Source organism: Dendropsophus ebraccatus, chromosome 4 (assembly GCF_027789765.1).
Source record: "Dendropsophus ebraccatus isolate aDenEbr1 chromosome 4, aDenEbr1.pat, whole genome shotgun sequence".
NCBI lineage: Eukaryota > Metazoa > Chordata > Amphibia > Anura > Hylidae > Dendropsophus > Dendropsophus ebraccatus.
This window is the reverse complement of record NC_091457.1, coordinates 77,857,323-77,993,991: the sequence shown is the minus strand read 5'-3', so window position 1 is coordinate 77,993,991 and position 136,669 is coordinate 77,857,323. Positions and strand designations below refer to the sequence as shown.

At 43.5% G+C, this 136,669-nt stretch overlaps 5 protein-coding genes across 9 annotated transcripts; 2 read left to right on the top strand and 3 right to left on the bottom strand.

The window, feature by feature from the left end:
- Nucleotides 1-2,779: 2,779 nt before the first annotated feature.
- LOC138789739 (5-hydroxyisourate hydrolase-like) lies at nt 2,780-8,070 on the top strand. Of its 2 annotated transcripts, none has more exons than XM_069968526.1 (4): nt 2,780-2,881; nt 6,441-6,577; nt 7,069-7,204; nt 7,850-8,070. In XM_069968526.1, exons 1-4 carry the CDS (start codon nt 2,831-2,833, stop codon nt 7,937-7,939), a joined length of 414 nt encoding a protein of 137 aa, XP_069824627.1. In that variant the 5' UTR covers nt 2,780-2,830; the 3' UTR covers nt 7,940-8,070. The 2 variants fall into 2 exon arrangements, with proteins under 2 accessions (XP_069824627.1, XP_069824628.1); XM_069968527.1 differs by lacking the exon at nt 2,780-2,881 and adding an exon at nt 2,929-3,024.
- A 2,628-nt stretch (nt 8,071-10,698) lies between these two features.
- Nucleotides 10,699-20,991, bottom strand: GAS8 (growth arrest specific 8). Of its 2 annotated transcripts, none has more exons than XM_069968524.1 (11): nt 20,904-20,991; nt 19,671-19,772; nt 19,295-19,492; nt 16,159-16,365; nt 15,835-15,889; nt 14,332-14,537; nt 13,958-14,125; nt 12,518-12,604; nt 11,278-11,487; nt 11,122-11,187; nt 10,699-11,023 (listed from the first exon to the last, which is right to left on the bottom strand). In XM_069968524.1, the coding sequence occupies exons 1-11, from the start codon at nt 20,904-20,906 to the stop codon at nt 10,874-10,876; spliced, it is 1,452 nt and encodes a 483-aa protein (XP_069824625.1). In that variant the 5' UTR covers nt 20,907-20,991; the 3' UTR covers nt 10,699-10,873. The 2 variants fall into 2 exon arrangements, with proteins under 2 accessions (XP_069824625.1, XP_069824626.1); XM_069968525.1 differs by lacking the exon at nt 20,904-20,991 and adding an exon at nt 19,892-20,014.
- A 25,584-nt stretch (nt 20,992-46,575) lies between these two features.
- DBNDD1 (dysbindin domain containing 1) lies at nt 46,576-63,817 on the top strand. 2 transcript variants are annotated; one of them, XM_069968521.1, is made up of 4 exons: nt 46,576-46,780; nt 59,920-60,067; nt 61,184-61,324; nt 62,643-63,817. In XM_069968521.1, exons 1-4 carry the CDS (start codon nt 46,682-46,684, stop codon nt 62,798-62,800), a joined length of 546 nt encoding a protein of 181 aa, XP_069824622.1. In that variant the 5' UTR covers nt 46,576-46,681; the 3' UTR covers nt 62,801-63,817. The 2 variants fall into 2 exon arrangements, with proteins under 2 accessions (XP_069824622.1, XP_069824623.1); XM_069968522.1 differs by having other exon boundaries at nt 59,915-60,067.
- Nucleotides 63,818-81,393: 17,576 nt separating this feature from the next.
- Nucleotides 81,394-114,777, bottom strand: LOC138788325 (mitochondrial inner membrane m-AAA protease component AFG3L1-like). The gene is made up of 16 exons (XM_069966084.1): nt 114,599-114,777; nt 113,776-113,863; nt 109,470-109,567; nt 107,716-107,865; nt 104,921-104,989; nt 104,641-104,765; nt 101,454-101,724; nt 100,588-100,725; nt 100,364-100,517; nt 100,010-100,117; nt 99,634-99,759; nt 99,442-99,552; nt 97,450-97,565; nt 83,593-83,793; nt 83,285-83,479; nt 81,394-83,099 (listed from the first exon to the last, which is right to left on the bottom strand). The coding sequence occupies exons 1-16, from the start codon at nt 114,695-114,697 to the stop codon at nt 82,896-82,898; spliced, it is 2,253 nt and encodes a 750-aa protein (XP_069822185.1). The 5' UTR covers nt 114,698-114,777; the 3' UTR covers nt 81,394-82,895.
- Nucleotides 114,778-116,617: 1,840 nt separating this feature from the next.
- Nucleotides 116,618-132,242, bottom strand: DEF8 (differentially expressed in FDCP 8 homolog). 2 transcript variants are annotated; one of them, XM_069966082.1, is made up of 12 exons: nt 132,070-132,242; nt 130,351-130,473; nt 129,219-129,316; nt 128,498-128,647; nt 125,599-125,740; nt 121,909-122,073; nt 120,788-120,915; nt 119,845-119,958; nt 119,634-119,714; nt 119,416-119,556; nt 118,763-118,872; nt 116,618-118,127 (listed from the first exon to the last, which is right to left on the bottom strand). In XM_069966082.1, the coding sequence occupies exons 2-12, from the start codon at nt 130,460-130,462 to the stop codon at nt 118,028-118,030; spliced, it is 1,341 nt and encodes a 446-aa protein (XP_069822183.1). In that variant the 5' UTR covers nt 130,463-130,473; nt 132,070-132,242; the 3' UTR covers nt 116,618-118,027. The 2 variants fall into 2 exon arrangements, with proteins under 2 accessions (XP_069822183.1, XP_069822184.1); XM_069966083.1 differs by lacking the exon at nt 132,070-132,242 and having other exon boundaries at nt 130,347-130,436.
- Between the last annotated feature and the right edge of the window lie 4,427 nt (nt 132,243-136,669).

Here is a 136,669-nt window from a genome sequence, read left to right as displayed (position 1 = left end):
CTGTCTGTGCACCCAGGTGACAGGCAGGAAGATGCAGAGAGAAGCAGCTGAGTCCCCTCCCCTCTCCTGACCCCTTGTAGTGTGGTCCACTGTATAGTATACAGCTCTGCAGTCTGGTCCACTGTATAGACCTGTACAGCTCTGCAGTCTGTGCAGGAGGGGCTGGAGGCTGCACCATCCAGGCGAGTGGAAGAAGAGGAGACATCACATGTGGATCCCCCTGGAGCTTCCGATCCTGCATAAAAAAGTGTGTGAGGGTATATATGTGTATTGTGCCTATCTGTGTTTGTTTGTGCATCCTTGTCATGTCTCTGTGTGAGTGTTATTGCTATAGATGTATACAATGTAGGCAGAGGCATAGCGAGGGGGAGCAGGGGTAGGCAGCTGCCCCGGGCGCAGGGCTGAAGGGGGCGCCATAAGGACGGGTGAGTGCAAGATCTGCTCACCCATCCATGCACCTACCGCAGTTACAGTGAGTGTTACGCGGCAGGAGAGCACTGACAGCGCCAAACTGAACCTCTGCCTCGGGCACAGGAAAAGCTAGCTACACCTCTGACGGTATGTAATCTGCATGTATTTGTATCTCTGCATGTGTGTGCGTGCATATTTGTGTATCTGTGGGTGTATGTGCCTTTATGTGTGTGCGCAGGGCCGGTCTTAGGGTAGATGGCGTCCTCTGCGAAACTTTCTTTTGGCGTCCCGCCCCCCCCCCCCCCCCCCGTGTGTGTGTAATTTGCATATTTGTGTATCTTCATAATGTTCCTATTTGTGTGTTTGTGTATGTGTGTGTGTGCACATATACAGTGGTTGGGGCACAGCTGCTTAAACTGCAGCATTCTATTCCAACCCCCTGTCTGGGATTTCAAGGCTATAAGCCCCAGAACCTTGAACTGTCGCTGCATTCCAATGACAGAGTTATATATACAGGTACTCCAGTGGATGATGAATGCACATCACCAAGTGATGATGTTCTACAATTAGTACTCATCCCATCTAGTAATCACGGAGATCCCCCATAATATACATATCTACAGAAATTGGATCAACACCCGTATAAAAATCAAAACTTCTTTATTTTAGACAATAAACATACAATAAAATAACCAAGAGGCAATTCCAAACATGAAAAAAAAGTTCCAGACCAAGTGATTAGGGAAACAAGAATGTTTTTTCCTTTTAAAGTGAGGCTATGTGCTGTAAACAGTATTCAAAGAAAAAAGTGCAAATAGTGCAAACTGATTGCTATTACAGCTGTATGTGTACCGGACCACAGTATACTAAAGCATGTCTTGCTCTACACCCACATAGTGTTCAGTCAACTGCGTCTCATCAATACCGTCTCTAAACAGCACTATCTATGAGCTTCTTAGTGCATAAAGGTCCGCACTATGCTCAAATGTAAATATAATCACACATATTGCACAAGCCATCTAAATAATCATTGCATCTTACCCATAAAGTCACCGGTCTGGTCAGTTCCCCAACGCACGTTTCGCGATCGTAAAGCGACCTTTTTGCTTCCTCAGGGGGCGTTGCCTATTCAGTCATGTGGGCTCTCTTTTATGTCCTGATCTGATGATGTCATAGCTACTTCCGGATTAAACGGCGCATGCGTGAATAGCTCCCGGAAATCACACCGCTCCTCCCTAAGCGTCCAGTCACACTCCGATGCCCACAACCAAAATGGCTGCCGACATGGAAGCGTCACCTACGTCCGCCCGGCTGAGCAGCGTCCAGGTTACTTCTCCACACATGCGCACATCCATGGAAGCGGCCATATCCTGGTTCAGTGAAAAATCTCAATGTGAGCTAAGTTGATGTTGCTAAAGGAAACGGTAGTAAACCTTTTGATAGTATCTATTGAATAGAAATGGGGGATGGAGTGTGTCTTAAGTTTACCCATAAGTACATAAAAGTGCCAAAGTGCTATACTGTAAAAACTGTGATATAAATCCATTACTTATATATAGAATATCATAAAACGTGCCTAAGTCTCGCTCAATTGGAGAGTATTAATGTGAATTGTGATCACAATTGAGATCAGCTGAGACAGCTGATGCAAACAAGTCCCTTGCAGGTCAGAACTGGGGGAGGGAGACTGAATAGATAATAACAAGTATGGAAGAAATTATTAGTCTCACCATGGACGGCAACATATCAAAAGTTTAGTCTGAGAGGAATATCCCTTTAGGCCATGTTCACATGTACACTTGACAGGTTTGTAGTCAGTCGGGGGGGCCTGTAATCAAAAGATTGCTAGTGGCCCGAACTCATTTAACCATTTGAAAACACCTGTTACTTATTCAAATTAGAAAAAAAAATGCCTGTCTGCCCACTTTGATGCCAGTTTTTATACCCAGATCCACTTTGGGCCAGGCTGGACTCTCGGGGCGTCCCTCTCTGTGTGTGCGCTGTGTGAGATCAGTGGCCCTAAGTCAAATTCATTTTTAAATCATAATTTTGCGTTTTTACTTTGATGCCCATTTTTATGGCAACCGTGGGGCCCTTTTGGCCATTTTTATCACCAATCTCCTCAGGGCTCCTCACTTACAGGTAGTGTATGACTATTATACATTTTCTGTAAGAATAATAGCTAAAACAGGAAAAAGAAAAATCCTCTGAGTAAGAAACTGCTGAATAAGAAACCAACTTCAGCCTCGTAGACTGGGCTACAATACTAGAGCAGATAAGGAACTCATTGCCTCTGGGGTCACTGATCTGCTTCTACAGCCAACTACAGCTGCATGTTGGTAAATGTTAACCCAGACCCCTCAGGACATATGAGCTTTACAGTACAAAGGTCCCGGCTGAGGGCAGGACACATTGGGATATGAGTAGGTACCGGCTGCAGCTTATTCATCAGCACCTGCAGGGCACTAAGGTAACTATCTTAGAACTACTGTATACTGTATGTTGTGGTATTTGTGTGGGCATGACTGGATCACAGCCCTACCTCTCTGCACCAATACATGTCATGTGTCATCCGGTAACAGGAAGTGCTTAGGCTGAACTTCGAGGACACAAGTAAGTATATACTGAGAGCAGCTACAAGCAGTGGGTGGGAGAGGCCACAGGGAAAGTTCTGTTTAGCAGATACTTTGAAGAATATATTGCAATTCTCCAACAGAACTGGAATCCGGGTGCCCCAGTACATTAGGGGAAGGGGGGCAGATCCTCGCTTTGGAAAAATCCCTGAACTTGCTTAAAGATTTATAACATGTGCTAATCTGTTTCTAGAAGACAATAGCAATAATAATAACTCCTTTGTTTATACATAGCACCAACTTATTCTGCAGCTCTGTACAGTTTGTCATTACTTAAATAAGTTCCTGTCCCCATTATGTTTATATTGTGGGAAGAAAGATGAGTACCTGGAGGAAACTCACACAAACAATGGGAGATCATACAAAACTCTATGCAGATGTGGATGCGAACCCTGTGTTTCTGTGACTATCAGTCTGAATCTGGCAGGATGTGAAATATACATAATGCTGCGTTTACACAGAGCAATAATTCGCCCGATCGTACGATTAAGGATTTCGAAGTAACAATGTTTTTTTTTATAACGATCAGCGTTTAGATGGAACAATATATCGTATGGAAAATCGTTTTGCGATTGCTTAAGCCTATCTCGCACATAGGTTAAATCAGTACGAATTTTTTGCGAACGACAATTGACGATTTAAGAACATGTTGTAAGATCAAAATGAACGATTTCTCGCTCATCGTTTGATCGTTCACTGCGTTTACATGTACGAATATCGGTCGAATTTGATCGTTATCGTGCAAATTCGAACGATAATCGCTCCGTGTAAACGCAGCATTAGAAACAATAATTAATAAGGGAAATCAATGGCACTCACAGTTACAGGTAGCAGCTCTTATCTTCTGGGCTTCACGACAGGTGAAAGTACAGGTAACTTACACACATGGATGAATCAACAACACCAGGTTTCGCATCCACAGACATCCTTTTGCACAGTGACATCTTGAGAAACTTGAAAAGTGAAGCAAAGATCTGATTTTCATAAAATCGCCATGAAATGCACAAAATGCTTAAATAATGCTGGAACAATAATATGCTAAAAAAAAAAAAAAAGAAACTTGAATTTGAGGCTGACTTTGCTTAATCCTCAACATATACTGTGTGAACATAGCCTTAGGGTAAGGCACTAGATCTAATTTTCACTATAGAAAAAATGATCTGACAGGAATCAGCTAGTGTTATGCTGGGTTTACACGGAACGATTATCGGGCGAATTTTCGCGATAACGATCGCATTGAGCGATAATCGTTCCGTGTAAACCCAGCAAACGATTAAGCGATGAGTAATAAATCGTTCATTTTGATCTTTCAACATGTTCTTAAATCATCGTTCGTCGTTCGCTAAAAATTCGCAGATCGCTTCGTGTAAACAGTCTTTCAAAGATTTTCCCTATGTAAAAGATGGGCTTAAGCGATCTTAAAAACGATCGCAATAACGATTTTTCTTACGAATCTTCTACGGTAACGATTTTTCTGTGTCTAAACGCTGATCGTTATAAAAACCAAATCGTTGCTTCAAAATCGTTAATCGTTCGATTGGGCGAATTATCGTTCTGTGTAAACCCAGCATTAAGCGGGCCTGTCAAACTGTTTGGGTTCTGAAACGTTCTCAGAACCTGAACACTCTGCATTTGACTTGCTGGAGAAGTTGGATGCTGCCCTAGGGAATCCTGGAAAAAAAAAGGGAACACAGATCATCTGACATCACCACTAAAGGTATTCTCCACACCTGAGTAGAGGCTCCCTCTTATTTGAAGGGGTTGTCCAGCTAAAATCTTTTTCTTTCAAATCAACTGGTGTCAGAAAGTTATATAGATTTGTAATTTACTTCTATTAAAAAATCTCAAGTCTTCCCATACTTATTAGCTCCTGTATGTCCTACAGGAAGTGTTTTTTTCCAGTCTGACACAGTGCTCTCTGCTGACATCTCTTGCTGAGACGGGAACTCTGTCTCGGGTTTCTATGAATCCCCATAGAAAACCTCTCCGGCTCTGGACAGTTCCTGTCTCGGTCAGAGATGTCAGCAGAGAGCACTGTGTCAGACTGATAAGAAAACAACACTTCCTGCATGACATATAGTAGCTAATAAGTATGGGAACACTTGAGTTTTTTTTAATAGAAGTAAATTACAAATCTATATAACTTTCTGACACCAGTTTGCTGGACAACCCCTTTAGTCAGATCATATATTGTTTGTCTGCCTTCAGTAAAGGATAGAACAAAGGGTAGAAAAAACAGGCAGAGGACGGCGCCTCGTGTGATACCGCAAAAGTTGTTGGTAATGAGAAAGGGAAGGTAGCAAGGCTCACCTTGTTGCCCCTTGGGCTTTATGCATATCACCCTGAGGTAGGGTAGGTGGATGGAAGGTTGATCCTGACGTGGGTCCAGGCGGAAGTCCTTCTGATGTGATGTTAGGCTGCAAGAGCTAGTTGAGGGTACATGAACGGGATACTCCCAGAAAAAAGGGGCCCGTATGATACAAGAAACAAACGTAAAAACAAGAAGTGGCTTGAAACAGCCGTACCCGAGTGATAACCAGCGCTGCCCAACACAGTATTCAGGAGTAGAGTGCAAATAAAAATGTAAAAGTTTATTGCATGCTGCACATATCATATATATGTGCAGCATGCAATAAACTTTTACATTTTTATTTGCACTCTACTCCTGAATACTGTGTTGGGCAGCGCTGGTTATCACTCGGGTACGGCTGTTTCAAGCCACTTCTTGTTTTTACGTTTGTTTCAGTAAAGGATCACATATGATAATAATTAAAGGGCCAATAGCTGCAGGAACATTGTGCATTCTAACATTTAAAGGTCTAGACTCTAGAGAGATACAAAAAGGGGGAATTTATCAATTACAGTGGTGCCTTGGATTACGAGCATAATTTATAGTTGTCGGGCACACATTTTCCTGGGTAAACAGGGTTATGTGTGAACGATAAAAGGGAACTGACAGCACAGATATGTATTTATTCGTGTTGCTTGTGATCCGGCATCTGGCTTCTCCAAGCCTCCATCCGCCAGCTGTATCTTTAGGCCCTGCCTACTCCAGAATGATTGACAGCTAGGAGGCCTGAAGATACAGCTAGCAATTGGAGCACTGGAGAGACATATGAGATCACAAGCAGCACAAATGGTAAGTATAGACTGCTGCTTATGATCTAGAAACTGAGAGCATGGATGTATACACATCTGTGCAGTCACTGTCCATGGCTGCACGAATGATACAAGGATAGATTGTGGAGCCCGGCAGCTTGATTTGTCGTGCTGTATAACTGTGCACCATAATACAATTGCAGAGGAGTTATTTGTATGGCTGCTGGTGACCTGTAAGTACGGCAGACTTCTGAAGAATCAATAAGCCTTCTACTTCTATAATTGCTTATCTTATAGGAAATGTCGGGGGGCAGTGACAGCCTGCTGAGCACACATGTCCTTAATACTGCACAGGGAATTCCTGCTAAAGGCCTCACCATTACCTTGTCCAAGCAGGATGCCAACCAAACAAGATGGGTACAAGTGAGCAGAAGGTGAGTATACAACCACAACTTGGATATCCTGCATGAAGTTAATATCTCTGTAGTAGATTGAAAGATGGAAGTGTTTGTAGGCAGCAGCACTCACTGACCACTTTATCTGAACATATGGTCTAACAGGACATGTAAAATAGGCATTTAGGCTATGTTCACACTGTGTAAAAACAACGGCCGTTGTGCACACCGCTCCCACACAGTTATTTTTCTGATGTATGCGCATCTACTGCTTTAACTGAACGGGCTCCTCTTATTCTTAGTTCTTTCCTACTGCCTGTGTACAAACTAACCAGCTCAGTGTCTGCTAAAGGGAGATCGTTTGTGCGGGCTACATTTCTGGCTTTGTGTTTACCTTCTAGAGGGAATAGACTGCACCCCCAAATTTAGCCTATGTCCTCCAAAAAAACAGAAAATAATTTTACAGGCAACAAAAATGTATTTTTTTATATTTAATAATGGAGATTTAAAACCGAACGTTTCTTCTACAGCGTCACTAATGAAGATGGCCGGTGTCCTGGGCTTTTGCGAGGAGAACCTTTTACTGCTGGGACTTTCCAGTTACGCTTTGATACCAAGGACTACTGGAAACAAATGCAACAGGACAGTTTCTACCCTTATGTTGAGGTAACTGCTGTAGCTATATATTTACCAGAAGGCCAAATACAGAGGAGATGGAGCAGAGGGCCTTTTACTAACAGTATTTGGGACCCTTGCTTTGAAAACCACATGTATTGGATTGTACTTGCATTTATCCCTGCAATAGCTGATTCCTCCTTTGTAACTGGTTGTATTGATGCTATTATTGCATTAAAGAATTGGGCAGTTATACGATTTGGTGTGCCTAGACTCCAAAGCAAAATCTGTAACAGGGTGCTCCAACTTACTGGTGTCTCCTTGCGTGGCAGGGCTGCCTCTGCTACCATTGCATCGCCTACAGCTATGCTTCTGAAAGTGGAATTATGTTACCATGTCAGAGTGTGACCTCCTTGCAGGATCCTTCCATGGGAAAGTCTTGTAACATACTTGAGAGCTCCCTTTCCCCTAACAATGCGTGTACAGCCCTTGCTGCAAGATTATCAAGCCATCTAATAGACTCTGTAAGCGAGCGATGATCTTCCCACTTCCCGATCATCAGGCCATGCAATACCACCATTATGGTTCCTATACAGATGCACATGTCCCAGTAAAAATGAAGATGTCTACTGTTTTTTGTACATATTCGTATGACAATGTAGAAAACTGGTTTACACGTTTTTTTTTACTTTATAGGTTGTTTTCACCATCACAGACCCGAAACAGAAGTACCATGTGCCACTACTGCTAAGTCCATTCTCATACACCACCTATAGGGGAAGTTAAGGGTATACATTTACAGCTCTTTATGTTGTTCGGGCATTGTCTACATACATCACTGATCCTGTACCCAGTTGTAACCTGTATTTCTAAAATACAAGAATTCATTCACAGTAAGTAAACAGATGAGAAACAAACTAATAGTCATTTTTTTGTCTATATCTCACATCAATGCCAAGAGGTGATGTTTACCTACAATGTGCCAATCACATCAAGGTGGGGCACAAATCTCCCCACCCATGGCCTGGGTCATCTTATACAACCTTTATGCTCTTTGTATGAGCTGCCAAAAGGACTGTGGGAAGGAAAGTGACACCTGCTTCCAATGCTCTGAGAAGTGTTTTGCAGGTTTAGGTTACAAACCCACTTGGCGGGTCTGCAGCGATTCTCCATGCTGCGTTTTTGCAGCGAGACTCGCTGCAGATCCCGGCCCTATGCTTTTAATGGCAGACAAAGACGCAGCAGGGATGTACATCCCTGCTGCGAGTTTGTCTGCAGCCCACCCCATTAACCCCCCGGCCGCCGGAGCTGATACTTCACCTGATCCCGGCTCCGGCGGTTCCCGATGTCTTCAGCAAGCCGGAGCGGGGACCAGGTGAAGTATATGCGTGCGATCGGTGCTGCGGGGGGGCGTGCGATCGGTGCTGCGGGGGGGCGATCGGGCGGCCGGGGCAATCGGGCGGCCGGGGCGATCGGGCGGCCGGGGCTGCGGGGGGGGGGGGGGGGGGGCCATCGGGCGGCCGGGGCTGCGGGCGGCTGGCTGGAGCATATACTTCACCTGGTCCCCGCTCCGGCTTGCTGAAGACATCGGGAACCGCCGGAGCCGGGATCAGGTGAAGTATCAGCTCCGGCGGCCGGGGGGGTTAATGGGGTGGGCTGCAGACAAACTCGCAGCAGGGATGTACATCCCTGCTGCGTGTTTGTCTGCCATTAAAAGCATAGAGCCGGGATCTGCAGCGAGTCTCGCATGGAGACTCGCTGCAGACCCGCCAAGTGGGTTTGTACCCATAGGCTATGTTCACACTACGTATATTTGAGGCTGTATAGCAACCACAACAAGGAGTGGATTGAAAACACAGAAAGGCTCTGTTCACATAATGTTGTAATTGAGTGGATGGCCGTCATTTAATGGCAAATATTTGCTTTTATTTTAAAACAACGGCTGTTGTATTGAAATAATGGAAGTTATTTACTGTTATATGGTGGCCATTCACGCAATTTCAACATTGTGTGGACAGATCCTTTCTGTGTTTTCAATTTACTTCTGGTTTTGGTTGCTATGAGGACCTGACATGAGGACCAAATACAGCCTCAAATATACATAGTGTGAACCCAGCTTTAAAGCGTAACTGTCATTTCAGGGCCATTTTTTTTTTTAAACATTAAATATCAACAGTTCAAGCGATTTTAAGAAACTCTGTAATAGGTTTTATAAACCAAAAGAGTTTCCTTCTGGACTGAAAAGCAATCTCCCAGCCTACCCCCTCACTTCAGAAGCAGCAGGATTTCTGTGTCCATTATGTGGCTATGGAGAGGGGAGGAGCTGTTAGGAGTGACTGAGCACGAAGCAGTCCTGCACAGCACAACACCCTGCAATCTTCTCTCAGTAAGTTCATAGATAAGCACTGACCTTTCTGAAACCTGAATCCTGCGTTTTAGGTGCCCAGACAGTCTACAAACAGCTGACCTTCATGTCACCTCTTCCTGCTCCCTCATCTCCCTCAGCCCCTCCCCCCTTCATAAGGATAGAATGGAGAGAGCAGAGCCCGTCTTCACTGGCTTCTCTGTAATGAAGACGTGTTTGCCTGATAATGCACAGATAAGAAGTCAGGGGGGGAGGCTGGAAAATTGCTTCTTGAGTACAGAAGGAGGCTTTTGTGGCTGATAAAACCTATTACAGAGTTTCTTAAAATCGCTTATACTACTGATTTCTGCAATAAAAAAAAAAAAAATGACAGTTACGCTTTAAAGTGACTGTACCACCAGGCCCAGGCTGAAGCACTGGAGGTGGGCTGACCCACCCTTAGTGGGAGGAAACCCCCGCCCCTCTATGACAGGGTTCCATTGATTCTAATGGAGTCATGTCATGGAGGGGATGGAGTTTCTTCCCACTAAGGGTGGGTCGGCCCGCCTCCAGTGCTTCAGCCTGGGCCTGGTGGTACAGTCACTTTAAGGGTATATTCACACGAACGGACTCCCGTCCGGCCAATCAGTGTGTTGCCCAGCCGCAGCCACTGATTGGCTGGACGGGAGAGCAGGACGCCGGACCCGTGCAGCGAGGAGAGAGGTAATGTATGCTTACAGCGGGGGAGCCGGGCGGGAGCAGAAGGGGTTAAGGGCGGTAGAATTACATACTTGCTGAGGTCGTTCAGACCGCAGCGAGTATATAGTGTGTGGGAACTGCCAGGACCTGCCGGACTCGCAGCGAGAATCTCGCTGTGAGTCCGTTCGTGTGAATATACCCTAAAGCACTTTCAGCCACAGGCCCAACACACTAGAGTAGACTGCAGGATAATACATGGAACTAAGTGTCTGTGTATTTCTTCAATATGAATATTGCAATATGTGCCTGCTTTAATACTGCCCACTATGGTTGGAAAAAATGAATGGAAGAGCAAGGAGATTTATCTTCGGTATCTGTCGTAAGCTTGTAATTAATGACAGACATATTAGTACAGTGTAACTGCCTTGTTATTAAAGGTGAGTTACTTAGAACCTCAGTCATCCCTAAAACAACCTTCTAGAAATGAAGGCACAACACACATTTTTTTGTTGAAATAGTTTACAGAATATTAAGTTTTAAAAATGTTAGAAGGTTCAAGTTTTGGTCAAAAAATAAATACACTCTAGAGCCTTAATGTGCAAATGTATATCTATAAGAAGAGTACAGATCAGATGATTCAATGTTCTTCCTGCTAGCAAGAATCGATCTATACAGCTTTAAGTGCTGGCTGCTACCAAGCCTGCTGGTCCTTGTCCAAATGTCTGCCCAGGTACCAGGCTCTCCAGAGGTTTAAATCCCAGTTCTTCTACAGGGATTCCAAAGGCCCTCATCTTGGCTTCATATGTCCGGAGCAGATCATTGTGTGCCTAAAAACAAAATGCAATGAATTTTCAGAAAACTGTAGTTGACAGGGATTGGTGTAAATACTTGCTTCACCAGTATTCCCACTGCTATGAATCCTTACCTTGCACACTCTTGCCAGTTCATATTGCAGGTCCTTAATGGCGTTATTTTTGGTGTCTAATACATCCTATGTGGAACAAGAGAAAAAAAAATGTTCACTCATACCTAAGAAAAGCCATCCAAAAGATGTGTTACCCACTGACCAAGTATGTCATACCTCCAGCTTACGAGTAACAGTACTCAGAGAGACTGGGTCCAGGTTAGATGCTGCCAGCACCTCATTGAGCTGTGCTTCCTTCTTTTCTAGGGTGTCTCCTAATGCTTGCAACTTCCTTTCCAGCAGCAAGTTCTTAAAGCCGCTCTTCTGTTGAACCTCCTGAATTGCTGCCGTGAATTTATTGTACAGCTCATCTCTTTCGCTCTGAATCTACGGAGTAAGAAAATGATCAAACCGAGTGCACAAAGTAATAGGAAACAAATAAAAGACAAGCTCTTTTAAAAGATATAGAATTTATAGAATACTTTTCTCCCTCCATGATGTCACAACTGAACACTATTACCCAGCAAACGTAGCTGCCAGGATGTTCTCTGAGGAGCTCTCAATACCGGTCTATATTTCACAGAATTTTTACTTTGAGGGGCACATTTATCATTACGTGCCCCTGGCATACACCATGCAAAAGACACAGATTTGACCCTTTTTGATGGCGTGTGCCAGGGGTAAGCCCTGCTTGCCTGATGGGTAACCATGGAGAATGCAACAAAGAGGATGTGTTCCGCACCTAAGGGCCCATTTACACAGAAAGATTATCTGACAGATTATCTGCCAAAGATTTGAAGCCAAAACCAGGAATGGATTTTAAAAGAGAAGGAAGCTCAGGCTTTCCTTTATGACCTGTTCACTGTTTATAGTCTGTTCCTGGCTTTGGCTTCAAATCTTTGGCAGATAATCTGTCAGATAATCTTTCTGTGTAAATGGACCCTAATGGTGCGTTTACACAGGCAGATTTATCTGGCAGATTTTGGAAGCCAAAACCAGGAATGGATTTGAAAAGAAATCTCAGTCTTTCCTTTATGACTCGTTCCCAGTTTAGGGTCTGTTTCTGGCTTTGGCTTCAAAAATCTGTCAGATAAATCTGCCTGTGTAAACGCACCATAAGTTATCACGGTTTACACCTAGAAACAGGTGTAGATTTCTGTGCAAGTCCTGTGACACGCACAGGTCCTGATGACTTTACTAAGTAAGATGTATCTCTGATCATCTACTTTGACATAAAAATCTATTTGAACTTAAATAAATGTTTTTTATGGAGTAACTGAGATGCTGAATACATCCTCCACAATTACTCCAAAGGGATAATACTAAAAAGCAAAGCCCAAAACAATGTGACATGTGGTATATAGAATGCCATTCTCACATTCCTTGGCTCAGGAGCTCACAATCATCCAGTACTCACCTTTTGGAACCTCTGCACTAATACTTCATGCTCCCATTTCAGATCATCTAGTTCTTTCTCTGTTGATTTCAGACGTGATTTTGTACTCTGCAGGGAGACAAACAATTACTACAATCATTTATTTATGAACTGTTCTGCACAGAAATGTTTGTTTTGACAAGAAAGTGACAGAAGCCGACTTAGAAGGTGACAAGAACTGGATATACAGAGATTAAGTTCTGGCTGCTCTCATACATGTGTACAGATAGATTCATGTATAATTAATGGAACATCGAGACTTTAGTTCACCAGGAACTTCCATACAAGGTCCAAGAGATGTAAAGTAGAAACACAAAATCCTGCACTTGTACTGTAACCTTGGGTTAATCTACACCTGAAACTTTCATGAATAGCAATTCCCTAATATATATTTATAAGCATCAAAGGCTAACTTTTTAAAATCAACCTATGTTGGTCTGCTGAACAGCATGGGGTGTACTTTTGTTTGCAGCTCTACAAGCTTTTTATTAGAAGAAAACTGATCATAAAAGAGGTATATGATTTTATAGGAATACATTATGCAACTTCAGCTTATGCAATTCCTTTAAGTGTTACTGTCATCTAAGAAAAACGGTTTGATACTGTCATCTAAGAAAAACGGTTTGATACGTCATAAGGACCTGTCAAAGGTTTTTCAGGGTTGTGTCAGGGTCTGGTTCTCTCTCCTCAGTGCAGGAGATGGATTCCATAGAAAGTATATGGAGTCTATCAGCCAGGAGAGAAGCACTCAACCAGATGCTTCTCTCCACAGCAGAGTAATACAGCCAGAAGCCACTATTAGACCAGTGTATTACAGCCAGTTCTGGCCTGAGATCACTGAGATGCCTTTAGCGCCGCCATAATATGGGTGCAAAAATGTAGCCTGATTACACTCGTCTATATGGAAAGATGTGGTGACCTCAGAGGTGACAGATTTGGTGCATTTCAGGGTCCAGGGGACCCCTTTCTCAAGTCAGGGAGACTTGAGAAAGTGGTCCCCTATACCCTGAAACGCGTTGTCGCTTGAGACAAATAAATGTGTTTTTAGTAGTTCCTGCTTTGAACTTTGTCCCATATCTACTGTCAGCCAGCTCCTGTCAAGGTTTCATCCACATCCAACTGCGGGGATTCAACACCCCACCACTCTGCATCTCCTGTTGGGACCCAGTGGCTTAGGACCCCAGCAGCCTAGAAACCTGAGGCTGCTCCGACCTCCATCATTCTCTTCACTGAGAGCGTTTTTAGATGTTGTGCTCTGAGTACAACATCATAAGGTGAGCAAATCCAATTGCCTTTGTTTTCACCACCTTTCTCCCAGATTTCAACCTATGGCGCCTGCATATCTCTTTTAGCTTTCCATGTAGTTAGAAAACATGACTGCCACAGTCACAGTGTATTATACAGACAGGCTGAGAGACTTACTGCCAGAGACGTCTTGTCCTTTTCATAATTGGCTAGCTGTCTCTGGAGTTCAGCCACCTCCTCACGAGCCTTCTGCAGGGGCTCTGTGAGACGGCGGTTTTGAAGCTGGAGGTCCGCCATCTCTTTCTCCAACCTGTCTTCCTTTTTCCGCATCTCCTCCATCTGCTCCTGTAATGTAGGTCAAATAAACTATACTTACAATGAAATCTCATTATAGAAGAGATCAAAAACAACATCTGTCCCTTAATAATAGTAAGGTTTATTTATATAGCACTAACAAATTCCACAGCACTTTACAATTCTGAGGGTACATAAACAAATGGACACTCCAGAAGTACTCTTGTATTGTGCATTTTTTTTTTTACTTTAAATACCTTAAGTGAGTTGATAAGAGCCAGATTATTGAGAGTGATGTCATTGTAATAGTTCTTAATGTCACTGAAAGCCTTCTCATGGTTTTTCATCAGAGTGTTGATCTGTCCGTTCTTTCGCTCCTCAACCTCATGAATTTCGGTCTTTCTACGAAGCTCTAGCTCATCTCGTAGCACTTGCATTTTCTTATCATATTTAGATTCAATTTCTGCATATGAAATTGGACAAGTCATAGGGCTATACACTAAATTTGAAGTGATTTTAAAAGAACTGAGACTTAAGTAAGGGGCCTAATAGAGAGAACGATTAGCCGATGATTGTGTCATCGGCTGATCGTTCATTTAGGTTCAAACCTAAAATCATCGGTCACCACCCGCGCATCGCTACGTGGAATAGCGATGCGCGGCGGGTGACAGACGATTTAAAACCATCATACTTTACCTATTCAGGCTGCAGCTTGGATAGGTGAAGTATGATGTTTAAACAAGGGTTGTAAGGACATCGGAAATTATGTCCCTGCAGCCCTTGCTAAACGATTATCGGGCCCTGGAATAGGCCCAGTAAACAAGCGCCGATCTAGCAGATCGGCGCTCGTTTACATTGTTGATCCGGCCCTGGTCGGCCCGTGGAATAGGACTCTAAGTCTTAGGCGTAAAGTGTAACTTTAATTTAAAAACAACTTTGCAGACATAATAGTACAATGCATAGTTTAAGCGATTTACCACCCCCCTCACTTCAGAAGAAGCAGGTTTGCGGTGTCCATTATAGTCTATCAAGGGGAAAGGGGTCGAGGGGGTGAGTGAGCAGGAAAAGGAGAGATACAGCCCAACATCCTGCAGTCTTACCTCACCAAGTTCTCAGACCAGCATTGAGTAGTCTTACCTGTGAATCCAGTGTTTTATGTGGCCAGTCTCCAAACTGCAGGCCTGTTTGTCTCCTCTTCCTGCTCACTCATCCTCCTCAACCCCCCTGCTCCATAGGTTATAATGGACACAGCAAACCTGTATTCACTTTGCTTCTCTGTAATTTAGACGACTTTGTCTGATAACAGATACGAAGTGGGGGGGCTGGGAAACAGCTTTGTGAGTACATAAAGAAACTATTTAGCCTAATAAAACCTATTACAAAGTTTCTTCAAATTGCTTGTACTATTGATTTCTGAAAACTTGTTTTAAATGACAGTTACACTGTTAGTGTCATTTTAAAAACTTTTCAAATGATATCAACAATAAGCTTTAGCAAGGTGAAGCATGTGACCACAAGCCTTACTCCCTCACTGGCGGCCCAACTGGATTGAGTATAGTAGTTCTATTATAAGTCTGTAGAGCCCAACTCCTGTAGATCCAGTTAGATCGGCCGAGCACAAAGTGAAGTGCACAGCCACGAGCTTCACCCAGCTATAATTAGCCAGCACAGCAGGTCTACAAAGCAACTGACGATAAATCACACACAAAGACAACATGGAGGCATAGAAGAGGACACATTGTTTAGATGCCATAGCTTACCTTTTACTTGTCTCTCAAAATCACTCCTCAGGCGTGTGATCTCCTCATCTTGTTTCTAAGGAAAACAAAACTTATAAACTAAAGAGACTGGCACAAAAGGATATGGGAAGTCGGTACAGAGTTCTACTTGTGCTTTGCTATATTCCCTGTACAGACAGTAAGGTACTTGCAATTTTATAGGGAAGACCAGACAATTTAACTTTGGTCATGTGTAACACCAGATACTAGTAAACATAAATCCTAATAACTGGGAATCTAGCTTGAAATTTTCAATATCTCTGACGCCTAGTGTTCACCATTTCACTTGTTTCCTTATCATCTTACCATTTTAAGGTTCTTCACAACCATCTCGTTGGCCAGCTCCTGCTCCTTGATCTCCACTCGCAGACCCCGCGTATCTTTGCGTAACAGGCTCTCTTGTGTGTGATGCTCTTTTTGTGCCAGCTTCATAGTCACACTGCCCTCTGCTTTTAGTTCTGAAATGTTGTTCTGGTGCTCGTATAGCAGATGTTTTACTTTCTGCTTGTAAACCTGAATCAGGAGAACATAACAGGTCAGGCACAAGTGATACATTTGTAGAAGTAGAAAATCAGCTTTGGATCTGTCACTTTCCTATCTCCACACAGTAAGGCCATGTTCACACATTTTCACTATGTGTATATGCTCCGGACGGGATTCCATTCATTCAAATACAATGTATGTTTAGCATAAACCACAGGTGTTGTTGCAAACTGCAACAATGGCCGTGATTTATGCTTAACATACGTTGTGTGAACATGGCCTAACAAAGGGGAAACAGCCAGTTACGAGGTGAAAATAGAAACAGCCACTAACTTGTTGACAGGCACAACATGCAGAATGAGAGCTAGCAATTGGATATATTTAGCTCTGAAGTCTGCAAAATTGTGAATGCAGCTCCAGTGTATGATACATAACCCCTTTAGGTTAGGTAGAACAATAAGTATCTTTATGTTTTACTATATGATGAACACAATTTTGTTGATTTGGAGGAATTTGGTTAAAAGAATAATGTCCTGTAAGAGAAGAAGATATAAATACATGGAAGCTTGTATTATGATAAATGACATGCTGGCTTTATAGGCCTAGAGTTAGACGCTGCCTCAGGGAAGTTCCTTTATTTCCTGGAAAATGCTGACTTAATGGAGAAGGACTCTCTGTCCCTGCTGTTTCCTAAGAACCAGCGCAACCATCAGCAAGGTAAGCAGTATAATGTCCCTGTACAAGATTGCCTTTGCTTACATTAATACTAACAATGCCAATATCTACCTCAACATGCAAAGAAAGTGGGCCTTTAATTTCTTACAAGAACTGATCCCTTTTGATGAGGTACATAAAACTGGCACGTGCATTAGAGCTCCTGTAGTTATAAATGCCCTGTCAAACTATGGGGGCTGCCAGTCATGCTTACCATCTATGCAAGTATCACATCTTATTGTTTCCCTCATCCTTACAGAAGTCTTGAAGCATACGTCCATTTTATAGCAGCATCCCAACATACATCCTTGGATGGAGCAGGGTTACACACTGAGAGTACCGTACACCCAGGGTTGTCCAAAAAGTTTGCCCCCCTCAACTGTAACTATGGTAGCACTAAAGTGGCATTTAAAGGAGAATTATCAACAGGTTAGACGAATCCTGCTAATATGTCTCTATTGAACAGGAGACACCAAGGAGGAAGGTATGTATCTTACCTTCATCTCAGCGATGTTCCGGTCAGCGATGACCCTTAGGAGCACTGGGGGGCAGTTAGGAGCACTGCCTGTCCCCATAGTGCCCATCCACCCCTTTCTAATGTTAATTAATAGAGAAGGCCAGCTGCATGCTGGATCGGCGCTATAGGGGCAGGCTGTGCTCCTAACAGCCCCACAGTACTCCTAACTGTCTCACCAGACTGTGGGAAACACAACTAACTGCACCGAAACAGTGCCAAGGAGGAAGGTTAGGGCCCTATTACACCAACAGAGTATCTGACAGATTTTTTTAAGCCAAAGCCAGGAATGGATTTGAAAAGAGGAGAAAAATCAGTCTTTCCTTTATTACCTGTTTTCTATGTATAGTCCATTCCTGGCTTTGGCTCAAAGAAATGTCAGATAATCTGTTGGTGTAATAGGGCCCTTAGTCTCTTGTGCAACAGGGACACATCAGCAGGTTAGATTCGTCTTACCTGCTGATAGTTCCCATTTAATAGTACAGAAAAATATTATTATATATTTAAAGTTTACTTGTAAACGTAAACAAAAAAAAATACTATTGTGCAGAACTCTGCAGAATAGTTACTTTTCTAAATTACTTCCATTTTGAATTTGTTGTATCCATGATTTGTAACTGCATTAGAAAGACGGAGCTTTAGCATGAGACCCAGTGTAATGTATTTTTACTATATTGTGTCTTGTGCTGGAGATGGGTGCTATGGAAACAGAGAGGAGAACTCAGACTCAGGCACAGTAAGGCCCAGTTCACACATAGCAAAACTAGAGGAATGCTGTTAGCCTCCCTCTCATAATGGGAGTCTATGGGAGGCGCGCGCTGCTGTTCTCACAGCGTCTCTCCACGCTGAAGAATGAACATGTTCATTCTTCAGCGCGGGGAGAGCAGCAGCCGCGCACCTCACATAGACTCCCATTATGAGAGGGAGGCTAACGGCATTCCGCTAGTTTTGCTATGTGTGAACGTAGCCTTATGGGGAGTAGAAGTGGTTGCATCTCCAATAAGGTATTTAGGCACCAAATTCAAAATAAAATTTAATTTGGAAAAATAACTTGCATGATAGTCACTTATTATAAAATTTCCCAGGTACACTTTAAATGGTTCTGACATTTAAAAAAAAAAAAAAAGTCTTTTCAATTGTTAACTACTTTTTTAGTCCTCAACCAGATGCCTTAATACAGACTTTGGCCCAAAATTTATTCAGACCCCAGCAAAGTGGTGTTCATAACCTAGACAACGGGCCATCAATAGGAAGGAAAGAGCAGCATATTAGGAGAAGGTTTCCAAAATGTATACTTTTGCAAGAAACATGTAACTTGACAAGCCCCACAAGTATAACTATATCGCTTTGGATATAGTCTATCACTTTGGTTTGGAATACCTCTTTAAAGGGAACCAATCAGCATGACTGGTTAGAGAAACCTCTGATTAATGGTCTCTCTGCCTGTCAATCATCCCTGCACTGCATGCTGACAGGCAGAGAGCCGTGACTAGTCACGGGTGGCTCCCTGCCCAGATTACTAGTTGCTGCCTCTTAACCATGCACAGCGGATCTATACTGTGCAGCAGGGCACCATATCAGTACAGTCATGCTGATTGGTTCCCTTTAGGAACTCACTTGTGCAAGTCATTATAGGTGGGGGTCCTGAGTGGTGGACCCCCTATTTGATGTCCAAACAAACTAATAGGCCAAATAAAGGTTCTTTAATTCTGCAAGCACACATGTTCATACCTTGATTTCCACCTGATGCCTCTCCTCTGCTTCTTCCATCTCACGATCCTTATTACGAAGTTCAGATTTCTTTTCATCCAGCTGGCGTCGGGTGATCTCCCAGAAAGTATGGATCTTGTCTCGTTCCAGCTGGAAGTAGTTTCTTTCCTCCCGTTCTCGGTCCAGCTCTTCCCGCAGACGTACTATATGTTCCTCCAACTAAAGAAATACTAAATTTCAGTTAGAAGCCACACATACATAATATACATCAATATAATATATATGACACTACAGCACAACACTATGCCCCAAATACCCCACTGGTATAGTGACATAGCGCACAGATATAGTGAGATGCGCTAAAATTTTGAATTTCCTGTCTTCTCCCATGTATTACCTGTTCTTTACTCATTTCTTCTGTGGCCAATCCATCTACCAACCCAGGGCTTTTCTTTCCCTTGGCAGACTTTTTCTTTGGCGAAGCTTTCTTTTTGGGTGGCTGAAAAACAGGGCCTAACATGTCAAATATAATCCACATAACAGCAGGAAATCTATACAACTAGACGAATTCCATTGCTATTTTACATTTATAGTGTACCTCCTGTTGCAATCTCCTACCTGATCTGTAGAAAGACGCTACTGCATGCTGAACAGGTATGACCTGTGGACATGCTAACTGCAGTGGTTTCTCTCCAGGCCTGATGTCAACTAGAGGTACACTTTAAATGTGCAGCACAGCAGCTTTCTTTGAATGGCACCTTATGCAAGAGGGGATATATGATCATGCTGTAGTCAAGGTTAGTGGGGTTAGTAAGAAGTTCTGTCTGTGATGATAAAGAAGAGGCACCTGGAAAGAGTCTCTCCCTCTATGTGAAATATATATAGTAGAGATGAGTGGAACTTACTTGAACACGCTTGAGACAGATCACTCTGTGACAGATCAGATTTGAATACCAGTGGCTGACAAAGTTGGATGTAGCCCTAGGGTTGTATCCATGTTTTTCAGGCCTCGCTAGGGCTGTATCCATCCTAGTCAGCCACTGGTATTCAAATGCTGAGTGATCTGATTTGAGCATCACTCATCTCTAATATATAGATATACAGTAACATTCCATTAATCCAGCATCTTAACATCACATGCCTGATTATCAGATGTCATATGAGATTATCATACAGTCACTATAGCAGTGAATATCTGATATACAGGCTGGAGAAGCACATTAGATGTAGACTACATTATTCCATTTATCCACCACTATAACCGGTCATACTTCACATTTATATGGTGAGGTGCTCTTAAATAAGAATATGGAGAGTATATATCACACATGATGGAGCATGGGACAATAACATAACATGATACACTATTATATAGCTTCTAGCTTCTACTCCTGGGAAAGCTGGGTAACACCCTATCATTGTATGGCTTGTCACCCAGCTGTCTTACACTCCTGAATGGCACCTCTCGCTGTCCAGGTCATACAGTGCCTGCAGAGCCTCACTATTATGCAGCCTGCTGCCTCTGGAGGACGATTCTGATACTATAGAAGCAGAGCCATATACACATGACACTGCCATAGCAAGTAGCAGCCCCTGATTTATAACAATCGCGGATAAGCCCCCAACTCACCATTTTGGTACCTGTTTCTTTCCCTCGGATACACAGTAACACAGTCTCCAGGCAACAAGGTCTCGCGAGATTTCACTCCAACACTTCCGATTTCATGGCGGTTGCTATAGAGACATTGTACACAGTTACCAGGCCTTTAGGGGTGAAGGGCAGCTGCTGATAGCAGTAACACCGAGGGCTGCCTGTAGATGGCAGCACTGTCATTGTGTGAAGGCTGCTCGATAGTGATATGTTCCTACATATTTTATCATTATGCAAAGGTTTATAATATTGATAGGATATAGCATACATGGGAAGGCGGTAGGACAATATAAAACACTATATCTACAACGCTTTTTTTTCTTTGTGGTGTTTTTCCTCACTTGAGTGGTGTTTTTTAAGTCAGTGGCAGTTTTTCCAATATGCATCACATCCTGACTATGGCAGTCACAGACCAGCACACATTAGGGTGCGTTCACACCTACAGGATCTGCAGCAGATCTGCAGCAGATTTGATGCTGTGTTCAGTTATTTAAATGAAATCTGCTGCAGAAAATCAGCTGCAGATCCTGTAGGTGTGAACGCACCATTAATCTACTAAAACACACTATATTGGAGAAAAATGCTATAAAATCTGCGTAAGAAAAAAAAAGCTAAAACAATGCTGCTTGCAGCTCTACCCGATTATGTTGCAGGAGTTGGGGCTTATCCGTATACTGTCCGAAATTATAGACAGTATGGAACCTAATAATTTCGGCTTACGACTGATTATGGGTCCCACCCATGGAAGACAACTGGTCTGTGAAAAATGTGGAATACGTACAGATTCCTTCCGTGTGCTGCCCATATTTGTGGATCATTTCCCTGGCACCTCCTAGGGTTCCAGGGGCAGGACAGGCTGGTGACATCATTCCAGGCATAGGCTTTTTCTTTGGTGGATCCGCTAATACGGATGCAACATGGATGAAAGGAAAATAACCAGAGCATGCTGTGCTTAAAAAAAATGTTAGTGACCAAATAAAAAAATCCCTACCAAAACGTTTTGTATGTGGTGTATTTCACTGAAGTCAGGGCCAATTTTAGGTTTTCTGCCTGAGGTGAACCCCCCCCCCCCCCAAGTGTCCACTCCATCACCCACCCTCAAGCCTATTTTGAAAACCATAAGGGTCCATTTACACAGAAATCGATCTAGCGATCACCTGGGCAGCCCCACCTCCACAGCTCCCTGCGGCCCCCCCTGTACTCACCTGCTATTACAAGTGCCAGCAGCCAGGGCAGTTTCTAGGTCATTTTAGCTACAGGGCGAATGTGAAAAAAAGCGCCCCCCCCCCCCCCCCAAAAAAAAAAGGTTCGGATACATATACATTTTTTAAACGTCCCTATTTCCAAATAATACAATTTAGCAAATAATACTCTGAAAGGCAAATAATGTGCCAATAAGATAAATTATAAATAAAATAAATACTGACACACAGGTTCCAAACAGGAATACAGGAGCACACAGGCTCCATACAGGAACAATACAGGAGCACTTAGGCTTCGAACAGCAGCAATACAGGAGCACACAGGCTTCAAACAGTAGTAATTCAGGAGCACACAGGGGTCTATATACTACTTGGGGAGCGCACAGGGGTCTATATACTAATGGGGAGTGACAGGGGGTCTATATACTACTGGGGGAGTAACAGGGGGGCTATATACTACCGGGGGAGTAACAGGGGGACTATATACTACTGGGGGAGCGCACAGAGGTCTATATACTACTGGGGGAGTAACAGGGGGTCTATATACTACTGGGGGAGTAACAGGGGGGCTATATACTACCGGGGAGTAACAGGGGGACTATATACTACTGGGGGAGCGCACAGGGGTCTATATACTACTGGGGGAGTAACAGGGGTCTATATACTACTGAGGGAGTAACGGGGCTATATACCACTGGGGGAGTAACGGGGCTATATACCACTGGGGGAGTAACAGGGGGTCTATATACTACTTGGGGAGCGCACAGGGGTCTATATACTACTAGGGGAGTGACAGGGGGTCTATATACTACTGGGGGAGTAACAGGGGGGCTATATACTACCGGGGGAGTAACAGGGGGACTATATACTACTGGGGGAGCGCACAGAGGTCTATATACTACTGGGGGAGTAACAGGGGGTCTATATACTACTGGGGGAGTAACAGGGGGGCTATATACTACCGGGGGAGTAACAGGGGGACTATATACTACTGGGGGAGCGCACAGGGGTCTATATACTACTGGGGGAGTAACAGGGGTCTATATACTACTGAGGGAGTAACGGGGCTATATACCCCTGGGGGAGTAACAGGGGGGCTATATACTACTTGGGAAGCGCAACACGTTTACTACTGATGTTCAGCTTAGACCTTCACCTGACAATAGACCCCAGTAAGTGGCTCCTCACTAAAAGTTGTTGAATACCCCTGCCATAGATTGTGAACTACAACTCCTAGCATGCCCTGACAGCTATATACCTTCAGTAACTGCTGGGAGTTCTCCCTACAACATCCTTTTTTATTTTCATTTAATTGGGAGAACTACAACTCCCAGCAGTTTCTAAAGGTTTCTAGCTGCTAGGGCATGAAGGGAGTTGTAGTTCCCAATCTATGGGGTTGGGTGTTACACAGTTCTGGAAAATTCATTTACATGATTAAAAAATGTAACACCCAACCCCATAGATTGGGAACTGCAACTCCTAGCATGCCCTGACAGCTATATACCTTCAGTAACTGCTGGGAGTTATAGTTCTCCCTACAAAATACATCTATTTTTATTTTGTTGGGAGAACTACCACTCCCAGCAGTTCCTGAAGGTTTATAAATGACAGTGTCAGGGCATGCTGGGAGGTGTAGTTCACAATTTTTCATTATAATCTATTTTTTTTAATTCTAGGGGCCCAGCTTCCACACTTAAAGCTTACGTTACAGTTTTCTTCATTTATACTTATCTTTACTACCTGCTGCTGCTCCTGTGCAGCCTTTCTCTGCTCCTCACTACAGGCCAGGCGGAAAATCTGCAAATGGCGGCCAAGAACAAGATCAGGGGCGGGGGCGGCGCTGGAGAGAAGAGGGGGGCCCTGGGAACGTGAGGGCGGCGTCTGAGTAGTAAGGGCAGCGCTAGGGATGTGAGCCGGGAACCGAGGAGGTGACGTAGGCACGTCACAGTGGGCGGGGGATGTAGCCAGGCATAGAGGGGGCCGGGACCGGCCCAGGAGGCCAGCAACTTCACCTAACAGCACCATCCGTGGCACACCTGATCGCTGCAACCCCCCCCCCCCCCCCATTAGTGCTTTCGGCTGAGGGTGGCGGGGGGCGGCGCTGCGGCAATCAGGTGTCCCGGGAGGGGCGGATATCACATGTGCCGGGGGGGCGGCGCTGCGGCAATCAGGTGTCCCGGGAGGGGCGGATATCACATGTGCCGGGGGGGCGGCGCTGCGGCGACAGGTGTGCCGGGTCGTCGGCGATCACAAGTTCCTGAGGGCGACGCTGCGCCGATCAGGTGTCCCAGGAGGGGCGGCGATCAGATGTGCCGGGGAGGCGGTGATCAGATGTCAGTGCGGGTTACTGCGCCCTCCTCCCTGTCAGCGCCCCGGGCGGCCGCCCGGCGCGCACGGTGGTAGAAACGGCCCTGCCAGCAGCAAGCGCAGTGCTACAGGTACAGCGGCTAGGGCAGCGGCAGCTGTTAAACTTGAAGAGCGTGATTTCGGCCACATGCATTTCTCTACATGTGGAAACATTCAATGGTTTTTAACGGCTTAAAGGGGTAGTGCGGCGGTAAAGAATTATTGACAGAATAACACACATTACAAAGTTATACAACTTTGTAATTTATGTAATGTCTGTGAATGGCCCCCTTCCCCGTGTCCCACCACCCCCACACGTGTACCCGGAAGTGTGGTGCGCTATACATACCTGTCACGTGCCGACTTGTCTCCGATCTTCAGTCTGCGATGTCGCCTTCGGACGGCCGGGCCGAATCCCTCTGAGCATCCTGCGTGCCGGCCGCCCTCTTCAGCGTCATCAGATGCTCAGCCGTGATTGGCTGAGCACAGTCTGGCTCAGCCAATTGCGGCTGAGCAGCTGATGACGCGGCCGCGTCATCGGCTGCTCAGCCGCGATTAGCTGAGCACAGTTATGCTCAGCCAATCGCGGCTGAGCATCTGATGACGCTGAAGAGGGCGGCCGGCACGCAAGACGCTCAGAGGGATTCGGCCCGGCCGTCCAAAGACGACATCGCAGACTGAAGATCGGAGACGAGTCGGCACGTGACAGGTATGTGTAGCGCACCACACTTCTGGGTACATGGGTGGGGGTGGTGGGACACGGGGAAGGGGGCCATTCACAGACATAACATACATTACAAAGTTGTATAACTTTGTAATGTGTGTTATTCTGTCAATAATTCTTTACCGCCGCACTACCCCTTTAAAGTGACTGTACCACCAGGCCCAGGCTGAAGCACTGGAGGCAGGACCACCCACCCTTAGTGGGAAGTAACTCCAGCCCCACCATGACATGACTCCATTAGAATCAATGGAACCCTATCATAGAGTGGCTAGGGTTTCCTCCTACTAGGGGGGGGCGGCCCGCCTCCAGTGCTTCAGCCTGGGCCTGGTGGTACAGTAACTTTAAAACATAAACAAATTTCCACATTGAATCAATGATTAGATCGGTCTGCATATTGTCTGAAGGATTTCTCACTACAGGATTGGTAGATTGGAAGGTAATAGCTCCAGGCCTCACATTTACCATGGCCACACAAGACCTGAACAATACCGCTATACTGTGACTGGATAACACTGCCATACCAGACCGGACCAGTACCAACATACCCTCCCCCTTGAAAAGACACCAGATTTACTGGCAAGTCTGAACAGGAGGTGGGAGACTAAATAAATAAAAACAAAAAAAGATTTGTTTCCTTCCCCCTTCTCCCTGGTGCTGCCCCCCTGCAAGGTGCTGCCCTAGGCACCGGAACACAGGTGCCTAGTGGTAAATACGGCCCTGAGCGAGCAGGGAATGAGGAGCAAATGAGCGCTGCTCCTCTCAGTCGCCCCGTCTAATAGGGGCTTTAGTGAGTAAGGTGTGTGTACAGAAAATTTGCAGCCACTCCAAAAAACATGCTGCCCCTCAGACACCACAAAGCTGCCGCCCTGAGCAATAACATTTTGCCTCATGGCAAAGACGGCCCTGACTGTAGTGTTAATAGTAACTGGTAACATGAAATAAAAATACTGTTAACAATCTCATAAATATGCTGTGTATGAAACTAAACAGAACAGAGTCTCAGTATATCTAATGATGAACAAGTTGGGGGTTGGGAGTAGTGTTGAGTGGACTTGCCAGGCCCAACGGAAGTCCATATGGAGCAGGAGATGTATCGCTGCGTAGCTTGACTGGTGTGCCATTCATTAATCTAGGAGGGCAGGACAGCCCAAGCAGCAGCCCTACTGACAGCTATGGTTGTGTTGGTGGAAACATTAGAACTGTATGCTTTGAACACAAAATAAAATCTAACTTGATATCCACAAACAGATTTTATGAGCATTTTTCAGACATAGAAATGAGAAGGCAACATGTAACAGCTGATCATCTGGTTTCACAGCTTCTCCTGAAAGTGACACCAAAGAGCTGCCCAGGCCGAGAGGATTACGCTATTTTTAACTGCTTCTTCCTCTGATGAATAATTCGCAGCGCCCTGACTTCCCTTTTAATGATTACAGACACATAGCAGTTTTTCTGGCTGCTGAGCCTGGCAGGGCCCCAGCCAAGCAGAGAATAGATGATTATTCCACTTTTTCTACTTCTGTGGTTATGTGTAAATTTTAGCGGTTTTACTTCTCTATTAACCCTTCCCTTACTCATGTTCTCTCTATGTATCTTAATTTTAAAAAAAAGTATAAAATATTACTGGGATTTGTAAAATGCAGAAGTAATATTCAACATCAGTGTGTAAAGCTGGATTTATGTGGTGTAAAATGGAAGCAGAAAAATAACATGAATATTTCAAGGCAGAAATGCTTCTACCTTTTACCCATGTATTTTAGAGATGTTTGTTCTGTTGAAGAGCATTTCACATGTACTAGAAGTGTTTCTGGTTCTCCTGTAATACATGCAAAGAATGGACATTTTGGGAGGAATTTATCAAAAGGGGAGGGGGGAAATTTTCTGTGTGTGGTCTATTTCTGCTATGGCAGTAATAGGCTATGCTCACACAATATAAAAAAAAAGAGAATAGGCGGACGCCTTTTCTATTTAAAAAGATGTCCATTATTGCTGCAATTAAATTGACTTCAATGCAATGCACTGAAGTCAAAGGAATGACGGATGTTGCATGCGGATGTTGCATGCACGAGCGTCAAAATAATGTTCATGTCAATTATTTTCTTAAGTCTATTGCAAACAGTGGATGTTATTTTTAAGTTCTTCATACAAACTTTTTCTTTTTTCACTGTCTTAACTATTAAATTCAATGGCTTTTTTAATTAAAGACACACCCAAAGATCAACCAGTCCACCTAAACTAGAATAATGTACCAGCAGCTGTCGTTGCACTGACGGGAGGCCAAATAGCGAAATGACGGACATTATTTTAAACTCAAAATGGTGGACGTAAATTTCTTTTCAAAAACAGAGAGGAAAAAACGTTGTGTGAACATAACCATAGACTGGTGTATTGTGCGATGTACTAGTGTATAGTGCAATTTACTGTGAAGGATAATGCTGCGTTTACACAGAGTGATAATTCGGCCAATCGAACGATTAACAATTTTGAAATAACAATGTGTTATTGCGATCGTTTTAAGATCACTTAAGCCTATCTTACACATAGGGTGAATCGGTGAAAGACTGTTTACACGAAGCGATCTGCTAATTTTTAACAAACGACGAACGACGATTTAAGAACATGTTGAACGATTAAAATGAACGATTTCTCGCTCGTCGTTTGATCGTTTGCTGTGTTTACACAGTACAATTATTGCTCAAATGCGATCGTTTATGTGAAAATTCGAACAATAATTGTTCCTGCGTTTACACGGAATGATTATCGTTTGAATTTTCGCGATAATGATCACATTTGAGCAATAATCGTTCCGTGTAAACACAGCAAACGATCAAACGACGAGCGAGAAAACGTTGATTTTGATCTTTCAACATGTTCTTAAATCGTCGTTCGCTGAAAATTCACAGATCGCATCGTGTAAACAGTCTTTTACCGATTCACCCTATGTGTAAGATAGCCTTAAGTGATCTTAAAACAATCGCAATAACAATTTTTTCAATCGATATATCGTTCTGTCTAAACGCTGAGCGTTATAAAAAACACGTTATCCTTATTTCAAAATCATTAATCGTTCGATTGGCTGAATTATCGCTCCATGTCTCACCACTTGGTGTCTCACTCTCACCCATCCTGCTTGCACAGCTGAAGAAGAAAAGGGTTAACTGTGTATTGTACTGTGTTATGTATGGCTGCTGGTCAGTTAGTTGGAGTTTGGAGAGACAAAAGTTTTGTTGGAGTTTGTGATAAAGAAATATGCAGTGCTAAACCCAAAGGCGGGGTAACTGTCACCTGGGATAAGCCTTGCCTACGCCAGGGAGAACTAACTCAGATCTAGTCAGGACTATCCAAGAAACAGGGATAGGTCTGCAGTGGAGCAAAGAGCTTAAGCTCAAATACCCCATTAAAACTGCTTGACCTACTTGGGAAACCTTGAGAGGTTAGCTATACCCAGCTGATCCATACCTGGGACTCGTACTACAAGACCTGACACTCTGTGGGCTCTTCTGGCAAAAGGCGGTCGTCTTCTTTTTACTTAGTCTTAACCATGAGTATGAGCTTCTTCTAAACAAGTCACATTGTAGTGTCCCAGTACAGGGGGTTTCACTAAGTTTTATTTCACCTGAGCAAAGTATCTCTGTCAGGTATCTGTCAGGGGATTACGTAGATGTTGTTATGTATTTTCCCCACTAGCTGCTTTATACTTGTGTTGTTTATGGAGCACAGCTGAAGGTGTAATGGGTTAACTATTCTTTTTCACTAGAGATGAGCGAACATGCTCGATCCGAACCCGAACTTTCGGTATTTGATTAGCGGTGGCTGCTGAACTTGGATAAAGCCCTAAGGCTATGTGGAAATCATGGATATAGTCATTTGGGGAGATTTATCATCATTATAGACCATTTTTTTGGAGTGAAAATGTCGCAAAATTTTGCGCACCCGCATACCTGCGCAAAATTTTGCGACATTTCACCTACTTAGACTGATCATGCCTACTTCAGCTTAAGCTGAAAGTAAGCATGATTTATCATGTGCGACTATCTAAAATAGTCACACATGTGTCGCAAACTCACTCCACACTAGAGGAGGTCTATTTCACCGCCTATACTGTGGAGCGAGTTTGCTCCGTGGGTCCGGTGCAGTGCACCCGGTCCACGGAGTGTAAAGGGTTAAGTAGTGATGCAGCAGCATTACTACTAACCCCCTGGGGCTGTACAGTAAGGAGGGGTGCTTAGCGCACCCCTCCTTGCAGTACAGGAGCAGGGAATCCCCTTAATTAAGCCGGGATTCCCTGCCTACAGGGTTTCCCACCCAAAAGCAGAAAGCAGTCTGCTTCTGGGCGGGAAATTTAAAATCCTGGCACAGAAGTTACAGTCTGGCTCCCAGGGGCTTGAGCCCTTGGGAGCCAGACTGTAACTGCCATGCCCATGCTGGAGGTCACCCAGCTTTCCCAGCATCCTGTAAGGTTAACCCTTACAGGATCCTGGGAAAGTTGGGTGACCTCCAGCATGGGCTTTACAGTCTGGCTCCCAGGGTACTTAACCCCCTGGGGACCAGACTGTTCTGGCACTGCATCTGCACCAGCAAGGAAGGGGGTTAAGTGCCCTCTTCCTTACTGGGGCAAATGCAGTGCGATGTCCATGGGGGAGGGGGGGTTGATGCTAAGGGCTGGGCAGGGGCGTAACTAGAAATGGCTGGGCCCCATAGCAAACTTCTGATTGGACCTCCCCCCTCTTCCCGATCAACCACCAAGTGTAGTCATAACTAAGTGCACTTATCAGTGCTTTCAGTTAAAGGGACATTTGCAGATCCAGGGAGGCCTGCTCAGGTGTTGACAGCTTAGGAAGCCCTCTGATGCGGTGGGCCCCATAGCAGCCGCTATGGCTGCTTTAGTGGTAGTTACGCCCCTGGGGCTGGGGGTTACCTGCTGAGTCTTCTTCAGCAGTTGGCAGCAGTCCCCGAATGTTCCGGTAAGCTCCGCCCCCGCTACGATAAGCCCTGCACCCAAAATTGCTGCAATTTCGGGGGCGGAGCTTATCGTCGCGGGGGCGGAGCTTACCGGGACATTCGGGGACTGCTGCCAACTGCTGAAGAAGACTCAGCAGGTAACCCCCAGCCACTAGCATCAACCCTCTCTTCCCCATGGAGATTGCACTGCATCTGCCCCAGGAAGGAAGAGGGCACTTAACCCCCTTCCATGCTGGTGCAGATGCTGTGCCAGAACAGTCTGTTCCCCAGGGGGTTAAGTCCCTGGGAGCCAGACTGTAACTCCCATGCCCATGCTGAAGGTCACCCAGCTTTCCCAGGATCCCAGGAACCGGAGCGTCAAAATTGGCGCTCCTGGACTGGGGCGGCAGCAGGCTGGTAATATTTAGGCTGGGGAGGGCCTACACCAATGGCTCTTCCCACCCTGGTGTTACCAGGCTGCTGTTGCTTGGTTATTAACCCGGCTGATTATGAAAATAGGGGGAACCCTATGCATAATTTTTTTTTAAATAAATAAATAAATAATAAAAAAAAAAAACGAGTAGGGTTCCCCCTATTTTCATAACCAGTTAAAAACCAAGCAACAGCAGCCTGGTAACACCAGGGTGGGAAGAGCCATTGGTTTAGGCCCTCCCCAGCCTAAATATTACCAGCCTGCTGCCGCCCCAGTCTAGGAGCGCCAATTTTGACGCTCCGGGACCACTGGCACCCGGCTCTTCCCAGTACCCCTGGTGGCATTGGGTACTGGGGTAATAATGGGGGGTTAGTGTTAGTCATTTTATACCGGCTAACACTAGGCCCCGACTTAGTAATGGATTCCGTCTATCGGACAGCTTCCACTACTAAGTCTGTAGAGAAATGAAAGAAAACACAACACACCGAGAAAATGTTTATATTCAAATAAAAACACCCCCACACCCCTCGTTGACTATTTTATTGAACAATAAAGTCCACCGGTCATCGACGTAGTCCAAACGAATTCGACGTAATCCTCCGGTATCTGAAAAAGAAAGGGAGAAGAAAATGCTTATTACCTAGGAGGCGAACCAGGGCCAATGAGACTATTTAGAGACAATTCTGAGACTATTTAGAGACAATTCTGTGCCAAACAATTCAGCATCACAGAAAGTAGACCAGGCTTATATCTGATAGTAAATTGCACTTTAAATAGACCAGTCTATTCATGCCAAAGCAGAAATAGACCACATCTAGAAAAATCTGATAAATCTCCCCCACTGTCTGTATCCATGTTTTCCAGACAACCTTAGAGCTTTATCCAAGTTCAGCAGCCCCAGCTAATCAAATACCGACCGTTCGGGTTCAGATCGACTCGAACCCGAACCCGGTTCGCTCATCTCTATTTATCACATGTTCTGTTTTGTCCTATACCAGGTGCAGGTGTTCTCCCTTACTTTTTTTTAACCAATCCTACCGCTTCCCTCTCCTCTTTTCATCACCCCTCCAACCACAGTCCAGTTTAGGTAGCCCTATAAAAGGGAAGTTAGTTCCTGGTTGGAGGTCTTTTGTCAGTAGAGGTGGGGAGGGACTGAGACACTTGGGCAAGCTCACTTCTCCACTGTTGCTGACCGCAGAAGGCAGTCAGAGTATCTAAACTATCTAAACGTGAGTACTCATCCCAGCAGAGTACACCACTACCTGGACAAGGCCCCCAAGCAGGGCCGCCATCAGGAATTTCTGGGCCCCGTACACTCAAAGTGTCTGGGCCCCCCAGTCGTCCCCAAAAAAACAACTTTGAAAAACCATATGTAAATTACCCCATGTAGTCATGTGGGCGGCCCTCAGTGGCGAAGTAGTCATGGCTCACACAAAAATATCTTCTCTATTTACACCTGTAATTTCCCGAGTGCCGACGTCATTGCTGGGTAAAATAACAGATTGACAAAATATCAGGGCTTACCATGAAGAGATGACCCCCATTAATATAACAACACACATACATCGTATACACACAGCACATACTATATATATTACATACATCATATACACACAACACACACTGTATACATTACATACAGTCACACTTTAAACAGATATATACACGTATGTACATTTTATATTTACATCCATACTACTAATACACAGGGCCAATTCTAGCTTTTCTGCTGCCTGAGGTTAAAATTAAAATGATGTTCTGCAGCAACTGAAGTGTGTATTATGATGTTTTGCTGCAACTGAAGTGTGTATGATGAGGTTCTGCAGCAGCTGAGGTGTATTATGATGTTCTACAGCAGCTGAGGTGTATAATGAGGTTCTGCAGCAGCTGAGGTGTATGATGATGTTCTGCAGCAGCTGAGGTGTATGATGATGTTCTGCAGCAGCTGAGGTGTATGATGAGGTTCTGCAGCAGCTGAGGTGTATGATGAGGTTCTGCAGCAGCTGAGGAGTGTATTATGATGTTCTGCAGCAGCTCAGGTGTATTATGATGTTCTGCAGCAGCTCAGGTGTATGATGATGTTCTGCAGCAGCTGAGGTGTATGATGAGGTTCTGCAGCAGCTGAGTGTGTATTATGATGTTCTGCAGCAGCTGAGGTGTATTATGATGTTCTGCAGCAGCTGAGGTGTATGATGAGGTTCTGCAGCAGCTGAGGTGTGTATTATGATGTTCTGCAGCAGCTCAGGTGTATTATGATGTTCTGCAGCAGCTGAGGTGTGTATTATGATGTTCTGCAGCAGCTCAGGTGTATTATGATGTTCTGCAGCAGCTGAGGTGTGTATTATGATGTTCTGCAGCAGCTGAGGTGTATTATGATGTTCTGCAGCAGCTGAGGTGTATTATGATGTTCTGCAGCAGCTCAGGTGTATGATGATGTTATGCCGCAGCTGAGTTGTATTATGAAGGTAAGCAGACATCATACTACACCTCAGCTGCTGCAGAGCCTCATTATACACCTCAGTGCTGCAGAACCTAATCATACACCTCAGCTGCTGCAGAACCTCATCATACACCTCAGCTGCTGCAGAACCTCATCATACACCTCAGCTGCTGCAGAACCTCATAATACACACATCTCAGCTGCTGCTGAACCTCATAATACACACATCTCAGCTGCTGCAGAACCTCATAATACACACATCTCAGCTGCTGCAGAACCTCATAATACACACCTCTCAGCTGCTGCAGAACCTCATAATACACACCTCTCAGCTGCTGCAGAACTTCATAAGCCTCTCACTTTATAAAGAACCAAGCATCATCTTTTAGCTATAATTGTACAAGTTTCAGCATATACAGCACAGAGGGGCTGAGGATACAGATATCCAGAGCTGTGCTCACCATTACTATCTTGTGTGCACAGGGTGGTAGCCTAACCCCAACTCCAGGTGACCCCCCCAACTCTCAAACAAACACACACACCTCACAAACCCACACACACACAACTCACTAACACACACACCTCACAAACCCCTACACACACAACTCACTAACACACACACCTCACAAACCCACACACACACAACTCACTAACACACACACACACACACACAACTCACTAACACACACACACACTTACATTCTCTTCAGGGAAAGTCTGGGGCAGCATGAGGTGCAGTCATCTTCTTCTTCTCTCCTGCACACAGCCGGCCCGAGCCCCTCCCCCTCCTGCTCCTCTTGTCCCGACAGAGAACACAGCCAGAGAAGGTACGGAGGTGGCTGGGGAGGGGCCCGGGGGGGAGTGAGGAGGGGGCCCTGCTTGTGTCTTCTCTCAGCTCTGCTCCTGATAGTGAGCGTCTGACAGACAGCAGGAGCTGTGTGTGTGTGTGTGTGTGTGTGTGTGTGTGTGTGTGTGTGTGTGTGTGTGTGTGTGTGTGTGTGTGTGTGTGTGTGTGTGTGTGCAGTACAGTTGTGAGGAGCTTCAGCGGGCCCCCTGAATTCTAGTTTGGGCCCGGGCCCCATACAACTGTACTGCCAATACTGCCCTGATGGCGGCCCTGCCCCCAAGACAGGGCCGTCTTAACAGCATTATGGGCCCCTGGGCAGAGGGGCGGGCGGGACGGCTTCCTTGCGGTGCTCAGCACTGCTTGTGAGCCGTCTTCGCTTTATAGGACGCACTTAGTTTTTCCTCCCACTTTGGGAGGAAAAAAAGTGCGTCTTATGAAGCGAAAAGTACGGGTATGTCACAGCGGGCAGGGGCCCCCTAGGACGCAAGGGCCCCCGGGGAGCCGCCTACCATGCCCAATGGGTAAGACGGCCCTGCCCCAAGATGCATCCCTACTCTCTTCTCTGTACAACTACTTATAACTACCTGTCACCTCAAAGTTATTCCTGCAACTATACTGTATTGCACTGAAGTTCTTCCAGTAAAAAAAAAGTTTACCCTGGTTAAGTTATTGGACTCTGTCCTATTTTTGTCGCAACTACACCTACACTTGGACTATCTTCTCAGTCGAGCGCAGTGCCTGTTTGTCCGGGGATAGGTTCCAACACCACTCCTAGCAGCCGTGACAATTGACACAACACCCACCTAGCAGCCACAACACCGCACAGCTGGCTCTGGTACATACCCTTACAGAGCCTAGTGCTAGTGTACCTGCAGGTGGACATCACCACTCCTGGCCACCATGAAAAGTGCCCAAATAAAACACCAGCTCTCCCACTGCTATTATCATCTAGCAACCCCAGGTCATGGCAGCAGGACCGGGATCCAGGAGACCAGTGGCTGTCAGTGAGCGGGGGATGGGAACAAGTAATTATAGCTTTTTTTTTTTTTTATTATGTTCCCACCCGCCCCCCAGCCCATTTTTCCATTAACTCTTTTTTTGGGCAATCGTCCACAAGCTAACACTGAGATTGATCATGCTCACTGTGCACTGCAAATGCTACGAGTACGGACCTGAAATGCTCAAAAGATGTGGTATGCTACATTCATTATTATTCTGTAAAGGAGCAGATAATGCAGGAAGCCAGCTTTGTGTCTGAAATTGATTTTGATGGAGCCAAGCTGAAGTTGTCTTGGCATACCATACAACTGCATTCAGGCTCATTCACACATCAGGATTTCTTTTTAGTAATGTCATAGAGAAACCAACCATCTCATACTCCTACTCCCACCATCCGGCACGTATTCTCACAGCCTATGCAGCACCACTCCTGCTTTATTTGTCAAAGCCTGCTATATACCCGGTTGCATCCGGACAGAACTGTTGCTACTAGTTACCTCATCTATAATAAAACCGCTGTTACTGAACCCTGGCATTGGTGTCCACTAACTGGTGCCCTGACTAGGTGCAGCGAAGAATCGCATGCCCATCATCACCCGCAGATTCCACAGACCGGCCCTACAGCTGTGCTGCCCTCAGGCCTATACCGTGACAAGTATAACCCCTGCAGCTGCCCCGGCATTGCCCGCTCATAACACCAGCACTGCGGAAGTGGCCCCCAGGGACCAGGGCATCGCATACTCATTGTGACTCCATATGTCATCCTTATGAAATGGACCGATTGACATTGGTTTATAAGTGCAGGTTCTACTCTTTTTGTGGAACAGATCAGCGGCCAAAAACGAATTCAATTTCAAAAGTTATGTGTGGACTACCACATTGAAATCAATGGGTACGTCTTCTGTGGCTGATGCCTTAGACCACTTCTTTCAGTCAGGCAATTAGGAATATACCTTACCACTGGAGATTCCGCTGTGTGCTTAATATCCGCTACAATGACAAAGTTTTAACCTTTTGGTCACCACCTGTCCAACCTTGAAGTGAATGGAGCTTAAAGGGGTTATCCAGCGCTACAAATACATAGCCACTTCCCCCCCTCTCTTGTCTCCAGTTCAGGTGTGGTTTGCAATTAAGCTCCATTTACTTCAATTGAACTGAGTTTTAACCCCCCCCCCCCCCCCCCCCAATCGGGAGACAAGAGAGGGGGAAAAGTGGCCATGTTTTTGTAGCGCTGGATAACCCCTTTAATTGCAAATCACATCTGAACTGGAGACAGAGTGGTGCTGTCTATGAAAGAAAGTGGCCATGTTTTTGTAGCTCCTGATAACCCCTTTAATAACACTACACAGACCCTTCTGTGCTGGTAAAGTGAATTGGATGGGTAATATGTAATATTGATGTAGATCAGCATGGAGGAGCTATTATTTATATACATGTGCAGTACCATACTGACCCGAGGTAACAGATAATAAACAGGATAAAATGTGCAAATCATATTATATATGGTGATTCATTCTCCTTGGCAGCACGATTGGAGCTGTAGCCTATGACCTTCACTGACCAGGAATTAAATTATGCCAGGCCCTGAAAAGTCAGGTGATGACTGTGGAAATGAATTGTCAGCTCACACCTCTCCTTGTGCATCCAGCGCTTGTGGCAATGTGTGATCAGACTCCTAATCCAGCTGGTTTCAGATCCCAGAACCCCCTCCCTAGCTGAGCTCACAATTATGCCTCCTTCTCATAGAGGAACATCTGTCCTGCCTGTAAGACTGCTGGCATCACATCTGAATGTTTTGCTGATCCCTTCCTATACTGTCCTATACTGAACTGCCATGTTTTTTATGGTGGCACAGTAAATGTATTTGTCTGCTATACCGTTTGTACTTTAAAGGGGTTATCCAGCGCTACAAAAACATGGCTACTTTCCCCCTACTGTTGTCTCCAGTTTGGGTGGGGTTTTGAAACTCAGTTCCATTGAAGTAAATGGAGCTTAATTTCAAACCGCACCTGAACTGGAGACAACTGTAGGAGGAAAAGTGGCCATGTTTTTGTAGCGCTGGATAACCCCTTTAAATATTTGCGTTTTTGTTGTTTCCTCCTTGTGCTTAACCCCTTAAGGACAGAGCCTGAAATGGCCTTAAGGACAGAGACAAATTTTATGAATATGACCTGTGTCACTTTAGTCATTAATAGCTTCGGGATGCTTTTACCTATCCGGCTGATTCTGAGATTGTTTTCTCGTGACATATTGTACTTCACATGTATGGTAAAATGGAGTCGATACTCATAACGAATCTTTATGAAAAACACCAAAATAACGTGAAAAATTGTGAAAAAATGCATTTTTCCAACTTTGAAACCTTCCTGCTTATACAGAAAATGGTAATGCCACATAAATTATATATTAAATAGCATTAGCAACATGTCTACTTTATGGTGGCAGCATTTATTAAACTATATTTCATTTTTTTTAGACAATAGAAAGCTTAAATCATTAGCAGCAATTTTCCAAATTTTCTGTAAAATTTCAAAATCAGATATTTTCAGGGACCTGTTCAGGTTGAAAGTGTATTTGAGGGGCCTGTATGTTAGAAAGCCCCACAAAGCACCCAATTTCAGAAACTGCACCCCCCAAACTCTGCAAAAGCACATCCAGAAAGTGTTTTAACCCTTTAGGGGAGTCACAGAAATAAAAGCCAAGTGTGTAAGAAATTTGAAAATTTTAATTTTCTGTGCAGAGATTTTATTGTAATCCAATATCTTTCATAATGATAAACCTATTACCAGAGAAATGCACCCCAATATTGATTGCCCCGTTTCTGCAGTTTATAGAAATACCCCATATGTGGCCGTATTGCGCTATTTGACGCAACCACAAGCCTCAGATATAAAGGAGCGGCCAGTGAATTTCAACGCCTCCGTTATATTTGGTTATTTTTGATTGTACCACTTCAGGTTGGCAGAGGCTCTGGGGTGCCAAAACATTAAAAACACCCCTAAAGGGACACCATTTAGAAAACTACACCCCTCAAGGAATGTAACAAGGGGTGCGGTGAGCATTTGGACCCCAAAGGGGCTTCACAGATTTTCAGAACAATGTGGTGTAAAAAAGGAAAAATTCTATTTTTTACACTAAAATGTTGTTCTAGCCTTCATTTTTCATTTTTACAAGGGGATAAAAGAAAAAAAAAAAAACACCAAATGTGAAGCGCAGTTTCTCCCGAGTACAGAAATACCCCACATGTGGACATAAAGTGCCAAGGGGGTGCAGGACGAGCCTCCAAAGGGAAGGAGCGCCAATTGGCCTTTGCAAGCTGGATTTTACTGGAATGGATTTCAAGGGTCATGTCGCATTTACAGACCCCTCGTGCTGCCAAGACACTGGAAACCCCCCACAAGTGACCCCATTTTGGAAACTACACCCCTCAAGGAATCTAAAAAGGGGTGCAGTGAGCATATGGACCCCACTGGTGACGGGCACAAATGTGGAACAATGTGACGTGAAAGGGAAAATTTTCATTTTTTTCACTTTCTCGGCACAAATGTAGCCGTCATCAAGGGGTCCATATCCTCACTGCACCCCTTGATAGATTCCTTGAGGGGTGTAGCTTCCAGAATGGGGTCACTTGTGGGGGGTTTCCAGTGTTTTGGCAGCACGAGGGCTCTGTAAATGCGACATGGCGTTCATCATCCATTCTGGCCAAATCCAGCCTCCAAAATCCAAATGGCGCTCCTTCCCTTCGGAGGCTTTATGTCCACATGTGGGGTATTTACGGACTCAGGGGGAATTGCTCTACAAATTTTGTGTGTTTTTTTCTCTTTTAACCCCTTGTGAAAATGAAAAATTTAAGGCTAAACCAACATTATAGTGTAAAAAATGTAATATTTAATTTTCACGCCATATTGTTCCACATTTGTGCCCGTCACCAGTGGGGTCCATATGCTCACTACACCCCTTGTTACATTCCCTGAGGGGTGTAGTTTCCATAATGGAGTCAATTGTGGGGGGGTTCAACTGTCTTGGCAACACAGGGGCCTTTTAAATGCAACAAGGCCCTTGGAATCCATTCCAGCCAAATCCAGCCTTCAAAAACCAAATGGCGCTCCTTCCCTTTGGAGGCTTACCCTGCACCCACATGGCGCTTATGTCCACATGTCGGGTATTTCCATACTCAGGGGAAATTGCGCTACACATTTAGTTTTTTTTTATCTTTTAACCCCTTGTGAAAATGAAAAAATCAAGACAAGATCAATGATTTAGTGTAAAAATTAAACATTTTTTACACTAAATGTTGGTCTAGCCTTGATTTTTTTTCCTTTTCCACAAGGGGTTAAAAAAGAAAGTGAACACAAAACGTGTAGGGTAATTTCCCCTGAGTACGAAAATACCCCACATGTGGACATAATGTGCCATATGGGCACAGGGCAAGCCACCAAAGGGACAGAGCGCCATTTAGAGGCTGGAGGCCATGTCGCATTTACAAAGCTCCTGTGCTGCCAGAACAGTAGAAACCCCCCACAAGTGACCCAATTATGGAAACTACACCCCATAAGGAATCCAACAAGGAGTGCAGTGAGCATATGGACCCCACTGGTGATGGGCACTTACGTAGAACATGTGCCGAGAAAATAAAAATACCATTTTTTTCATTTTCACATCCCAAATGTGGCCGTCACCAGGGGGCCATATCCCCGCTGCCCCCCTTGTTAGATTCCTTATGGAGTGTAGTTTCCAGAATGGGGTCACTTGTGGGGGGTTTCTACTGTCCTGGCCGCACAGAGGCTTTGTAATTGCATCATGGCATCCTCTAATGGGAATGGCGGCCATACCTACTTAGCTGGGGAAAAGGGACAATTCTAATTTATTTGGGGGTATTAGGCCAATTATTAGTTTATAAGGTTGGAAATGACAGGTGTCCATCAAATTCAACCTGTGTTGATCCAGAGGAAGGCAAAAAACCCTCGTGAGGCAGACGACAGTAGCCTCATCACTGGGGAAAAATTCCTTCCCGACTCCATAATGGCGATCAGAATAATCCCTGGACTAACGTGACCCCTGAAATAGGAATAAGGGACAGAATTTAGATAATGTAGACGTGACGTGTGACGTGTGGTGCGCCTTGAAGCGATCCTGTATGCGGAGGCCGGGGTGATCAGGACAGGTGTCACACTGGAAAATGTTGTCCTTCCTGATCCCCCTATTACGCCACACTCTGCACTTCTTCTGGGGTCTCCCTTTCTCCAGTGTGGGGGACGTCACCTGGAAAATGTTGTCCTGGTGCGATACGGGGTCCTTCATATCCAAAAGCGCTGGGGCCGCTATATGGCTACTAAATATTAGGGCTTTATTACGGCTTCTGATATTTTTGGATTGTGCCGCAAGCTACAGTAGCTCGGGCAGCGAGGGACCAGAAGAGGGGGGTGCTGGTATAAAAGTTATCCCCGTACAGGTGGTAACCTTTATCCAGCAGTGGGAAGATCAGTTCCTGGACGATCTCCCCACTAACTCCGAGGATGGGGGGGGAGGGGGCATCTGGGGGCAGGATTCGGGTGTCCCTTCCTTCATACACTGTAATGGTACATGTACACTGCGGAATGGCGAAGGATAACCCTTTGTGCACTCCGCAGCTGGCACCCGCCGGCGGACTGATGCAGGCGTGCGTCTCCGCTCGTGTCACACTCCATTCTATGCACGGGCGGATTCCGCCCTCTGTCCAAAGAATGAACGTGTTCATTCTTTGGACGGACAATGGAATCCGCCCGTGCATAGAATAGAGTCTATGACACGGGCGGAGACGCGCGCCTGCATCAGTCCGCCGGCGGGTGCCAGCTGCGGAATGCACAAAGGGTTATCCTTCGCCATTTCGCAGTGTGCACGTACCCTAAATCTGTAAGTGTACCCTGAGGTACACTCACAGAGTTTGTAGAATTTCACGCCATACCGTGATCTCTTATTGGGACGGTACTGGCGGAAAAGACGTGTCTGGGGGGCAGCGTACGCTACGCTACCCCCAGGCATGTCACTGGATGATGAGGAGGATGAGGATGAATGGAGGAAAGAAGGATCCCCCCATTCATTCTCACTGGCTGTTTCGGTGTTGGAGGCAATAATAGCATATGCGTCCTATGCCGAAAACACCTTGGGGGCCATCTTTATACGGGGACTAGTATATGGGGTATGTAAATGTTTATTGTAAAACTTTATTCCATGTAGTGTAGTGTAATGTAGTGTTTTTTAAGTTTTTTTGACAGTAAGAAAATAATATCCCTACGCCAAGAAAGGAGCTGCTGATAAATGCCGCACTTACGTGCGGCACTTATCAGCAGACAGTGGCGGTAGGATATAGGGGGGAAAAACGCTCCTACGGCAAAAAGGAGGAGTTGCTGATCAGTGGCGCACTTACGTGCGATGCTGATCAGTACTCAGCGGCGTTAGGGCACAAAAAAAGTAAAAAAAAAAAAAATTGGGGTAAAAAAAAAAAAAAACTTTTTAACCCAAAGCAACTGACCAGTGAATGATATTCACTGATCAGCCGCTAGGGGGCAGTAGAGCGACGCTGCCGGAGATTACCGAGGCCCGCCGAAAACGAAGACGAAGTGTTTCCGAAGATTTCCGACGCTGGACGAACGAACCCGGAAGCGACGCGAAGAAGACGCGCGGACCGCAGATCTTCGCTCCGGACAGCCAGATCAGGTGAGTATGGTACACCTGCACCACACACACCTGTTCTGCACCTCTCAGCTACCTAGCTGGGGGGTGCAGAACTCGGCAATACTGTTTTTTACAGTATGATCGCCGTGATGGGCCGGCCTATCACGGCGATCGTGGGGGTGGCATCGGCGCCATCTTTGGTGGGGACACTAATGGCGATTGGTGCTATCTCGGACAGCACCAATCGCCATTGCTTTCCGGGCCACCGGGTCACCGATGACCCGGAAAGCTGTTTTCAGCTGCTATATGCTAATCTGTATTGATCAGCATATAGCAGCGATCGTCGGCACGGGAGGGGTTAATCACCCCCCGTGCCGACGAGCAGAGATGGCCTGCTATACATTATAGCAGGCCATCTTCCCCGACCGCTGTGTGTGAACACACAGCGATCGGGGAAACATTGGGCGTACCTATACGCCCGTTTGCGTTAAAGCCCACCCTGCGGGGGCGTATAGGTGCGCCCGATGTCTTTAAGGGGTTAAAAGGCCATAGCAGTACACAAGACGCAGATCCCCAAGATTGATTGGGCGGGAGGGCATGGGAGCCCACCCCTCCACGTCTGTTGGCTGAACTATTGGTGTACAGGTTCTAGATGATCAGTTAGTTCTTAGTTACAAAAAGATTATATATCCTTCCCCTGAATGTGCATAGATATTTTTCCCATGCTGTTTTCCCCCCAGAGATTTCATGTGGCTCCCTAGGAGCAGGTTGTGTAACTGTTATTAGTTACTCTTAGCCTGTTCTCTGTACTCACATTAGCTCTTGCCCATTGAGCCCTGGACTGGTTCTCAGTTTCTCCCATTGTCTCATCCATCTACCTACCTCTTCCCCCCCAAATACGTATGAGACGATTCTGGGTTTTCCCCGGACGTGTTTTCTCCGTAGATTTTGATTCCTTTAGTTGACACAGCAGTCGCTTTACTACTGCTTACACCTTGTCCTCCCTTGTCTGTCTCTTTATGTTGACAAGCCAAACACTTCCAAGTTAGTAGTTGCACTATGTTAGGGCATCGCCAGGCGCCTTATTTATGTTTATGCAAGTTGTTAGACTACCTCAAAAGCTCTTCTCATACGCCCTCGTGGTATTTCTACTCTGCTCTTGCTTAAGGTTATTATCATATGTGTGTCGGTAGCGTGGCCTGCTGCGCCTGGCCACTTAGGTTTGTTGGCCTACCCCTGCTCTTCATGTCTTTTATCCTGTTTTGAATTTTATTCTTCTGTAATATGTAAAATCTTTAATAAATACTTGAATTAGAAAAGGCCATAGCAGTTGCATTTGTTCACCTAGAAACCCACATGAGCCCTTATTTTTTGCGCCACTAATTGTACTTTGCAATGACAGGCTGAATTTGTGCATGAAGTACACTAAAAAAAAAACAGGAAAAATAAAAAAAAACCATTTATTTTATTTTGGGGGTATTTGCTTTTATGTCGTTTGCCCTGGGGTAAAACTGACTTGTTATATATGTTCCTCAAGTTGTTACAATTACAACGATAAGTAACATGTATAACTTTTATTTTATTTGATGGCTTGTAAAAAATTCAAACCATTGTTAACTAATATATGTTCCTTAAAATCGCTCTATTACCATGCTTATAGCGCTTTTATCCGTTGGTTTATAGGGCTGTGTTTCTATCGGTACCAATACCTGTATTCTTTGTATCAGAACCTTGATTGTGCATATGCGACTTTTTGATCGCTTTTTATTACAATTTTTCTGGATTTGATGCGACCAAAAATGGGCAATTTTGAACTTTGGGTTTTTTTTGCGCTTGCGCCGTTTACCTTGCGAGATCAGGAATGAAGTAAATTAATAGTATGGGCGATTACGCACGCGACGATACCAAACATGTTTATTTATTTATTTTTATTTATAACATGGGAAAAGGGGGGTGATTCAAACTTTTATTAGGGGAGGGGGCTTTTTTATTAATAACATCCCTTTTTTTTTTTTTGTTTACACTTCTAGTATAAGCACACTGATCTCTCATTGAGATCTATGCAGTATGCAGCCGAAAGCAATCAAGTGCCAAGACGGGATCAGTGCCATTATGGCGCAGACCCCGGCCGGTGCCAGATGTGTAGATCGCTCCTCCGGGACAACATCTCGGGGGGGACAACATCTCAGCTGCATATGATTACTTAGTTAGCGGGCACGGCAATCGGACCGTTCCCACTAATAACGACGGTCCCCGATTACATGAGGCACATGAGGCACGCTCTGAACACCCATAGACGATCCTGGACGTACCTGTACACCCAGGGTCGTCTAGGGGTTAAAGTGTCTCTGACATTATAACTTTCTAAATCTAAATCGACAGTAGATATGATATAAAGTGGGTCTCGAAAGTGAATGACCTTCAGCATATGGAGGACTTGACTTCCTCCCTCCAGGACAGCAATGCTAAGGCCACATTAACATATGGAACACGGATGTGGAAGGCCTGTAGCGGAGTCATGGTCCCCAAATCCCCCACCCCCCTGGCGCACCTGGGCGGCATTTGTGATGCTGGGAGCGGGGGAACTGTGTGAATATGCACTGCACTGTAATGGCAGCGCCGTGCGGCGCATATTCATACAATTACAAATAAAGTGTAAAACAGATTGAAGTTCAGGGGGAGGTGCGGTGGCACCCTTTGTTGTTTTCTGTATCTTGCAGAGTACGTTGGTCTGATATTTTTCCTTGCTTTAGTTGGGAATGGTACCTTTGCTGTGTTATTTTTCCAGTTATTGATGTATACTCATGCCAATGTTTGGAGGAGTGGAGGTGTTGTCACTTCTTGTTCCTTTCTGTGACTTCTAAAATAAAGAATAAAAAAAAAAAAAAAAAACTAATATAAAGCATATTTGCATTTTACAGTCTTATTCATTTGCTTTACTTTGTTTTTATAAATTGTATATTTATTTTTCTGATGAACAAGTAAAATTTAGGAAAGAAAAAGCATCCCAAGCATTTCAATAAACTTTTTTGAACAAATGACAGAACTTCAATAATTTCACATCTACTGTTGGTTTAGATTTTGAAAGTTAAAGTGAGAGTGACACTCTAAGACCATTGCGGTACAATAGTGGCCGCCATTTGAATTTAAAATAGGAGCCATTGTTGTTAGTCTTCAATCATTTCCATTGAAGTCTAAACAATGTCTGTTGGTTCACACAATGTATAAAATAATGGCCACTGTTTGCAGTGGTCGTCAAATAATGTTCATGTCATTAAACTGCGGCCGTTATTCTACGTTGTTAACACATCGTACTTTTTCACCATTCTGTGTATTAAAATCAATGGCCTTTTTATTAAAGACACAACCAAAGAGCCATTTTTTACTTTGAAGTAGAATAATGTGCGGTGCCACCTCCTCCGGCTCCCTGTCAGCCTAGCGTGCGCGTCTTCGCCTTCTAGGGCGGCTCTGCCTAAATTCAGAGGGTCAGCGTGCCCTAATCGGCTTGCAGCCTCTCCTAGGCTCCCCTGTTGGAGCCTCTGCATGCTTCCCTAGTGTGTGGTCCCAACTTTGCCTGTGACTCCTGCCAGTGTTTCCTGCACCATGTCTGTTGCCGGTGGTTCCAGCCCAGCTTTTTGAGTCCTGCTGTGGTCCTGCCTGCTGTCTATGTATCACCAGCTGAACCTTGCCTGTCTCCGCTAGCAAGCCAAGCCAGGGGTAATATTCTGGTGGTCGCCTGCCACAGAGAGTCCAACCCACCTTGCAGTGGGCTCTGGTGAGAATCAGCGCCCTGGTGCAGGTCTGTTCCCTGTATAGCAGTGGCGCTGGTGTACTGCAGCCTCAGCTCCTATTCCCTTAAAGGGGTAGTGCGGCGGTAAAAAATTATTCACAGAATAACACACATTACAAAGTTATACAACTTTGTAATGTATGTTATGTCTGTGAATGGCCCCCTTCCCCGTGTCCCACCACCCCCACCCGTGTACCCGGAAGTGTAGTGCTTTATACATACCTGATCCGTGCCGACACGCGTCCGCCATCTTGTGCCAAACGTCATCTTCGGCCGGCCGGCCCGAACACCTCTGATCTTCCCGAGTGCTGGCCGCACATCAGCTGCTCAGCCGCAATTGGCGGCTGATGCACTACACTTCCGGGTACACGGGTGGGGGTGGTGGGACACGGGGAAGGGGGCCATTCACAGACATAACATACATTACAAAGTTGTATAACTTTGTAATGTGTGTTATTCTGTGAATAATTTTTTACCACCGCACTACCCCTTTAAATAGGAGCTGAGGCTACGGTACACTGGTGCTGCCGCTATACAGGAAACATATCCAACTGCTCCTGGCTTCATTCCCATTGCAGTACAGGCTATCAATTGTTTTATCCAACTTCTTTAAGGCATACTGATGTTGCACTTTTTTGTATGCACCACAATTATGTATTTTCTGCACTTTAGTGAGTAGGCAGGTTTAGTCTTATGCAATAGGGTCTTTTTCCAGCACACAGTTCATATGTTTTGCGACAATGGACGTTATTTGCCCTTATTTTTACATTGTAAGAACATAGCCGTATACCGTAGCCCATATTATTTTACTAGCATTTTAAGTGATTTTAATTACAGCTGTTTTGTGGGGCTATTGTGTTTTATTGTGCAACATTTGGTTTGATGTAAAATAAAAAGACAAATTTTTCCAGATATTCTTTAGTGTATGCTTTTTACTTCATAGCAGGGCAGCTTTTTTCTTGACTTGCTTATGATGAATATAATTTTAGGTCCACATTTTGCATGCTTGTGCTCCTTGTAGTATTGTCAGGTATTCCGTCCGCAAAGACCTGCAGCATCTGCTCAGAATAAGTTGACATCCCCAGCCTAGCTCGTCAGTCTGGGCTCCTTGCCAACGTCGCCTCCTAACAGACACACACACACACACACACACACACACACACACACACACACACACACACACACAAACACCCTCACACCCTCACAGCTCTAGCACCCTGAGACACATCTCCTCAACCCTCCCCTCACAGCCTCTCACTCCCTCTGTCTGCTCATTTGCAATGCAAGGTTCAGTTATCAGTGAGGCTCTCAGCTTGGGGATGTGTGTCTGTGCTGCAGATCCCTCAGCCTGCCGCTTGCTGCAGGGAGGAGGCTGTATCTGATGCTGCCCTCTGCCCCATCTCTTCCTGCTCAGCTGAAGGAGGGTGGAACCCCTGATTCAGTATCTAGATGGAGCCCCAGCAAGGGCCTGGTCCCTCAGGTGAGTGATTGGCAGGCTGGGTGCATAAGGATCCTGGGCTGGTCCCTACGTTTGGGCTGAGGTGTGATGATTGTGTCTTTGTGGATAAAGTGGATTGGTTTGTAAAGTGGCGAGTTAGAACTGGGATGCTGAGACTTGCAGAGTGTGGACAGTACCGCATTGCACTGGTGATCTTAATGCACAGGGCATGCCAGCCTCGTAGTGTGGTCCACACATGTGCCCTGTATGTATAGTAACTGGCATTTGTTATCCACGCATTACCCTTGCTCTGGGTTTGTATAGTTATACCAGAAAGAAAGACATAATTTGCACAAAGAATTGCCTGAGATCCTTATGCAAGTGTGGAATGAAGCTCAAGTAATATTTAAAACAGCAAAGTTTAAAAAGCCGACAAGTGCTGGTATCCTGCAGGCCATAGATAGAGCCAGCCAGCGGATACTGGAGATATTCTGAACATTCTTTATAAACCACAATTTAGGCTGCAGCGCTAGTACTGGTATTGGGGAGGGGGACAAAACCAGATCTGGGAATGCCGAGTATTTGCTTTATAGTAGGAGAAGGACAGCTGCAGAAAAATGTAATACTGTAATAGAGATTATGAGACAGTCACATCCATGCAGAGGGTGACACCCAGACACAAAGTCCCCCCTTCCCTCCCCTCCCCAAGGCGCTTAGTTTAAGTTTACAAAGCATTAAAACCATTGCTGTAATCCCTAGGGAGAGCATCAGATGAGCTGCTGTGGGCAGTGGTGGGGTGCATAATCTAGGCTGAGAATAACGGACCCCTCCCTGCATTGTGTCTGCTTAACACAAATACATATTAATTGCATACAAAGTGGAGTAAAAAGCAGGTATCATTTTAGAAAAGCATCAATTCATTGCAAGCTTTCTGCGTATCATGATCATTTGGTGGTTCAGATTTCTTTTTCTAGTTTTGTTTTTGTATTTTACAGTGTTTTTTTCATTCTTTGTTTTAAATGTTGTATTCAATACTTTATAGTGCCATACACTACTTCATAATGTTTTATAGTTTTGTATTTCTTTATTAGTGTTTTTTTTTTTTATGTCATTATTTCTGTTAATGTGAATTATCATTTACGGTATATTCTCTTTGTTTTTATTATTTTTTCCAATCACCTCAGACCTTAAATGCACCTTTGTCACCCTTCCTTTTATATGCTAATTGATAAGGTTTGGTAATGCTTGCCAGTTCCAGTCACAATAACAGGGGAAACATCAATATAAAGCTCTGTCTGGTGATGGTGTATGCCTCTGGAGAGTGGCATGTTGAGAGTCACATGGCATTTCATCCAAGTGTCATCACCCTTTTTGGAAAACCTGACTGCAGTGATAAATCCCAGTAACTACCTGTGCCAGGTGCAATATTAGTGCATGTCATATTGGGTATTGATCAGGTTGTTTCTTTTAGTGAGAGAACTATTAAAACAATAAGAAAGGTGTGCATGGTATGGAATACAAAAACATTTAGCAGACAATCAAAAGGGGAACTCCAGGTAGCCTTGTTAAAAAAAGCAACTTCCAAACAATGAAAGGTTCTTAGGGTCCGTTTACACAGAGGGATTATCTGACAGATTATCTGTCGAAGATTTGAAGCCAAAGCCAGGAATTGATTTGAAAAGAGGAGAAATCTCAGGCTTTCCTTTATGACCTGATCTCTGTTTATAGTCCGTTGGCTTTGGCTTCAAATCTTTTTCATATAATCTGTCAGATAATCTTTCTGTGCAAATGCACCCTTACCTATGTTGCTCCCAGACATGTGGTTGTACAGTATTCGCACTCATCTGATGCCATTTTCTGTCTGCTCCGTATCTCTTATTGTTCCTCCTCCTGTGTTCTGCTATCAGACTACATTTCCCAGTAGTCTTTGTAGCACATACTCAGAAGGTCCTGTTTCCCCCACCCCCTCTGACACATGCTCCACCCTTTTCCAGGTCTCTTGTCAATATCACACCGCTTTCTGCCCTCACCATGCCCCCTCTCCACCTACACCCTGCCCCTCTCACATTTGCATCTTTAGTCTGTGCTGAGCAAACAAACTTAATGATCACGTGATCTCTGTCTCCTGAGGGGGGGCCAGCAGAAGGAGCACGGGCAGAGTGCATGGCAGGAAGGCCAGTTTTCTTCACTCCCTGGGTGTCAATCAACTACCAGTGTGGAAGAACTGCACAGACATGGTTTTACAGTATATGTCCAGAATTCCCCTTAAAAAGCATAAAATGCATATATGCAGTTACATAATTAGTGACATGCAGCTTAGTCCTTCAGTTATAGAGGGTTACTATTCTGGTATTTCCGACAGGGAACATACACATTATATGCACACATTCTGTGAATTCCATTGACACTTCTAGGCCCTCTACAGCTTTCTATTTAGTGCATGTCTCTTTTCCCCTAGAGGCTTCCTCTTTCCCATTGAATTTTCTAAACTGTTTATTTCCCATAGTTATTTATATTCCAGATATTTCCACAGTTCCAGTTATCTTTCAACTTAGATAGAAGGTGGACTCATACTCATGATGTAATTGAAGTTACATGGGGATTCACAATTTAACATGAAGTTCACATTTAGTGAGAATTCTAGACTAGAGCTACTCAGAAATTAGAATACCTCATATAAGGAGAGGGCAGATGTTTGTATAACAGGTGGTACTCAAGTAAAACAAAAATCAGCATTGAGCATCTAGTGCTGCTCTGTGTATGTTTAATATACCTGACCAAAGGTTTGGGTTTCCCAGCACAATCATGATCCAGCACCCTGCAATATATTAACTCTTGATAGTCATTGTGGGACTGGAATCGGTCTTACAGTTCATAATGTAACGGTACAAGAAATTAAATGAAAAGCCATGTCACAGTATTGCACTGAGCACTTCATCACATACATTATTAACTGCAACTATTCGGCTCACTGAAACGTGCTGCAGGAGTTATAGGCCTTGAAAATATGACATACATTCTTAAGCCAGACCATATGGATGCGTTGTGCAACATGCAGACCACATGCATTAAAGTGCACCGCTTTGCCAGGTGGGAAGTGAAGAGGCCATGGACAATAAACAAAGCCACCCATTCAATCAGTAGGGATGCCGGGAGATGGAAACCAACAGATCAGTTACTAATCTTAAAGGGAACATGTCAACAGGTGATAACTTACTGTTTAAATATTGTGGGAGATATATCAACAGGTAGTCGTTATCTGCTATGGCAGTAATAGACTGGTCTATTGAAAGTGCAATTTACTATCAGGGATAGGCCTAGTCTATTTTCTGTGGTGCTGATTTATTTGTCTCAGAATTGTCTTAAAATAGTCTCATTGGCCCAGATTTCCCCCTAGACAGTATTAGGAGTATTAGGGCCCTGTTACATGAATAGATTATCGTGGGAAAATTGTTATATTGTTCAAATTTAAGCAATGATCTTAAATTCAGGCAACAATCAAAAAATCATTCATGTGTCTGTGATTGCATCTTTTGAGCGGAGCCTAAAATCATTGGTAATCATTCACTTATCTTTCGGTGTATGTGCACATCGTTTGCTACACATTTTCTACCCTACCAGACTTCTCATGAAAACGCAACAGCTATGTTGCTTTCACACCTTACAGATGGGAAAGGAATGTAATGAAATTGCTCCCCGCCCGCCAAACTCTTTAAATCGCCATGGCACTGTAGCAGATCGGTGCTCGTTTACGAATATTGATCGGGCCTTCATCGGCCCCTGTAATAGTACCCTTACTGTAGACTCATCTCTGGTTACTTCATAAGCACAATGTGACACAACCTCCAATCAGGGAGCAGTATCCTCCAGCATAGTATTTTGGGGATAGTGTCCTTACTATGACAAAGTAGACGGGGGATAGTGTCACCACCAGGGTTGTTTACAGTGAGCTGCAGAATCGCTGCAATGTCATATCTAATATCATTATGACCCCGTATTATAGGGGTATTATAGAGGCAGGGGGTTATTACACAGGTAGAAGGTATATTATGTGATCTGGGGGCATTATAGAGGCAGGAGGGTATTACACGATCAGGAAGTATATTATATTATTTGGGGTATTACACTAGTTGGGGGTTGGCTGGTGTCTGACTGTCAGTCATTTGTGCCTTCCCCTTTCCTGCCCCCATCTGCAGGCACTTGCAGAATCATCGGCTGCCTTACCGGAGACTTTGGCGGTCAGCCCCAGATCTCTGCAGCAGCAGCAGCACTGCCCTCACATGAACCGGCTGGCAGAGTTCAGTCTGCGGGCTACAGGAGGTGAGCGACCCCAGCAGACAACGCATCAGACGCCCCGCTGTTGGAATGGGATTGGTGTGAACATATACACAGATTTTACCATTCCCCCATACAGGCCCAGACCTCCATGACGACTTCTCCCATCCATGAGGTGTATTGTCAGAATCTGTTGCACAAACATCTTAATGTCCCCATACACTTTATACTCAGCTTGACCGATCCCGCCACTCCCTCATCGTTAGGGCCTGCTCCTCCCCTGATGCTGGCAGCATACCAGGTGACATCATTGTGCACTCCTTTGAGCTGGGAGCAGGGTGCAGAGGTCATGTGCTACTCTCAGCCTCCTGTAGACTGCAGGCAGCCTGCAACCTAAAGGATAATTAATAGAGTGAGAAACCATCATCTCTTTGCCCCATTGGCTTTTACCTGTGCTCCCACACAGATGGTGGCAGCCTAGGAGGGTGCCTACCCTGCTTCCGCCTTGTCCTGGCCTTGTGCAGCTTCTGGCAGAGGGTCAGAAGGGACACTCTGCAACTAAGGGTCCTATTACGTCAACAGATTATCTGACAGATTATTTTTGAGCCAAAGCCAGGAATGGACTATAAACAGAGAACAAGTAATAAAGGAAAGAGTGAGATTTATCCTCTTTTCAGATCCATTCCTATCTTTGGCTTAAAAAAATCTGTCAGATAATCTGTTGGTGTAATAGGGCCTTAAGTAGCCCTGTATGTAATTAGCTGCGTTGAACAGTGTGCTAGTATTAACTTTTTTAGCAGTTTTTGCTGCACTAGCTTTTCTGTAGCATTGGAACTGAGAAGCTGAACTTCATTCCCCATGTGCATACATAAGCCTTGGGAGCCCATGATTGTTCCCCTGATTCAACAGTTTTTTGTAAAACTCCTTTTTATACTATCCACTGCATACTAGAAACATTACACAAAACCTGCCATTTTGGCGATGCTGTGACCCAGTTTGTGTGATGTTATCATTTTGGTTTCTCCCCCAGTCCAAAAATGTACCAGTAAAGGTATGTATACACTGAGGAATAGGCTAGGAATTTCGAACGGAACCCGCACTTAATTTTACATGTATTCCGCTTAAAATTCTGCCTGCAAAATATGTACAGAGCAATCTCCCATTGTGTTCTGCTCTGTTGTTTACACAGCGGAACTTACGTGCTGAATGATCCGCAGCGGATCCACTTTCTGCCCAAAGAATTGAAATGTCAGTTCTATGGACGGATTCGGCTAGAGAAATCCCATAGAAATCATTGGGGCTTTGAATTTCCGCTTTCTGCTCCCATTCTGTGCCTCTGTTCGAATTCTTCCACCAGAGCTGAAGAGGAGGAAATTTCAAGCAAAAAACTTTCTTCTTCAATTCCTTGGTGTGAATATACCCTCAGGCTGCTCTTACATAGTCCAGTTATGCTCAGTTTTTGCAGAAACTTTAAAGCCAAACCCAGAGAAGGTGTACATTTCTGCACCTGACGTGTGGCATGTGCCTCATGGGTGCTTATAGGGTATGTGGGGGCGGGGCTTTATTTAAGAAGGTCTTGATCAATTCTCCCCTAATAGAATTAGGTCAAATTTCAGGCAACCCCTGTTACAAGTAGTGACTGTTTAATGTGTAAAACTCCTTTCACCACAAATAGCTCATGTTGACACCTCTGACTCTCTGTCTCTGAATATTTTTTTAAAGTTATGGACTGCTCGCATAGTAAATATCTATTTATAAGTATTAGGCACCAAGAGAATAAGCCAGGAAAGGGTTATTACTAATGTGGTCATGTATAGTAACTTAGTCTGAGGACTCCCTGACATAGGTGAATTAAAGGGGTATTCCCCCCAAGAGCTAAAAAATGAAATGCTCCCAAACCTAGCTGGTCTTACTCACCAAGTCCCCCTGAGTATTTTAAGCCGTCTCCCGTCTTTGTAGCTGCTGCCGTTCCTGAGTTACACGTTTTTCTAAAAGCCGATCTATATCCAAGATAGGAAACTACATTTCCCATCATGCAATGCTTATGCCTGATGATGGTGAAGTAGCAGAGCTGAGATGGTAATGGTGATGGAGCAGAGGGTGGAGGGCCTCAGGGTGAGCTGGGGGGGGGGGGGTCACACAGCGGGTGGGCCACCAAGGTGAGATGCGGGGCGGTGGGGAGAGGGTGAATGGTGTTAGGTGGGGCGAATATGGTGTGCCCAGATGAACTCTGTGTGTGTGTGTGTGGGGGGGGGGGGGGGGTTGTCGGGTGGTTAGGGCAGGTCCCGCGGGCAAGAACCGGGAAGCGGTTCGGTGGTTGGCCACTATGCCACGGCGAGATGTGGGGGGACGTCATGTTAGTGTGACGACAGTCTGTGGAACTACTGCTCCCAGCCATCCCATAAGTGTCTTCCACTTCCTAGATTACAGGGAATAATGCAACAGATATTGCAAATTGGAAGACACTTATGGGATGGCTGGGGGCAGTAGTACCACAGACTGTCATCACACTAACATGCCCCCCCCCCCCGCATCTCACCATCCCCCCACCCCCGCAGGCGGCCACCAGGAGATGAGATACGGCAGGGGGGCATCATGTTAGTGTGATCACATTCTGTGGAACTACTGCTCCCAGCCATCCCATAAGTGTCTTGCACTCTGCAATATCTGTGTTGCATTATCCCCTGTAATCTAGGACAGAGCGGAAGATACTTATGGGATGGCTGGGAGCAGTAGTTCCACAGACAGCCACCGGGAGGTAATTTGCGGGGCGGGAGGGCTGAACGTACCAGGAGGTGAGATGCGGGGCGGGAGGGGTGGACTCAACATACCGGGAGCGGTGAGCCTGCACCGGGAGGTAAGATGCGGGGGATGTTTGTGGACATGCCAGCGAGTTGCGCGGGGGGGTGGATCGGGATTGGACATGCCGCCGAGATGCGGGGGAGGGGGGGTGGACATGCCGGCACAGGGAGGTGAGATGCGGGAGGGGGGGGGGAGGAGGAGGTTGGGGTGGATGGCCACCAGGGGGGGGGGGGGGGGGTGAGATGCGGGGTGGGAGGACGTGCCTTGGGCGGCCACCGGGAGGTGAAATCCAGACGGACGGCTACCAGGTGGTGAGATGCAGGGGGAGGCTGCTGTCAGAGAGGGAGACAGTGATCAGCAGCAGCAGCTGTCACTGTCTCAGTGTCCTCCCTCGCTTCAGTGGACTGGGTTAGAAGCGCTAACCCAGCCCATTAAAGAGATGGAGGACACGTGATGCCCACTCTGAGGGTGCAGGCCAGGAGCAGGGAGCGTGTTGGGTTGGACTGAGATTTGATGATTCTATGCATTTGGTGGGGGTGAATGCATCTAGATAACAGCAAAACTGTCCAGAATCCATAATAACTTTATATTATAAAGATGGAAAGCTATGGGTGGACAAAGTATTAATGCAAAAATAATTTTTGGGGGAATACCCCTTTAAATTGTGGAAAATTCCATGAGGAGTTCGGTAATTCAGGTGGCTTTTGTTGTATGCTCACAACATTCACTGGGAAAGCTTATATTGTAACAACCAAACTACTGCACATATATCGGTATACTGCATTAGAGGAGCTTTAACATTAAGACATGAACACATGGGTGACATTTACTATGGAGTCTAATTCAGGGGACTCTTCTAATGAGGATTGGTGTATATTTTGTTTCAATATCTTGTGACTGATTTATTAAAATGTAGCACTACCTTAGTGATTGTATCTAAGTAAAAAAGAAAAAAAAAAGGCGCAAGCATGCAAAAATTGCCAAGCATATTCACCTGGTAGTCACAAGACGTAGGCCTGCACCTGTTTGTGCGACTTTTTTTAAAAGTTGCAAATGATAAATTGGTCGCTAATCCTGGATTATCCTGGATATTATTTTGCGTGAATACTCGAAACAGGGCCGGCTCCAGCTTTTTGTGGGCCCTTGGGCGACAGAGCCTCGGCGGGCCCCTTTGAGGAGCAAATCATGGAGAGACAGGCGAGGAAAGATTTGCAGCAGAAGAAACATGTGGCTGCTGCATATCTTTCTCCTCCTGTATCTCCTGATCTCTGTAGTAGTCAGGACTCTGAAAGAGTCAGACCCAATGACAGGATTATATATATATATATATATATATATATATATATATATATGTATATATATATATATATATATATATATATATATATATATATACACACACACACACAGAGCAGGAGCTGTATACAGAACAAGCAGCCCAGCATGTTATATATATATATATATATTTTAGGGATGGTCCGAACCTGCCGAAACCCTCGGCATCGATTCCCGCTGTCTTCCACCTCCGTGGAGAGGGTGGATACAGCGGGAGGACTGCCTGGAAAACTGGGATACAGCCATAGCCATAGGCTGTATACCAGTTTTCCAGGCAGTCCTCCCGCTGTATACACCCGCTGCACGGAGGTGGCCATTTATTTATTTATATACAGAGCAGTAGCTGTATACAGAACTAGCAGCACCAGCATGTAAGAGATATATATATATATATATATATATATATATATATATATATATATATCATGCTGGTGCTGCTAGTTCTGTATACAGCTACTGCTCTCTGTGTATATATATATATATATATATATATATACATATACACACACACAGAGAGCAGGAGCTGTATACAGAACCAGCAGCACCACTCCTATATACAGCTCCTGCTCTGTGGATCGATAGATAGATAGATGAGGTCCTGCTGTAATATATATATATATATATATATATATATATATATACATATGCATATTACAGCAGGACCTCTATACACAAAACAAAACAACAAGAAACGCCAGCACATACAGTTGACTATTAGTTTACAGAGCCTACCGTCTGCCCTCTATCAGGTCAGGTGTCCGATCACATGACCCATGACATCATCACAGGTCCTTCTTACTCAAAGGTCCTTTTCTACCTACTCGGCTGTAGGGAAGACTTATGGAGGGAGACGTGAGCCCGGGGCCCCCAGTATGTATCGACGGGCCCCTAACTGTCACATGCGTCCTCTAGGGGCCCAGTCCCCCCTGTTACTACACTTTTTTTTTTACTAACAGAAAAAAAATGTAGTAACAGACAAGAGTGGGCCCCTAGAGGACCTGTGGGCCCCGGCACTTGCCCTAGTCAGCCGGGTGCTGACGCCGGCCCTGACTCGAAACATGCAGATTAAAAAATATTCACCCGTCGAATACTGGTTTATAAATAGAACTTAGACCAAAAATTGGTGAAAAATGCCAATTATTCACCTAAAAATAGGCGCAAAGCCCTATTGATTAGTGTTAATTAGTACTATTTTGCCGCGAATTGCACAATATGTGGGAAAATGGCGCTATTTTTGCTGCAATTTTGATGCAATTGTGGAAAAATTTGCTGTAATTAAACACTATGGGGGAAATGTATTAAAATGTGCAGATGCCTTTTTTAGGCGCAGATCGGCCCAATCGGCGGAAAAATATTCGCAAAAGGTGGGAGAGGGGGCGTTACAGGGGGTGCGGCAGCACGCAGAGGGGGCGCGGCTTCTGCGTGCGCCGCATTTATAATTTTTCCGGGGGAAAAATGATACTGAAACCTACGTCAGCTCTGAGCTGGCGTAGGTTTCAGATTATTCACATGGACGGGCTCCGTGCGTACAGGATCCCCTGAGCTCCGGAGTGGCGGGGACATTTGTAAGCCCAGCATAAAAAATGTCGGACTTCATAAATGTCCCCGTATGTGTGAACATAATGTAAAGGAAACCAGTAAGCACATTCATGCTGATTAAATTCCCAGCAATTATGCTGATTGGTTCCCTTTAATCTGGTTGGGGTCAAAACTAATTTCCACAATGCTAAAAGGCAGTTCTAACCATGTTCATAATCTTCAGACTTTTTAAATGCTAGGCTAGGTTTGCACTGCGTTTTTGCAGTCTCTTTTTAAATGGTTACTTTTAACGTAGAGAAAAACATGGTCAACCACATATTTGTGTATGCTAAAAAAATTAAAAAATAATGTAAGTCAATGGAAAAACAGATCTAAAAGGATGCACACAATCAGTCCCCCCCCATAAAATGGGTACATTATTAGTGGCAGTCTATGTTACAAGACGGCTGCCTTCTCTGATATTATTATAAAGCGGGAACATAGCTTTATTTACTTGTATTCCATTTTACTGGGAAAAAATACATTATTGCCTGATTACCTTATCTCCTATACCACAGTGATGATGCTGGGAAATGGCTCTGAAAAGACCCAGCACTATAAACTATGGCAGGGGTAATTTCCAGAGACATGAAACCCATAGGTATTTTTTCAGCAAAATGACAATAAATTGGCTCGAAAATGTGTCTATAACTATTGGCAGCAATCTTTAGTGTAAAAATTAGAGCTACAATTATCGAAATCATTGGTTCCTAACCTGTGGCTTTCCAGCTATTGTGAACCTACAACATGATAGCCAATGTTAATAAATACAGTGTGCCAATACAGTGTTCCTCCATCTGATGATATTGCCCACTAGAATGCCTGGCATAGCAATGGCAAATTGAAGGCCTGGAATTTGTCAATCTTCAGTGGTCAATTCACATTGCATTCTTATTACGATACTACAAGTGTGAACACAGCCTAGGTGATATTCCCACGTGCCAAAGAATGCATGTGTCCAAAACCATGTTTCGATCCATTCACCAGTGTCTGTGCAATATTGCCAGGAATTTGGGCAGCATTATTTAACCATTGATAAATGCATGTGTACATAGTTTCACATACATGCGTTGATCTGCATTTGGGGATACAGCCTTAGGACCAAAACAAACTGGTTGTTAAGAGGTTAATATTGTAATTTTTCTGTGTGCTGTTTAGCCACAGGTAAATTTGTCTTTTTGTCTTTAAACGCTGTTTGCCAATAGGATAAGCATGGATCTGTATCCTGTCTGTGGTTATTATATAAGAACTGGTTTAGACTTATGTAAGTTGAAACGTTGCATCTGTTGTGTATAAACAACCACTTTCTGGATGTACTGATTACATTCTGTACTTAAAGGACAGGTTTTTCAGCTGCTCACATTGCAGGAAAAGTTTCCTTTTTGTGTGCCTGAGCTAAAGGCTCATGGGCCCTATTTAAAGGTTCATGACCCCCAGGCTATGGCTCATCCTAATTATTATTGGCTACTGCCAGTCCCCATTGCTCAATGGAAAAAGAAGTACCCAATTCCTCCTTCCATTTTCACATATATGACATATTTCATATCAGCATTAAGTCATAAATATGTGTAAGATCTTTGTGGTAATATTGGAAAAGAAATTTGTGGGAATATTTGGGAGGATGCAATTGGTTAGAAGCCAGCAGTGAGCAAGAGTCATAGTCCAGATTAGGTCTGAATGTTTTTGGGAAGCTTAGGGGAACAGATTATTTGGAGAGATATATCCAGTTGTTGTTAATGACACACTTTTTCCAAAGATAAAGGGAATCGGTCATGGATTGAAGAGGAGTAGTAGGACTAGGAATATTAAAGATGGAAGCTATGGGAAAGTGTTTCATTGTATAATTAGGGGTCAGTCTTCTATGTTAGACCAGCATTGAGTATCAGATGAATTCCAACATGCTAGACCAGCATTGGTTAGTCTAATATAGTGGTAATATTGTAGGCTGACAGGTTGGGCACCCCTGGGCCTCCATTGTTAAGCTTTTTAAAAAGAAGTGATTTTGCCAATCTGGCATGTTTCCAATTCCAAATGAAGTTAAGAAAGTTATGCTGGAGTTGAGAAAGAATACATTGGGATATAAGGTAAGAAGTAGTTGTGCAGTAATAGTGAAATTAGGGGAGTAGCAGCATTTTTACTATGTTTATCTTAGGTATACAAGACAGCGAAGCTTTGGACAGTCTTGAGCATTCTTCTTGAATAGAGTTGATGAAGTTGTTATAGTTGACTTGTAGGGTTTGGGAAGGGGAGGAAGTTAGTTGAATTCATAGATAAGCTATTCCAAAGGGGGCCCAGGAGAAGCTGAAGCTGGAGAATTGGGAGTGTATAGATGGTTTAATGTTGAGAAGTTGTATAATGATTTGCTAGTGTTCAGTTAAAAAAAACTTTAGAGTATTAAGATATAAGGTTCATAATAGCTGTAAGAAAGGAAAGAAGGGATTGGCAGATCAGTAAAACACCATCTGCATATAGGCTGGTTTTGTGTTCTTGGTGTCTGTTTTTTTTATACCACTCCCCCCACTCCTCTTTAATATAGGACCTCAGATACTAACTAATGTAAATATAGGTAAATTGCATCTCTTTGTGACTATTTGACAGGGATCAAGTACAGGGAAAGGCAGGAGTGACATAGACTGAGCAGGGCCGTATTAACAGCTGCTGCTGCCCTATGCACTAAGCCTGAAGACGCCCCACCTTGGGGAGTGTGATTTGGGCCACATGCATTTCTCTACATGTAGAAACATTGTCTGAATCGCGTTTTTCATGTTTTTTAACGGGTTAAAACATAAACAAATTTCCACATTGAATAAATGATTAGAAAATTTGGATATTTTCTGATGGAATTCTCGCCACAGGATTGGTAGATTGGTAGATACTTCCCTCAAAAAGACACCAGATTTACTGGCAAGTCTGAACTGGAGGTTGGTGACTAAAAAAATAAAAACAAAAAAAGGTTGTTTCTTTCCCCTGCTTCCTGGTGTTGCCCCCCTGCAAGGTGTTGCTCTAGGCACCGGACCACGGGTGCATGGTGGTAAATATGGCCCTGAGAGTGAGTCTCTACACCCATGAAGGTAACATAAGGTTTATTAGAAAGTTAGAACTTACAGACCTGTTGTATACCTATGGTAATACACATTCAGAACCATTGATGTAAGAATTATTCTTGCCATTGTGTTTCCTGTGCAGAGCAGACCAGAGAAGCAGAGAGTGAGGTTGTCCCTCACCCTAGTGCCCCCACAGAGGTGACTGTAGAAGAACCTCAACAACCCCTAGTGGCTGAAGAGGAAACAGGGGTCCTGGCACCTACATCAGGGCTGCTGCAGGTCACAGAAAGAAGACGTGAGTATCCTTGCTATGACATTACCCACATTTGTCTGCTAGTGTACTCCCAGGTACACTCAGCACCTTATAATTTATCCTGCTACCTGGTAAACATCATGGATGAGTCTTTCCTATATGGTGCCATGCTGCCTAATATATCCAGGGTCTTCCAACTGCTCTAGGAAAATCTCTCCTCATTAGGAATGCTACAGGCACATTGTCTCCTATTCCTCATCTGTGTGAATACTGAACATGGGCTGAATCGTTAACAACCTGTGCAATGTTCAGCAAGGAGAAAATGTTCCAGTGGCATTCCTAATAATGAAGAGGGTGGGGAGGTGGGTCGGAGGGGTGGTGCAAAGTTAGGGCACAGATACTCCCGTCTGGCAAACGGACGGACAGACCCCAGGACAGATCTTAAATTAAAAGTAGCTATCCAAAGGTACAAGTGGTTTGGGGGGGTCAGATTGTGGGTACAGAGTTACTTTAAAGCCAAGTCAGAGAAGAGGCTGTAGAAAGGAAAGCAACCATAGGCCATGTTCAGATGAGGTAAAACAGCGGCCATGTCACAGAACAGCCTCTGTCTAAGATGTTCAACCAAGCTGGTACTGCAGCACCGCCCGGGTTAACATCACTTGTTTTTAATTGGAATAAAGGCACATTTGGGTGTGCCCGCACTCCAATTAGCCATAGCAGATAATGTAAGGTACGGCTGGAGCCGTACTTTACATTGTCTGCACAGTCTATTTTGTGCGGCTGCTGTTTAATGAATAGCAGACGCACAAAATAGACATGTGAGTTTTCTGTGTGGCGGCATGGAATCCTGGCCCGGCCGGGATTCCATAGGGGTTATTGTAATCGCCCACTATGATTAAACATGGCCTAAATTTGTAAATAAAAGGGTACTCCAGTGAATATTTTTTCTCTTTCAAATCAACATGATATTTCTTATAATAAACCATATTTTCTCACAGCAGTTTAGGATTCAGCGCCTCCACTATATCTTCAGATTACCAAAACCACTGCAAAGAATATAACCTTTGCTTAATCCAATCCATATGTATTTGAGACATGGGATATCTTTGTAATTTCCACATTTTTCACTGCAAAATGGCTTGTATTCTCTCCCTGCAGAACCTCTCAGTAGCGTCTCCTCTCTTGAAGTGCACTTTGATCTGCTGGATCTGACAGAACTTACAGATATGTCTGACCAGGAACTGGCTGAAGTGTTTGCCGACTCAGATGATGAAAATCCGCACAATGAACCACCCCCAGGTGTGTAAAACTATAGAATACCAGCAAAAAGGTTAGCTAATGTATACCACAGTGGGCCCATTCATTTAAAGGTGAATAAAGGATGTAACCTTACCCATATCCAGGTGGCAACAGTGGGTGGGTGGCTGGTGCTAGGGTTGCGGGATCATGGCATCACTGATCCTAGTGTGTCCCTAATCCCTATTGCATCTCACCCTGCTTGCCCCGGGACCAGCTGAGCACCTGTCCCAATAGAGGAGACCCTATGTCCTTATAGGGGAGATTATACTGGGGTATAAATTAGAGTGCAGGGTTGATTGTTGCATGGTCACAATAGCCCATATTAGCATAGGTACACTATTGACACAAAGTGTGTGTCCGATAAAAGTGCAGTGGTGCTACATGCAAAGATGTTGGTATGCTGGTGGCACGCCGAACCGATTGACAACATGACTAATTGTCATAATACATGTTGTATGACTGTTTACATTGGTTTCTTGGTTAGTAATATCCAGTTCTGGCAACAGGGCTCAGAGTGGCAATGTCAGTGTCATTTGCTGAGGTAACACCCCCACCACACACACACACACACATACAGGCGCACACACACACATACAGGCGCACACACACGCACACCTGCACACACACACACACAGACACACAGTGAAGCCTTTATTAGTGAAGTTGGATTAATTTGACTAATCCCCAAGCAGCGGCATCACTCTGTCATGGTAAAGGACCACACACATGCTCGCTGCGTGCTCCAGTTCTGATATTCATCAGGGCCAGGAAGTCTCTTACCCAATATGTGGTGAAGAAGTTCACGTGACCCATGCTGGTATGTGTGGACAAAGGGGAAAACCATCATGTAAAAGCATCAGAAAGTAGCTGCATTTTAATACGTATTTCTCATAACTATTAACAGTTTTAGTCTGGAAAACCTCTTTAAGGGAATGGAGTTAAACTGCAAAGTCAAACCTGCAGACAATCGTTGAGCTGTTTTAAGAAGAAAGCATTTGTCTTATTTTAATTCTGTACACCTTTGTTAAGATATTCAGAATATAAGAATGGTAAGAGTATAAAAGAGTAAGCAGACTAAGATTAATGGCAGCTATTCTAGACACGCCGCGTATAACCCAGGGCTAATCAGCCTTTCATGAAACCATTTCAGTTGAAGTGCGAGCGTGTCCTGAATGTGTAAGGTGTTATTCAGCTGCAACCATGACCTTGTCTTATAAAGAGGAGAGGAGTCAGAGACGTTGTAGATATCATATACTCAGGCTTAAGATTCATGCAAAGGGGGATTTCTTCCTCTCTGACTTCTCCTTTTTACATACAGGTCTGCAATTACCTCCCCTCCCTAGAGCCGGGTATCTGCGCTCTCCATCTTGGACCCGGTCAAGAGCTGAAAGGGAGAAGAAACATCTCAGTGACTCAGAGCTGCAAGGAGGATTGCTGGACACATTCCTTTCTGCAGAGAGATCCAAAGAGAACTAACAATGAGAAAGCCTTTAACCCACCGAAGTTGGTCCCCATTGCCCTCATATCATCCATATCAGGGATTGGACCACAGAAAGTGCCAATACCATAGCTCTCAAAACTGCATTAACCTCTGAGAAGTAATTGGGGCCATCTCAGTACTACTTCTACTGCTCTCTGGGATGACAGGGCCTGCTCAGCACATGCAAGCCGGGACTTACTATAGTAGGAATCTATTAGTAGTGGGCTTGGATGAACGTCATCTACTCATAAGTGCAAGTAACGTTAGGCAGAAGATGAACTGGAGACTTGGTAGAATCACAGACTGTATTGGGAGTATGGGATGCAACAATACCAGCTGTAGAATGAATATATCAATGCATATATTGGAAAGCCCCAGTACAGTAGCCATGACAGACTGCCATACAACTAGAGGTCCTACCTGGTGCTCAAAGAGGCAAGGATATAATAGGAATAAGAAGCAGCGACCCTGCGCTGAGTAGTTTAGGACTCTATTTTAGATAGTTACCAGCACATGTTAATTGGTTGCATAGAAGAAAGAGGACGAGCTGCTCCATGAATGTAGAACTGCATGAAGAACGGGATGAACATTTTCACCTCTCCTCAATGACATGAGGACATTTTGGGAAAAATTCCAATTAACATAACTTCTTTCATAAGCACAGAATTTCCCCTGCCGCCTTAAAGTACACCTCCATCCACAATTCCTTATCCGGGGAGGCTGTGGGTCACAGACTTGCTATCTAACCCTTACTGTGGAGCACTTTGATGGGGATTTGAGGCGCACAAGCCCTTATTTATATCAATTAGTTGTTCCATCATCTCGCAGAAGCAACATTACAACGTGTGTTCTGGTGACCACTTTTGTTACTATGGTGACACTTTTGCACTTTATAATGATGTGGCTGCACCCCACAGCATTGGGATTTCGCCCCTGCGAGGGCTTTCTGGCACTTAAATGGTTTGTCATGATAGTTACAAATGGTTTTGTTGCTTGCAACATGACACATTAAAATCTTCCTGAACCACATGATGATGTATGATGCATTATTAAGTCACGTGATTGTCCTAAATCAAAGGTCATTGGTGGTGTTTGCAGTCTTACCTAAAGGGTTGTTTGGCAGTTTAAAAAACTAGTCTACTGTAAACCTGCCTACCAGCATGCCACAGATCAGAAGGACTAAACAAACCTTTAGTGGTAAATGCTCATAAATATCCAATAAATACAAATCCATACAATATCTATCAACCTATATAATGACGACAGGCTACTGTGTAAATGTAAAGAAAAACTGTTGACAGCAAACTTAGCCCCATTCACACCCCTTAATATAACATATATATCATAAAATCTCTTAAAATACATGTTAAATGTTTTCATATGGGTCCATATTTTTGCCCATATTATGTGCACTCACCATCACTAGTCTAATGCCAGGAACAGGGCCATTTCTAGGTGATTTTGACGACAGGGCGAATGTTGATAAAAGAGACAACCTTTTGAGTGATGTCGGGTTGTTGCTAGGAAGAAGCAGTGTGTGTATTATGGCATAAAGCAGTATAACCCTACCCTTTTCACCTTGAGGCGAAAAAAGTCATTCAGTGACTCAGAGGTGAGGTCTTCTTTGACCTGAGGCGTCACTTTCCCTTTTCCTCAGTTCGGCCCAGACCACCATGATGATTTCTTCCAGCTACAATTTATCTCTTCTGAACCTGCCAGACAAACATCTTATGCTCCACACTTTTACAACAACTTCTTTCCCCAATATAAGAAAAAAGAAAAAAACAGTATACTCACCTAATCCTGGCATGGATTAAGTCTCTCTATCTTCTGATCTTCTCTCTCCAGCCTATGAGGAGCAGGACAGATCCTCCAGCAGGTGCAATGATGTCATATCACTGCACCTGCTGGAGGGAGAGATCACATCCAGGCCCTGCTGAGGGAGAAGATGGCTGGTCGGCACTAGTCCTGGCACCCTGGATGATCCTGGCCAGGAATGGAGAAATCTCAGTCTTTCCCTTATGAAATGTTCTGTTTATAATCTGTTTCTGGCTTTCGCTTCAAAAATCCATCAGATAAATCTTTCTGTATAAATTCACCATAAGACTATATTCACACTATGTAAAAACAACAGCCGTATTTCATAACAAGAGTGGTGCTGTCTCTGGAGGAAAGTGGATATGTTTTTCTAATGCTGGATAACCCCTTTAATGTGGGAGCACATGGCAAATGTCTGGTATCTCTAATGGGGACTGCTGTCAAGATATAGATAATATGCAATAAAAAAAACGGGGAGGATGGAAGTAGACTGCTGATTGTCCTCCACATCCACCACCTTCTGAATTCCTGAGTAGTACTCTGACTACTGTGTCATATCAGCATTCAGCAGGTAACACAATGTAGTATGGAAAGATGGAAGGGAGTTTCATTGCAGGATTAGACTACACACTGGGTTTGGATATAGTCTGTTAACACGAAGACAAATAGAACTGAATAATAACAAAATGGTAGGTTTTCAGTTATTTTCTTGTTGTAAATGCAAGCATTTTTAGGCTAACCATTATCATTCTATTAACATAAAAAAACATTTATACATTTTAATGAGAAGGGCATTTTGTGTTGAGTCAAAAGTTGAGATCCAATATTATAGTTAGAGGTGTCTCCTGATCAACACAAAGCCCACATCTCTCTCTCTCTCTCTATATATATATATATAATACTACATATATATATATATATGTATATATCATTTTAGCAGTTTAGAGAAATTCCAATACACACACAAAACTCCAAACAAACAAAATTGTTGCACCTTTTCAAAATTGTGGTTAAACAACTTTGTTTCAAGCAAGTGGTGCTTATTCAGACTCACCTGTGGCAAGTAGCAGATGTGGGCAATATAAAAACCCCACCTAAGGGCCCTATTCCACAGGAGCGATAATTGGCCGAATCGGCCCCATTCGGCTGATCGTTCTTTTAGGTTCAGACCTAAAAACATCGTTAGCCACCAGCGCATCGCTATGGTTGAATAGTGGTGCGCGGCGGCTACCGACAATTTCAGCAGAACCATACATTACCTGTCCGGAAACGCTGTGGTCAGTGATTGGCTGAGCGGTCTGTCAGTTCAGACAGCCCGGCTCCTTCTGCCGCGCGGGTTCGGGAGAAGAAGACCTGCGCCCGGACAGTTAATGTATGAAGCAAGGGCTGCAAGGACATCAGTAACGATGTCCCTGCAGCCCTTGTTTCATGATCATCGGGGCCGTGGAATAGGCCCAGTAAACGAGCGCCAATCTAGCAGATCGGCGTTCGTTTACATCGTTGCTCGGCCCGTGGAATAGGACCCTAAAACCAGATAAGAAAGGTGAGACATTGACTCAGCATTGTTTGTTTGTGTGTCACACTAAGGGCCCTATTCCACTGGAAGTTTATCGTTCAGATATTCGTTACCGATAAATGATCTCTTTAGCGACCTTCTTCAGTTCATTTACACAATCCAACAGAACAATGGTCTTTAATTCTAGAAGTTTGCTTCAGATTGATTCCATGGAACGATGAACAACAGATTATTGTTCAAGTAGGTAGGGTGATTTTTTTTCTCATTCTCTCTGCCTCCGGTGGGTGTATTTTTCCTTTTATATTCGTAGGCAATCTATGAATATTATTAATGTTCATGCGCAATATATCCTATTATGTTAAAGTTTTCCAAGCTTTCTTAATTATTTATTTCTTTTTTAATCGATATGGATTTACATAAAGAACACAAGCGGCTGGACTTCTTTCGTATGCAGTGTATACCATTGCTCAACACATACATTTAAAAAAAAATCCTTTGAGCGAACTTTCTGTTGCGTAGTCAAATGTATGAAGCATGGAGAACAAACAGAGAAGAAAACTGTCTGAGGACAGTCTCAAGGATACAAGTCCATCTCCAGAGATCTTGATGTTCCTACAGCTGTCCTACGGGTTCATGATGCCTTAGTGTCAGCAGCAACTACCTGTTGACATTTGAATTAAAGGGGTACTCCGGTGAGTTTTTTTTTTTTTGCATCAACTGGTGTGAAAGTTAAACAGATTTGTAAATGACTTCTGTTAAAAAATCTCAAGACTTACAGTACTTATCAGCTGCTGTATGTCATGCATGAAGTGGTGTTTTCTTCCCAGTCTGACATGGTGCTCTCCGCTGCCACCTCTGTCTGTGACAGGAGCTGTCCAGAGTAGTAGTAAATCCCCATAGAAAACCTCTTCTGCTCTGGACAGTTCCTGTCAGGGACAGGGGTGGCAGAGAGGACTATGTGACTTGGAAAGAAAAATCCCCCTACTGTAGGGCATATAGCAGATCATATGTATAGTGTCCTATGCGTGACGCCAAGAAAAATTATCATGTCCCTTTGGTGGTATGTGGTGATATGCTGAGGGTATTGTGTTGCTGGGTGGTGTAGTGCAACCTTAGGGCTCACCTTCTGAAACCTTCCTGTCACGGTGGGGTCCGAGGGTGCTGGGCCCCTTGTCTTCTTCAGCATACATGCAGGGACATATAATTTTTAATAAAAGTCTTCACACAATAGCGGTGAAAGTATATCAAGACTTTACTTGAAGGATAACTATATACAATCCAATACAGGGGCATCTGATGATGGCAAACTGTTGGCTTGATCAGAGTCCTTTGCTTCAGGGGGAGGGTTACCTTGGTTACTATAGCTTAGACTTGGTGGATAAATAGGATTTCAAAGAGACAGACCTGTTCCACAGACTTTATAGCTTTCCGCCTTTATAAAAGGTACGTGTGAATAGGTACTTGAAGTTACTGAAGAGACTTGACGCTGTCAACGCTCGCTATCATGTAGGAGGAAGATGCATGGATGCATCTGTTTTGTGGACAGATGAGATCAAAATAGAGCTTTTCTGTAATGCACATCACTCTACAAGGGGAAGAACACTGTACCTACAGCCAAATATGGTGGATGTGCAAAGCCATTTTGTGTTTTGTTTGTTTGTTTTTCTGCCTCTGGATGTGTTGAACTTTTTTTTTTCCTTTCTTTTGTTCCAATACACACACATTTCAGGGATGTCACACTTTCAGCCATGACTGTATATATCAATAATATAGCGTTAAAAGCATAATGCATTTTTTATAAACCATGTCACATGGAGAAAAAAGGCATTTATATTAATTCCATATTTGCAGAACATCACATATTAGTTATATAAGTGCCTCTCCATCCATATAATAAATCTTTCATGTGCTCATCAGCGTTTCTGTTCTCTCATTCTGCATGGCATTTCACTTGTTAAAGCAGCAGTTTGTTCTTCAGAGCAGCTTTTCCTGCTGTGACTGTATGTCGAGCGTTAGGCCTTATGAACACGTCCCAAGAAGCCACGTAGCTGTGTCAGTACAGCAGCCCGAAGATTTAAAGTGAATGTACCATCAGGCCCGGGCTGAAGCTCGGACCCACCCTAGTTGAAGGAAGCCCCTGCCCCTCTATGATATGGCTCCATTGAGGGTGGGTCGGCCACCTCCAGTGCTCCAGCTCTGGCCTGATGGTACATTTACTTTAAACTGTTTCAGAGCTTCTGGCATCATAATGATACATGATGCTGTGAGTTCCGAAAATTTCAAATCATTGCACACTGTACTGCAGTGATAATTTTTATCTCTGTTTAATTGGGATGTGGGCGTACCGCTGCACACAATAGAGCATGCGGCCAAAGCCACACGCTCCATTGTGTGAACTGACATGTCAGTGCAGCCGCTATTCAATGAATAGCGGCTGCAGAAAATTGACGTCAGTTTTTCCTGCGGCCGGATGGAATCCCAGCTGTGTGTATACGCTCCGGCTGGGATTCCATTCATCGAAATGCAACATATGTTTTGCATGAATCATGGCCGTTGTTGCAAATTGTAACAACGGCCGTGATTTATGAAAAACATATGTTGTGTGAGCATAGCCTTATTCTGTAGTTAGCCATTTTGAAGGCTGTGTTGAAAATTTTTTGTCCACCTTGTCACCCACCTCTTCATGCCTGCCAATTATGTATGTTACTTCAATAATCATTTGTGTTCCTGGAACTTGTCCCACAGAAAACATCTCCCCATATGGCTCTGTTGATAGAAAAATAAGAGTAATGCCTCTTAAAGGGATATTCAGGATATGGAAGATTCTCATACAGTGCTGGGGTTTCTTAGGAAATGGAAAAAAAACCCTCACCTACATTGTTCTCTTCTATGTCAATTTCTAGCTGCTGGCTTGTTACTCTGCCTGCTACTTGCAAGAAGGGTCCCTCAGCCATTACTGGATGAATTAGGACACCACTCTCAGTAAAGGTTCACTTTCCTTCTTGTCTCCCTGTGTCTGGTTTACATTGCACCTACACCATCTTGGATGACTTCCCCACCTACCACCAGGCAGATACAGTATCACTATCAATCCCTTTTTTTTTATTAAAATAGTCCACTATGTATAAGCTGGCCATAGACTTCCTACTGCTAAGACCCTCAGTAACCAACTGGAGTTTGTGGAGGAAACTGACAGTAAGTGTTCAATTCCCCTGAAGCACCACCACAGGAAAGAAGGAATGAAGCCATACTCAGTTCATATGATGCATTAAAGGGGTACTCCGGCGCTGATTAAAAACAAACAAGCAAACAATCAATCAAACAGTTGGTGGCATAATTTTTTCTTTGCTTCCTGGTTTAGTCTTTCCCATGATGCACTTTGTCTCCTGTGATGTCTGATTCTGTAAAACTGTTAGATGGCTTACAGCTTGTTCAGCCAATCAGAGATGAGTAACCTGAGTTATCTGACAAAGGGAGGCTGGCCTAACAGGGCTTAGACACGCCTTCCTCTTGATGATGTCATTGTCACAAGATGGCTTCCACAGAGCAGCCTGGGGTCAACAGTCATTAGGTAAGAATTAGTTTACTTCACTTCCTGGTGGGGGGTTAAGGGGGGAAAACATAGGGAAGAGGGCATATAGGTAATTGAAGCATATTACAAAGTTATATAACTTTGTAATGTGTTTCAGTAACTGTGAAAAAGCTTTTAGCTGGAGTACCCCTTTAACGTGCTGGATCCTCCAGACTGAGAGTGGCTCTCTACTCACTGTGTCATCAGGGGCTATCCTGCAGGTGACCCCTTCCACTTTCACCATTACATTAAATTCACTAAGGGCTTATTCACTCTTTCCATAATTTTGTCCGCAATAGCGGCTCTAAAGTATGGACAGAATTAGTGCCCACTTATTTCCATAGGGCTATTCACACTATCCGTAGTTTTACCACACCACAACACAAAAAGACATGTCCAATACGGACCATAACTGAGAAATGGATTAGCCAATAGAAGTTAACAGGATGCACAATTTTTGTAGAATGAGGACGAGATTGCAGACAATAATGTACGGACCACTGAATGTGTGAGTGAGGCCTAACAGGGCATATGAACATAGTTTGTTTATCATGGAATGCACCAATCATGTGACTGTGCACTGTGTTATAATAAAGGTAGCCGCACAACTGGGCACCTGTCGTATATTACAGAGGGCTGTGATTTATACACAGGCAGTAATAGGCTGTCTCTCTGCAGTAGACACCATCTTTCTTCATCAGCAGCTTCCACCTCATGTTGCAGTTTCTTAAGTAGATTGCCACCTTCTGATCCAAATTTAGCTCCATTCTGCCGTCTTAGATTAAAATATCCAGGTCACTTCTGCTCACAGGGAACTGTATTAGAAATAGAAATCAGGTCTTGTGTAGATCTTGGATAACAAACAGGATCTTTTTGGCAGCAAAGAAATCTGTAATTCCCTCAAGCTGTGCTATATTACAAATTGTGACAAAAAAAAAATGAAGTTGAAAAACATTGGTTACATATAAGCAAAGAGAGACATCGCCATTATAGTGCCCATAGGGATTATCATCCTGCTTTCCAGACACCCTGAATGGTAAAAGTAACCTGCATCACCACACAGAATTGAATACCTTTCCCACTTTTCTATGTAAATGACAGTCATGCAAATCTACCATGTTTCTCCGAAAATAGGACTGTGTCTTATATTAATTTTTGTTCCCAAAGATGTGCTATATCTTATTTTCAGTGAATGTCTTTTTTTGTCCGGGCAGGACTACCCTCAGTGCACCAATCTGCCCCACCCCTGCTTATTAATATAGGGGCAGTGCTCTGCAGTGACGTTACTCTCAACCAGTGTGTCTCAATTCCAGTCCACAAGGCCACCAACAGGTCATGTTTTGAGGATTTCTTTACTATTTCACAGGTGATATAACCACAGTCAGTGCATCAGGTTTCACCACAGCCGTTCTTGCTATGGGATATCCTTAAAACATGGCCTGTTGGTGGGTCTTGAGGACTGGAGTTGAGAAACACTGCTCTAAATGCTCATGACTACAGAGCACCGGATGAATATTCATGAGAAGGGGCAGGGTCCAGTGTATTAAACTGCTTTATTTGCATATTGAATAAAGTGAAGATGGACTGAAAGTGGCGCTGGGGTTGAAGGTAAGAAAAGTACCTTGATTCTCAGTTTTCCTGTTCCTATGGGAACATAACATAGGACAAAATAGTCTTCTCTGCTGTTAGTTTCCTTTTGAATGTGGATCTAGCGATGAATCCATGAACCAGAAATCCCAGTATGTAGTGTTACAGGTCCTGTTTACATCCTCTTCCCCTACATGCTTTCTGCGTAGGTGCCATATCATTGCTCACTGTTCATCCATTAATAAACTAGTTTAAAATGAACCATATTACAAATGGCTGTAGTGAATGGGATTGTGGGAGGATGAAAAAAAATTGTATCCGGTAAATTTTTCTGTAACTCTTATTACTCTGTTCAGGCAAAGGGTAATTGCATAACATAGATTCCAGTCACTGTGGCACAGACGTTCTCTCCATATCTCCTGGGCTTTTCTGAATTGTGTAATGACTTTTAGGTTGACGTGGGACTTGTTGGTAGGCCTCTCACGTATTCCTGTTCTCCCTCGACAGTTACTTATTTTTCAGATGAAGTTATTAACTTGCAGAGTTCATTGCCAAACAATTCACAGTACTGATGTGCCCACAATATCAGAATAAATGGGATTAAGGTTCCAAAAAGCAATACACCATGTAACTAACAAGCCCTACAGGGTACATAGTGGGCAATGGAATAATTATATACTTATTGTGTGAAATGCACATAAAGTGTTTTTTCCCTGCACTTACTACTGCATCAAGGCTAAAATGGTGATGTCACGACCCGACTCCCAGAGCTGTGTGGGCTGTTGGAGAGGATGATGGCAGGGGGACACTGAGGGACACAGGGCACCGGAGGGACACTGAGCATCCCCCTGCCATCATCCTCTCCAGCAGCCACAGCCTGCACAGCTCTGGGAGTTGGGTCGTAACATCACTATTTCATCCAGGAAGTGAAGCCTTGATACAGTAGTAAGTGCAGGGAAAAAAGCACTTTATAAGTATTTCCTGTGTATATTGGTGATTTGTATAACTTTTGAGGGCCAATACAATACTTTAACAAAAATATTCACCAAACTTCTCCTTTAATGTAGGAGTATGCATATCCCCAAAGGTGATTGTTGCATAGAAGACTAATTGGGGTGAGGACAGCATAATCTCACATAGGCTATGATCACCCACTGATTTTCTATGGCTGTTATTCGATACTTAAAGCGACCCTGTACCCACAATCTGACCCCCCCCCCCCCCCCCCGTAGCTTCTTTTAATCCAAGATCTGTCCTGAGGTCCGTTCAGCAGGGGATGCAGTTATTGTCCTAAAAAACCACTTTTACACTTGCAGCCCGGTGCCCAACGGCCGTGGCCTAGAGTGTGCATTAGGCTGGCACAACCTCTCCATCCCTCCTCCCCACCCTCTTTATCAATAGTAATGCTCCAGGCAGATTTTCTCCTATTCATTAGCTGTGTGAATACTGCACATGGGCTGGATCGTTAAGGCACCTGTGTAGTGTTCACTGCAGAGGAATAAAAAATATCCTGCCAGGGGCATTTCTAATGAGGAGGGATGTAGGGGTGGTGCAAGGTTAGGGCACGGATGCTCTAGGCCACGGGCACAGGGCTGCAAGTTTAAAAGTTGTTTTTTAGGACAATAACTGCATCACCTGCCGAACGGACCCCAGGACAGATCTTGGATTAAAAGCAGCTATCTGAAGGTACAAGTGGTTTGAGGAGGGGACAGATTGTGGGTACAGTCTCGCTTTAAAATAATGACTGTTGTTTTTCGGTACCAAACAACAGACGTGGTTTAGTATGCTCCAATGACCGTCATTGCAATTGCAGCAGCCATTGGAACATTATTCTAGTTCACAGTCAAAGATGGTCCTTTTGAATGTGTCTTCAATTAAAAGGTCCATTGTTTTAATATTAAGGACAGTGGAAAAAAATAAGTAATATGCATGAACAACTTAAAAAAACGGAACGCAAATTAATGACACAAACATTAATTCGACGGCTACTGCGAAAAGCCGCTGTTATTTTATATATTGTGTAAAACAATGCCCATTGTTTCCATAGACTTTAATGGAAACCAGTGAAGAATGAAAACAATGGCTGTTACTATAGTCCATATCGGTAAACTTGATTATACAGTGTTCACTAACCTGTCTGGATGGCAAAGCCAGTTCCATTTATTCCTCTAGGCACTCACCAACTTAATTCTGTTGTTTTATTAAAGTATAGGTAACATCAGGTATATATAGGACGCGTTTTGGCCAAGCATGGCCTTCATCAGCTCAGTGGTAGAACGCGTCCTATATGTACCTGATGTTACCTGCACTTTAATAAAGCAGCAGAACTAACTTGGTTAGTTTCAGGGTCTTCTCTTCTATATATCTGAGAGGGATAAAAAGACATGGGCAGCGACAATGTGATTGTCAGGGAGATAGACGAGTACAGCAAAAGATTGAGACTTGGGTTAACAATGACAGGAGGAGCAACAGAATGAAGATAGAGGGAAGGAGGAGAAAATGGTGATAGAACAGGGAGACTGAAGAAAACAAGACATAGGGAGCAAGAGAGGGGGAGAAGTGAGATGTAAGAGATGATAGGAAGGTAAAGAAAGAGATGAGGAAGAGTGACAATGAAATTATCTAAAAATCTACAAATTACACTGCATGGCATTTTTCAAAACCTCACTAACAAACAATGAACACAAAATGTCCATGGATTTTAGAGCACACTGAAGATCTTCCAACATGCTCTTTATGTTTCTATCAGGCATCTTACACATATCCAATAATCTCCTTTAAAAGAACAATCTGTAGTGGCTGTAAAAGCTCTTTAAGCACCAGCATTGGTTAATAACTTATGACAGTTATATAACGTGGAACCTACATCCTATCTGAATGTGCGTTGCTGAGCATATCTGATGCCTGCGTGTATCTATGCCACATGTGTGGTTTCATTACCCCAGGTAGTGACGCATTTCATCATAGCATCTGCACAGGGAATATGAATTGCATCAGGCTGGCCTTTCTTGTCTGCAGCTAAAAATGATGTTGGGTACATGGAATTAAGGTCAGATAGATAGATAGATGATAGACAATTAGAATATAGAAATGTATATTACAAACCACAGGGATCTATTCCTCATTCTGAAGATCATTAACATTCATGTGTAATTCTCATTTGTTTCCTGCTTCTCAACTAAGTCCCTGTTGGATAATGGTGCTTTTATTGATCTAAGGCTGGCGCTGGCAGCGATTTGACCCACTAGAAATAAAAAGAATGCCTGGCATTTTCTGCAAATGTTAGCGTGTCTGCTGGAAACATAGATTTTTCAGTTCCTGTTGCCTATTTAGTGCATTTTGCATATTACAGAAGCAAGTCTGCAATGACCTAAACTGAAACCACTACAGGGACCTGTCCTCGTCTTTAGACCTGTGGTCAAGCTAGTTGTGTCTTTATTATGCTAGTCTGAAACTTGCCTAAAGCAACATGATATGGCCCAACCCACTGTGTAAGTGAGCACTGATCTGCTAAATTGGCACTTGCTTACAGAGCTTATACCACATCTCACATCCTGGTGTCAAGCTGTGGGAGAATATTGTCTGCAGTGGTGCCCAGAAGTGGAGGAAAGCGCAAGAACGGAGAAAAGGTGGATGTCTGGATACTTTCTAGCTTCCAGCAAGCAGTGCAACACCCAGAAACCATGGGGAACTCCCCCCACCGTTATCTCAATTGCACCTTTTGTTTATAATGGAACTGGAAAAAAGCTGAGCTCATTCTGGAAAAAGAGATAATCCTAATTAACTGTGCCACTCTGCCCACGCTATCCTGCCATGTGTTAGGAATGTTGGTGCCAGTCTTGTGTGGCAGTCACTGAGGTGATGGCATTATGAATATAAGCATGAAAGGGCTGTAGTTTGTAAATTAGCTGTATACATGTTGGTGTGAAAAAGGGGCTAATATGTACTATGTGTGATTGCTAGTATTGTATGTATTGCAATGAATGCTTATTAGAGATGAGTTGGTATGATTCGATCGAGACGTTATTCGATCGAATATTGCGGTATTTGAATTCAATCGAATAGTATGGCGAATATGTGGGAAACATTTGAAAGCCCTCCCATCTTTTTTAATCCAATCACTATGCAGGGAGGCTGTGAGGGACCCTGGGAGTACGCACGCATCACAAGAACGGTGTCTACCCTCATTGAATGGCTGAACCACATGACCTCGAATTTTAAATACTTGGCTCTCGCCTCTCGACCGTAGATGCGCTTTCAGCCTAGCCAGGGAAAGATCTTGGAGCAGGGAGAGAGAGGTTTTAGTAGCGTTTTGGTCAGGCAGGCTTACTACAGAACCCAAAAGTCCTTTTCAGGGCTAAGATCAAGCAAAAAAGTCATCTCTGAATCCAAAGCACTTCTCAGTGCTAAGAAATAGATAATATAACAGCAGCAGCATCAGCAGGTGTATTCATTCCAGTAACCAAAAACTCATATAGAAAGAGAGACCGGCACTACTCTATTAAAAATGCCAAACAGGGTTTACCAGGTGCAACGGGGTGCTCACTCTACATAGCAATAGACACTGTCCATTCAATGCATAAATAGAAAGGAAATTCAGAGGGCACTCACCGGGGGGAGGATTGAGTTAAAATCATATGTGGGGGCTGCACAGGGTGGTAGGGCAGATACCATATGGGGGATGCACAGGAAGGAGCCTAAAATGTTTCACTGGCAGATTCTGATAAGAAGATTAATGGCCAGGAGAAGACTTTAAGGTGGCCTGGGCTGGATGGAGAAAAAGTGAACAACTTTGATCAGAGGAGACTCACTGGATATAACTGTTCAATCTTATAGGGTCTGTAGTGATAGTGGTCAAGGTGTGGTGATATTATTTAGTGGTATTATTGGTAAGGTGTTTGTCACTTTCAGGGCATTATATTGTGTGCAGAGAAGACTAATGCTACGTTTACACGGAGTGATTATCGGGCGAATTTTCGCGATAACGATCGAATTTGAAAGATAATCGTACGTGTAAAAGCGGCGAACGATCGAAAAATCGTTCACTTTGATCTTTTAACATCTCCGCTCATCCGCAGCCCCCTGCGCCAGCTCGATCACCACCCCCGCCGCCCCGATCACCTCCCCCGCCGCCGCTCCAATCGCCACCCCCCCCCGCTGCCGCTCCAATCGCCCCTACCGATGCGGCCAAGAACATACGTTTCCTGCTCCGCGCAGCAGGTCTTCGGACATCCCCGGCTCCCCTCTTCAGCGCACTGATTGGCTGAAGAGATGAGCCGGGAATTTCAAACGGCTCCTCTTCAGCCAATCAGTACTCCTCTTCAGCACTGATTGGCTGAAGGGGAGCCATTTGAAATTCCCGACTCATCTCTTCAGCCAATCAATGCAACGCAGCACTGATTGGCTGAAGAGGGGATCCGGGAATTTCAAACGGCTCCCCTTCAGCCAATCAGTGCTGCCGTGCATTCATTGGCTGAAGAGGGGAGCCGGGAATTTCAAACGGCTCCCCTTCAGCCAATCAGTGCGCTGAAGAGGGGAGTCGGGGATGTCCGAAGACCTGCTGCGCGGAGCAGGTAACGTATGTTCTTGGCCGCGGCGGCGATCGGAGCGGCGGCGGGGGGGGGCGATCGGAGCGGCGGGGGTGGCGATCAGGGCGGCGCAGTGGGCTGCGGTTGAGCGGGGGGCGGGCTGCGGGCGTATGATCGCAAAAGATTTTTCCGTACGATATATCGTACCGTCTAAACGCTGATCGTTATAAAAAAAAAAAAATCGTTACTTCGAAATCGTTAACCGTACGATTGGGCCAATAATCGCCTCGTGTAAACTTAGCATAATGGTGTGTTTACACAGACAGATTTATCTGATAGATCTTTGAAGCCAAAACCAGGAAGAGACTATAAACAGGGATCAGGTCATGAAGGAAAGACTGGGATCCATCGTCTTTTCAAATCCATTCCTGGCTTTGGCTTCCAAAATCTGTCAGATAAATCTTTCTGTGTAAATGCACCATAAGGGTCCATTTACACAGAAAGATTATCTGACAGATTATCTGCCAAAGATTTGAAGCCAAAGTCAGAAACAGACAATAAACAGAGATCAGGTCATAAAGGAAAGCCTGAGATTTCTCCTCTTTTCAAATCCATTCCTGGCTTTGGCTTCAAATCTTTGGCAATCTGTCAGATAATCTTTCTGGGTAAATGGACCCTTAGAGTATGTCCTTCAAGGGTTAATGTGGGTGATAGAAATGAATAACAGTGCATCCCTGTATACATTTTGGTCCCATGTCCTGCTGTTTCTGGGGGGGAAGGGGAGCAGGGCACCAAAGCAAATTCCCCACAGGGCGCCATCTACCCTAAGGTTGGCCCTGCCTAGGGCACCTCTGCTACTTCAGTGTAAAGCAGCACTATAGTGATTTGTGACAGCTGAATGTCCCAAAACATCTGTGCAGGATGCAGTGGTGCCCTTATCAGCACCAAACACTGAGGCCTTATTCACATGTTCAATATGTTTGTCTGCAAATGTGGATTCGCAATTACGGACAACTTTAGGGCCCATTAATTTTTATTGGGCTGTCCACACATTCCGTAATTTTACGGCTCTGTTATACTCATAGAACTCTATGGAAGCATCTATAATTTGCGAATGATACTGAAGTATTATTTTTATCATTCCCAACTTTTTAACTATCATCTTTCAACTTTTTATGGATTTGTAAAAAATACAGATTATTGGTTTAGTAGGGATGTTCATGAAAATAATCCCTGCATAAAAAAAAAGGAAAAAATTGGCAGCACATCTATGACTCTGTTCACACTACAGGTTGCACGCTGCTTGTGGCTTAAGTATAGACAAAAAAACAGAAGGTGCAACAGCAACCCACAGGTGCAAGGGCTCCTATCTGCCCAGTTGTAGGCTTATTCAGCCCAGGAGAGGCCATTGCTAGCGTGAAAATGCTAGAGAAGGTCCATGTCTCTGAGAACACCTTAACGTTGGTGACATGGTACATTCTGATGAAATAGTTTGCTAAATTCCTCTTTTTAATATCTACAGAGCAGGTGTTTACCGTGTGTACGCTGGGAGGAGTATATACGGTAAGCCCTTGCACCTGTGTGTTGCTGTTGCACCTTCTGTTTTGTTTTGTTTTTTCAACCATCCCTGCATGTCTTATCCTTTAGTCACCACCAGAGCTGTACTCACTCTTCTGTCATTACATAATTTATTCTGTACCACTATTTTATACACTTGATATACTGCTTGTCTAATAAATTTTATGAATCAGAGGAGGAAATGGAGATTATTTCCTGCCAAAATGCATCAGCATCCAAGAAGCAAATCTGGAACAGAATAAGATCTTTTGCAATCTCCATCCGCATTGACTTGGCACCTTTCAGTGACAAGTTTGGAAGCAACTGTCTATAAAAGCTATTGCACAATGTGTGAGAATTAACAGTGAATAAATCAACGGTGTTGGCTGGTGACAAGCGTGGCTTGGGACCTGTACAATGCTTGTGTTGTGGGCCTCTGGCTTCCCCTCTTCCCTGCACCATTGCTGTGATACAGTGAAAGCCTGGGATATCCTCTATTGTTCTTGCTCATCCATTTAGATAAAATAAAAGCCGGGAAAAAGCAGAGCCATTGGCTCTTATAAATAATTTGCAGTTGTGCTGTGGAGGAGAGGACGATTCTTGTGTCTGAAGGGAAGGGATGATTTATTTATGAATGACTCAACAGGAGCAGAAGGCCCGAGTGACACTACAATGAAGGAAATTGCTCTTGTTACAAAGTGGGGCTGACTAGTTATCAGAGGCTCCAACCTTACGCAGAAAAGGCTTCTATGTATTATTCACTACAAGCAAAGGGGCTCCAGCATGAGGATGATTAGGCTCAAGGGACTTTTACTGTATATGCAATTAATTCCTGCCTGGGAGGAGTTTTGTAACCCCATCCCTGCACACTTCAGGAATGGGATTTACAAGGTTTAAAACCAAGCTGCTGAAATAGAAGAACAGGATAAATGGGGGGAAAAATGTTCAGAGAAGCTTAAACAAGAGTACATGTAAGGCCACATACAGCAGTAAAGTGGTACATTAAGAATGGAGCCCCCTTAACTGTAAGAACATAGGAAATAAATATCAGAGCTGCATTCAAATTCTGCTGGTCCTTATTGAAAACAGTCAACAAGCTTATCAGATGCACCCCTAACAGCAAGAGTTCAATGTAGCGGAGAAGTTATCCTTTATCCTGCATTAGATTACTGTTCAGAATAGAACATCCAAAGCAAAACCTGTATAGACATTTAGCCAACAACAAATACTGGGAGATTTTAGCTATAAAAAGATGTCCATACACAATGAATCTTACACTCAGCCGACAGCTAACGCTTCTGATCCCGCCATATGTATGAACATTTCGTATGGTTTAAGATGCAGATTTCAAACCTGTGCTCCTCCAGCTGTTGCAAAACTACAGCTTTCATCGTGCCTGGACAGCCAAGGAAAAGCTTTGTAGTTTTGCAACAGCTGGAGAGCTGCAGATTTGACACCTGTGGTATGCCGAGAGAAGTGGTAAGCTGATGCCAGAAAGTCTCTCTCTGAGAACAGGGTTGAGCAGTTGAAATACAACATGACCGACCCAGCTTTCCCCCAACATTTTCTTTAAGGCCTCCCTACACTTTAGACAGTTATCTGGGTCCCACCAAGCTTGTGGGCTCAAACAACCGTTTACTAAAGTGCCAAACTCTGAATGTAGCTCTGGAGTGTAATATATGTTGTAACTCAGGATCAGCACAAGAGAAATTATGAAGTCCAGAGTTTTCAAGTGTGCAAAAATGGAAACTAGTGTAAACTGCCCATAGCAACTAATAAGTGTCTGTTTTACACGCATTGACAATCCCGCTGTGAGTATGCCTTCTCATTGAAAATGACAGGGAACGTATCTGCAGCAGATTTCACTGCGAACTCGCAGCATCAAATCTGCTGTGGATATGGTACGTGTAGACCCACCCTTAGTCTTAGATAAAAAACTGAAGTGGAAGTTTAAAAAAAAAAATGCCCGATGTGTTAACAGCCTAAGCTTGTTTTTATTCCCAGACATTTCAAACTAGAAAAAAAACTAAAACAAAAAACCAAACTGAACTACATCTAAGGGTGGTTGTACACTGCTGGCTAATGCGAGTGGCAGTCATGCAGATTGGCACTCATTAAAAGGAGCCTATTACATGGCTAGAGTAGCATGCATGTAGGGCCACGCAATCACTGGATCATGCTGGTTCAAGCAGCACTCTACTTCCATCATTATTGGTCATCCTTCCTTTATCATACAAGGGAATGTCCAGCCAACAAACAAGGTTTTTTTTTTTTTACCTACTTAAAAAATACAATCAGATGACAATTGTTTGTTTGTTCACTGAAAATCACGGGGCCTATTTAACAGGGTAGGGTCCATTTATACAGAAAGATTATCTGACAGATTATCTGCCGAAGATATGAAGCCAAAGCCAGAAGCCAGAAACAGTCAGATAATCTTTCTATGGAAAGATTATCGTCCATATTCGGCCTTAACGGCCGATAGACGTCCCGTGGAATAAGAGGCAACGATCAGCCGACATCGTTCATGTTGGCTGATCGTTGAAGTCATTTGTCTTTCAACATGTTGAAAGACAAACGACTTATATAGCAGTGATCTGCTGCCGCCGCTCCGTGGAGTAGGTGCGGCGGCAGCAGCAGACTGCTGCTATATCCTACGAGTACGAGCTGCCTGGACGATCAGCGATCACCAGGGCAGCCCACCCGCAGCTTCCCCCGGCCCTCCCCGGACTCACCCGCTCGCTGCTGCCGCGTGTAATGGCGGCGACAGCGAGCGGGGAACGAGAGGCAAACGAGCGCTCACAGCACTTCTTTGCTCCTGTCGGCCCATGTAATAGGGGCTTTACTCAAGATCAGTACAAAAGAGGTCATAAAGTTGAAGTTGGTCAACTTCTAATTGTTTGGACTAATGGTTTGGTTATGGAAGTGTGTATATATATTTCTAGTTTCAGTAGCCATGAATATGACATTTACCTCAGGATCGTAAGTTATGGGTTCTGTGGACATCACATACGTAGGAAAATACCTTTAATACAACAAATTCACAACCTGCCTATTTCAAAAATTGAGATGCTGTGATTTTAGAAATCTGCACCACTATGTTTGTTTTGCACAGACATTTTCTGTAAGATTAGATTTATTTAAAAGGTTTGTTTGGTACTCTTTGTTGGTACTGAATGGCAGATGTTTAGTCTAAAAATCCAGAGAGAAAACTTGCAGCGTTTTTAGCTACAGGAGAGCGTAGTCTTGGCATAACAAATGAGGGTATACATTATAGGTTATACATTATGGTTGGTAAAAAATGTCCTAGATGCAGTCAAGGAGGCGGGGCAAACCTTCACCTTGGCTAAAAAATGAAAAAGCTATTTTATAATTTTGGCAATTACCACTAATTCAAGGTAAGGTTTACTTTTATATCTTAACAGCCATCCAATGATGTCTGCAGCTAAATGATTCCCTTTAAGAGATTTTAGAATCTGGCAAATTAGACATTCAAGCTGTGAGGCCCAAATTGGCCTTGTAAGGGGCCCTCATATTCTGATCAACACAAGCACCAAAAAACTCCTACTACAAGTGACAGGAGCTTTCTCCTGTGCTCAATGTCTCCACCTGCTGAACACTTTCCAACGCTCATTCTACTCAGCTGTCAAAGCAAAGAATCTTTCCCATTCTCATATTATATCCTAAATAATATAACCACTCCCTATGGACTTGGGGTATACAAGATCAAAAAACATAATTGCTGACTTTCAGAGACAGCACCACTCCTTCTTTGCCAATTACTTGAATGAGCCAAAATAACAAACACATCTCATGGACCAGGGTTTTAGGTTACAGGATACCTACTAGGGATCATAACTGTGAGTGGGCTGTACCACAGTATCAATATATGATCTAGTCAGCAAAAAAACCTATACTGCTGACTAAACCATATATTAATACTGTGGTACAGCCCACTCACAATTATTACCTCACAAGTTCTTGTGGGTAGATCCACCCTTTACCCTCCTTTTTTTGTTTCTAGCATAGAGTGAGCATGAGAGGAGTTTGTTGCATAATGGAAACCCCTGTGCTTTATACAGCATTCTCAAATGGAAATATTGAGTTGCAATGGGTAGCTATACACTTACAGCGCCACCTATTTAGTGGAATTGTAGTGTAAATAAACCCCCCCCCCCCCCCATTAGCCTTGCTTGAAAAAAAACCCCCAATGTGACTCAACACCATGGATGCAGAAGTAACATCATCAATAATTTAGGTACATAGGAGAGTAAAAATAGGCAAACACTGTATGTAACACAGCAAGCCCTCTGAACTCAATGCCAACATTAGACCAACATTGGATTCCATACTTTGTGGCTGTTGCTGAGGCACTAATGGTATGGTCCTAGGTAGTCTAAAAAAAACTAAGAAAATTGGCCCACTGTTTTCTTGGTTGTTCCCCCTGAGATTATGCCTTATTAGCTGAGCAATATACTCATAGGTCCATGTCAGAGAATGAGGTAGGTGCTGGTTCACTGTTTTGTTGTATCAGAGTCTTTAGATGTCTCTTGATTCCAGTCTTTTAATCCTTCAGGTAACGATGTGTCCTCTTCAAAGCTACCTGTCCCTTCTACAAACTCTTCATAAGAGGACTTCTCAGGGAAAGGTCTAGGACCCAATAGATTGATCATGTCGGATTTTTCTAAGACTTCCTTTTCCAGCAACTGCTTCCCAACCTGTTGGCAGTAAACAATTAAATTTATTGCTCAAAGTAGAGCGTAGGGCTGGAAATGATTGCTGTTTATCCAATATTGGTTTATCTCCTCTATGTACATTACCCCACGAATGAACACCACTGGCTTTTGTCATCTTTGGATATCAATAAACAGATGCTGAGCACACAGACCCCATGACAGTTTACCTTTTCCACCTGCTCCCTGCATTGAGTAATCAACTCCACGGTTCTGTCGTAAGCTGAGCTGATGAGGTCCCTGGCCTCCTGGTCAATAAGCTCTGCTGTTGCTTCACTATAGGGCCGATCTGCAATCATTTCCCCCTGACGTCCAAGGTCAAATGACACCTGTCCCAACTTCTTGCTCATTCCAAACGTCACGATCTGCAAGAACAAACTGCAGTAAATTCTGTAGAATGTGAATCAAACATATTACCCACATGTAGTGAAAACTATTAAGAAATAAAAGAAAAATATTATGTAGAATTGGCCCTGACCTGTGCATATGCAGTCTGTGTGACCTTTTTCAGGTCATCCTGTGCGCCAGTTGTAATACGACCAAAGAAGATCTGTTCAGCTACACGGCCCCCTAGCATCATGCACATCCGGTCAAATAACTGTTCCTTGGAGTACAGATATTGTTCCTTAGGTAGGTATTGTGCATAACCTAAGCCTTTCCCTCGAGGAATGATCGATACCTACATGTGGATGAAATAAGAGAGGAGTTACCATGTGCTTGTACTGTGCATATCCACAGGAAATGCCATAAATGTGGTTCTCACCTCTGGGACCTGCACTTATGCTGAGATGAGGTGCCCCCTTAGGCCTGTCTGCTGCAGCTTGGGGTGGTTAGCAGCCAAAACAACCAAGTAAGTTATTTTAAATGTTCTGCTTAACTCCCACTGCCTTTAAAGATGAGTTGAGTAAACGAACACTTATAGCAAATGAAAATTGCTGAGGGTCCCCCATAGACAGCATGAATATTCTCATTCCACATCCAAAACTTTTGCCACTCACACTTTCGGCCTAGAAATGTGAACCCTTTAGTATATTATTGTGACCCCTACCATGTGGGAGGTATAGAGTCAATAGTCCAGACAGTTTCCAGCAAGCTAGAATTTATACCATTTTCCCACTGGTCTAAAATTTAACTTTTAATGTATCAAATTCCCCGTGGTTATATACAATAAGTGAATTTAAAATTTGTCTTGTGATAATTGATTCCATCAGGGGTTGCTGATTGCGGTGCCGTGCTGAGTGCACATTGAAGGCTACCGTCGCTCAGCAGTCCTAGCATGGGATTCCGGCACTAATAGTGCCGATCTCCAAGAGGGTCAAAGAAATTTTCGAATTTACTATGTATCTGGGGAGAAGCACAAAACACCCCAATACAATTGACCCTCTGTGGAGAATAAGATAGCAGTTCGTCTGACAGACAATCGTGGTGCTGACAGTGGGTGGCTAGAAAGCCCTCACTAACTTGTCAGCTACAGAGCGATTTTGTACACGCTCACTATTCCTAACTGTATACTGTCAGACCACAGAGTCAAGCAGAACCGCTATCAGTCACAAGAACAAAGTTTAAAATGAGGGGGGAGGAGTATGAGGCGGAGCTAAGACACGCCTCCCCGTAGCGTACCTCTCTGATCTGGAGCCATGCTGGGTCTTGTGGCTGACTGTGTTTGGCCGCTGGCTGAGGAGATGTCTGGCCGGGATTGAAGCTGAGCCCGGGCAGGTGCGATTTGGAGCAGCGCCAAGGGGCTCTTTCCTACTCCGTGGCAGTGACAGTGTGGAGGGAAGACCGTTACCTCCTATAGCCAGGAATGGTGAGCGGACGAGGTGTGGCGGATGCGGAGATACAGTGACACGAGGAGGGTGAACGCCGCGAAAAAAACGGAGAAGATAGTCCACGCAAGCTGACGGTAGTGGGGCCGGGTGAGAGCAGGCTTCAAGCCGCGGCGGTGCGTGGATGGGTGTGGAGCTCGGTGACGGAGAGCGTATGGGCTTCTCTACTAGGACAGTGGCATAGAAGTGAGAAGCCCTTGAGAATCCGGGCTGGAATAAGTGTCAGACCTGAGTACGGGGGCTGTGCGGAGGCTGGAGAGGGGCACGGTGGCAGTGTGTTCTGCGGATCTCCAGAAGCCTGTGATACAGGTGGATTCCCCTGTGCAGGATTTGGTTCGGTGGACTGATTTGATACAGGTGGGGAAGAGGAAAGTAACGCTGGGGCATGGTGGCAGCATGTCTCAGATAAGCGGCTGTGTAGCTGAACGCCGGGCTGCGGTGAGAGAGCAGTGTATCGGCGGATGGTAAAACTTCCCCAATGAAACTGGTTCTTTGCTTGCTGTGCTGAAGGAGCGCTGTCCTGTAAGCTAAAGGTTGACACTGTAAAGGGCTGCTCCTTGAAGTCGGCATTAACACTGGCCACTGTGTGTGACTGTTGGATGTTGAACTAACACACTAATTAAAGAGAGGCTATTGCTGGCTCCTGCAAGTGGATCTCGATATTATCAAATAGAGGGTACTAAATGTGGAGGTGCTCGCTGGTGTATGTAGAGAGAATTACCTTAAAGCCGGCATATGCAGTAGTCATTGTGGCTGGTGTACAGATAGTGAACCTCTGGGCTGCCGAATAAGTGGATGAACTATTCCTGGCAAGACTAACACCCCTATTGATGAACTAACTTTCTTCCTTTTTAGGTGGATTCCCCAGTGCAGGATTTGGCTTAGTGGACTGATTTATTGACGCGGTACGGCTAAATTAATAGCTTGATGTCAGATCTCTAGTTGCGCACCCTGAGGTTTAATAATATTAATAACTTTGAACTGTTGGGTGGACAGGGTGTACAATAGCCCGGTAAACTAAGTGCCCTGGGGCTCTGTTCTAAGCTGTGGAGGAAATATTTAACATCTATCCCTGTTGATGAAACCATATTTGCGGACTTATTGCAGTATTGAAGATATTTATGTGCAATTTAGACCTCACAGTTGAATGAATTGAAATTTTTTTTTTTTTTTTTGGTTGGTGGGTTTTTTTTTTTTGGCAAGTTAATCCTCCTGGTCTTACACTCCTGTAAGGGGTATAGTTTTGTGGGCTGCAGCCCGGTGTGAGGAGTGTACAACTGCTCTTTGAGCCCCTAATATTTACAACCTTTTCCATCCCCATCTGGTGCTAGTTAGCACAGAGGGGGAGGGGAAATGGCGACAAAGAAAAGTTTGAAAGGAGGGAGCCCCAAGCAGGATGCAAGGAAAAGTTCTGGGAAAATTGATAAATTGTTTAACTCCCCCACAATGGGTAAAGTGAAAGGGTTGGAGAGAGGGGGGATAGATCCCCTGTCTGACAAAGAGGGAGAGGGTAATGTTGGGGGAGAAAAGGCACCTGCTTGGTTGGCGGAAGTACTGTCAGCAATTGGTAAATGTGATGTTTCTATTTCTACCCTGGCGCAGCAAGTGGGAGCAATTGGTACGGATATTGGTCTGCTTAGAGAGGATTTAAACAAAGTTAGGGAGAGGTTTGTAGAAGCAGAGGGGAGGATAAGTGTTCTAGAAGATGATATGGTAAAAGTTCAGGGGGTTGTTAAAAAACTGGTAGAGGAGAATGATCGCTTGAAAAGAAGGATGGTGGATCTGGAGGATTACTCCAGACAGAATAACTTGAGGATAATAGGGTTACCAGAGGGAGCTGAAGGAAAGGGAACTGTGGACTTTATGCAGAAATGGTTGGGGTCGGTGGTAGGGAATGAAGATGATACTGTTCAGATAAGATTGGAAAGGGCACATAGGATCCCTGCTAAACCCCCCCCACCAGGGGGACTACCGCGGCCCATGCTAGTGAAGTTTCTCTCCTATCAGGATAGAGAGTTAGTCCTGAGGAAAGCTAGGGATAGAGGAGAGATTAAATTGAATAACAACAAGGTGTTTTTATTCCCAGATTATGCGCATGAAACACAAAAAAAAAGAGCAGAGTTTATAAATATTAAGAAGAGACTGCGGCTAAAGAAGATCCAATACTCTCTGATATTTCCGGCAAAGCTTAGGGTAGTATATCAGGAGAAGGTGTGGTTTTTTAGTTCAGCTGCTGAGGCCACTGCATGGCTTGATATAAAAGGTGTATGAATATATAGTGTAAAGATCGGGAGGTACTTACGGGTTATACTCATGTTAAGGGACTCGGGTTATGTACGCGAGTCAACTTGAAGGGGGGGGGGGTTGCCATGGAGTGGGGTGTTTTTTTTTTTGGTTTTTTTTTGTTGTTTTTTGGTGTTTTTTTTTTTTTTGTTGTTTTTTGTTTGTTTTTTTTATTTCATTTTTTTTTTTTTTTTTTTTCTTTTTCTTTTCTCTCTTTTATCTTCTCTCTCTTCTATATCTCTCTCTCCCTGTCTTACTGAATGGGAACTAAGATTATAGCCTGGAATACCAGGGGATTGGGAGATAGAAGAAAGCGTGTAGCTGTAATGAGCTATTTGAGGAATGTCCTACCGGCTATAGTTTGTCTTAATGAGACACATTTGACTAAGGAAACAGAGTATAAATTGAGTAGGTTGTGGTGGTCGGAACAATACTACTCTCACTTCTCGGGGTATTCCAGAGGGGTTGCTATCCTGGTGCATAAAAAGATAGGTTGGAGGTTGTTGAATCAAAAGAGGGATAGGGAAGGGCGTTACGTCTTCTTACATTGTGTGATAAATCAATTAGAATGCATTTTGGCTGCGGTGTATATTCCTCCTCCTTTTGGCATTCAGGTATTGGTAGATCTTTTTTTATTCACTAAGAATTATGTGGGTTGTCCGGTCATTGTGATCGGAGATTTTAATGGGGTGATGGATGAGGATTTAGATAGGATTAGGGTTCACAAAGGAGGTCTTCCCCCCATGAGATCCAAGTTGGCCGATGCTGTGAGAGAGCATGGGCTGCGGGATGTCTGGAGGGAAAGGAATCCTTATAAAAAAGAGTTCACTTGCTGGAATAAAACGAATAATGTTATGTCAAGGATAGATATGGGGTTAGTGAGTGGGGATTTGGTACAAAGAATTATGAGTATTAAACACTTAGTGAGAAGCTTGTCAGATCACGCACCTATTATGATTGAAATAGACACAGGGAAAAGTATGGTTACACGAAGTATAAGAATAAACGCACATTGGTTAAATTTACTTGAGAGGTTGGATCAAATGGAGGGTGAGATAAGAGATATTTGGGACATTAATGTAAGCACGGCGTCACATCAAGTAGTATGGGATACACTGAAGGCAGTTATAAGGGGGAAATATTACGGGGCAATTTGTAATTTAAAGAAAAAATTTAGGGAGAGAGAGGGGGTGTTGAGGGGTAGTGTGCGCGAAAAGGAGGAGGAATATGTAATGGACAGCTCTGGTAGTAATAGAGAGAAGTTGGATGTGGCTCAGCAAGAACTTAACCAATTTTTGTTGGAAAAGGCCGAAAATCAGATAGCATTCGTGGATAAAAAGAAATATTTGGGGTCTGGGTCACCAAATAAAGGGTTAATGGCTATAGTTAAAACGCAGAAAGATAAGAGGGATATACAGGCGATAAGATCTCCGCAAGGAACTATAATTAATCAAAAGAGTGAGATATTGAATCAGTTTATGGGTTACTATGAGGGAATTTATACGTCTGAATATGAACAATCTTCATGGGATCTAGCAAGTTTCTTGAATAGTTTGGATCTTCCCAGATTGACAGATGACCAGAGAGAGGAGCTAGAAGCAGATGTTACGCTGGATGAGCTCTCAAGGGCGTTGGATCAGTCCCCGAAGAGCTCAGCACCTGGTTTGGATGGCCTCCCATATGAGCTCTACATAAAACATCGTGAGTGTCTTCTCCCTATTCTTTTGGAGGTTATAAAGGTTTCAATGGCAGAGGGGTCTTTGCCTAGATCCATGGAAGAAGCACTCATCACTCTGATATTGAAACCAGGCAAAGAGGAATTAGATATAGAGGCGTACAGGCCTATTTCACTGATGAATGTGGATGCCAAAATATTGGCGAAAGTCCTGGCAAATAGGCTGCAAAGAGTGGTGGGTGACTTGGTTCATGGAGATCAATGTGGATTTATACCGGGCCGTATGGCCAAGTTCAATATTAGAAGGTTGTTTGAAAATGTTCAGTTGGTGGGAGAGCCTGGGTCCCACTCCATCCTGTCGTTAGACGCCACTAAGGCGTTTGACAGGGTGGAGTGGGACTATATGTGGGGAGTACTGGATAGTTATGGGTTCGGTCCACGTTTTGTTTCATGGGTTAAGTTATTGTATATAAATCCCAGGGCGGCGGTGGTAGTTAATGAGATGGTATCGGGTTTTTTTTCTTTGTCACGTGGTACTAGACAGGGGTGCCCCCTCTCCCCTCTCCTCTTCGCCCTTAGTATTGAACCCTTAGCTCATCTAGTGAGAGTGGATAGTGATATTGAGGGGTTTGGGGCGGGCGGGGGAGGGGACAGGGTGTCCCTTTATGCAGATGATGTTTTATTTTTCTTGAAGGACCCAATTATTGCTGTTCCAAAAATTATAGAGTTGGTTGGGAAGATAGGGAAATTCTCAGGCCTAAAAATAAACTGGGCAAAGACTATACTTATGCCCTTGGGAGTTAATCAGCACTTCTCTTTTCCCCAGTTGAAGGTGTTAGAGGAAGGGGCAAAATTCAACTATTTGGGAATAGCAATTTCTAGGAATATTAGAGAATATAATCGATTAAACTTAGAGGTGGTAATGGAGGAGGTGGAGAGGAAATGTAAGATATGGCAGAGGTTGTGTATCTCTAGAATGGATCGTATGACACTGTTTAGAACAATATGTCTTCCCAAATTCCTGTATGTGTTTGGCTCGGCACCGATTTGGATCCCAGAAAAGCACCTTAGAAGGATTAGAATTATGATCAATTCTTTGATATGGGGTAGAAAGAGGGCCCGATTAAAATTAGAGGTATTATGTCAACCCAAAAATATGGGGGGTCTTGCTTTCCCAGATCTAAAGTTATATTTTTTAGCCTCACAGTTGTATTGGTTGGTAAATAGAACACAAACTAATTTTTATAAGATAGTTGGGGAAGAGATGGGACAGAGGTCGGATATGGAGTTTGAGTTCCTAGAGGGGGGATATTGGAAAGTAGGGGGAAAAAAGGATTGGCCTATGATTCAAGCCCTAGGGAAAACATGGGAGACCATGAAAAAGGTGCTGGGATTGAAGTCGGTGTTTGAGTTCACTCCAATTTGGGGGAATACTAGGTTTGAGGAACTGAGGAAGTTGGGAGTGATAAGAAGTTTAGATAACAGAGGTATTAGAAAAATGGGGGAGGTCTTCTATAGAGGAAAGGTAAAAGAATGGGAGGTTATAAAAGGTGAATGTGATCTGCCTGAGAGTTTGTGGTTTGATTATTTCCGTTTAGGGACGGCGTTAAAAAAGCTAAATATATTGAAGAACGGGCTCTTTGATTGTGATTTTTTAGTTGATCGCATTATGAGACAAAATATTGAGAAAAAGGTGGTAGCGTATATATATGGTCAACTGAAGGGTAGAGAGAGGATAGAAATAAGAAGCAGGGGGAAATGGGAGGAAGAGGTTGGGAAGCTAACAGATAATCAATGGCTCAGAATATTCTCTGGAGTCAATTTAGTATCTAAATCCGGTAATCACAGACTGGTACAATTTAACATAATACATAGGATTTATTTTACACCAGTATTATTAAAGAAAATAAAGAAATGGTCGGATAGTAATTGTCCTAGATGTGAGTTTCCGGAGGCAGATTTTATTCACATGATATGGTCGTGTAGGGAAATTCAGAAGTTCTGGAGGGAGGTATATGAAGAGATTAAGAAAATAGTAAAGATAGATATTCCCTATAGTCCTGCTTTGGCTATATTAGGGGATGATACAGGATTGAAAACAGGTAAAAAGGTACGTAGAAAGATCTTGAGATTACTATTCCTCGCCCGGTTGGTTATTTCTCGTAACTGGATTTGTGCTGTTCCCCTTAGTAAAGAGATGTGGGAGAGGTGTATTAAACGGTTTGAGCCCTTTTATTAGTGAGAGAATAATGTGAGTAGGGCATATGTGATGTATACTCATGATGGCTAATCATTTAATAATTTCTTTTTTTTTTTTTTTTTTTTTTTTTTTCCCTCACTCCATGGCAGGGGGGGAGGGAATGGGTGGGGGGGGGGGGTTTAAAGTCTAATATTTATATACATGATGTTACTGAGATGTATATTGTCGTTCTATTTTTTATGGAAGCAAAAGAAAAATAAAAATTCTATAATTTAAAAAGTTTAAAATGAGCCCAGCCATACTGACATGTTTCGCCAGCCCGCGCTGGCTTTTTCAAAGTACAGGCTAGTTTGGGTCAGCCTCGCCTGGATTCCTATAGTGCCGACCCTAGGGTCAAATAGGGACCTTAGCCAATCACCGACACCCGTTTTTCCAGTTTTTTTAAAGGTCATTCATCTGATAGGATGATCCAATGTAAACATTGGAGGCTCGACCTGTTTCGATTGTAGCCTCGTTTCGAATGTTTCTACTCAGGCGCTCATTGGCGTATAGATTTCGAATGTTCGCGGGCTAATCGTACGCATGCGTACTGGTTGTGTTGTTTCGTACGCATGTGGCGGGACTTAGAGCGTATCTCACTGCGTACACTCCTATGCGCATGTCTAGGGACTTAGTTTATATTTTTTAATGTAGGTATCGAACGCATGCGGCGGGATTTAGAGCATAGATCTTTAGATTCACTCAGTGCGCATGTCTGGGGACTTAGAGCGTATCTCACTGCGTACACACCTATGCACATGTCTAGGGACTTAGTTTATATTTTTGAATGTGGGTATCGATATGTGCATGTCATGACACTTAGTCATTTTTTCAGTCATTTTTACATGAGATGGTAATAAGTGCGCATGTTTGTCCACTTAGAATCGTTCGATTTTTTCGTACGTTTTTACTGAAGTATGATAATTGTATGTACGTAGAGCGTATAAAGGAACTAGGCTGGTTTGAGATTTTATTACCAGTAAATGTATATATATGATTTAGTAGCCACTTGTTATGTTATTAAATAGGCTAATGCGTATATTTTTCTTGATTATGCGCTCATGTCGTACGTTGTTAATGCGTACGCTTATATCATAACCATCTCTGTAGTTACGTGTATATTTATAGATTTTTGTAACGTACACTCGTACCCCTACCATCGTATATATAGTGTATGCATATGTTGCGCCCATCTAATTTGTAGATTGGTTGTAGTCCCGTTTGTAATGCTCTACTTTTGGGTTTTAGGGTGCCAGTGTATTGATTCATGTATAATAAAAGTAAGGGGGGGGGGGGAGGACCCTATTGACCTAAAATCACTTATTGTAATATAAGTTTTCCTCGCAATTGGGTTATTTATAGGAACGGAGTAAATGTAAAACCCTCTTTCAATCCATGAGGTTAAGGTTTTAAGACGGTTAATCCACCTTGCCTCTTGTTGAAGTAGCAGTTTATCGAGATTGCCTCTTCTGGGGCCCAGCTTACATGCCTGAATGCCCCAAAATTTAAGGACTCTTGGGTCACCTTTGTGATGTGCATGAACGTGTCTACTGACGCTGGCACTGGTTTTGACATTGATGTCGCTGATGTGTTTGCATATCCTCTTTTTGAATGGCTGTATTGTCTTGCCTATGTATAGAAGTTCACATGGGCATTTAATTGCATATATGATGCCGGATGTTAGGCAATTAATGTACTCCCTTATTTCAAATTTCTTGCCATTGTATGGATTAGTGAAGCTTTTGGTGATGTTTATATATTTGTCATACAGGAGCCACAGGGATAGGAGCCAATTGTTTTGGATGTGAGCCAGCTAGTGTTAGTATAGTGGATATAGTGGCTGTGCACCAAGGTGTCCCTAAGGTTCCTACCTCTCCTATAGGTGATGCTAGCGTGAGGTGAGATAGCGTCCTGAATGTCTGGATCTGCTGTTAAAAGGGGCCAGAATTTCTTGATAATATTGGTGACCTCGTAATGCGCCACATCGTATGTACCGATATATCTAATGATGGTTTTGGATTTTGGCTTGGTGGGCCAGTTTATCAGTAATTCCTGTCTTGGAGTATTTTTTGCTCTAAAATAGGCCTTGTGAAGGATTTTTTTTTTTTGGGTACGCTTTTTCCCTGAATCGTTGATATAGGTTATCGCATTCATTTTGAAACGCTGTTTCTGTAGAGCAATTTCTTTGTGCCCGAAGATATTGTCTAATCGGAATCCCCCTCTTAAGGGGGGCTGGATGATGACTAGACCAGTGCAAAAAACTTTTTATTGCTGTCTCTTTCCGGTAAATGTTTGTGGATAGGGTTCCCTGTGTATCGATATTAATTGTAAGATCAAGAAAGTTAATCTGATTGGGGTATATCTCACTCGTGAATGTGAGTCCAATGTGATTGCTGTTGAGTCGGGTGACGAACTCATTGAAGGTAGGTACATCTCCGTCCCATAGAATGAGGACATCATCGATGTACCTACCCCAAAATAGGACGTAATCAGTGAAGATTGTGAGAGTTTTGTTGAATACGTGTTCGGCCTCCCACCAGCCAAGAAAGAGATTAGCTAAGTGGGGGCACAACTTGTGCCCATCGCCGTGTCAGTAGTTTGTAGGTATTGTTGATGATTAAAGGTGAAAAAGTTGTGGGTGAGTAGGAGTTCCAGAATCTGAGTGACAAAGTTATTGTGTGATTGGAAAGAAATGCCTCTTGTGCTTAGGTAGTACTGAACGGCTGTCAGGCCATGTGTGTGTTCAATGCTAGTGTAGAGGCTCTCTACATCTAGACTGGCCATTACATCCTTTGAAATGGATAATTCTTGAAGTTTAATTACTGTAGCTTTAGTATCTTTGATGAAAGATGGTAACGATTCTACAAATGGTGACAAGATTTCGTCAACGTAGCGACTGATTCCCTCTGTAATATTGTTATTACCTGGAGACTATAGGACGTCCCGGGATTGGGGTCCGCTTCTTATGTACTTTGGGTAAGGCATAGAAAGTGGCCAATGTTGGTGCAGGATTATACAATGCCCAAAATTCTTGTTCACTTATCAGTTGGTTGCCTTTTGCTTCAAGCAGTATATATTAGAGTTCTGCCAAATATGTTTTGAGTAATCTTAGGACCGAGGCTTTGTAGTCTGTCTCGTTCATTATAACGATATTTCCGCCTTTGTCGGCTGGTTTTATGGTAATATGTTTTTTCTTAGTAAGTATTTGTAGGGCTTTGAATTCTGACGTGGTAAGATTTGAGTTATGTGGTGTAACTTTGCGGTTCAGTTTTTCTAACTCATTACACGTTAGGTTGACAAACCTCTCCATGTTATGATACATCGCTATTGAGGGTTTGAATTCAGACTTTGGTCTAAGTGATGATTGTGATATTGAGAATGTTCGTATCCCTGTCTCACTCTCTGAATGCAGATCTATTAGGTCGTCTAGAGCTTCCCTTTCCCTTTGTAACAGGTTAAGGCCCGCATTCGGTCTATTCTTAAAAAACTTATGTAGTGCGAGTTTCCTCGCAAACAGGTTTATATCCTTGATCCATTCAAATTGATCGAAGCGAGGTGTTGGTGTAAAGGTTAAGCCTTTTTCAATTAGGGCCATTTCAGTGGCGGTGAATGTTTGGTCTGATAGGTTTACAATCTGGGACTTAGTGTTCTCTATGGTCTGCTGCCGCTGTTGTATTGGCCGTTGTACGCCCAACGATTGCGATCGCGCAGTTGCGATCCTTGTGGGTGTTGCGGCACTTGTGTCAAGAATGGAAACATCTGTGCGTGGGTCTGTCCTAAAAAAGGAACCAATTGTATCACCAAGCCAAAATCAAAAACCATCATTAGATATATCGGTACATACGATGTGGCGCATTACGAGGTCACCAATATTATCGAGAAATTCTGGCCCCTTTTAACAGCAGATCCAGACATTCAGGACGCTATCTCACCTCACCCTAGCATCACCTATAGGAGAGGTAGGAAGCTTGGGGACACCCTGGTGCACAGCCACTATACCCCCTCAGATGCCCCAGTTACTAACACTAGCTGGCTCACATCCAAAACAATTGGCTCCTATCCCTGTGGCTCCTGTATTTATGACAAATATATAAACGCCACCAAAAGCTTCACTAATCCATACAATGGCAAGAAATTTGAAATAAGGGAGTACATTAATTGCCTAACATCCGGCATCATATATGCAATTAAATGCCCATGTGAACTTCTATACATAGGCAAGACAATACAGCCATTCAAAAAGAGGATATGCAAACACATCAGCGACATCAATGTCAAAACCAATACCAGCGTCAGTAGACACGTTCATGCACATCACAAAGGTGACCCAAGAGTCCTTAAATTTTGGGGCATTCAGGCATGTAAGCTGGGCCCCAGAAGAGGCAATCTCGATAAACTGCTACTTCAACAAGAGGCAAGGTGGATTAACCGTCTTAAAACCTTAACCTCATGGATTGAAAGAGGGTTTTACATTTACTCTGTTCTTATAAATCACCCAATCGCGAGGAAAACTTATATTACAATAAGTGATTTTAGGTCAATAGGGTCCTTACCCCCCCTCCTTTTATTATACATGAATCAATACACTGGCACCCTAAAACCCAAAAGTAGAGCATTACAAACGGGACTACAACCAATCTACAAATTAGATAGACGCAACATATGCATACACTATATATATACGATGGTAGGGGTACGAGTGTACGTTACAAAAATCTATAAATATACACGTAACTACAGAGATGGTTATGATTTAAGCGTACGCATTAACAACGTACGACCTGAGCGCATAATCGAGAAAAATATACGCATTAGCCTATTTAATAACATAACAAGTGGCTACTAAATCATATATATATATATATTTTTTTTTTTTTTTTTTTTTTTTTTTACATTTACTGGTAATAAAATCTCAAACCACTGAGTCTAATAAGCCTAGTTCCTTTGTACGCTCTACGTACATACAATTATCATACTTCAGTAAAAACGTACGAAACCATCGAACGATTCTAAGTGGGCAAACATGCGCACTTATTACCATCTCATGTAAAAATGACTGAAAAAATGACTAAGTGTCATGACATGCGCATATCGATACCCACATTCAAAAATATAAACTAAGTCCCTAGACATGTGCATAGGTGTGTACGCAGTGAGATACGCTCTAAGTCCCCAGACATGCGCACTGAGTGAATGTAAAGATCTATGCTCTAAATCCCGCCGCATGCGTTCGATACCTACATTAAAAAATATAAACAAAGTCCCTAGACATGCGCATAGGAGTGTACGCAGTGAGATACGCTCTAAGTCCACGGACATGCGCACTAAGTGAACATAAAGATCTATTCTCTAAGTCCCGCCACATGCGTACGAAACAACACAACCAGTACGCATGCGTACGATTAGCCCGCGAACATTCGAAATCTATACGCCAATGAGCGCCTGAGTAGAAACATTCGAAACGAGGCTACAATCGAAACAGGTCGAGCCTCCAATGTTTACATTGGATCATCCTATCAGATGAATGACCTTAAAAAAACGGGGAAAACGGGTGTCAGTGATTGGCTAAGGTCCCTATTTGACCCTAGGGTCGGCACTATAAGAATTCAGGCGAGGCTGACCCAAACTAGCCTATACTTTGAAAAAGCCAGCGCGGGCTGGCGAAACATGTCAGTATGGCTGGTCTCATTTTAAACTTTGTTCTTGTGACTGATAGCGGTTCTGCTTGACTCTGTGGTCTGACAGTATACAGTTAGGAATAGTGAGCGTATACAAAATCGCTCTGTAGCTGACAAGTTAGTGAGGGCTTTCTAGCCACCCACTGTCAGCACCACAATTGTCTGTCAGACGAACTGCTATCTTATTCTCCACAGAGGGTCAATTGTATTGGGGTGTTTTGTGCTTATCCCCAGATACATAGTAAATTCGAAAATTTCTTTGACCCTCTTGGAGATCCGCACTATTAGTGCCGGAATCCCATGCTAGGACTGCTGAGCGACGGTAGCCTTCAATGTGCACTCAGCACGGCACCACAATCAGCAACCCCTGACGGAATCAGATTATCACAAGACAAATTTTAAATTCACTTATTGTATATAACCACGGGGAATTTTATGTTTGATACATTAAAAGTAAAATTTTAGACTAGTGGTAAAATGGTATAAATTCTAGCTTGCTAGAAACTGTCTAAAACCTTTAGTATGCACTGATAAATATTACTTATGTGTATCATGAGTGACTGAAACCATCCACAAATACAGGGTGACAAGGTAAGTGTTCAATAGTGTCCAATAACTTATTTCTAAAGATAACCTTAAGGAGAGGGTCTGCATGTTCCAAGAACCAGCCAACCACTGCATGTCCAGCCTCGTGGTAGGCCACTGTCCGTTTCTCATCTGGCTGAAGTACTTGAGTCTTCTTCTCCAGTCCTGAAAGGGAAAAATTGAAACAAGAGCTGTCAGGTTTAGAAGCCAACCAAAGTATGTGCCTTCAACAGGTAAATGAGGCAGGTGTAAACCAGTTAGAAACTACATGCTATGGTTTAATCTCATGGCAAGTACCTGACATTATAATAATTCCTTTATTTATATTGAAACTTTCAGCAGCACTCTACACAACCCGTCATCACTGAAATTCAGGGGAGTAGCTAGGATTATTGGGTCCCTATAGCAAAAAACTGTACTGGGCCCCATGAACATGAATCCTGTACCCCACCCCCAACTCACCTGACCCGGTACAGTCTACCTGTCATTCCTTTTTTCTCCCAGCTCCTCTGTGTCACTCATGCATCAAGGAACTGGGAGAACAAGCACTGGTGCAATGCTGCCTCCAGTCACAAGAGAGTCTTGCAGGGCAGGAAGCCAATGTTTTTTTTCTCTGTCAGCCAGAGCGGCGCAGCGTTTAACTAACCATTCATTACAAATGCTCACAGTTAAAGGGCCAGGGCCCCAGGTCCCCTTGGTGCACAGGCACCGTAGCAGTGGCATGGTCTGCCTTTATGGTAGGTATGCCACTGTTCAAATTGTTCCCTGTCCTCACAATCTCAATTCATCTACCTTTAAGGCCACAAAACATAAGGGGTAGAGGTTAGTTCCACTTGCATAAAATTACTTCACTTTTTTTTTTTATAAAGCTTTGTGATTTGTAGGATAAACAGTGCATATTTTGTGTTTCAGTTTTCTACTATATTGAAAGGGGTGTTCAGGTGTTCATCTACAATTATACATTTAGTGGCAGCAGAAAGCAGAAACACAGTTTAACACAAGCCCTGGTCCAGTTATGATCCAGCACTGACACACACATATACATATATGTATATGTATATATATATATATATATATATATATATATATATATATATATATATATATATATATACACATACATATATATATATATATATATATATATATATATATATATATATATTTTACAGATTGGCATGGCCTAGTGTGTCTATGCCCTAGGCTTGCACCGCCTCTCCGTCCCTGCTCCCCGCCCTCTTCACCATAAGAAATGCCCCAGGCAGGATTTCTCCTGTTCATCACCTGTTTGAACACTGCACATGTGCTGGATCGTTAAGGCACCTGTGCAGTGTTCAGACAGGTGATGAATAGGAAAAATGCTGCCCAAGGGCGTTCTTAATGGTGAAGAGGGTAGAAAGGAGGGACGGAGAGGTGGTGCAAGCCTAGGGGATAGACACTCTAGGCCACTCCAATTTGACACAGGGCTGCAAGTTTAAAAGTTGTTTTTTAGAACAATAACTGCATCACCTGCCAAACGGACCCCAGGGCAAATCTTGGATTAAAAGTGGCTATCTGATGGTACAAGAGGTTTGGGGGGGGCAGATTGTGGGTAAAGAGTCGCTTTAATTACAAATATAACTTTTTTTTTAAAGCAATGTATTAAACATTTTTAAAAACACTATTATCACTGGTACTTTACAAAGTACCCATTTAAAAGGGCATCTGTCACTTAGTTTATGCAGGGCCAGTGTGGGATGTATCCACAACAATCTGATCTTGAGGTGTAAGCTGCAACTGCACAAAGAATTATAGTGACAGGTATGATGGTGAGATCTCTGCACAAGGAAGTCCTGCTGATTTATTTAGCTTCACTGGGTACCACTGGATCTACCTCTCAGCTGTGTGATGAATTAGATATGCACAGGCTTATATCTTCTGGATGTGAACATGAATGCTTTCATTCAGTGACAGCAAACATAGATCTTAGAAATGCATCTGGCATTACAATACAGTACCAGTTAAATATGAAATACAAAACAGTAATTTCTAACGTTCTCACCTCCAATGACACGCTCAATGGCCTTCTCAAAGTGCTTCTCTACCACATACTCATTCAAGTGTCTTGCTGCAATTAGGGCTGCCTCATTGCAGACGTTGGCAATATCAGCACCTAAAAGAAGCAACATAATACGTCATGGTACAGGAAGAAGCAAAGAAGTTCTGATCTAATACAACAGTGTGATGTCCTAACCAGTAAAGCCTGGGGTCAGAGCAGCCAACTTCCGAGATAAGTCATCTCTGTTGAGGGTCTCGGGCAATTTTAAAGGACGCAGGTGAACCTTAAAGATGGATGCCCTTCCTTTGATATCAGGGGGGCCTATATAAAATAAGGAATAAGACATAAGCTCTTAAAAGTAACAGTGACAAGTAAAGAGAGGAAAAGCAACCCCTATGTTATGGATTTACTGTAGTAATATAAAATTATAATAACCAGTGGAAATCAATAACAGATGGCTGCATGATTTCAAAGACCAATATTTATTATAGCAAACATTTATACAGGTTTCACAGAAGGCAATACAATACAGGTCAATATAATCCCTTTCCCTTCATAACGCATGACCTACCAATGAAGATTTGCCGATCAAATCGGCCTGGTCTCATTAATGCTGGATCAAGGATATCTGCACGGTTGGTGCCTGCCAAGACTACCACACTTGTGTCAGAGTTAAAACCTGAAGGGGGGAAAAAAAATGCCAATCATACCTGAGGGGAGGGTGGGAGAATACATGACACCAGATAACATTACACTCCCCTACCCAACCTCTGTATAGGGCTCCTTTCAATTAAGGCTTTTGTACTACTTTGCCCAGGGGATACTTTTTTTCAGATGTATGCTTAAAGATGTTAGCTAGACTTGGGGATATAGATGATCCTCCTATAGAAGACCCTGCAGTTCCTGCAACTTTATGTTTACTCACCATCCATTTCTACTAGCAGCTGGTTTAAAGTATTTTCTTGCTCACTATGCCCTCCAAAGTTTCCTTGACCTCTTTTCCTGCCAACAGCATCAATCTCATCAATAAAGAGAATACATGGGGCATTCTTGCGAGCCAATGCAAACATGTCCCGGACCTACAGAAAGTCGTTGTAAATAAAATAAGAATCTGAAAGGGCTCCCGGCATCACCCTATAATGAACTTACCCTGGCAGGGCCAACCCCAACAAACATTTCCAAGAACTCTGATCCATTCACAGTGATAAACGGCACATTGGCTTCTCCTGCAGTTGCCTTTGCAAGTAGGGTCTTGCCAGTACCTGGCGGTCCAGTGAGCATAGCTCCCTAATAGAAGTTAACAGAAATGAAAGCATGTAGTCTGGGTATTTCTTTTTTTTATCTATTTTATGTGCTTACAAAAATATTCCTATATGAAAGTCATTAAGAGCTTCCAGAAGAATACTACCCCACCCCAGTATTCGCAGTCCTTAATTCTACGAAAACCATCATAACTGAACAATTCCAATGTATAAACAAGTTACCATAAACAAAAAACAAAACGCAATACTTTTTATGTCAATGATGTCCTATGAATGTAAGCCACATCCACACTTAACAGCTATTCACAGTTTTTCTAAATCGTGTCACCCTGTGAGATCAATTACACAAATCCTATATCTTCCACTGGACCACTACTCTTTACCAATATCTTAATGATACTGTAAGTAATTTACTCTTACATTCCAACAGTCCTTAATGAATCTCAGCTAGGTGTTGATCCATCTTGTAAACTCCTCCTTACAATAGAGAAACCAGATTATCTGCTGGTAAAGGTGTTGAGGAGTTCCCCTAGGCATGCTGCAAGTAGTCATTGCTGGATATATCACAAAGCAACTGTTCGAATCGACAGTGAATCAGCAACCAGAAAGTGTGTCTTCCCCTTTCCAACTATGGCTAAAAAGTAACTAATTAGGCTATTTCCAACATAGCAATAAGACCTACATTAACCAAGTGTAGATACTATGTTTTCAGTTATTGTTTTGTAACATTTCCACTTGTGCATATTCTCTTACCCGAGGTATTTTTGCCCCCAAATTATGATATTGTTTGGGGTTTTTAAGAAAATTTACAAACTCCACTATTTCCAATTTTGCCTCCTCACATCCAGCCACATCTCGAAACTTGACATCGATGTTTCCTTTCATCATTTTGGCTGTTGTCTCTCCAATACCAAAAATTCCACCACTTTTCCCTCCTCGGACAGACCCCATAATTCCTCTCCGCAGGCTATAAAAGATGTATCCTATGATGAGCAGTGAGGGAATAAGGCTCATAGGGAAAGATCTATAAAGCAAGCAGATAAAGTCTCATGTTAGACTGTGAGCAATATTCTTTATTCATTAACATATTGTACAGCTATCTGAAATCAGAAAGCAGCAAGACACGTTGAATGTGTTTTGTGGTATCTGGCACCAAGATTGATGATATATTACATCATAATATCAATCAGTGCATAAATTACTGTCCAAGCTTTTAAAATGGTTAATTACTATATAAGTCACCGTACAACAATCCCAAGTTCTAATACACAGTGTTACAAAGGCATACAAAATAGCTGTGGCTTACTCCTCCCCATAAAGAACACAGGAAAGCTTGGTAATGCTAAATGTTCAAGGGGAGGACGGGAGGGAGCACTGTTGTCCAAACAATCATTCGGCTGAGAGTTATTGAGGGTGTATGGCCACCTTCAGGTTCAGGCCCAGTAACAAATGCTCAGGGTCCCAATTACAAATAAAGCTACACAGTGATTCTGGCCGTGACACTGGTCAAAAAATAAAAAATAATTGCTGTGTTAACCAGAGTATACCAGAGTGTGACCTATGTGGCGAGGATGGCACCCATCATCTGTGTTCTGTAAATTGAATGCAATAGGATGCATTAATGTACTGTTATGTGTATTCAGTTTTTTTTATCTGTTTTTGCAAAAAGAAAAAAAAAACGGATGCATTTGCGTGCATCTGTTTTGATTTGATTTTCCATTGACTTCCTTTTTTAAAAAAAAAGTTTTTTTTGTTTCTTTTTAATATAATTGAAGTCAATGGAAGAACAGATTAAAACGGATGCACACAAATGCATCCGTTTTTTTTCCATCTTTTTTTTTCTAAATATATGGATTACAGACTGTCACACTTACACCAAGCTTTTAGGCAGCAGCGCCACCAGCAGTCTCCTAAGGGAACTGTCACATGTAGTGTGGAAGAAGGTGGGCGGAGATATGATAATAAGCCCCACATATAAAAGAGCTGTAAAAAGAAAAGGTAGGCTGCCAGTGAACACTAAGGAAGAGGAGGAGGAGGAGGATAGCTGAGTTAACAGACTTGAGGACATCTTATGAGGTAACAGATAACTTTGCCTCTGTACCATCTCTGAGTTCAAGGTGTAAGAATGGGGGGACCCTTGGGAATTTCTAGGAACCTTACATAGTAGCTTTCAACCTGGTGTAAATACTGGTCAGGAAAAACCCTGGAAAGATGTGGGAGAGGACTCAAGTTTCACTGGTTAGTGATGCTCTTAGTCATTACACTGCACCCCGAGAGCCGCAAGTAATCTATCACAGGCAGTGATTGTATTTTAGTATCAATCCTTATAAGAAACTATGTAAGAGACACTGATATCATTTGCTGTAAACAATCAATGCAACAGAGGAGCCTTCCAGCATCATAAAATTATAGGTTGATAAAAAGCATAATCACAAGATATTAAACTCTGCAATATATACTTATGTATCATGATTTCTGGGTGTATTCTCTGTGCTGGAAGTATACATTGAAAAGTTTCAGGTCTTGTGGTTATGAGTTTATTCAAAATTCTATGACACCAGAATACTCTTTAAATCAAAACACTTTCCCATTACAAAAAGTACCTTGCACAGAGATTATTATTATGCATAGAATTGGTCAAAGTTAGAGACGAGTGCAATACTGGTGGCTGAAGTTGTTGGCTGCAGCCCTAGGGAATCCAGGAAACACTGATACGCTCCTATCATACCAAGCAGAAACTTTTCAGCTGTTTGTTACAATATCTCTTTTTTTTGGAACTGGATCAGATGGACAAACCTTTACTCTCCATACACATTAATGAGCCACCAATGCCACTTGCCCTGTAGGCAGCTCACTGGTTGTCCTTTCCTACACGATCACTGTCATTTCACAAAACTTTTGACATGTCAGAGACATGTCAAAAGTTTTCATTGGTCAGGGTTTGAGTGTTTAGACCCATGTTGATTGGGAGATAAGAGATGGGAGAAGACCACGCTAAGTGTGGTCCTCTCCTGGCTCTGTGTCGAGTGATCAGTCGGACTTATAATAAAGCTCTATGGAGCACGACTAATAAGTCTGACTAATCACGTGACAGAGTCGGGAGAGGACTGCTCTTAGTGTCTCTGACATGTCAAAACTTTTGTGAAACGACAATGACACTTAAAAAGTTATACTGTCACCACCCTTACTCGCTCTTCATTTCATCGGTTATAAGTGTCAACCAGGCAGGGCTTCATGACAGTTGGGCCTCCATCTCCCGGCTGGGGACAGGGCCCAACTGTTGTAAAGCCCCGCCTAGGTGACACTGTCCACTGATGGAATGAAGCAATTTTAGAGCAGAAAGACAACTTTTATACAGATATATTAAATGTGCAGCATCTAAGCTTGTCTCTGGTACAGAGAACCGCACATAGAGTAAGGGGGAGACAGTATCACTTTAAAACGCTTTTAGTAGGTATTAACCACATAATGGTAACTCCCCAAAAAACTGCCATTTTGGAAATGCTCTGACCTTGTCATCTAGCTATGAAAATTTGGTCCTTGTCTGGTTGCAAAGATCCTAAGGGTACTATTACACCAACAGATCTGACGAAAGATTATCTGCCAAAGATTTGAAGCCAAACCCCGGAGTGGATTTGAAAAGAGGAGAAATCTCAAGTCTTTCCTTTATGACCTGTTCTGTTTATAGTCTGTTCCTGGGTTTGGCTTCAAATCTTTGGCAGATAATCTGTTGTCAGATCTGTTGGTGTAATAGTACCCTTAGTCTTGCTAATTTTTCCTGCTTCCATTACATTAATCTCAGAAACTAATGTTCAATTGCTGTCAAATATATCCAGCCCTTTTGACAGGTGCCATTATACTGATATAATGAGCGTTATTCGCATTTGAATTGTTTTGACCAATTAGTGTATATACTTCCTTGTACAGTCTATGGGCTTACCCATCACTCTCAGTGTTATATACAACAGTTATGCGATCAGCTGGTTCAATCCCCAGATCTTGCTGTGCCATCTCCAGGTTGCGCTCAAAGCTGTCCACACTGCCAATATTAAACCAAGCCTGTGCCTGTAAATGACATGTAGGACATGATATTTCATATATAACCATGATGCATTTGCTGTGACCCACTGCAAAGTGACCCATGGATGAAGTAAAGAGAGTGTCATTGTTGAAAACTTTCCCTTTAGCAGCAGATAGAATAATAAAGAGGTCATACTTACCTCAGTAGAGGCCCCATGTGCAGGAATCACTTTTACATATTGTTTATTGACAATTTCTAAGCGATCAACCTGTATTCAATAGAAAGCAGCAAGATATATGACAGCAATAATTGCTGATTTATTCTGTCTTTACAAAAGCATAAAAAGACACAATAGATCTTAAACTTCTGCCAACAATTCAGGAAAGAGTTATGAAAAATTATGTTTGGGAAACATAAAATAGATTCCTACCTGTCCAATTCACTATTGGAAGAGAAGCAGCACCAGGTGGTGTCTGGCATCCACTTCCCTTCCCTCTTTCCAACCAAATTAAAATGTTTTATGCTGGGTTTACACGGAGCGATAATTGGCTCGATCGTACGATTAACAATGTTGGAGTAACGTTTATTTTTTTTCATAACGATCAGCGTTTAGACGCTACGATATATTGTACGGAAAAATAGTTTTGCGATCGTTTTAAGATCACCCGCCCGCAGCCCGGCCCCCCGCCTGCAGCCCAGCCCTCCGCTCATCCGCAGCACGGCCCCACGGTCAACCGCAGCCCCCTGCGCCGCCCCGATCACCACCCCCGCCGCCGCCCCGGCCACGAGCATACCCTAGCTGCCCCGCGTAGCAGGTGTTCGAAATCCCCGGCTCCCCTCTTCAGTGCATTGATTGGCTGAAGAGGGGAGCCGGGGAATTCAAACGGCTCCTCTTCAGCCAGCCACTCTTCAGCCAGCCAATCAGTGCTCCTCTTCAGCACTGATTGGCTACTAGCCAATCAATGCACTGAAGAGGGGAGCCGGAGATTTTGAACACCTGCTACGCGGAGCAGGCAAGGTATGCTCGTGGCCGGGGGCGATCGGAGCGGCGGCGGGGGTGGCGATCGGAGCAGCGGCGGGGGCGGTGATCCGAGCAGCGGCGATCGGGGCGGCCGGACTTTCGCGACGACTGTTTACACGGAACGATCAGCGAATTTTTTGCGAACAACGATTTAAGAACAAGATAAAAGATCAAAATGAACGATTTCTCGCTCGTCGTTCGCTGCGTTTACACGTACGATTATAGTTGGAATTCAATCGTTATCGTGCAAATTCGCATGATATTCATTTCGTGTAAACCCAGCATTAGGGTCCATTTACACAGAAAGATTATCTGACAGATTATCTGCCAAACATTTGAAGCCAAAACCAGGAACAGACTATAAACAGACATCAGGTCATAAAGGAAAGCCTGAGATTTCTCCTCTTTTCAAATCCATTCCTGGCTTTGGCTTCAAATCTGTGGCAGATAATCTTTCTGTGTAAATGGACCCTTAGTTAAAATAGTCAAGAGGGATGTACCACTGCCCAGACAGGGTTAATATAACTCTCCACTAAAGGCCCCCATACACTTTACATTAGATTTTATCAAGATCTGGCAACAATAAACTTGTAATATAATATTACAGCACAAAACAAGTAATATTGATTTTAATGCAAAGAAGGGGTACGTGGAGCCTCAGTTAAGAGTCTCAAAACATGGGAATAGCCAGATATCCCTCTCTCCAGAGAAGGAAGCCTGTTGCCAAGGGGTGCCTCCCAGTGGGGAAAACACCTAACCACCCTGATACATAGCTCCTCAGGTCCTCACTCTGTGGCGAGCATTGTAACCTAAGTAGGGAAACACCAGGGTGGCCCCTTTAGTCAAAGTCTAACTGTGTTGCGAGTGTAATGACATAAGACAAGGGTAACCAAGGCTAGGCATCAATCCACAGACAGCTGTTTCGGGGTATTTGCCCCTCGTCAGTGTAGAGCAGGATTCTGGCTACCAGGGGCAATGGAAAATAGACCAACAAAAACACAAAAATCACTGAACTCAGCAGGGTGGATTTGTTTTAAATCAAACTGATTTAAATCACGATTTAAATCACGATTTAAATCACTAGTCAGGAAGGCTTGATTTAAATCAGTGATTTAAATCAAAGTTTCTACCTAAACTAGTTCTTGCTACTTTAACATGCAAGTAGATGAAGATGTTTAGAATCACTTTTTATATTACTTTTTTCTCCCCAGTTTAATGGGTTAATCATTCATATTTGGACACCACTGTTCTGTTGTACTTAGGAAGGAGAAAAATAATCCTGAACTTAATAACAATTTAAATGGATTTATTCAACTGAAACAATAACAACATTACAGCATACGTTATTTGCTTAAACAAACATCCATGTTAACTAATTTGGCTAAACAAAAAAAAAAAAAAAAAAAAAAATAGTCCAAACAATCAGAAACATATTGTCTAACTTCTTGGACTTGGTACTGAAGGGGATGATTCTGTATTCATAGGTTTGTAGAACAATAGGATTAAGGTCTTTTTCTCAACTCTGTTCATGTTGTAACATTTGAGAACATATACAGCCTTTATTCTACTGAGTTAAACAACTCCGCTTTATCTCATGATGGAAGAACCTTTGGATGGTAAAATATTTTCCTCAAAAAGCAGTTTATTGAAAAAAATCCGATTTAAATCAAAAAAATCCGATTTAAATCAAAAAAATCCGATTTTTTTGATTTTTTTAAAAAAATCATTGATTTTTATCCACCCTGGAACTCAGGGAGATCAGTGAAAAAATCCAGTGGAGTACTCATTTAAGAGTCTCCACTGATTGCCCCCTACAAAATTTAAATATGCAAAGAAGGGGTCCGTGGAGCCTCAGTCTCAAAACACAGGAATAGCCAGATATCACTCTCTCCAGAGAAAGAAGCCTGTTGCCAAGGCATCAAAGACACCAACATTTTACAACAGTTAAATGTACAGTATTCAATGGCACATACCAGCCCCCTTTCCAGATATAAATGGACAAACTCCTTCCAACTTATTTCCTTGCCCGAGTCTCTAACGTAGAACACAGTGAATCCAGTGACCAGCCCGGCTGCGAGAATCAGAAGGCTGCGGAAATCTTTATCATCCCATGGGAACTCACCCTATGAAGACATGAAGTCAGAAAGAAGAAATATCAAAACTTGTTTAGAAAATGCAGATCATCTCAAGCAAATACCTATGTCTTTGGATTCATTACTTTTCTACATTTAGGCCTGGGACAGCTAACAGAATACCATGGCTTTTAGTACACCTTATACTGAAAGGGGTTGTCCTGCTCGTCCCTCGCTTCCCTCTCCACTGGCTCCATAGACTCCATTCTATGGTCGGGTGGTGCCTGCTGTCCTCCCAAAGAATTGACATGTCCGCCCGAGCATATAATGTAGCCGGCAGAGAGGGAAGCGGGAGTGCACAGGGACAAGCGCCGGATTCCGCAAAGAGTTTTAAGCGAGAATTACTCTGTGTGCATATACCCTATTTGATCAAATGGTTGGCTAATAACCTCAATTTTAAAGAAAAAAAATTCTTTAGCAGTTTTACCATTCTATATACCTATTATGTATACTGTATGTCTTAGCAATTGCAGCGTGCTCTTGCACTCTTTGGTTTTTGTCTGTATCTTAGCCATGGCAGCGCGCACCTGCATAGTGTTAATTGTAATATTGGTTGTGCTGGAAAGCGCCACACAATATCTAATCCCTGAGGAAGATTTTCCCTTAAGTCAACACTGACTGGAGAGTGGTCACAGATCACAATATTGTAAATCTGGGGGACATTTGCTTTCTGCAAAATGTTTGAGGACACTAAAATATAATCCAGACAGGACCAGGCATGTTGTGAGATTTGAGTAAACTCTCCATCACACATGGGTGGTGAAGGTGCCTGGTGCCATATATCCTCTAGATGTGTGGGAAGAATGTCACCCAAGGAGTAGTCCGTGTGTTTACTTTGTTTCCTGCCCTCTACAGTTTTAAGGATTAAAATGTTCCCTTACTCCATCTTGCCTGAGGAGAGTCTAGGTGAGAAAAGAAAGGATGTCTATTTGAATGTGGTCTGTAAGCCTTATAACTGCTTAGCATGTCAACCAGCTTGTCTTAAATAAGCTTAAAGGGGAAGTCCAGGAAAAAGAATTTTAAGATATGTTATTGCCCAACAAAAGTTATGAAAATTACTAATAGACACTTATTATGGGAAATGCACCCATAGTGAATTTTCTCTGCACTTACTACAGCATGGCATGTGCAGGTCTCTTTAAAGTTGGTGATGTTATGTCACATAAACTGCCGACTCCTGCTGCAGCGGTGGGACAGACTGGAGCAGCAGGTGTCGGCAGTAAGTTACCCTCTGTGTCTGCATGCTGGTCTATCGTAGTGTGTGGTTTCTATGAATTAAAATGAATGCAATGTCCAGCAGGAGACTGTAGGCCTTGAAAGCTCCATGATATGACTTATGGAATATTATATGGACCTACAACTATGATATAAACCACAAGCTGAACAATACATATATACCCTATAAGTAACACCAAGTAATGCAATAAATGATGAAAATACAAAGTGTAACATGTATAAGCTGAACAGTAACGAAAAACAGGTTGTGTTATGTGTGAACATAGCCTAACACTTATAAGTGACTGCTGCCAATGCAGGTCTATGTGGGTTTCCTTACACAGGATGCTAACAAGTGCAAGCTGGTTCAAGTGGCACACCTTTTGTATTCGCTGCCACCAGTTGGGATCTTTCCTGTTTCCATCCTTTTTCTTGTTGTTCCCACCACTGCCTTGTGAACCTGGTTCTTTTGCCTTCTCTGTAATGGAAACAAGCATAATAACATTAATGTGTACCTATCTTTTTTCAATCTATTTTTCAATTAAAAAATGTAGGCGATCTTAGAGGAGAAGTCCCATGAGCTGTAAAAACGGCAGACAAGCAGGGGTGGTTCAGAAAATAACAAACAAGTGAACTCACCCATCCCTGTGCCTCTGTAGTGCCACTCCCGGGTCCAGCAGCAATGTCATGACTCCAGCTGAGTGATTGCCCGCCCAGGCAATCAGTGACTGGTATTGCGACACCACCCCATTCACTCACCTTTTTTTTTCTTTTATTTTTATACTTAAAAAAACAACCACAAAGCTGGTTACAGATTTGTAGACAAAAGGAAATACAAATACACACTCTTTTAAATCACTCCCCCCCCCCCCATCACCCCCACCCACTCCACGAGGAAGAGAAGAAAAGAAAGAAAAAAAAAATAAAGTTTCAATGATTACCAGAAGTTTTCCACCTATTCCAAATTTTCTTGCATCTTCTCTCTGATACTCTTCTCTCATACTTCCTGATTCTTTCTACCAGTTCTTTCCATTGTTCAAAGCTGAGGCACTGTACAACCTCCCCATTTCCTGGAAATCAGTACCTTCACCAATAAGAATAATTTGTTCTTCAAGAAACTTCTTTCCCATCATTTGGGGTAAGCGCCCAGTAATATTTGTGATAATTCCACCCCTGGGTGCATCTGCAAAACATCTCGCATATTACCTTCTCCCATAGCCCTTGAATTTTTTCACAGCCCTATATTAAATGTAAAAAGACTGCCTGATCTTTAAAGCATTTTGGGCATTACGAGTTAGTTCTGCATCCTCTATTCACTAAACTCATTGGGGAATAGTAAACTTTATACAATATTTTTAAAACTATAAGTCTGTAAGGCTCACTACAAGAAACCATCCTAGTATTACTGATGATAACACCCCAATTGTCTCCAGGGATCTCCCCTATGAGTTGGTCCCATTTCCCCTTCAACTGACCACTTTCTACCTCTCTGATCAGCATTTTATATATAGGCGATAAAAACTTCCCCCTTAGACCAGGTTCCTTAATGTACTTAATACTGTGCTCCCTCGTGGTCCATATTTCCTTATTTATCATATATGTGAATGTATTTTTAATTTGTGCGTACCAAAAGGCCTGGGAGTCCAACAACCCCTATTCCCTCTCATCAAATGTAATGAAATCCCCATCTCTTACCACCTGTGATGTGTACTTCACCCCCAGAACTGTGTATTAGTAATCTTAATAAACTCTTTTAAATTGCTATTGTGTCATAATGGAGTGAACCATAACCCTCCCTTAATTTTACAAATCCTTTTAATACTTATCCAAAATTTACTATACATTTCTAACTGTGTTATTGTGCTATTACCCCCAAAACTAGTTTCCACTGCCTCTATTATATCCGCGTATATACTCGTTTAGCACTAGCATATATTTAAAGCGACTCTGTACCCACAATCTGACCCTGCCCCCAAACCACTTGTACCTTCGGATAGCTGCTTTTAATCCAAGATCTGTCCTGGGGTCCATTCGGCAGGGAAGGCAGTTATTGTCCTAAAAAATACTTTTAATCCGGCAGCGCTGTGTCTAACGGCCGGGGCTTACATTTGTATATACATTAGGCTGGCACACCCTCTCTGTCCTTCCTCCCCACCCTCCTCATCATTAGGAATACTCCAGGCAGATTGCTTCCTATTCCCCATGTGTGGCAGCCCGGCACATGGGCTGGATCCTTAATACACCTGTGCAAAGCTCAAACAGCAGTAAATGTTCCTGGATCATTCCTAATGATGAGGAGGGTGGGGAGGAAGGACAGAGAGGGTGTACCAGCCTAATGCATATACAAATGTAAGCCCCGGCCGTCAGACACAGCACTGTAGGATTAAATGTTGTTTTTATGACAATAACTGCATCCCCTGCCGTATGGACCCCAGGACAGATCTTGGATTAAAAGCAACTATCCGAAGGTACAAGTGGTTTGGGGGATCAGATTGTGGGTACGGAGTCGCTTTAAGTACAGCAGACTTCTGCCCACCACCCCATTCACTGATTGCCTGAGTGAGCAGTCGCTCAGCCAGACCATGACGCTGCTGCAGGAGCCGGGTACGTGACATACCTGGTTTCCTGCAGAAGATGCCAGCCAATGACAATCAATGGGACCCGGACCAGCGCAACAGAGGAACGTGGACAGGCCAGTTTGGTTTTTTTCTCACTCACCCTCGCCTGTCCGCTGTTTTTTTTTTCAGTTCGTGGGATTTCCTCTTTAAGCACTTTCAATACATCTGCAGCTAAACAGATCCCCCCATAATTATAAATAGCCATTGTCATACTAAATCTGTACACATTAGCTTTATACAGTTGCAGCATAGCTGTACTCTCCCTCCCTGCTCCCGATGCTCTTAATCTCTAAATAGCTTTATTTGATGCTAGCAATAGGCAGCATGGAGTATGGCTTCCAGTAAAGCTACTTACAGTTATATAGCACTAGACAGTGCACCTCTGCTATTACTTGCTGCAGCCCCTACTGCTGATTACAGGGAATACACAGCTGTTCCTGGTGCTATATAGCTCTAAAAAGCTGCTAATAATAATAATAATACATTTATATAGCGCCAACAATTTTGTAGACCTGTACATAACTTATCTATCCCTGTCCCCATCTAAATTACCGACCTATATGTATTGTAGTGTACTGTAGTGTGGGAGGAAACCCACACAAACCCAGGGAGGACATAATTTCATTGCAAATGTTGTCCCTAGAGGGATTTAAAACCCATGACCCCAGTGCTGCAAGGTACAGGGTATGGCACCTAGTAAAGCAACAGGTGTAGGGATGGAAGGTGGAGCTATGTTGCACCCATACACAGCTAGTGTACCAATTAAACATAGCAAGAATGATGTGTTTAAAGGGGTTATCCAGCGCTACAAAAACATGGCCACTTTCTTCCAGATACAGACCCACTCTTGTCTGAAGCTTGGGCGGGGCTTTGCTGCTCAGATCCATTGAAGTGAATGGAGCTTAAAGGGGTTATCCAGCGTGGGGGCACTTTTTTGGGGGGGACCGCTGGAACCGGGGAGGTAAGTGGACGTCTTTTATTTCAGCCACTTCCTCCCTGGTCCCCCCAAAAAAGTGCCCCCACGCTGGAGCACCCTTTTAATTGCAAACCGCACCTGAAGTCATGTTGTCTCTGAAAGAAAGTGGCCGTGTTTTTGTAGCGCTGGATAACCCCTTTACTTCTCTAAAAAAAGCACACTGTATGAGTAATAAAGGGGGATGTACTAACCTTACTACAGGCCTGGAGGCCTTCAATAAAGTTCCAGCTGCCATGATACCCCTATAGCACCATGTAATTACAATGCAGGGAATAGCCCAACTAAATGATGAGGGCAGTCACCTGCCGCATATGGAGGCGGCTCAGCTACTGAGTTTGTGCCATATTCCTTCTATGCATGTAGAGCTAATGTCACCAAAGAGTTAGAAAATGAATGAGAAAAAAAAGTGTAGTCAAATATTTCAGTATCTTACAAGGATATCGTCTTGTATGCACGCTACTTCTAGAGCGGTGCAGATCAGTGTGGGACCAGTTTCAAATCTAGTTATTCTTGGACTTTACATCCTACATTTCCTTGTATATGCTAGTACAACACGCGTATGTCTGTCTGTACTTTTTGTTGTATAAGAAAAATTCTTTAATAAAAATATTTTGAATCACAAATGGTCACCCAATTGAATTATTTTTTCTTTCAAATCAAATGGTGTCAGAAAGTTATACAGACTTGTAAATAACTTCTATCAAAACATCTCCAGTCTTCCCGTACTTATTAGCTGCTGTATGTCCTGCAGGAAGTAGTGTATTCTTTTCAGTCTGACACAGTGCTCTCTGGTGACACCCATCTGTGACAGAAACTGTCCAGAGCAGTAGCAAATTCCCACTGAAAGCCTCTCCTGCTCTGGAAAGTTCCTGTCAGGGACAGAGAAGGCAGCAGAGAGCACTGTGTCAGACTGGACAGAATACACCTCTTCCTGCAGGACATCCAGCAGCTGATAAGTATGGGACTTTTAAATAGAAGTAAATTACAAGTCTGTATTACTTTCTGGGACTAGCTGCTTTATAAGAAAAAACAATACCCCTTCAATGTTTATCCTACTCAGTAATCGTATCAATCCTAGCAGTCACTACATACCTCTGGAGCTTTTAGAGCCCATAAATGACAACATTGGGAAAGGCCTCCATTGGAGAGTTTCATGTAATGTCAGGCTTCCTCTCACAGACTGCAACAAGAAAAATATTAAGGGGTCAGTCATATTTGTGGCAGCAATAAAAAGCTTTTTCATAAGCAGAAGTTTAAAATCTAATAAAAACTACAAACCCCAGCATTTCCTGTCTACAACTAATATTGTTTTGCGTTGTTTGGGTATGTGCACACTACGGAATAATGATGGATGACCCGCCGCGGATTGCGCAGCTTGCAAGCATCTCCGCTGGTCCCATAGGGTTCATTCTTGTCAGATTCCACCGTCCGCCCAAAGAATTAACCCACAGAATGAAGCCTATGGGACCAGAAGAAATGTGGGTATCCGCGATCCGGGTGATCCGCCGGGATTCCAGTATCTTTGTCTATAGCCACTATAAGGAGACCAAAGGGAGAAGAAAAGAAGTGTAGGTATAGGAGTAGCAGGGAAGGCGCCTATAGCAGTTCCGTTCTCTTTAGATCAGACATCAGGTTGTTACAGGTAGTTCACAGGTGATTCTAAGCACTCGATACAATTGTAGCCAACCCATAGCTGTAATGAATATAAAGCTCTGGCGAGTACCTGGCTGACCCTTGCATCTATGGGTAGACATGTGATAGACCACTGTGTCATGTGACAATGCAGATGGACATTATAAAGTACATTTATGTACATAAAGCCAGATCTCCATTAGGTTGGTAGCTGATCATGTGACTTTCCAATAATATGGCAGGACACTACTGACAACCATGTCACACGTTACACAAGCCTCACCTGACGTGCCCAAGCCACACAGGACAGACCCCGCCACCAGCCGGCCCGGCAGCATCTCACTATCCCGGAGGAGAATAGGCGTCCGATACCGGTGCTCATCTCACTGTACGAGGATGAAGCAATGTCACTGACACTGGCAGCACCTCGGCTCTTAACCACGCCTCTTAACTTCCAGCCAATAGAAGAGCGCCATTCCGGGCAGGCAGTGTGAAGTCACGCTCTGGGGTCCTTTACGGCCGGCCCCTCAGTGTCCATCGCATATTATTGTACGGTAAAGAACAAAGCAGTCATTTGTTTAGTTCCTAGATTTTTTTATGATACTTGGGGGAAGCTAGGCTTGCTATGCAGTCATACAGTATCTAGTGTCTAATGTAGATATCGGTTATTATTTTGCATAGACCGGGCATATTACTGCCCCCTGCAGGTAGTGGTCTCCAACCTGTGGCTCCCCAGAGAAAATACAACTCTCAGCATTCTCTAATAAGCTCTTCTATGGGTTGCAGTAGTTGTGCAGTGGCTCTAAAGCCACAGGTTGGAGACTACTGGGCGAGGATATAGTGAGGTATAATTCTGTTTGGGATTGATTAAGACTTTTTTAAAGCATTATTATAAGCATTATGGTGGCATTTATTATTTTCTATTCATTTTCCTTCCCTCAGTTCTTTATCACACGTCTTCCATCTTGTCTACTCTCCTCCTCCAGCACTCCTGCCAGTTACATGCCCAGAGCTGCTGCAGCACCTGCTGTATTCATTCTGCCTGCTCCTCTACTTGTGGCACTGTTCAGCCCAAGGTAACATACCTCTCTATATAGTAGATGGAGACATAGGCTGTACAGGCTGGTCAGAGCAGGTGACATTACCCAGGGGACAGGACTTGAGCTCAGAGAAAACTGAACAGAGACACATTAAAAATGAAAGGACTACATAACTTCATGTCAGGAGTAATTAAAGGGGTACTCTGGAGACAAAGATTTTTTTTTTTTTTTTAAATTGTAATATAACTTTAATTAAAAAAAAAGTGTTTTATTTTTTAATTTATAAACATACTTCTGGTGCACCAGGCAGGCGAGGGGCGACATGGCCCCTCTGATTATGTTTGTGTCAGGAACTGCAGGACTATAATCCCTGCAGGTCCCAATCTACCTATTCTAGCACTGCTGTGCAATGCTATACAAAACCGGGTTTGTTCCCCCATGTACTCTATATTCTCATATGAAGGAGCTGTGGTTGCTGTCACCCCTCACTCTGCTTCTAGTACAGTGAACAGTGATAGCAATCTAATGGCTGTAGAAGATGGATGCAGCCCTAGGGGTGCTTAAAAACCATGGATACAGCCATAGGCAGCATACAAGCAACAAATCTGCACACAAATTCAAGGGTATGCTTCATATTTTGTTCAAATTCAATTTTCCTACAATATAATCTGTTGCATGAACATAGCCTGACAGTTTTGCTATGATTCTGCTTGTCTTGTGATGACAGATCAGTAATCTATAGAGTCCCAGTGTAATTGCATCCACAGTAGCTAACATTGAGTTATCTATTTTACAATAAATACACTGGATCTAAATAGAAACTGAGGATAAGCATTCCATTGGGGGTACACAGAATGAGAGGGGTCACGGTCAATCCCATTAAGCCAATAATGGAGATTACTTCTGAAAATGTCTACATTTCACATGCAATGCTGTCAAAGGCTTCTCTGAGCTGTGCTACAGCAAATTGCTGCACACATTGGGACACATTTATTACAGATTTTTGCCGTCTCTGTGGTGTACGCCAACTGTAAGCCCCACTCGCTGAGAGGAGCAACAAGGCGGGGAGGAGGCACAGAACAGTAGCATATTTCTTAATAAACCTTTAAAGTAGCAAAGTTGTTTTTTTGTTTTTTTTATTTATTTTAGATAAACCAGGAAAAAAAAAAAAAAGATTTGGCGCATAAAAATGTAAACATTTTTTGTGGAATCATTTTATTTTTTAGCCTGAATAAGTCCTCTAAATAAAAGCTTTGATAGTGTTGAAGTATTAAATAGCATCAATTTTATTAAGAAAATCACTTTCAATGCATTAGGGGATAAATAACAGCAATAATTCTTTGAATAAATAATAATTTCACTCTTTACCCCCCACCCCATTATGTATCTCCTTGGGTTTCACTTTACATATGAGTAAGTAGTTCCTGAACAATGCCAGCGTCTAAAAAAATAATATAGAATCAGTATCTAAAGCTCACCATGATCAGGCCAAGAATTAAGATGGGCATTTTTCACCAACAGATGTATTCCTGCAGTTCTACTGAACTGATTTGATGGAACCATACAGACTTATGGGTACAATATGGCACTCTGAATGAGGTCTTTAGCTTTAAGCCTTTTTTGACTTAAAGGGGTTATCCAAAGCTACAAAAACATGGCCACTTTCCCCCTACTGTTGTCTCCAGTTTGGGTGGGGTTTTGAAACTCAGTTCCATTGAAGTAAATGAAGCTTAATTGCAAACTGCACCTGAACTGGAGACAACAGTAGGGGGAAAAGTGGCCATGGTTTTGTAACCCCTTTAATTTTGACTAATCTGACCAATCTAATAGCACTTTAGAGAAGCTGTATCTCGCCTTTCCTCCCAGCTCTGGTGGTCCAAGCAGGAGCAGTCAACAAGATCTTGTGGCATAAAAGCTTCATGTTCCTACATACCTGCCAGCACAACTCCTGAAGCAGCGGCAAAGTAGACTCTTAATCCAGAAGTTCAGGTACCAATGGTTACAACCACATGTGATGGAAATGTACGTGGCCTCCACTGGATCAAGATAGAGGTTGCACATTTCCGTCACATGTGGTATGTAACCATGGATACCCGAACTTTTGGATTAAGAGTCGTCATCGCAGCTGCTTTGGCAGTGCTAACAGGTACTCTTTCTAACCTATGCAAACCCATAGGGCATTTTAAAAATTGCAAATTAAAGTGCAAGATAAGAAAAACAATACCTTAGTGGTAAGAGACATAGTTACACAGTGAGGTACTGAACATTCCAATAGGCTAAACGGATGCCAGAGACCATACATTTTATATACATGGTAATAAACATTCTTTCATGATGTTGTCCATGGCAGTGCCTGCAAATAAGAACAAGGTGACGAAATTACAGGATTAGATCACCACGAATAAAGTGGCAATAAGGCACCACATGAGATCTACATACAGGTATAACTGCAGTCTCTCATTAGGGTGTAAGATCTCTGAAAGACTCGCCAGTGTCCATTATCCTGGAATGTCTAAGACTCAGATTCTGAAGAAATTCATCTTAGCATATTCCAATCCATGGTCTTAAGATGGTTCCAAGACCTTGTCCTAGGGCACAGCAGATGCCATTTATGTTGTCTGCACACCATAAAAGTCTCTTTGTACATGATTATCCCACGTGTGGGCTCTTCCTCACTGCTGCCATGTTTCCTCTCCAGGTTCCTGTGCTTGTTTCCGGAGATTTAGCCTCATACAGCGGGGGCAGCTTGTTGAGTTGTCATAATAGCAGTCCCTACCATAGAAAACAGAAATCAGGAAAAGGGTACAGTATTATTTTTAAAGCTTATTTACAAGGTAGAAACAGATAATTCTGTGCAGACACCAAACATCAAGAGAGTTAAAGGGGTAGTGCGGTCTAAAGGATTTTTTTACTAAATAACACACATTGCAAAAGTTATACAACATTGTAATGTGTGTTATTTGAGTGAATGGCCTTCTTCCCCATGTCCCCCCCCTTCCCCAAGATGGTCGATCACGTCATCTTCAGGACGCCGGCTGGACCGCTCCAGCCCTCCCTCATGCCGGCCCCCCTCCAGTGCGTCATCAGCTGCTCCCCCGCGATTGGCTGAGCTCGGTTATGGGGAAGGGGGGGGGGGACATGGGGAAAGGGTCCATTCACTTAAATAACACACATTACAATGTATAACTTTGTAATGTGTGTTATTTAGTGAAAAAATCCTTTAGACCACACTACCCCTTTAAATATGAAGCCATGCTGCCTAAAAAAATTAACAGATGACGGAACCTGAAGTAACAGGATAATGAAGCTATCTGTAAAAATAACAATTACAGCAGAGTAATGCAGAACAACACCAGTGAGTATGGAGCATTAGCCTTCTATAACTTATACTATGTAAAAAACCTCACCTGTGGAACACAGCAGCACAGTCCTGACAAACAGAGGTGTGACTATCAAATGGAAATAAAATGTCCCCTTCTTTACAGAGCTCACACACAAAGCCTTTTGCCTGGCAGCGCTGCAGATATAAAAGTAACATCATGAACACAACAGCTCAGCTATTATTAGATGTACACATCTATCAACAAGTACCCTCTTGCTTGGAAATAGCCAATGCTGCCAACAGCAGCAGGGCCTATAAGTGGACTTGAAAAACTCATTTGAACCCACAACATGAGAACTCCTCATAGCCTCATCACTAGATGGCTGCAACAAGATGTATGAAGCAGTGGTTGGGCAAGCATGCTCTACTGCTTCATACAACTATATCGGTGGTAGAAAATAGCACTGTCTGTTTGTCCTGGTCATCGAAGGCAGGTCACCCTGTTCTAGTAATATATGGCTATTAATATATGGCTTTTTAGGGCTATGTAAAGCTGTCCTGTTATTGTTTGAAACAGGTTATTGTCTGGTGAAAAGACTGGAAGAGGATATAAGGCAGAACCATGATAAGACACCTCTCCTACAGCAGCAACCTGTTGTTAACTAGTCATTCAAGTATTTTCAGGATTTAGGCTGCCTGATTTCACCATGAACATCATATTCTCCATTAAAATCCCACCTCACAGTCCAGCTTAATGTGCTTGGCAAACATTGTGTGTATGTCTGTCAGTGAGGCCCCCAGCCGTCCACTGCTAACATCCAGAAGATCTTGCAGGGAGTACATGTCATCGTTCTCTACAAAATGCTGCCGATCCTGAAGCTGCATAAAGAACAGAGTGTTAAGAAGAAAAATCACAACCCATTCTATGTAAGTAACAGGGTATAACAAATCCTGACCTGCAGCAGCAATCGGGCCTCCATTGCTTCTTTGCAAGTGATAAAGTATGGCTTCATGAGGAGGATATCCTGACGTAGCTTCTATGGAGCAGACAAAATTGCAAAAACAGACACCACCTGAGACATTCTGTAAATAACATGAATGCACACATGTATGCCTGGAGACAGGAGAAAAGTACTCTTTATTTACTGGGCCTTTTCCAGCTCTTACCCGAATCTCCACCAGCTCTTCCACATAGTTAAACAACAAAGGATTAATCTCCCGCAGCTTCAGCACTGGACGCCCCAGCATCAGAGCAAGATACCGCATACTGCAGCGAGACACCTGGTGGTGGAGACCGCACTTTAGGTCTAAATTCACTCATCTCTGTCTCCAACACAAAGGGAAAATAATCCTATTTATAAGTCAGGTTTATTGTATGATATGGTACAGCTTCTTAAAACGGCCATATATCAGCTTCCAAATGGACAGCTATTTCTCAAAAATACATCATGCATCCCTCTCAGTTAGGCCGAGTGTGCAAGTTTACTAAAATTGAAAAGGGAGCTAGTGGCAGGCAGCCAGGTGTGTTAAGGTTAAATATGCCTGATAGGTTCAGATGACTTACCTTTCCTTATGTATACGGTGAGCATTATACACGACTCAGCTCTCACTACGATTCTAAACCACATGGTAATGATACTACATGATTTAGTGACTGGAATAGATAATCAGTAACGCCCAATCAGCGGTATCAAGTGTATTACCAGCATTGGAGATTATCTGCCCATTTCCTGGTAAGAGTAACAAAGCACCAGCAGAGAACATTGCCCGACTGGTATACCAGATTTGCAGACATTTGTCATCAGTGGATTTAGCAGAATTTTGCAATCAGCAACATAATTTATAGCACACCTAAATGTTTCCTATACTCTAACATGTCACTAAAATATACCAGATTTTGTTATTACAGGTCTGTAAGCAGATAGCTCCACTATTTCTTCATCTCCAACTCATGTTGATGACTATGGAATACACACATGAAGTTTACATGGCTTAAAGCTAAAGGAGTAAAGCAGTTAGTATAGTGTTCTAGGGCATTAAAATGCATATGGTATACTACCATGTTAATAAGACAGATGAAAGTAATGGTGTAGTTGCAATCTGTGGCTACCTTGCATGGTTCAAAGTCCCAGTTGTGTATAACACGGGCAGGAATGACAGCAAGATCATTCCAGTGACAGTTACTGCAGTAGTACTGCCCGGTGTAGTCACACTGCCGTGCCTCGCTGGGGATAGCGCCTGTAAAATGATAACATTCTATCAAAATTGCATGAAAACACACTGTACATGGCATACAGTATAAACAAGAAAATTTTATTCTCTTGGCTTATACAATTTTGGCAATACCAAACGTTTTGCAGAACAAAAACCCTTTTTAAGTAAATAATTTGGCATTGAGTCAGTGCATTCTAAGAGTCATAACTTTTTTATTTTTCAATCAGTGAAGTTGTATGAGAGCTCACTTTTAGTGGGAAGACTACTTTTGACTGGTACTATTTTAGGCTATGTTCACACAACCAATTTGCAACAACTGGTGTGATAAATACTAAACTTACATTGTGCTGCAGGTAGAGGGAATCCCGACTGGAGTGTATACACATAGTATACACTCTTGCCGGGACCCCTAGCGGCTGCACAAGAAACTTCAATGAATAGCAGCCTGACATCCCTGACAGGTTGCACAATGGAGAGTGCAGCTCCAACCTCACTCTCCATTGTGTTCAATGGTGAACTGGGATGCGGGTGCACATGAATGTAGAAATGAAGGTCATCCGGCTGGTACTGCAGTACCGGACGGGATGATCTTCACTGACACCAGCCGTTCCATGACACGTAGTGTGAACCCGGCCTTAGGATATATAAGGCTAATTGGTCATTGTTTGTGAGGGAAGGTAATACAATTCTTTTTTTTTTTTTTAAAGGGGTAACCTTTTTTAAAGGGGTAACCTAGCCTCAGTCCGTGGATTGCTAAGCAGGTAGTTGCTGCATTATCAGGAACCACAAAGTACTCTAGAGGATTAGAGACCAGGAGTGTCTGAGTGTCAGTGCAGCAGCTGTGGAGGGTCAGGGTAGGAGAGTATACTTTCCTTTCTATTTTTACACCAATACCAAGAATCTGTAAAAAGTTTCAGACACCCAGATAATTTTACAGTAATTCTATATAGTTTTATCTATCATTTTTTAAGGAGAAATGTGATTTTTTTTTACATGAGATTTTTGTGCTATACTTACGCAATGAGATGGGTGCCCTGCACTCTGCACAGCGATAATCCTGACTGTCCAGTCCAGCCTCTGGGCAAATGGTTAACTCATACTCGGCCTGATGACTGACCTTTGACCTCACACAGGTTTTGGTAATGAGGTTCAGACATTTGCTATGACAACGATAGTAACAACCTTAAAAAAAAAAAAAAAAGGGGTCATCAGTGGTCACAATATGTGCTAATGTCCACTGGCTCCAAAATGAAACTGGTTACAAGGCATCAGCAGCATTCACAGAGATATTGGACCGTGTCACTAAAATCTGGACCAATATTTCTTCTCAAAAAGAAACTTTTCCTTTTACGATTCTTTAACCCCTTAAGGTCAAAGCCTATTTTCGTTTTTGCGCTTTTGCTTATTCCATTTTAAGTTTAAAAGTCCATAGCGCTTGCATTTTTTCACCTAGAGACGTATATGAGCGCTTATTTTTTGCGAAACCAATTGTACTTTGCAATGACCGGCATTATTTTTCCATAACATATGCTGCGAAACCGGAAAAAAATCATTTGCGCTGTCAAATTGAAAAAAAAACGAATTTGTTTTGATTTCGGGGAGTTTTGCATTTACGCCGTCCGTCCTATGGTAAAACTGACTTGTTATGCATGTTCCTCAAGTCGTTACGATTACTATGATATATAACATGTATAACTTATATTGTATCTGATGGCCTGTAAAAAATTCAAACCATTGTTAACAAATATACGTTCCTTAAAATCGCTCCATTCCCAGGCTTATAGCGCTTTTATCCTTTGGTCTATGGGGCTGTGTGAGGTGTCAGTTTTTGCGCCATGATGTGTTCTTTCTATCGGTACCTTGATTGCGCATATACGACTTTTTGATAGTTTTTTATTACATTTTTTCTGGATTTGATGCAACCAAAAATGCGCAATTTTGCACTTTGGAATTTTTTTGCGCTGACGCCGTTTACCGTGCGAGATCAGGAATGTGATTAATTAATAGTTCGGGCGATTACGCGCGCGGCGATACTAAATATGTTTATTTATTTATTTATTAATTTATATTTATAAAATGGGAAAAGGGGGGTGATTTGGACTTTTATTAGGGGAGGGGATTTTTTTATTAATAAAAACACTTTTTTACTTTTTTTTTACATGGACTAGAAGCCCCCCTGGGGGGCTTGTATATACATAGCACTGATCTCTCAGAGATCAATGCTGTGTATATACACAGCAAAGATCCATCAGATCGGTCATAGATTGCTATGGCCTGCTGCAGGCCATAGCAATCTATTGCCGAGCCGGGATCAGCGTCATTCCGACGCTGAGGCCCGGCACGGGCAGAAGAACGGATCTCCCCCCCGCGATCGCATCGCGGGGGGGAGATCCGACCCACTAGACACCAGGGATAGTGTGCATAAAGCACTTCAATGCAGCTGTCAGGTTTGACAGCTGCATTGAAGTGCTTAATTAGCCGGCGCGGCAACGGGACCCGCGCCGGCTAACAGAGGCACTCCCCGGCTGCACATGTCAGCCGGGATCAGCGCCGTTCAGAGCGGGGTCCCGGCGGGACCCCGCTCTGAACACCCCCCGCGGCGCCATGACGTATCAGATACGTCATGGGTCGCTAAGGGGTTAATCTTGTTATCCTCTGTTAGCTCTGAACTCTGAGCTTAACAAATATGTTAGGCTGTCAGGAAACTAAAGGTCATTCTACACTCGCCTATGTTGTATGACTTAGGGCTTCTTCCCATGCTCCATAATCCATGGAGGTTACCAAGCATGAAGCTGCAAAGATTTAAAGGGGTTATCCAGCGCTACAAAAACATGGCCACTTTTCCCCCTACTGTTGTCTCCAGTTCAGGTGCAGATTGCAATTAAGCTCCATTTACTTCAATGAAACGGAGTTTCAAAACCCCACCCAATGTGGAGACAACAGTAGGGGGAAAGTGGCCATGTTTTTGTAGCGCTGGATAACCCCTTTAAGCACTTAGGGGGTGATTTATCAAAGGGTGTAAAATTTAGATTGGTGCAAACTGCCCACAGCAACCAATTACAGCTCAGCTTTCGGCTCTGGTGAAAGGAAAGAGAGCTGTGATCGGTTGCTGTGAGCAGTTAACACCAGTCCACATTTTACGCCCTTTGATAAATCTCCCCCTTACAGCTCTTTTGGCATCATATTGACACATGATGCCAGAAGAGCTGCGAGTCCACTGCGCAGCTTCACAATGTGTATCCTCTGTGGATTACAGAGAGTGAGAAGCAGCCCTTAGAGTGATCATTGCCCCTTGGGGTAGCTTCACACGTACTGTATCCCTGCGTTTTTAACGCTGCGTTTTTGGTGCGATTTTTACATGCAAGTTTTGATTTTCACACGAAAATCATGTGAAAATCAAAACGTGCATGTAAATAACGCAGCAAAAACGCAGCGATACGGTACGTGTGAAGGCAGCCTTAAGAAGCAAGTGAACAAAACACATGTTGGGGGATGGTATTATCCATGATGTGTACTTGTACACCTTGACTATATGTTAAAGAGGAACTATCAGAATCTAACCTGCTGATATCTCCCTACTGCACTGGAGAAGCAGAGGAGGATCACTTACCTTCATCCTCTGTGCCGTTCCGATGCAGTTAGTCTTTTGCTCCACAGTCCAGTGAGACCGTTAGGAGCACTGCCCGCCCCCATAGCACTGATCCGCCCTGTCCGGCTCAACCCTTTCTAATGATAATTAATAGGGCAGGCCGGCCGGGGGGCGTGCTGGATCAGCACTATGGGCAGTGCTCCTAACGGTCTCACCAGACTGTGGAGCAAAATACTAACTCCTTGGTGTCTCCTGTACAATAGGGACATATTAACAGGTTAGAGTTGTCTAACCTGCTGATAGTTCCCCTTTAAGTTTAACTTATGCGGTATATCGTTCATATGGAGTCAGTGTGTGAGGTTTTTACCTTGTGTGTTCGCACCTGATGATTAATGCGTACACTTGATGATTGCTGGCACATTGCAGTTCTGTCCTGGACATGTATTTTATTGAGTTATATAACTTATAAAAAACTGTATTTACCCCTTGCTATGCATCCTTCTTGTGAGTGTTGTGTGGCTGCATTTTAATATTTTATTTATAGAGGTCCCTCAAGTTACAATAATAATTAGTTTCAGGACAACCATGTATGTTGAAAATATTGTATCCCAAGACCAAAACTCTATGGAAAACTTATAATTGGTTCTAAAGCCTCCAAAATGTTAGAGAAAGAGCTACTGGAAGCTGTAAATTACTGTCTACATAGAGGACTGGTGTGTTTTCTGGGTCCTGTACAGATCACACAGGGTCCCAGAAAAGTAAACCAAAGCCGCCTTCACCTGGTGCCCAAAGAAGCAACTCATCCTGGCACAGGTACAGAGCTCTAACTAAACAGACAATCAGTGCATGCACTCCAGTAATACTGGGGTTTTGCCAGTATAATGGCCACGCCTATTGGTCAATCATCTAGGTATTCACATGTGCCGCAGATCCTGTCTGTAGCATTGTATGTTGAATCTGGTCTTAAGTTAAGATGGACCAGAAAGGTCCATTGTATATTGAAAATATTTTGACCTGAGGACATGGTTAGTTGAGAGACAACTGTATAATTTATGACTAATAAGGATGAGATTGGTTTTTGCTCTGTGTAGTTTTTCGTGGTATTAAAAGTCTCTCACCTGTGCACGTATACCATGTCTGGATCAAGCCCCAAATAAAGGTGCTGCACTTATCACACATTTGTTTTACACTTTTACTCTTCTCCTTGTAGAATCGATGTTCTAATACAATCCGCATATTAGGCTCATCCTCGTGTGGGTCCTGAATAATGAATAGTAATATGACAATAAGCAATCATGGGGAGAGAATCAGCTGATCCATGCACAAAGCTCTGCCACAGATACACACAACTCTGCAACAAACAGTACACACACAGCTGTACTATATGTACCTCTTGCATTGCTATTCTTTGTGTGACTTATCTCAGGCATGTGACTGGTCACATGCTCATCACATCACCAAATGTCCTTTCTCCACCATGCATGGTAGGCTCTGTAAAGAAGGTTCCTGCATAGTAGAAAGCTGGATGTGATATGCCCATCTAACCCAGTTTCCTCTCCTACTTAGCACTGGTCAGACGGATCGTTTCCCAGTAGTCGAACAGAAAGGACTGTACAGTTATAAGTTGCTGCATAGTCCTCCCAGTGATCAGGTACAATACAGCACTTAAAGCGACTCTGTACCCACAATCTGACCCCCCCCAAGACACTTGTTCCTTTGGATAGCTGCTTTTAATCCAAGATCTGTCCTGGGGTCTGATCGGCAGGTGATGCAGTTATTGTCCTAAAAAACAACTTTTAAACTGGCTGCCAGTGCCAAACGGGAGTATCTGCTCCCTAACTTTGCACCACCCCTCCGTCCCTCCTCCCCACCCTCTTCATTATTAGGAATGCCACTGGAACATTTTCTCCATGCTGAACACTGCACAGGCCCTTAAGGTTCCAGCCCATGTGCCGGGCTGACACAGGTGAGGAATAGGAGGCAATCTGCCTAGAGCATTCCTAATGATGAGGAGGGTGGGGAGGAGGGACGGTGGGCTGGTGCAAAGTTAGGGCACAGATACTCCCGTTTGGCACGGGCAGCAAGTTTAGGACAATCACTGCATCACCTGCCGAACGGACCCCAGAACAGATCTTGGATTAAAAGCAGTTATCCGAAGGTACAAGTGGTTTGGGGGGGGGGGGGGGGGGAGGGGGGGTCAGATTGTGGGTACAGAGTTGCTTTAATCAGCACTACACCGGATTACTAGGGAAGCGGTAAGAGTGGACCAACAGTTTTTAGTATATCAGGAGTTTTCTCCTAATAGCCCTTTAAGATGCACTTTAGTCTGTTTGTATAGAAGTACCGTTCAACGCTAGTGTGCGTTTTGTGTACTGTCTGTGCTATATAAGGTAGATGGATCGCCGTGCGAACTGACACCTGAATGCCGGCCCCAGCGGAAAAGACACAGAAAAAAAGCGATGCTCTGTTATACACCGAAAAAAACTGCAAACTGTGTAGCAATAGAAGTGTTCAGATGGATTGTAACTGTGTATAACAGAGCATCGCTCTCTGTCTGTCTCTCATCTACTGGGGCCGGCATTCAGGTGTCAGTACGCACAGTGATCCATCTACCTTACTTACGGTACTTCTATACAAATAGCACTTTATTTTATTGGCAGGCAGATAGCCATACTACCTAGTATCCTGCTATACACATCTTTTCTGGGGTTCTGACCAGCAGGGCTGGTATACACTTCCATTTAAAGCTGCATCTTAAAGGGGTTGGTCACTATGGTAAAATTGTTCAGAGGACAGTATTAGTAAGTGTCCTCACTGCACATAGATTTTAGCTCATAGAGCTGAAATCAGGCTCCCCTCCTCCAGGCTGTGCTGCCCTGCTCTGTGGTGATTCTGTATATCAGGGAGCTGCTGTCAGTAGATGCTGTAAGTCATCTTATACTGTACACTGAGCAATTTTACTATAAAGTGCCCAACCCCTTTAAAGGGGAAATCCAACCATCCCATAAACAAATAAAGTGCACAAAAAGCACCTAGGTGCACAGACTGGTGCCCAGTCGATTGTTTCACACATTTTCCACTTGTCTACGCTGCTCCTAGCCCTGGATTTAAAATTTTACAAATGATCCTAGTTTTACATTATGGCACCTGGCCAAAAAAACTACATCTCCTACCATGCATTGCATCTCAGAGTTAACTGCCAGGTACCCTGTCTTGTAGTATCTGCCCACCTCTGGCTCCATCTGCTTTGCAAAGTAAAAAACAATATCTATCTAGATCTATTCATTCAGATAGATAAAGAGAGAGAGAGAAACAACAGTGATGAAGAGATGAAACAGTGTCTCCTGTCACCTATACCCATTAGGAGAGGCTGTTTCCCTGCCCCTTGCCCAGGTGATCAATTTGTGATATCAGTGGTGGGCGAGGTTACAGATGAGGTGTTACAGCTTCCCTGGCAACAGAAGAAACAGAGATCATGTGACCTCTGTCTCCAAAGGGGGGAGGGCAGAGTCGTTAAGACAGAGTGGACCAGGCAATGAGGATTTTCAGCAGCTTCATGGTGTCAGGATGTGCTGTAGACGAAGGGACGAATTCATGTAATAGAAACCTATTACAAACAAGCAGGGTTGAACAGGGTTAAACCTTTCTTAACCGGAGTTCCCTACTAAAATTCCTATACACCCTAGAGTTTAGTCGCCCAAGCCCGCCACTCCCGACGGATTCAACAGTCAATCTAAGGTGTATGGGGCTCTCCCAATATTCCACCAACAGATGATGTCAGTGGAGATAAGTGTCGGCTGTAATGTTTTTTTGGAAGAGATAAGTCGCAGCGAGAGTGCTCAAACTGCAGCTTACCCCTCTGCTCCTGTTTATGGGAGTATGGGAAGCACGGGCAGTGGGTAGGAAAGATAAATGTGACACCTGTCAGTTAATAAAGGTGTATGGCAAGCATTACATTGAAGTAAAATTATTTTATGTAACTGAATAAATAACCAGGTGCAGTAAAATCATTCTTACCTTCAGCTCCTGCAGCTTGAGTCGGAGATGAATGAGTCTGACCACTGCATCCTTTTGCTTGTCCGATTGTTCGGGCAGCTCGAGGATCACCTGCTTACACTCCTCAATCGCCTGTCTCAACTGCTGGATGTCAGATGCTAGAAAGAGGCCCTGGGGTCCAAACAAGAAGATCTTACTTATGTTGTGTGTATTGGTTATAAAGCACAGTATTTCACTACTGAACTGTTATTTCCTCCAATCCCCTTTCGTATAAACCAGTCATGGTGTGGCATTATACAAAGACTAACAAACTGAAAAGCTCAAGGACTCGTAAGTATGATTGTTTAAAAGAAAACTCCCATAAAACTAAGAAAAGGCAGGGGTGTGTGGGAAGATAATAAACAAAGTATTCTTACCCATCCCTGTGTCCCCGTAGCGCTGTTCCCGGTTTTGGCTGTCATTTTCGCTGGCATCCAGGTGTGTCATATACCCGGCTCCTCCAGATGCAACGTCATGACCCCACTGATTGAATGCCTGCTTAGCCAGTCAGTGACAGGGGGTGTCCTGTACCAGTAACAGATTGGCTGAGCGGGCAAAACATTAGCTGGGTATATGACGTTGCAGCTGGAGGAGCTGCAGGAGGCCGGCGGCTGTCAGTGAGACCTGGGAGTGACGCGACAGGGCACGGGGATAGCTTATGCATTCTTTATAATGTAGTATTATAATTTTAAGCCCTGCTCACCACTGGCCGAGAGAAGTGATCTTCTGACACACCCAAATCCATCACTCGCTCAGGGCACTGGAAGTCTGGTACACGCACAGGAGATCCTGGTGGAGATTCTGAAAAATTAAAAAAAAAGTCAGGCCTATGTAAAGTACAAATCCGTAACTCCGTCTTCCTAGGGCGATGATGGGTTTTCCTAAGGAGTGATGAGAATCTCTGTTTAGTGCTGCAGGATGAAGTAAATACAATGAATAATAATTATAATAATCTTTATATAGCACCAACGCATTCCACAGCAAATCAGATATTACCCAGAAACACCAACTGATTGCTTACACAAAAGAGTAGAAGCATCCAGCTGAGTGCTGTGCCCCTTTATTTCTGATTGGCATTTCATGGAGAGCGGAATGTGTGGTGTCTATAATAGCTCATGAACCTATAAAGAAGGGGGTGCCTTAGTAGAGCCAGGCATCCCACCAGCTCTTGGCATTGATTTTACCAACCTTTTTTGCTTTACCTTGCTATAACTATGTTTGAATCAGATGTTTCCACACCTATTTTAACCATTATTAGAAATGATATAATGAGTTCAATGACAGTGCCATAAAATCCAACATGCTGCTGAGGTTGCCACTATGACAGGTATCGCTCAGCAACAAAGTATAAAATTATTAAACGGATTGTATATGCCTATAAATACAGTTGTGTGAATTGTCCTGAAGTATTTCCACTGTATCAAATAGTGTAGTTATGGTCTGATTTATTATGACTCAGCAGTGGAGCCAATGGTGTCCTAAAACTCATTTCCCTAATTTTAGAAAATTTGGCTTGGATAATCTTTTAGGGTGCGTTCACACGTACAGGATCTGCAGCAAATTTGACGGCGCAGATTTGAAGTTGCAGATTTCAAAGCAAATCTGCAGCGATGAATTGGGATGCGAGCCCACACGGATGGGCCCGCATCCCAAATAATCAGAAATGAAAATCATCTGGCCGGTACTGCAGTACCAGCTGGGATGATTCTTAGTAACACCGGCCGTTCTGTGACCTGGACAGGTCACAGAACGGCCAGTGTTATACCATGTGTGAATATGGCCTTATATTAGAAAAGGTCATCTCCCTAATAAAGCATCATCTCTTTCTTACAAACCCTTGGAAGGCTCTTGTTCCTTGTCCTCCCGTGGACTTTCCTCCTCTCTTGTTTTGTTGAAGGGGTTGAGATGACCCTGACGGAACCTGGCCAGTTTGTCATTGTATTCCATATCCAGTCACACTGCAAGACAGTAGCAATTGGTGACAAATGACAATCTATTGTAAGGCTTCTTCATCGGTGGCTAAATGCAGTAAAGTTTTTTGCAATTTTATGTAAATAAAGATAATAGACAATGTCAGCAGTTTGGAACATGAATTACAGGTGACAGATTCCTTTAAAGAACCTTTAGATCTATGCTTTACAGCATACAGCATTCCCTACGGACATCATAAAGTAAAGCAGGCCCTATTTATTTCTATCAGAGCAACTTCTAGGCATGTTCTGTGACCTGTGCAGAGGCCATTGTGCAGGGTGAAGGGGGGGGATGAACACTGACCATTATTTATTGTGAATGGTGCTCAATCCTCTGTAAGTTATACACTCGTCACCTTTCACTGTAATCCCTGTAAATCTCTGTGTATTATTAGGATTAATAGTAATGGCCACAATTAACGCTACATTATTTTAAACTTTACATAACAAAATGCAAAACTAGAAGGAACAAAAATCACCAAAAAATAATTTTAAAATGTCTTAAAGTTAATGTATCATCAGGCCTGGGCTAAAGCACTGGAGGCGGGCTGACCCACCCCCAGTGGGGGGAAACCCCCACCCCTCTATCATACAGCTCCATTCATTCTAATGGAGCCACGTCATAGAGGGGCCTGCCTCCAGTGTTTCAGCCCAGGCCTAATGGAACATTCACTTTAAAGTGACTGTATCACCAGGCCCAGGCTGAAGCACTGATGACCCACCCAAAATGGGAGGAAACCCTAGCCCCTCTATGATCGGGTTCCATTGATTTTAATGGAGTCACGTCATGGAGGGGCTGGAGTTTCTTCCCACTAAGGGTGGGTCGGCTCGCCTCCAGTGCTTCTTCCTGGGCCTGGTGGTACAGTCACTTTAAGGGTGTGTTAACATGTACAGGATCTGCAGGTAGATTTGAATCTGCAGCAGATTTGATGGCCCAGAATTGACTTGCTTTGAATCTGCAGCTTCAAATCTGCGCCATCAAATCTGCTGCAGATCCTGTACGTGTGAACGCATCCTTAAGGCGGTTTTCACACGGCACTAAGCAGTGTACAGCCAAGACAGGTGCATGTGCAATAAAGAGATCCCGGTATGCGCCATGGAGGAGACAGGTGTGTCATTTTGGCCAGTATTTGGGGTGCATATGCCGGGGAATAGTGTACACCACTGTGCCAGAACACTGAGATGGATGAGGTAGGCGACATTATGTATGACAGCTGCCTCCAGGGGTCATGTACATACATGTGGCAGACACTGCCTTACATAACAATACTTACAATGACTGGAGACGTTTCCTGTCACTACACACTCACATCTGAGGGTTTGCTACAGTTGCATCCTGGGCTCCAGCCTGACACCCTGTAACTATGGAGGGTATCCCCGGCAGTCCTGTGTGCCTCTGCCCCTACAACACCTCTATGGCTCCGACCTTCCCCCCCATATCCCCAGCGCTGTGCTGGAATCTACCCCATAGTGTATATAACAGAGGGTATATCAGACAAGGGGCGCAGTGCTGCTGCAGGGGCCGGCCACATGCCCGCAGTAAACACTCCAGCTGTCAGCCGCCCCCATGACACCCTGGCTCACCTCGGCATGTCCGTCCCGTCACTGTGAGGCCTCCCCGTCTCGGAGCGGCCTTCCTCCGGTCTCCTGCCGGCCCGGTGACCACCGTCCCCCCTCTCCCGGTCTCTCCGGTTGTCAGACGGGGCGGGGCCACAGCTATTACCGGGCTTCAGTAATCAGACGACCATAGCTCCTCCTATGTGGTCGCCATGCTGCCCTCTGCTGGCCGGATGCGGGCGCTGCAGGCCGCTCCCTCGGCTATCACAGCCAAATGCGGGGAGATGAAATGAGAATTTTCTGCAATTTTCTATCTGGTTGTTGTGTTCTCGGCCATGTTGTAGCTGCCTGAGGGCTGAAATGGCCGCCTTACCTGGTCATATCATTGTGCCAGGCTACAGAAGATAAGCCGAAATTAGGCTAGTGTACAAGGGAGATGTGACGTACAATATGAAGGCACAGTTTGGGGGTCAGAGAAGACTTTTCATTTTATTCCCCCTGGAACCCCCCCAGTTATCATACAGTCGCCCAGCCTTTGTACTGTATCTCATCACAGACACATCTTCATGATATATCCCTCACACAAAGGAAAGGGAATGCTATATTACTGGCATGTGTATTTCCAGATCTAGTAGTGGAAATAATTATGGAATCATCAATAAGAACCCCCCAGTACTCACTATAGTACTCCTCCCTTACACTGTGAGCCATAAACTATATGCTTCCAGATCAGCTGTACAGGATGGAGTCACTTCTGAGATCCAGCCAGAGGGCCTTGTCCATTGTAGATATGTACTCTGCCTGGAACAGTCAAGGTGTATAGAAGAGATATAGATAATACTCGTACTCACGGATGACCTATAGTCTGACCATCTTTTGCCCCCAAGTTGCGAGCTACCCATCCTAGGTGGGTAATATGAGCCCCAGGCCTTGTTATCTGGGGTCAGTTCCTATGACTCCTAAGGTAACTTCCTGCACTTTTAGAAAGGTTCCTGGTGTGGACAAAGTGATCTCTGTATGGCTTCTCTCCCTTGTAGAATTCTAGCACTGCATAGTACTTCTGTTGCTCATAAGGAAAGTAGCGTTGGTTTGCTTAGTTAAAGGCGTCCCTGTAGATTCACTCCGAGCGACAACTTACTTCAACTCACTAACTCCTCTCACTGGGAACTAAGTCCTAACTACAGGGTTCCATCTAACCCTACCTGTGATTGGTGGGCTATGTGTGTGCAGAGAGAAAGAAAGTAGAGGATGGGCTAGAAAAATAAAAATTTCTGGCTTAACAGGGACTTGCAAATCTTAATCTGCTGAGCTACAATGTACCAGATGCTCACCACAAGGGGGCACTCCCACCACACATAAAAGCATGTGCCCACATTAGAAGGGCATTTCCAGCATTTATCAGTGTGTGATGCATCACATAAGTGAAATTTTCATGGTGTTGTATTCTACCTGTAGGGTCCTGCTTGGAGGCTATGTAGATAACCTTTATGAGTGCTTTCATTTGCAATATATAGCTTTTTAACCACTATGTGGTCCTATTGTCATTTTTGTAGACAACAGGATTTCCATATTAAAATCCACCTGGTTTTACCTAAAAACAAAAAAAAAATCTCCCATTGGCTTGCAAATTCTTTGGCTGATTGGATCTTTTGTGCAGCCAATAAACTCATTGCTATTGGTCACACAGCATCTTGTGCAGGCGGTGATGATGAGGTTAATGGCCTCACAGACAACTCAGCTGCTGTGTAAAGGGAAGAGCCAAGACAAGCATAATCTCCCCTTGTAAAAGGGCCCTTCAGTATTAAAGGGGAACTCCACATAAGGAAAACTTGTTTTCTATTAAAAGTACATTAAAATTTATATAGATGTGTCTATATAATGCATTACCATACCTGTGCAGTTCTGCCACACTGGAAGCTGATAGAAATCCAGGAAGTGAAGAGAAATGGCTTCTGTGCCAATCCACATTGTCTCCTGCTGCTCTCCCACCTTAGGAGACAAATCTTCCATGCCTCTGTCTCACATTGTGTGTGTTTGCTGAGATCAGGCTGATGATGCAGACAGGGGGCAGGGCATGATGCCCCAGGAGGCTTGGCTGGATCCCCCAATCCCCTGAGTGATTCACCATCTCTGACCAGCCAGAAGCAGCTGCTGCAAGGACTGTGGACTGTGATAAACAGCTGAGGGAAAGCATTGAATTCTGGAACCAGTACTGCATTCTGGGAACTGCTCAACCAGGAAGTACAGAAACACAATAACTAACAAAACCCCCAAAACAAATGGATTTTTGGTAGTTTCAAAACTGGGATAGATAGGTAAGTAATGCTATATGCTTCTGCAGAAGCTTCATTTTTTAAAATCTCTACCTGGAGTTCCCCTTTAAGGCATCTCTAATCTGTAAGGCTGGAGAAGGGAAAGGCTTTATTGGAGGAGGGCATAACTATTCTAGTCTGGTAGTGCATAAGCAGGCTGGCAAGGGTGGTGCTAATGTTAATCTGCACATTATTTAAGAGGTATATATATAAAAGGGAATTGGAAAGCTGAGCAGAGACACTTGTGGGCTACTAGAAGGACAGGAATGACATTGTGGAAGGCAGCCTAGTAAGAAGAGCATCTGATCTGGCTATTAAAAGATTTTGCCCACACTGCTTCTTTAACCCTATTCCTGACGTGTGCCTTATATGTACAGTACCCATTGCTTCTCTTTATATAAGTGGATCAGTATAAATAATTGTTTTCACTAATAATTAATCAATAAAAATTTGAGCAACTTGAGCATCCTCGCTTGAGTCCGATCATTCAGCATTTGAATTTCGGTGGCCACCAGTATTTAAATGTGCTCAGCTCTATTCTTAAAAAAAAATCACCATTAACTCATTTTTAATTCAGGAAGGTCTTGAAGAAATGTTTGATGCATATGGCTATGGGTGGTAAATATCTTTCCACCTATTAATTTAGAATCATCTGTGCAGCGACTAAAGCAGCCATAGGTGAGAATAGGTGAGGGATAGGTGAGAAGGTGATAAAAAAGCCTTTGCTGTAAAATTGCATCATTTTACAAGATTTCACAAAGTTGCAGAAAAAACATGACAGTACTGCAACAGTGTGTGCTGTTATGCAGAGTTATCTGGGTGGGTATTCTGTGCAGTGCAAGCCCAGCTTAGTCGGCCCACATCACAGTATAGCATAAGCAGTTCCTGTGTGGCACATATAATCTGCAAGCTAATGGCTTTGGCAGTGCCATGGGTTGGACAGTCTAAAACAGTTAGAAGGAATTATACCAAATTGGATCAGGTTCTTTGCCAATTACTAGGCCTTAAATAGATGATAAAGAAGGATGGCATTAGTCACATTCTATACAGGAGAGCTAATAATATGACACTTACTAGCAGGTTTGATGCTTTAAGTTTAATGAAAGAAGAATAATGCTATATGCGTATAATTCTAGGCACACCACCAAGAGTTACAAAAGAAATGTAACCTTTATTCAGCATGATAATACAGTACATGAATCCTGAAACTAGCACTTGACACTTTCTTTATATGTGAGGTTTAGAATATGTTTACACTTGCTTAATGCTGCTACTTATTTATTTTTGTGACAATACACTAGCAATATGGATTGTTTGTAGGTATACACATGTCGTGAGGCTTTGTTTATATATTGTGTGTCAGTACTGTATCTTTGCAGAGCTTGATGCGCCCCTCGGCTCGTGCTGTGCGCCCGAGAAGTTGCTGATTTTCTTGTATTTGTTCTATTTCTGTGTTTAATTTTGCATTAGTCTAAACACTGGTTTATTTTGTCTGCTCACTTGATTTCATGGACATACCCGACCTCACCTGCTGAGTTCTGTCTGGCCACTTTATGGTTAATCTTGTTTTGATTTTCTGTGATTGGCAGGTTTTCCTGCCAGTGGATGTGTTTTGTTGTCAGGTGCCTGTGGTTGGAGATCAGGGGGATGGTCCAATTGTATTCTGGACCAGACCCCTGGCCTCCTATATAACACCCCTAGTCTGTATACTCCTTGCTGGTTATTGAGCTTGTCTCTGCCTGCTTCTGACTCTGTGTTTCTGCTATTCTGTGTTTGTTCTGACCCTTCTGCTTTGTATTTTCTGACCATTCTTGCTTGCTACCTGCCCCTGACCATATTGCCTGTTTTTTTACTACGCCTATTGGATTCTGATTTTGTACTTTTGCTGCCCGACTGTTGCTGACCCAGATTGTCTACTCTGGCCCATTGTGTTTGTTTTGTCTGTCACTGTTCTGTGTTACACTTTTTCAGTGTAGGGACTGCCATCGTGGTTGTCCGCAGCAGCCTAGGGCTGTCCGTGGCAAGTAGGCAGGGACAGTGGCCGGGTTTAGCTAGGACTCACTGTCTGTGTCCTGTCTGACTGTCTTTTGCCATACCTGACGCTAACATTGTGTTTATATGTGTGAAGCACCATACTTTATATTATCTGTTGGCTGTAGGGTCCATTTGTTTTGGATGTGTCTTCCTAAAATAGCATTATTAAATGTTTTTAACTGGGTTTGGGTCTTGTTACATTTCTTTTGTAACTCTTGGTGGTGTGCCTAGCATTATATGACATACACTTGTAATCCTTTATTTTGTCATTGCTGGTGTGT

Excerpts from the sequence above, each read along its gene's own strand:
- DBNDD1 (XM_069968521.1), top strand. The coding sequence starts at position 46,682 with ATGCTGCCCTCTGCCCCATCTCTTCCTGCTCAGCTGAAGGAGGGTGGA. Across the intron at positions 60,068-61,183 it reads GCAGGTCACAGAAAGAAGAC|AACCTCTCAGTAGCGTCTCC; the intron begins GTGAGTATCCTT and ends CTCTCCCTGCAG. Across the intron at positions 61,325-62,642 it reads GCACAATGAACCACCCCCAG|GTCTGCAATTACCTCCCCTC; the intron begins GTGTGTAAAACT and ends TTTTACATACAG.
- LOC138789739 (XM_069968526.1), top strand. The coding sequence starts at position 2,831 with ATGAGTAGGTACCGGCTGCAGCTTATTCATCAGCACCTGCAGGGCACT. Across the intron at positions 6,578-7,068 it reads TGGGTACAAGTGAGCAGAAG|CGTCACTAATGAAGATGGCC; the intron begins GTGAGTATACAA and ends TTTCTTCTACAG. Across the intron at positions 7,205-7,849 it reads GTTTCTACCCTTATGTTGAG|GTTGTTTTCACCATCACAGA; the intron begins GTAACTGCTGTA and ends TTTACTTTATAG.
- LOC138788325 (XM_069966084.1), bottom strand. The coding sequence starts at position 114,697 with ATGAGCACCGGTATCGGACGCCTATTCTCCTCCGGGATAGTGAGATGC. Across the intron at positions 104,766-104,920 it reads CACATGGGGCCTCTACTGAG|GCACAGGCTTGGTTTAATAT; the intron begins GTAAGTATGACC and ends TGTCATTTACAG. Across the intron at positions 100,518-100,587 it reads TTGGGGTTGGCCCTGCCAGG|GTCCGGGACATGTTTGCATT; the intron begins GTAAGTTCATTA and ends GACTTTCTGTAG.
- GAS8 (XM_069968524.1), bottom strand. Across the intron at positions 12,605-13,957 it reads AGGACAAGACGTCTCTGGCA|AGTACAAAATCACGTCTGAA; the intron begins GTAAGTCTCTCA and ends GTCTCCCTGCAG. Across the intron at positions 11,488-12,517 it reads TAGTGCAGAGGTTCCAAAAG|ATTCAGAGCGAAAGAGATGA; the intron begins GTGAGTACTGGA and ends CTTACTCCGTAG.
- DEF8 (XM_069966082.1), bottom strand. The coding sequence starts at position 130,462 with ATGGAATACAATGACAAACTGGCCAGGTTCCGTCAGGGTCATCTCAAC. Across the intron at positions 119,959-120,787 it reads GGGACTTTGAACCATGCAAG|GTGTCTCGCTGCAGTATGCG; the intron begins GTAGCCACAGAT and ends CTCCACCACCAG. Across the intron at positions 119,715-119,844 it reads AAGAGCTGGTGGAGATTCGG|AAGCTACGTCAGGATATCCT; the intron begins GTAAGAGCTGGA and ends TCTGCTCCATAG.